Source organism: Castor canadensis, chromosome 2, assembly GCF_047511655.1.
Source record: "Castor canadensis chromosome 2, mCasCan1.hap1v2, whole genome shotgun sequence".
NCBI classification, from domain to species: Eukaryota; Metazoa; Chordata; class Mammalia; order Rodentia; family Castoridae; genus Castor; species Castor canadensis.
Window position 1 is genome coordinate 82,765,509 of NC_133387.1, and position 144,179 is coordinate 82,909,687.

At 38.8% G+C, this 144,179-nt stretch overlaps 2 protein-coding genes and 1 pseudogene across 5 annotated transcripts; all 3 read left to right on the plus strand.

Annotated features, from left to right (window-relative positions):
- The first annotated feature begins 25,541 nt into the window (after positions 1-25,541).
- LOC109695433 (elongation factor 1-alpha 1 pseudogene) lies at positions 25,542-27,055 on the plus strand (annotated as a pseudogene).
- Positions 27,056-34,057: 7,002 nt separating this feature from the next.
- Klhl7 (kelch like family member 7) lies at positions 34,058-108,204 on the plus strand. 3 transcript variants are annotated; one of them, XM_074065146.1, is made up of 12 exons: positions 34,058-34,425; positions 62,135-62,237; positions 62,935-63,028; positions 63,233-63,357; positions 68,513-68,688; positions 71,088-71,262; positions 74,764-74,871; positions 78,825-78,967; positions 98,107-98,347; positions 100,414-100,615; positions 104,134-104,231; positions 105,015-108,204. In XM_074065146.1, exons 1-12 carry the CDS (start codon positions 34,306-34,308, stop codon positions 105,296-105,298), a joined length of 1,869 nt encoding a protein of 622 aa, XP_073921247.1. In that variant the 5' UTR covers positions 34,058-34,305; the 3' UTR covers positions 105,299-108,204. The 3 variants fall into 3 exon arrangements, with proteins under 3 accessions (XP_073921247.1, XP_073921248.1, XP_020033560.1); XM_074065147.1 differs by having other exon boundaries at positions 34,058-34,231; XM_020177971.2 differs by lacking the exon at positions 74,764-74,871.
- A 4,658-nt stretch (positions 108,205-112,862) lies between these two features.
- Positions 112,863-132,013, plus strand: Nup42 (nucleoporin 42). Of its 2 annotated transcripts, none has more exons than XM_020177970.2 (7): positions 112,863-113,104; positions 115,558-115,786; positions 117,693-117,787; positions 124,455-124,531; positions 125,246-125,332; positions 130,493-130,577; positions 131,131-132,013. In XM_020177970.2, exons 1-7 carry the CDS (start codon positions 112,984-112,986, stop codon positions 131,694-131,696), a joined length of 1,260 nt encoding a protein of 419 aa, XP_020033559.1. In that variant the 5' UTR covers positions 112,863-112,983; the 3' UTR covers positions 131,697-132,013. The 2 variants fall into 2 exon arrangements, with proteins under 2 accessions (XP_020033559.1, XP_073921249.1); XM_074065148.1 differs by lacking the exon at positions 112,863-113,104 and adding an exon at positions 113,133-113,464.
- Positions 132,014-144,179: the final 12,166 nt, after the last annotated feature.

Genomic DNA, 144,179 nt, shown 5'->3' on the forward strand with positions numbered 1-144,179 from the left:
CAAGTCTTGCACATTCTTGGCAAATGCTCTCCCACTGAGCCACACCCCCAGTCCTCAACTTGATTTTAATAAGTCACTTGCTATGAATCAGACCTATGAAAGTAGAGGGAAATGATTTTAAGGGAAGAGACTGCTGCAGATGTAAATTAAAGCAGGCCATATTGTTAAATCCTATTTATTATCACGAGCTATATATTAAGCACAGAGAGCCTTGCATTTTGACCCAGGTCTCACAGCTGGTAAATAGTAAAGTCAGGATTCAAACCCAAACACATTATGACTTAGAGCTCACATTATTTCCACATCCTCTCAATAATCCATCATATGTCAGTTTTATATTCATTAACTCAATCTTTACAGTGGTTCTGTGAAGCAGATGCTATTATTATCCCAATGTTACACATGAGTAGACTGAAGCAGGGACAACTAAAATAATTTGCCCAAGATCATGCAGCTAGTAAGTAATAAAGCTAGAATGTAACCCCAGGCAGCCTTGACAAGACAATAACGCTTCTTTAAAGATATAACTCAAAATTTGTCTTCTTAGAAATGAATTTTGAATGCCTCTCCTATGGTAATCAGTTTCAGTCATTAGAAAACATCTTCCTTCCCACTTCTGGTTCCCGTTCCCTATCCCTTCCTGATTTATGACTGTAGCAAGTAAGGTGATAAGCCTTGTAAAAGCAGGACACCAGTCATTCAGCTGCCTCACTGAGTCAGGCTACATAGTCCACTCCCAACCGTGTAAAATTATAACAGTCCTACAACCTCTCTCTCAGCTCCCTCATCTATTAAGTGGGCATCTTCAACCCTTTCTGATGTCATTGTGAGGATTCAAAATATGTGTGTATTCCCACCCCAGTGACTGGCAGCATTCACTAAATGGAAGCTATTATTACCACCATCATCATAGTCATCATCAGCATGTTATCTCTATGTTACGTTACACCAAGAACACAAAACGTGGTGATAAGAGCACTTACCATTTGGGATTATACATTTGTGTGCTGCTTCCAAAGGGAGATACATTTCCAGTCCTATAAAAGAGGACTTCTCTTATTTTGTCTTCAAAAACATTTGAAGCAAAGTAGAAATAACTTGAAGCAATAATATGCCTTATAAAACATCATGTACCAAAGAGTGGCAGTTACTCCTCACAAGTAAAAAGTTAAAGACTTTGGAATCTGGCATTTTGCAATAGGCCTTGGGGCAGGCTGACAGAGGCATTACTTATTAAGATAGATCTTCTCTAAGCACAAACTAGTGAGTCAGCACTGTGCAGCCAGCACACACAGGCTTGGAACCTTGGGCACAGACTCCTGCCACACACTCTGTGACTGCAACTGCCATTCTTCCCTTCTTCAGAGCTATCAGATTGCCAAATGTGTTCAAGAAGCATCCAGCAGTATGCCCGGAAAAGGTAGATTCTGCTCTGGGAAGTTGATCATACTAAAACTGTGTCGTTATAGATCTGAATTTTTACTGATACACTAGGATGGAAATGGAAAACAAGGGACTGGGAGTGTGGCCCAGTGGTATAGCATGTGCCTGCCCAGCATGCATAAGACCCTGAGTTTGATCCCCAGTACTGCAGAAAAGGTTTAGGAAAAGAAAAGAAAAGAAGATGAGCTTGTAGCTGAGACAATTTCAGACTTGAATGTAAGTTATGCCATTTACAAGCAGTGTGGTCTCATACAAATTATTTAATATCTCTGAGCCTTTTTTTTATATTTTTTGAACTGGAAAAATACCTACCTGGTAGTATTTGTACCAAGGACCAAATATACACAGAAAAAAAAAATTTCCTAATTCATTTTCCTTTTGACTATGCAGACATGGTCACATAGAAAGGTTTAATTCAGTGACTCAATAATTTATTGTCTAAATGGAGACTAATTTAAATAAAAAGACATATGGTCATCCTAGGCTTAGAAATGAGTAATGAAACCCCTTTGTACAATTACTATACACTAATAAAAAAAAAATGGGCAAAGAGTTTCCTTCCCTGTTGCCTTCTCTTTCCCTAATCTACCTCTCCTTGGCTTCCCTCTCTCTCCTTGGCCAATTTAGAAATAATCCTGTTCAAACTCCTCATTTTAAATGCTACCTGCAGAAGTCACTAGTCCCTCAAATCTCCTGCCACCTTCTTGGTTAAGGGAAATGTGAAGGACTCTCCAAGATTTCAATGAATTGTGGCCACAAGGTCCCCTCAGCTCCAGCTTCCTGTGTCCTCTTGAGCTACTCTTACCCCATACTTCATTATCTCTCATGTCAAATTTGGGGCCTTCTTCAGTTTCCACAATATCGAAAGCAAAATCCCTCATGCCTAATGTTCCTGCATGTAGTGGACATTACTGAAGATCTCAGGAAGGGCCAAGAGGGTTCACGCTCAGCTAACAATAGGCATCATTATTCTTCAGAGACCCATTGATCTTAGAACTACCGTGGATTTTTCACTGGCTTTACCTAATTTCAGGCTTGTTTTATCTTAGTGCCTCCTTTCTCCTCTTTCTTCTCTCTCCTTCTCTTACCTTCTCCTGGTATGATGTAGTTTATGCCCCAAACCCCAAAACTTGGTATATCCAATACTCAATCTCTCAACAGGACTTACTTTCTCTTCCATGTGTGGCGGACAGAGTCTCTAGCATGCCCCTCAGGGTGTCCACCTCATAGTGCTCCTGTAATTCCATCCCCTTGGATGTGGACAAGACCCGAGACTTTATTCTAATGAATAGAATGTGGAAAAAGTGATGAAATGTCCCTTCTGCGATAATATTGCATTATATGAGACCCTGTCTTGCTAGCTAACTCTCCCTAGAGCCTTTGCTTGGTGACTTCATGAAGTAAGAAGCCATACTGTGAATCCTACATGGCAAGAAGCTGTAGATGGCCACAAGAAACTACATGGTCTCTAAGAGTTGAGGGCAGTCTCCACTTGCTGAGGATAGCCTCTAGTTTATATATAGCAGTAATCCTGGGCCCTCAATCCTATCATTGCAAGGAAATGAGTTCTGCCGACAATCTAGGCAAGTCTAGAAATGTTCTTCACCAGTTGAGCCTTCAAATGAAACAATCCCTTGATTGCAGTTGAGTGACCCTGAGCAAAGGTCCAGCTAAGCTGTGTCCAGACTGTTGCCCCACAGAAATTGTGAAATAATGATGTATTTTAAGCTTCCAAATTTGTGGTGGTTTTCAAGCAGTAATAGCTAACTAATACACACAATATTTATTTAGCAATTTTTTTCAAAAAAAGACAGTTCTTTCCCTAAGAGTAATAGAGTGCTTAAATTTTCTTATAATATTGCAATAATAGTAATAATTTCTCTATCATATGATATGCAAATTGGAAAACAGGCTCTGAAAGGTTTAGTTACTTTATGAAGAAGGTAACTGAGGAGAGTTTAATAAGAGTATATTTATAAAAAACGGGTGACAGTTGAAGTTTCTTTTATAATTATTATTATTATTATTGTGGTACTAGGGGTACATTGTGACATTTATCAAATGGAGTTTCTTACAGAATTGAATATATCTACCACCTGATCTTAGCAGGCAGAGAATTAAAGGGCTCTCCTTTCCTCTGAGCATCTGTCTAGACAGGAAACATACTTTGACTTGGAGAAATGACAAAAAGAAAAAAAATGCATAACTATGTGTGTTAGTCATTTTTTAAATCACTGTAACAAGTACCTGGGATAAACAATTTAAGGGAGGAAAGATTCACTTTGGCTCACAGTTTCAGAGATTTCAGTGCATATCATCTGGCTCCACTTCTGCAGGCCTGGGGCACAATAGAACATCATGGCCCAGAGAACGTGGTAGAGCAGAGCTGCTCACCTCATGGCAGACAGGAAACAGAATAAACAGGACAGGAAGAGGCCAGAGACAAGACATACCCCCAGTGACCTACTTCCGCAAGCCAGGCTGCACCCCTCCCCCATTTCTACCACCTCTCAATAATTGATTAATCCATTAATCAGGCCAGAGACCTCATGATCCTATCACCTCTTAATGACTGGATTCGCCAGCTAGGAACTTGTCTTCAAGAGAATTTTTAGAGTTACTTCACATCTAAACCATAACACTAAGTTATCATTATCATCGCATATTCGTTCCTATCCCCAAATTAATTATTATCATCTCCAAATGCTGGCAACTGAGAGCTGAATTTTTGTTCCCATTTGATCATTTTAAACTTATGGCCCCTGTTTTATAGAAAGCAATTTGGGAAGTAAATATAATTATGATATATTTTATTATATATTCTGTCTATATGGAGAGTATTTAGGTCTTTTCTACATCATATCTCCCTTTAATAAGGGTAAGAATTACAACAGGTTCTATAATTAGTTTCATAAAAACAATGGGGACTTGTATTTTCCAAATATAAAATTCTAACTAGTTAAGTGAATGGTCCAGACTTCTCAGAGAGTTAGTAAAAACAACTTAATGCTTTCCCTCCCAACCTCCCTCCCACCCTATACCCTTCCAAATTCTCTCTAGTTGTTCTTTCCTGTCCCTTGAATAAAATCTTTGGCAGCAGAGCTTTGCTTGCCATTCTTGGGTAATAAAAAAAAAAGTTCTCCCTTTTCAAGTCTTAAATAGTTCATTTCAGTGTAATATCAAAACTCTAAACTCTCATCTGACTGAATGAGAGTTTCTGCTTGGATAGAATTAGGATTGAGACCTGTAAGAGTGCTGTGTCAGTTTCTCTGTCTGTCTCTGACCATCCCTCCTTTATGGACTGACTATAGTTAAAAACCCTCATAGGTTTGGAGCCAAGGTAAGAGAGAAGCCTAAGAGACAGGAACATTCTACTTGACCAGTACAGTTGTAATTCTGGTGGGCTAGTTTCCAAATGCATAGTCTTTCTCACTGTTTTGGGATTTGGGGTGAAGCCCCTCCCTTCCCCACTCCACAGCTGCCCACTTCTGCCTCTCCAGCTACCCTGCCTTCACTTCTGTGTCTGAAGGTACTTGCAACTTCTTCCTACTATGACCACCTTGCTTTCATCTGGAGACTCTCTTGGGTGCAGCCCATTTAAGAGAACATAATCCATGGCTACATTTAATCTGGAAGTCCACCCCCAGCCAAAGGTAAATAGGACTGTGATCTTAACCTGACAGAATGCTTTCTGCTCTGTCAAATCCAGGCATAGCTCTGATCTTCAGATTTTCCAGGTGTGAGTCTAGTATCAGTCTTCATGTTCGTCAAACCCTAGGGACAAATGTCAAGTTCTCCAAAAGGCTCCATTAAAACCTATCTCCCTGGACTGGAGGTGCTGGCTCAAGCAGTAGAGCAACCTGCTTTGCAAGCAGGAAGCCCTGAGTTCAAACCCCAGTCCCACCAAAAAACAAAACAAAACAAAAAAACCTCTTTCACAGGATGAAAGTTAGGTAGATGAGGTATCTCCTTTTTGCATCCTGGGAGAGAGGAAAAAGAAATGTGCAGAACTCTGGCCCTCCATCTGTCTCTTGAAACTTGACTGCTCCCAACCTCTGAGATAGCCTGGGAGTGGGTCATGTACTGATGCCAGCAGAATGAAGTAACCCCAAATTGGCCAAACCTTTAGGACATGGAAAATACTTGATATCTATTGTGTTATTTTTGCCATTTTAAGTCTCTGCCAAAACTCCAAAATAAAGGAAAAAGTTCATGTGAAATCCCATTCCCAAAGTGTATTATAGTATTAAGTAAAATTTTCAAAAATTAATCTTCTCCCAAAGGTTCTTAAATGGCCATTCCAGGAGTGGTGCCCACCTACCATCTAATTGAAGAAGATCACTATTTTCTATATATTTTTTAAATGTTACATTTTTCTTAAGTTCCTCTTGGGCCATCTTTGAATCTACTCAAATTTGGTGCCTGGGCTCAAAGAACAATAGGGACCTCTATCCAGGTATAAAAATATATTTAAATTTGGTGAGCTGTAAGTGGTGGTTGAATCTAACAAGTTTTGCAGCAAAAACCGAAAACACTGAGACCATGACACAAATTAGGATCGCCTAGGTTCATAAGACCAGAACGGATCTGTCTAAACGATCAGTTCAACCTGAGCTGTAAGACAGCTGAATGCCAGTCATTTGTTGCTTTCCTTGTGGCAAGAACACTGTCCTCTGGAGTTGGGATACTCACATAAGGCTGTAGAATAGCCAAGACGACTGCACTGTGGATGTCTAAACACACAACCTCAGCCCCACAGGCCTCATCTTTAGGCCAACTGGACCAGACTATAGAGAGCAGTGAGTAATATAATACAGCTCCTGTGGTTCAAAAATACATGCAGCTCTCCTCCAGACTGAATAGTCAGTCTAAGAGTCTGGATTTTCCTGTAAAGTTTATATCCACATGATTCTGAATTTTAAAAAGAATGATAACTATCCAGGGTGCTAAAGGAGGAAGACAATATCTTTTCCAAGAAGGTTGTAATTCAGGGTATCATTCCACTGGGCACGATACTACCAGCGTTATCAAGATATCACTGGCAGCCCCGTGCCAGCACAGTCAGAGAATAGAAGCAGCAGGTACAGCCTTTCCTTCTCATTGTTGGAGTCAGATCATCTCCCAGATTTTAGCAAATCCTAATGGACTTGGTTTGAAATATCCTGCAGGAAAATCCACAAAACTCTATGCTGGGTAAGATTACATAAACTGAACGATATGTATGAAGTGTTTTCCATTTCTTGAGAACCCTGAAGAGCAAGAGTTGCATTATTTCTGTGAGTTACTGCTCCTGTTAGAATAATGATCATCCCAAAACTCCCATCCCCTGCTCTCTGTACCCCACTTGTGATCCTCTGGCCTCAGCCTCCCAAGTACCTGGGATTACAGGTGTGCACCCTAACTCCCAGTTTAGAATAATGTTCTTAATCAATGTCCTAATTTTTCCAGATGTCTGCCAACCAAGAGGACAGGTAGGATTGCCTTCTGAAGTATTGAAGACCACAGAGTAGCAACTTTTCCTAAAGTTGTGCATAGTAAAGTCTGGCCACAGAGAGAGGGCACAGGAAATAGAAAGATGCAAATGAGACTTCTTTTGATCAGAGATTAGGGGTAGGTGATAAACGTGACAAGGATTCCTATTGACTATTAGGGAGTTAGGAAAGGTGGCTTGGAAATGACCCATTTATTTTTCTTTCCTATTCTCAGGTAATTTTCATTAACCCTGGCTTTCTTCAACGCCCCCCCCCCAATACACACAGACATAAATTTAATGGCTGTTTACAAGTGAACATCAACTTCATGCCATGAATCTCCTAGATTGCTCCCCACCATATTGTCTAGAAAAGGGCATTAACCAAAAAGTAGAAACAAATAAGATTTTCTGAAATATTATTCAGCTTGAGCTTGAAAAATGTAACAACAGCAGTATTTTGAAAAACTCAAATGTTTTCCTCCTTTGCTTGTCCTAGTCATGTCTCCTCTTTAAAGAGCTTAAAGCATCTAAGCATCTACCTGGGTGTGTTTGGGAGGAGGGTGGTGATTAGGAATGATAGGAGTAACAGACAGCTCTGACCTGTGAACTATGACATTGAAATGAGAAAGGGCTAAGGAGGAGGGGAAGATTTTTTCCTGCCTCCTACTCCTGGTTAGGAGCCAGACTTGGTGAACCAAAGCATTGAGCTTTTTCCTCTTTTGTCTATGACCTATGCAAAGAAACTTTCTACTCTGTGGTAGAAACAGGATGTGATAGAAGCAAAGTAAAAGGACACCTTCCTCTTGTGGTCCAGTGAATTGTGAGAAGGAAACAAGGAACCAGAGAAAGGGAAAGGTGGAGGGTGAGAAACTCATGCCAAGTGGTCATTTTGCTCATTTAGGATTCTGGGAGGGCTGGGCTCATGGCTCAAGTGGTAGAGCACCTCACTAGGATTCTGTGAGAGCTATGCTGAGTAAGTTTACCTCAAAAAGAAATGTACCATTATAATTAGGAGACTAGAGTATAGGGAGGTGGGGGAAGGGGGCTTGGGGGTAGAGAGAGAGAGATATTAACTTGTACTCCAAAGCCCATCTTAGTATCCAGGACACAGAGTTGAGAGCCAGAAGTCTGTTATGGGCACTGCTGTGACAAGGAGAGAGATGGTCTCACAACAGAAGTATTCAGGATGGACAGCCTGACCAAGGCCTACACAGGAGAAGGACTTAGGAGGATCTACAGCCCGAGAGCTTGAAGACAGGCCAAGCCAACGGCGAAGCATGATTAGGCTTGACTAAACCAAGAGTAAACAGACAACTTTAACGCCAATGAAATCTCGAGGCAAAACTTGGGTGAACTAACCCAATGCACCAACCAATGCAGCCTCAAGAACCAGGAAAAAACGTGGGAACCCTCCCCCCACACCCTATGCTATAAGACTACAGTAAACTATACTACCCTTCCCCTCTCCACACAGTAATTTTCGGATAAGAAGACAAAGAGAAGTGAAAATATGAGAAGTCTCAGAACCTGAGGATTACCTAAACAGGTAATCCAGGTAAGTGACTGGATCAGGATACACTGCAAACCAGATCAAGCAAGTTTTGTTTGGTTTAGTTTTTCCTTGTCATACTACCTACAGAGTCATAACACCAAATCAGCTATAGACAAAATAAAGGAAATAAATCTCTTCTAAATTTCTGTATATGAATAATATTTGCAGCCTTGCTACAAAACACAGAAAAATAGTAAGTTCATATCATATTGGATTCCCACAGAAGTAAAATAAATTTTTTCAATACTCAGAACTTGGCTATATGCAAAATCTTTTTTTTAGGAGAGTCATGAAGAATGGAATGCTCAGTACCATTTTTGCTTTCTTTCTTTTTTCCTTTTTTTTTTTTTGGTGGTGGTACTGGGGTTTTGAACTCAGGGCCTTAGTCTTACTAGGTAAATGCTCTATCACTTAAGCCATGCCTTCAGTCTTTTTTGCTTTATTTATTTTTTGAATAGGGTCTCACATTTATGCCTAGGCCAGCCTGGACCTCCTATTTATACTTCCCACCTAACTGAGATGACAGATCGGCACCATGACACATGACACCCAGGCATTCTGTTGAGATGGGATCTCACAAACTTTTTACCAGGCTGACCTCAAATCACAATCCTGATCACCTTTCAAGTAGCTAGGATTACAGGCATGAGTCACTGCTTTAATGTCTAATGTTTTATTTTTTGCATCAATGGATATTATGAAGTCCATATTAAATGGGACAGAGCTATGAAATGGCCCTCTCCTATCTGTGTATAATTCACAGCACCCATCCGGGATCATTGCCTTGTTGTTTCTCCTCAGCTGGGTGCGCCCTATGCTTCATGTGTTTTCTATAATCATGCAACATTCAGTAGGGTAGTAGTAGGCTTGTTCAAAAATTTGGGTCTTCTCAGAAAGTGGTGGGTAGCACAGTGATAGTCACAGCTAATGGAGACTTTGCTCCATTTTAAAGATACACTGCCACGGACTCATAGCTTTCTGTGGTCTGGCCTGTGGCCTCAGTAACTTCATCCACAATGCTGGAGGTGGCCATCTTGATGTCAGTAGAGAATTCAAAAGTGTGTGTGTTCTCCTCATACATGTCCGTGGTGGTCTGTGGGTTTGTAGTCTGATATGGGTCAGTGGTTGAATCTCTGTCGATGAGCAGTGGGTAAGTTCACTTCAGAGGTAATCCCCACATAAGCTGTTAACTCTGGCTCACCAGTGGACTGAAGTTCACTGGTTGAATCTAGGAAACATGAGGAAAGCCACAGACAGGGCACACAAGGCAGAGAGAATCAGGACTTTGTGGAGCATGGCACCCACTGGGAGAGGAGGGCTGGAAGCAGCAGATGGGCAGGCCAGAAGGCAGGAGCCTAATGTCTAATATTTTAATCTTATGGATTTTTTAAGTGTGGTAGGTTACATTATTGTTCATAGTTCTTCCTTCTCCCACCTTAATCAGAGCTTTTTTCCCTACTCTTTGATGTGGAACGGAAAAGAGAGGATCAGTTTGGAGCCAAGGAATTAAGAGGCATCACATGTTTCCATTCTCCTTACTCACACTTCTTCCATCTGCCTTAAGAAAAGCCCTAAAGGGAAGGGGAAGGGAAAAGAGATGGGGAGGAAAAGAAAAAAGCCCCGAGTAGCTACTATTCCAGAATAAAGACACCTGAAACATACCTAAATCCAGCTCACAGCCTGCAGGAGAGCCTCCTCAGCCCACCTGCAGAAACATGAATATAAAATAAATTATTTGGAAGTTGCTTTTCATATATCCATAATGCAGCAAAAACATGACTGATACAGTAGGCAATTAATATTTCTTTACATATTAAACAGTCAATTATTCTAAACTCATACACTATTCATTCAACTGATAAACCAAATTACAGATGTAACAACTTAAAATTTCCCAGTTATTCAAACTTTGATTATAAGCTCATTTAATTATACTCTTTCAGCAGTTACTTAAAAAATTCACAACTTTACTATATCAGGCTCTTGCAAATATTTTAAACAAATTATAATAGACACAAAGCACATACCCAACAACACTGCAGGATTTGGGTGGCTAAATGAGTGCTTCTCAATTAGATTTGAAATCTGATCACACATCTACAATGATTTAATCTCAAACAAATAGTTATTAAACTTAAACCCTATTATCATTAAAACTCACTTTGTCTTTTAATTAATTGCCTTTTCTATAAATTTGAACTTTTTGATACAAAAAGTACAAAATGATTCATTCTTTCATATTTCCTATGTCCAGAAATACCTAACCAATGATCTTACCACTCAGATATAATAGTCTGGCCTGAGGGTATAATTAGAGACTTCTGTCTCTTTAGTGTCTCTTTATTATTAGTAGAGTATCCAGATTAGCGTTTTTACTGAAAGAGTGGCTCAAGCAGTAGAGTATCTGCTTTGCAAGCATGAAGCCCTGAGTTCAAACCCCAGTCCCACCAAAAAAAAAAGAAAAGTAATTTCAGATTACGGTTTCACAAAGTATAAGGTGCATGCAAATCATCTAAGAATCTTACTAAAATACAGACTCTGGATTAGCAGAGCTGAGGAAGGGTATGAGATTCTGCATGTCTAACAAGTTCCCCAGTGATACCAATAGTACTGGTGTTGAACCATTTGTTGCAAAGATGTAAAGATTTTTTTTATGAGTGAAGAAGGGTAAAATCAACGTGGTCAATTCTCTTCTTTGGGACAGCTGGCTCCTTTATTTTCTTGGAACACACTGTCTTTCTGCATGGTTATTATGTGTGGTGATCAATTTTTCTTTCGTGGAACAACATATACTTCTTTTCATGTTTCTTCTGTGTATTTTTTCCTGTATACAGATAAAGAAATAAACATTTCTATACTTTATAGTCAAACTGTCAGGAAAAATTGTGAAGGCATAGAAAAAAAAAGATTACTGGTAGTCCTGTGTGGCACACACAGGTTATATTGTTTACAATTTTGTAAATTGTAATGAACTAACAATATTACAAAGGATTCTTGTCTATAGAAATGCAAATTAACAGTGGAATGCAATTGATTATTTCCCTGTGGAAAGCTCTATTTTGCATCTAGTTGTAAATTCCTTTGAGATTCCCTATTGCATGTATATATATGCAATATATTTATTATATATATTTCTTTGAGTACTCTTTGACCAAGTGGTACCAAAGACTGAGTCCCTCACTAACTAATGAGTTAAATAAAATATTTCACATGGATTTATTTTATATCTATACAATAGAGTCGTATGGGTATAATGCACTCTTTTAATAATTATCCTTTAGCCAGACATATAATTATAAAGGAAAAACTTCTACCTTATTTACTAATTTCTAATAAGTAAAAATTGAACAAATCTATTAATCTTCATCATTCTCTTGTCTTATAGCCACCTCTTCCTTACAGTTTAATTGTTTCTCTTAAGCATCATTATGAACTTAAAATAATGCAATCATTTGATTCTTAACTTTTCAAAACCTAGCCTGTGGGAACTCCTTTAATATGGCTCCTTTGCCTTTTCCACACTCATCCTCATATATTTTTAAAGAACCCGTGTTTTCTGACAATTGAAGGATATTTCCTGACCCATTGAAAAAATGTTCTTGCTCTCTTGAGTCTTGAAAAATGCTATCATCTAAGGCATCCAGCTCCTTCTAGTGGAGAAAAGCATCACAGACTCTGATGTGGGCAATATGAGTGTACAGGAGGGCTGGTGCTGAGCAGTGCTGTGCAGCTGGGCCATTTGAGAAGTCACGGAGCTGGAAAATACATGCCTTAAAGTCTTGAGTGCATGCTGATTTTCCCAAGCATATTAAGTTGCTGTGCCCTACTTTTCTTGTAGTATGGCATTTCACTGACCTCTGGACTTTTCACAATGTTCATTTTCTAAAGAGAAGATGCTAGACCTATTCAAAAACAAACAAAACAAAATCCCACAGATACAAAGAGGAAAGCTTTGGGGAGGCCCAAAAAACAAACCTTGTATTTGAATTTCAATTTGTTTCCTTGCTCTCATCCTGTGTATATTTACATATGACAAGAAAGGGTTGAGAAGGTAGGAAAACACAAGGATTCAGAAAATCAGTTTAGACAGAATGGGGACAAGGTATGAAAAGCCAAACAGACTGTGTCAAACAATCTCCATTCCTATGGATTTGAACTGGGTTTCCAGTGTGCTGAGAAACATAAAAGATCCATTTTTACCTCTCACTTGGCAGGAATGGAGACTTCCATGATCTCCAAGGACACTGGAACTATGTCTACAATACCCTGGAGGTTTCTCTAAAGCAGGAAATGCAATTTTTCCATGGTGGGTTTTTTTCTCCTTGCCTACAGAAATCAAGTATCACTTGATTCTAAGGAGTTTTCTTTTTTGTCCCCTTAGTTACAGTTTTTGTCAGACCAAAATTGCATCCTGCCTCACCCAAAGGACTGAAATGAGGACCAATGCCACATTTTTTAGATCTGCAAGCTGTTCTGGCCAGCATTAAATACAGCCACATCTGAGTTTCAGGGTTCAGGCATACTTCCAGGTCCCATGTAAGATAGCCAGAGAAGAGAGAGAGAAAGACAGACAGAGAGAGAGAGAGAGAGAGAGAGAGAGAGAGAGAGAGTGCTTCTGTCTGATGGACTGGTTGAGCCTTAGCACAGAGCTCATGTGAACTGGAATTCTCTGTAAAAAAAATCTAGATTGTTTCTCAAACACAATTAAACATTCAAGACTCTCCCTTTCTCTCTCTCTCTCTCTCTCTCTCTCTCTCTCTCTCTCTCTCTTCCCTGCCCCTGACTTTTTCTCGCTCTCTCTCCCTCCCTCCCCACCACATACACACAACCAAAGTAGTTAAAGGTAATTATGTTACAATAAGAATTCTTCCTAAAACTATCACAGATTTACAGATTACCAGTAAAGATACAGTCAAATACTTTTATATACTTTGGAGAATACTAAAGCCTCCATTAACTGAGAATATTATATTTCAGACTTGAAAGTGGCTTTCTCCTTACTAGTTTAAAGCAAAAAAGCAGTCATCAAAGGACTTGTGGTTCAAGAGGTGTAGCACCTGTCAAGCAAGTGTGAAACCCTGAGTTCAAACCCCAGTGCCACACACACACACACACACAAAGCAGTCAATGCCAAGTGAGTACAAGCAATGAAGCGCTCTACCCATTTCCAGATACCAAGAAATTAATATCATCTCCAAAAAAGAAAATTATTCTTTAAAAATCACAAATGAGGTCTGGCAGAATGGCTCAAGTGGTAGAGTGCCTGCCTAACAAGCGTGAGGCCCTGAATTCAAACCCTAGTACCATCAAAAAAATAAAAATCACAAATGGATCAAATGTAGGAACACATTTAAATTGCTATCTCATTTGAAGCATCTGGAAGGGAGAAAATTTGGGGAATTTATCCTGACAAACACAGGGAAATGAAGAAATTTAGAAGAGATTTTGCATCGTCAAAGACCTAAGGGTGAGCTTACCACAACACCTTATTGCTCTGCTTTTCTGAAGACACTGAAATTGTTTATAATAGCCAAGTCACAAACTCCATTTATCCAACTTAACCACATTCCAGCACTAAGTAAGCTTCATCAGAAGGAAGAATTGATAATCTAGCTAAATTTGTATGCCAGGTTGTATGTTAGGAGCAGGGACACAAAAGTAAAGAGTTCCTTTACCCTGCTATTAAGACAGCTCTTGGTCCTGGATTTACAAATAGTTCTCTGGCTCTTGCATTTAAGAGAATCAGCATTGGCTGCAAAGGCATTTAGAAAGGAAATGGCCACTTTGCCTAAATAGAAATCAACACGAATTAGCTGGTAAGCAAAAGAGGTTTCAGGTCCCTCTGATGGATTTAAACAGGTGATATGTTGTATAACATTTAGATGTGAAAGATGGTGTGGCTCTATGATCCTGTCTAACATTAGCCAGTTTTGCCTCTAAAACAGATTTCACATATTTCAAATCCTAAAAAGTCATGGGTAGAAACTCTACACATGACACCTGGAGCCCTTGTATTCCAATCTCATACATAATTCTAGCAATTGTGGTATAGGAGCATGCTGGCTCCTTTTCAGAGAGAAATTTTGAGATGTTCCAAAGTTAGTACTGGGAGTCCAAAAGGGAGGCAAGATCAAACCATGCCTAAGGAGTTTACCCTCATCTCCTTCTAGTGGGCATTGTAACTAAGTTTCCAAAGTATATTTGACCAACAACCCACAACTGATAAAAGGGCAAATTGTGCTGCAACTGTAAAGTTAGAGGTCACCCTGAAGGATGTATTCAGGTAATATGTTGTACAGCGTTTACAGCAATTAACCCCAAAGATGCTGTGGTTTTATGGCCCTGTAAAACATTAGCTATTTTTTTGTATGTAAATTAGTAATGTTTTCTTGGGCTAACTGAGTATATGTGTGTGTGAGTGTGTGTGTGTGTGTGTGTGTGTGTTCAATAATTGTCTAATTCTTGGTTATCTTTATGAATGGTTTAAAGCCACATGTGGTTGCCCACGCCTGTAATCTCAGCATTTAGGAAGCTGAGGCAGGACGGAGAGTTCCGGGCCAGCCTGGATTATATAGCAAGATTCTGTCTCTAAATAAAAACAAAAATAAAACCCTAACGGTTTAAATAAACACTGACACATCCTGACTTTATTCAGCAATTTTTACTTTTAAAGTTCTGTCTGTTCCATATGTTATCAGAGACCTGCCTGCCTTTCAGTCTGCAACAACCGAAGAGTTCGTTCATAGGTATTTGGTTTTCTTCCTAGCACCTAGCCTGCTGCAGAAGGGAACCATATTAACACCAACCTTAGAGTACCCCCTGTTTTCTTTTTAAATCGTTTTGAAGCCTTTATAGTTGGAACCAAGGAGAGACTTTCGTTCACATCAGCTTTCAAGGCCTCTCCTTCTAAGCTTCTCCTCAGCTGACTGTGTCATGAAGGAAAGACACAGAAAATGGACTGACCTAGACCTCCTAGATACATCAGAATAACCAATTTACTATAATAAAATTGCAGAGTCCTAACTATAATAAAATACCAAAGCTCTGTCCCAAAAAGAAATGGGTCCAGGAGCTCCTTCTGAAAGAATTTTGAGTATTTGTACCTTATTTCTGCTACATTCATTACTTACTATTTGTTTTCCTAAAACAATTAGTAAAACTCAAAATAAGAAGACCCTATGCTGAGAGGATTTGAGAATTTTTCCCTTTTTATTTGCTATATTTCCTATCCCCTATGTACAACCAATGTTAGCACTTTGACTTATCATTTGGTTTCCAGACAGTTTCTATACATTTTTAATATGCTCTGCCATCTTTGTCAAAAGGATATTTTTCTGGCAGATTTTGAATGTTGGTATAACAATGGAATACTTGGGGATTGTGCTCAACATTTTAGGAATTTAGGAACTTATTGTTTTGTAATTAATTTGTCTGGAAATGCCTGTGGTATATGGAGTTGGAGGAAAGGTGGGTGGAACTGTAGAATGGAAGAGGATAGAACATAAGCCTATGCTGCAGGGCTCAAGCAGCAAGTACAAGACTCTGAATTCAAACCCCAGTACACAAAAGGAAGGAAGGAAGGTCTGACTCACAAGTCTCCAGTGAGAAAGGGGTGGAAGAACAGAATAGCTACTGACTTTACAGGGTCACTCTGATGTGTGTGTTTTCAGGATAGATAGGTAATAGTGACAAAATAAGAAAATAAATATGAGCATAGAACACAATTGTCCTAAAAAGGTGGGGGTGGGTGGCAAAAGGGCAGCAGGTGGATCCTAAGCTCAGTGGAAATGAATATAGGAAAACTACATGCTTCCTATAGTCAATTTGACCTATGTAGTAAAATAAGATTCACAAACTAACTCATTCCAACAGATATTTATCATTCAACTGGTCTATGCTGGGCACTATACCAGGTGTTAAAAATTATAGCTAACACAGCTAACAAAGCTGTCCCAGTGGAAAAAAATGATGTGTGACTATACAAGTAAGATACTATTTAACTAGGCATGGTGGTACATGCCTTTAATTCCAGTCCTTGTGGGGATGAGGCAGGAGGGTTGTTAGTTTAAGACCATTCTGGGCTATATAAAATAAGCAAACAAACAGACAAACAAACAAAAGTCAAATGTAACAAATTTAAAAAGCTCTGCTATTTAATTGTTCAGATAGGGAAGCACAGAATAACTCAGGGACAAATAACTCAGGAATTTTGTTGCTATTATTTGTTGGTGTTTTACTTGAAGGTAGAATCAGGGAAGACTTTCTGCAAGAAGAAACATCTAAGATTAGATGACAAACAAGAGGATCTGGCCAGCCAAGCAAACAGCAGATACCGATATCCAGAAACAGAAAATAATACCATGAGTTAGCAGGGTTGGTGATGATGGTTCGATTGGCTGGAGATTGAGGGAAAGAGTCAGGCACCCAGGAAGTTGGTGAGAAAAAAAGGTGAGAGAAGAAAATGATTCTTCATATTTATATTTCACGTTGGTAATAAAAGGGCTGGTATTAAGGCTAATTGTAAGCTGGATTTACAGCAACTTCAGTCATCACTTGATAAGCAAACCTAGAAGCCCACAGTCTTGTGGGAGAAAGAGCTGGCAGAAGGGACCCTTACTGCCAGTTCCCAAAGACCCCAGGGCATGAAGTGGCAGAAGCTGATACAGACAGGTTAAGGCTCTGACCTCCCAAAGTATTAGGTTGAGCTAAGTCACTTAGAGTCAGCATCTCTTTGAGGCAGAGAGGTGGAGGTGGATGTGGAGGGGGGTAAATTAAAATGAGGTGAACAGGACCTATTAGAGGACATCTCTGGAAATGCCCTTCACCCAAGCCCCTCGCTTCAACCTGTGACTTAACATTCTGAAGCTCTCTTGTACGCGCAAAGGCTGAGGGCTATATTCCTTTTACTAAGCCCTTCAATGGCATGGATCCCCAAGCAAGAGATAATCTACTAGGTAGGCTTATGAGAAACTGCTTCACATCCTGAATTGCTTGCATTGGTCAGGAGAGTGGAGACCTTGACCCAGGGATATGATTAAAGAAATATAATGTTATACTTTTCCTTTGGGGCAGCAGTACCAAATTTCCTTATTTTGAAGGAATGGTACAAATTAGAGAATGTAAGTAGATGTTTTGGTATAGCTTATAGAAAAGGTAAAGATAACCCCAACATGTGTGCCCTGCCTCTGTGACTAGGAATGTTACCCACAGCTCAGAAATCCTTGTCACAATCTGCCAGGGTGTGCTTGCTAGACGGCTATTCTGCCATGCCAGATTGGGGGCTACCATCTTGCAAGTTGGTTATGTGATTATCCAATTCTTTGATGGATCTCACCTGATCATTCAGGTAATGAGATTCTGAAATCACACAGATGGGGGTCATTTTTGTCAGTAGTCAGTTTGTACAGTTCTAGTAGTGAGTGAGTCACACTTTTTTCAAGTCTACTGCATACTCCGCTGCCTTCAGCAATGTCCAAAGTGATACATCGAACCAAAGGAACTTACCCAACAGTCATGGTCTAATTTCTTGATATTCTAAAGGAATATTTGGCCTTCCTGGTTGGTTCTACAGCTTCATCTGTTTCTCAGCATGTTCCCTCTCCTCACAAGATTGGTGAAGAAAGTACTTGGCAAAGTTCTTCAAAGCCACTTCATCATGGTCAGAATAGTAGGGTATGGACAGCTAGATTTGAACATGGCCATGGGCAGAAGACATTGAGCTCCAGGTTATCTGGTGGTCAATGGCCTCTGAGCTTTGGTGGTAGTTCTGGTATCCCTGCAAGAAGGTGATAATCATCATGATGGCAGCTTATGAGAGGAGCTGCAGTGGTGGCAGGAACCATGGGGTGAACTGAGGGTTATGGTGCTGTGAGGAGTTGGTGAAGGGCTGAGTGGCTCTGAGTGTCCCATGGTGGAGGGCCAGGTTCCATCCAAGCAGTGCTGAAGGAGGAAATCCCTGTGATTCCCTGTGAAGACTATCTGACCCACACTGTTAATTTTTAGTGTCTATAATCTCTGCCAGGAAAGCTGCTGTTCATACTTGAAAACTTAGATCTTCATAGCCCCAGGCTAAGCAAATGGCTTTCCTCATCTAGGTTGCTATATCACTTTGGACATACCCACACTAATGTCTTTACCATATTTTTATTCATACGACATTTTCTCCACACTCTCTCACCCCTGTCCAAGTATCTTGCATGTCTTGCTTATTACCTGGTACATTAGTACATATATAATAACTATTGGTGAATGGCCTAAATCAGCATTGGATTAGACAGACAAGGGTAGCAAACATGTAAGCAAGAGCTGACCTCTCACCCAGACACAGGCAAGAAGGGAAGTCACAACTGTGGAGTCAAACCAGTGCTAGGAAGACAAGCAGGCAGGATGACTGCTGAAGGGACCAGGGGAGTCACAGAGCAGAGTAGTCACTTAAAGTTCAATCACACGGAAGGACCCAGGCTCACTCAGTGAGTGAATAGGTGCCTGAAACAGTGGGGACAATGCCCCCCTCTCAATGTGAAGTCAGTATAATAGGTGGGTGTGGGCTTCCGGGATGGTATTGCCTGCTACTTTCTATCTCTATCCTGGGGAAAATTGCTTAATCTCTCAAAACCTCATGGTCCTTGTCTATAAAGGGAGGTGGAAGTGTTCCCTACATCATTTTATGTTTTCCATTAAATGCGATAATGAATGTGGATTGTTTAGTACTGTGCCTAGCACATAGTGCACACACAATATCTGCTGTCTTTTTTTGTTACTCTGGCCACCATTTTTAGTCTGCCTTAGGAAGTAATCTGTGCCTTTCAGGGGACTATCACTGCTCAATTCACTCAGTGGGGCTGGAATCAACTTTGGAAAGTACCCAGAAGCAAGGACTATATCCTCTACATTCAGAATTCCCTTTGTCACTTAGCTATTCCATATAATCCACTTTTAAGTGCCCGCTGTGTTAAGTCGTGTATGGTAAGACACTAATTTTTTTTTTAGTAAGAGAATTACTTAACTTTGAACAACAAATTTAATAGAGGAAGAGAAACAGTTTGCTACTTTATATGAGAAAAGATTCCTTTACAATCTATTATAGGTGCCTTGCCCTACTTAGTGTTTTGCATCAATATTTGCACACTTGAGTCAAGATGGCTATGAAATACTCTGTATCTATTTTAAGTAAGGAGATCCAGAGTCAACAGTCACATTTATTTAGCAAATCTGAAGCAGAACTGAATGCCTTGGATTGAAATCCTTACATAGGATGATTTGTTGTCATGTTGTCTTTTTAAACTAAAACAGCATTTCAACTACAAACTGTGGTTACAGTGAATTACTGTACAACTCACAGGCAAACAGCCAATTAAGCAATTAGAAGAAATGTATCAGCCTCATTAGGTTTCAATTCCTTGAGGACATTTGAGATATTTATTGCCTTTCATTGCTGAGTCTTTTTCATTAGAACATTTATGTATATAACTCAAATTTTTTAAACTGATGCTGTGACTAATTTATACTTTTTTTTTTCGGGCTAGAAGTATGGCTCAGATGATAGAGCACCTGCCTACCAAGCACAAAGCCCTGAGTTCAAATTCCAGTACCATAAAAAATAGTAATAAATTATACTTTCTTTCAACTAAAGAATCAGATGAAGTTGAAACACTAAATATGTCTAGTACTTTAATGGTAGAAAAATAGTTACTACATTCTTGGGCATGGCCACTTGAATTAACATATTGATATGTGATCTGAAGACCACTACCTTGTCCATTTGTAATCACATATGCAAGAATGTTGAGGGCTGGCAGAGGGGCTCAGGTGATAGATTGCCTGCCTATCAAGCATAAGGTCTTGAGTTCAAACCCAAGTACCACCACCAACACCAAAGAAAGAAGAAGAAAAAAGAATGTTCAGCCTTTATATTATACTTTCAATGTAAGAATTCCCTTTGAGATTTATGCCAAAAGTGCACAGCTGTGAAGGATATTTTCTAGCCTTTTGCCTACATATGACTTTTTAGAAGTATAATATTGGGAAAAGACAAGGCAATCTGACCACTCAGAAAACTTTAAGTTTGAGGTATGCAAGAAGAAAATAGTGCTTGTATTGCCTGTAGTGAAGGCTGGGAAGGTCTCAAAGACTGATCAGATTGACATTTCTACCCAGTGTTTCTGGTTCTCGTTCTTATCAGAGAAAATTCAGAGCCTGACAAAGTCAGAAACTGTTTTATTACAGGACAAAAGTACACACTCAAGAGAGTATGGGCTACTCAAGAGAGTGTCCTATCACCTAGGATTTTGGATAGCATCTTATGGGCATACTTTTATGGATTATTCATGAATAAACTGGGGGAAGGGAGGAGGGAATTTCAGAAATGGGTCAGAATTTTCCTAGAATAGGGTTTACTCCCCTTTTCTGTCCTTATATAGGGTTTTCAGATGTGTCATGGTATCAGATGCCTGATGAGAGTAGCCAGTTGTTCAAGGATAATGATATGGAGATGCCATTATACTGAAGTAAACGACAGTTAGCGATTATCTGACAGTTACAAGTCATCTCTGTTGGCCATGTTGGTCCCAGCTGGTTTGGGGTGGTCTTGTATTTTTACCGTTTGAGCAGTCACAGATTGTCCTGCTATAATATAGCTCTGTGGTTACATCAGCCTCTAGCTGCCATGCAATTTGCCTCTTTTTACCTTTTGCCTATTGAGCCCACCTCATTAGAAACTGAATTACTCAGTTAAAAGTTCAGCGCTAACTCCACTTCTGACTTCTTTCTTCATGTTTGAGTCTATGCTCAGGTCTAAGCAAAAGGAGAGAATAAATAGATATATAAGAAATATGGGAAATAAGATCCCATTCCCCTAAGATAGATCTTTTTAAGTTGACAAATTAATAGTAACCGTATTAACACACCACATGTTTTTTCATTTATTCATATGTGCATACAATGTTTGGGTCATTTCTCCTCCCGACCCCCCACATCCTTCCTTTCCCCCTGCCCCTTCCCTCTCCCCCCGTACCCCCTTGCTTCCAGGCAGAAACTGTTCTGCCCTTATCTCTAATTTTGTTGAAGAGAGAGTATAAACAATAATAAGAAGGACAAAGCATTTTTACTAGTTGAGATAAGGATAGCTATATGGAGAGATTCCTAGCATTGCTTCCATGTACATATGAACACACCACATTTTGGATCGTGTGTTATATGCCAAATATCATTAGGAACTAGTTTCCTACAACAGTACTACAAGACGTGCTACTATCTCCATTTTCTATCTGGGGAACCTCAGTTTCAAAGAGGTTAACTAATATGCTGTGCATTGCACAGATACTTAGAAGTGTAAACTGGGATGGAATCAGATAAGCTTGATTCTATTATTCTATCTTGCCTCCGACAGTTAAAAAAAAAAACTCATTAAGTTTTATCTGGAACCAGGAATGGATTCAGGTTGTGTGAAGCCTAAATTTGTAATTTGGAATAGAGAATGTCTTTCAAAAAATGAAACAAAATATCTTATTTTGCAAATTTTATAAAAATATATGAGCACATGAACCCATTGTGATTGCCCTCCCATCACTTGGAAAGAGCTAAAGCAGGTGACACTTAGCTTCAGTGACATCATAGAAAATCCACCTCTGCCAGGCATGCTAGCTTATGCCTGTAATCCAAAGTATGCAGGAAGCATAGGTAGGAGGATCAGGGTCTGAGGCTGACTTAGGCAAAAACATGAGACCCTACCTGAAAAGTGGCTGGAAGTATGACTCAAGTGGTAGAGACCCTGCCTAAAAGCGTGAGGCCCTTAATTCAAATACCCCAGTATCACCAAAGAAAAGGGAGAAAGAAAGAGGGAGGGAGGGAATGAGGAAGGGAGAGGAGAAAGTAAGGGAGGGAAAGCGAGAGGGAGGGAGGAAGGGAGGAGTAAATCTGCCTTTGCTGGGAATTCTCTTTTTCAAGTTACCTTAGAGAAGGTGCTTTCATGATGCAAGAGGACATTTCATTGCACCAGACACTTCTTTCTACCTCCAAACATATCCACTGTTGAAACTTAGATGCCTCTGGGAATGAGAATGTATTGGTCAAAGACTTCAACACAAGGGGTATACTCTGGAAAGGAATGGAAGTGAGAACTTGTCTCTCTCCATTTCAAGTTCAGATGAATCAAAATTGTTTGATGGACTTGGTTGGCATAATCCAAATTAGGAAGTAGGAAAGAACAAGAACCCTGGGAAATAATCGTAAAGATGGGGAAAAACAGGCTAGGAGATTAGCAGGGAAAAGTGAATCAGGATTATTAGTGAATTGCCCCCAACACAGCCATCCTGAAGGCAGGCTCAGGGCCCAGGAATTTCCCATATGAATAATAACTTGAAGATGGTGAGGTCGGGCCAGTTTGGTATAGATCCCATTTGACTATGAATTTCATATATGTCCAATGAGGAATGACCACACCCTGGGCTAGGATCTGTAGTATCCCTGGTGGCAATTATTGGAGCACATGGCCTAGCCTGAGCCACAGCTACTTGGCTTACCCTGTTTGACAGCAACCCTGAGGCTCAGCTTCAGCAACAGTGGCAACTATAGTAAGTCACCAGGCAATAGGAATGTGACCTGGCTGGGGCAGTCCTCAGGCAGCTTGGGTTTCAGAAGGCAGCATACCAGGCATCTCTGTCAACTGCATCAACAGCACATTCTGGAATTCCAGCACTGACATTACTCTGTGAAACCCTTTAGCCTCAAGGGGGCACACTGAGTTTGGTGTGTGCTAAGAAAAAAAATACTAGCTAGAAGGACAGACACTTGGACATGAATCAACAACCCTGGGGCTTCTTGGATACACTTGGGGAGGAAAACTCCGAAAAAGACTAGGCTTGCACGCATGCACACCCATGCCAAACTGGATAGTAAAAGGAAGTGTGTCTGGTTAGGGTCATATGAGGACATGTTTTCCCAGGTCACTCTGAATACTTTGCCTTTGTTGGATCCTTTTCTTTCTTGAACTCTGATTCAGTAATCTGCTTTTGCTTATTTGTTTTCTTTTCCTTGGAATCTTACTGGACATTTTTGCATATATATGATCTCAAATTCAATTTGCTTAAAACTCACCTCAGCAAAGAATGCTAACAAATCAAGGAGGAAAAAAATCCCTAAGAAAAATAAACAAACAGGCAACTCACAAAAGAAAAACACAAATGACTAACAAGCATAAGAAAAGATACTCAATCCCATTAAGAATTTATGGGCTGGGGTTGTGGCTCAATGTAGAGTGCTTACATAGTATGCATGAGCCCCTAGGTTCAATCTCCAGCACAGAAAAAAAATGATGCTGAAAAATTATTCTTTTGCCTATCAAATGGATAAAGATATCCCAAGTCCAGGGTTCCACCATCACAATGCAGAGTGAAAATTTTTTTTTTAAAGGCAACTAGTTGGGGACAGTGGCTCACACTTGTAATCTCAGCTACTTGGGAGGCAGAGATCAAGAGGATTGAAGTTTGAGGCCAGCCCAGGCAAACAGTTCCAGAGATCCCATTCTCAACCAATAGCTGGGTATGGTGGTATACCTGGCATCCCAGCTAAATAAATAGGAGGATCCAGGTCCAGGCCTGCCTCTGGCAAAAAATATGTGACCCTATCCCCATAATAACTAAAGCAAAAAGGACTGGGGTATGTCACAAGAGGTAGAACACTTGCCTACAAAGCACAAGGCCTGCAGTACCACCCAGGGGAAAAAATAATCACAGTATCTCCAAGCTTGTTACCAGATTAAATTTGTTAGATCTTCAGGGTTTTAGTGGGTGTGCACACAGACCTGGGCTGCTGGCTTTCACTGCTATCATAGTTGTGAAATTATTGGCTTTCAATAACCAATGAGGAGTGGCTGTGGGAGTGGTACTCCCACAAATCAGGAGTGAGGGAGGAGGGATGAGGGAAAGTTAAAATTCCGTAAGACATTCCATGTCTTAGAATGTGTGAATAGTTCTGTGGGAAAAATAATTTGTCAGTGTTCACCAGCTTATAAAAACTTAGTGTAAGAGCTTAAGCTTCTAAAAAAAATAAAATGCAAAAAAACCCCATAAATATAATTGTTCTTATTGAGATTCAGCCATTTTTCTTGAAGAAATTCTCCTTGAATTGTCACAAGCTTTTGGTTAATTTCCAGCATTCTATAAAAGTTGATTTTGACAACTTCCCAGTGTCTTGTTGCTTTTATGGAGGAATGGATTTTCAGAGGTCCTCAGTCTGCCATTCTGGAAATTGAGAACACACTTAAAATTTACATTACTGTCTTATAAAACATATGCATGATATATGTATTTTTTTCATTTTTAACTAGAATATGGAGTACCAAATCTTCTGCTTTTAATTTTCCATACCTGATGATTAGAGGAATTCTCTAAAGAACAGCTTCTGACTTGGCCAACCAAACTTGTTTCGAACTTCCTCCACTACATACATACTTACAATGCTGGGCACTGTAAGACATGTTGTAAGACCTCTGGTTCAGCAAGCATGGTAGGTGTAATCCTAGTACTTGAAAGGCTGAGGCAGTAGGATCATGAGTTTCTGCCAGCCTGGGCTACATGGTAAGATCCTGTCTCTAAATAACTAACTAAATAAATAGATCTCTAACCCTGGACTCTTTGTATTATAAGACAAGCTTGGTGAAGTTGGCATAGTTCCCGAATCCCATTCCTACATTAGAAGTGCTGAAGAGAGCTTATTATATGGAAATAATTGTGATCTACAAAAAATGTATCCTAGTAGACACCAAAAAAATGTATTCTCAACTTAATTTATCCTTAGTTCCTCAAAATACCCATGACCACTTACTTCAACACTACATGATAGTAAAAGAAGTATGACAGAGAGGAAATCAGAGTGAAATGAGACAACAGAATCAATCTATTACACTTAAAATATCAAACCCTCATTAATTTTACAAAACCAAATGACCATGTGAACACGCTGACAGGCTCCCAACCTTGAAAGTGGTCTGTTCAAATTACGACCCTGGCTGTCTCGCAGCGGGTCTGCCATCAGAACACAGGTGTCGTGAAAAACCACTACTAAAGCGAAGCCAAAATGGGAAAGGAAAAGACTCACATCAACATTATCGTCATTTGGACATGTAGATTCCGGCAAGTCCACCACTGCTGGCCATCTGATCTACAAATGTGGTGGAATGGACAAAAGAACCATTGAAAAATTCGAGAAGGAAGCTGCCAAGATGGGAAAGGGCTCCTTTAAGTATGCCTGGGTCTTGGATAAACTGAAGGCTGAGCGTGAACGTGGTATCACCATTGACATCTCCCTGTGGAAATTTGAGACCAGCAAGTATTATGAGACCATCATCGATGCCCCAGGACACAGAGACTTTATCAAAAACATGATCTCAGGCTGACTGTGCAGTCTTGATTGTTGCTGCTGGTGTTGGTGAATTTGAAGCTGGCATCTCCAAGAACGGTCAGACCCGTGAGCATGCCCTTCTGGCTTACACTCTGGGTGTGAAACAACTGATTGTTGGTGTTAACAAAATGGATTCCACAGAACCACCCTACAGCCAGAAGAGATATGAGGAAATTGTTAAGGAAGTCAGCACCTACATTAAGAAAATTGGCTACAACCGTGACACAGTAGCATTTGTGCCAATTTCTGGTTGGAATGGTGACAACATGCTGGAGCCAAGTGCTAATATGCCTTGGTTCAAGGGATGGAAGGTCACCCGTAAAGATGGCAGTTCCAGTGGAACCACACTACTTGAAGCTTTGGATTGTATCCTACCACCAACTCACCCAACTGACAAGCCTCTGCGCCTGCCCCTTCAGGATGTCTACAAAATTGGTGGTATTGGTACTGTCCCTGTGGGCCAAGGAGAGACTGGTGTTCTCAAACCTGGCATGGTGGTCACCTTTGCTCCAATGAATGTCACAACTGAAGTAAAGTCTGAAGCTTTGAGTGAAGCTCTTCCGGGAGACAACGTGGGTTTCAATGTGAAGAACATGTCCGTCAAAGATGTTAGACGTGGTAATGTTGCTGGTGACAGCAAGAATAATCCACCAATGGAAGCAGCTGGCTTCACTGCTCAGGTGATTATTCTGAACCACCCAGGACAGATCAGTGCTAGCTATGCCCCTGTGCAAGATTGCCACACGGCTCACATTGCTTTTAAGTTTGCTGAGCTGAAAGAAAAGATTGATCGACGTTCTGGTAAGAAGCTGAAAGATGGTCCTAAATCCTTGAAATCTGGTGATGCTGCCATCATTGATATGGTTCCAGGCAAGCCTATGTGTGTCGAAAGCTTCTCTGACTATCCTCCCCTGGGTCGTTTTGCTGTTTGTGATATGAGACAGACAGTTGCTGTGGGTGTCATCAAAGCCATGGACAAGAAGGCTGCCAGAGCTGGCAAGGTCACCAAGTCTGCCCAGAAAGCTCAGAAGGCTAAATGAATATCACCCCTAACACCCGCCACCTCAGTCTTAATCAGTGGTGGAAGAACGGTCTCAGAACTGTTTGTCTCAATTGGCCATTTAAGTTTAATAGTAAAAGACTGGTTAATGATAACAATGCATCGTAAAACCTTCAGAAGGAAAGGAAAATGTTTTGTGGACCTTTGTGTGTGTGTGTGTGTGACAGTTTTAAGTTATTAGTTTTTAAAAATCAGTACTTTTTAGTGGCAACAACTTGACCAAAAATCTGTCACAGAATTTTGAGACTCATTAAAACAAAGTTTAATGAGAAAAAAAAAATGACAGACCCTGAACTTTAAGCTTAATGAACCTCAAAGAAACTCCAGTCCCCATATATCATCTGGTCTTCCTCTGACTTCTTTCTGAGTTTCTGCTTTGTTTTCTCCCTCTGCCTCCTCTGCAGACTGCCTTTCCCTGCTTATTTACACACATGGTCTAAACATAGGTAGCTGAGTTCTTGTTTCTTCTCCCAGTAGAATCGCTACACACTAGCTCAACATCCCTCTCTGTCCAGGTACCAGAGGGAACCTGATGCCCCTTCCCCCAGTATATGAATTGGCTCTCTTTGGTCAAGGTGTTTATTCTTGATCCAATAAACTAAGGCTGGTAGAGGTAGAGTCCCATTGAACAAATACAGAATATGCTGGTAAAGTCCCACAGAATAAAAAGATAGAACAATAAGCTGAAGGGAGTCATTCTGTGAGTGGATAGAGGGGTGAATAATTTATGGAAAATGGAGATGGGCTGAGTTGATATTTTAAAACACAAAAGACTAAACAAAGTTGAATAGATTCAAGCAATAGGTACAACAAATCTCCAAGCATTTAATATAAAAATATATCTTGGGATTTCTCTAAGAAGGACCTAGTTTACATATTTCCCAAGGTAAGGTTCTCTACCACTTGCACAAATCCAGAGACAGAACATTCATGCAAGTCAGGTAAAGCAGATTTATTACTCACAAATAGGCAGCAAAAATAAACAGAAACCTAAAAACCATGGCAAGCTAGTCCTCTGAGGTTCAGGAAGCTGCCCAGGGTAGGGGCGTCTGCTCATGCCCCACATCCCACTGTAACTGAGGAACCCTGAAAGCACTCTGCTCTGGGTTTATAGCCTAGGGATCACTGAGATCAAGCATGTAGTACATCCTATTCTAGGAGGAACAAGGACACAACCTGGATTATTCCAGACATTGCCTCTCTATCTCAGGATGTTGTATTCCACAGTTATTCTGAGAACTACAAGCAAGGGAACAGGAGATAGGGTGCAGTGGTAGGAAACTGGATCGGCTAAGACCCTGTTTTCCTGCAGGTATATTCCCAGGTAACCAATTCTTGGGGGTAGGGAGAGCAAGGATTGGTTCATAAGATTAATATTCTGTGGAACACATTTTGGTATATTCTGGAATAATAATAGCTAATATCATTAGCTATCTGAGTATCTTGTGCTGGCACTGATCTAAGCATTTTTGTAAACTTTTTGCCAGTTCTATTTTTACAGATAAGGAGATTAGTAGGTCCTATTTTCAGATAAGGGATGGAGACATAAGTTAAGCAATCTGCCCAAAGTTGCACAACTAGAAAGATGGGATATTTGATTTTTGTATCCAAGCAAACTCTCATGCTTAACTTCTATGATGTATAGCTAGTCTTGTTGAGCTTTAAATTCCATCACCTCTTCTATGAACTCTGACATTTTATATTCTGCAATATATGAAAGTACTGTTACGACATCAAGTATTGTTCCTGAAACTGCATAAGGTTCAGTTCTGCTACCACCTGATGAAGTCAATGAACCAAAAGGCAGAGTAAAGAGAAAGAAGAGCTTTATCAGAAACAAGCTGGCAAGTTGGAAGATGGCAGGTTATCACCTACTATATTAGCTTTCTTCTTGCTGTGGCCAAATACCTGACAGAAAAACTTGTGAGAGGAAAGATTTATTTTGCCCATTATTTTACAGGGTTCATTCTATAGTTGCTTGGCCCTATGCGCTTAGGCAGAACATCATGATGACAGGACATGTTTGGAAGAGGAAATGCTCCATCTCATGTTGGATGGAAAGCAGGGAGAGAGAAGAGCAGACTGAGGACCTAGTATGCCTTCACAGGCATGCCCCCAGTGACCTACTTCCTCTAGCTAGGCCCACCTCCAACAGTTTCTGCAACCTCTCAAACTAATATCATCAGCTAGGGATCAAGCATTCAAAAAATTAGCTCATAGTGGATATTTCATATTCAAACCATAACATTGTGTCCCTGGATCCCAAAGGCTAGTGGCCATGTCATAATGCAAAATGTATCTCCAAGAGTCTCAAAAGTCTTAATGTAAAGGAACCCCACCCTCCCCCCAACCCCTAGACCTTTTAAGGTAGCATGGCTGGAGATAAAAAGGGCTGGAGAGAATGTGGAAGTGAAAGCCAAGTGCTTGAAATGTTTCACCATGATACAAGGAAGAGACAATCAATTGACAAGTCTCACAAAAAGCACACAGTCAAGCTGGGCACTGGTGGCTCACACCTGTAATCCTAGCTACTGAGAAGGCAGAGATCAGGCAGATGGCAGTTCAAAGCCAGCCTGGGCAAATAGTTCATGAGACCCTATCTCGAAAAAACCCATCACAAAAAAGGGCTGGTGGAGTGGCTTAAAGTGCAGGCCCTGAGTTCAAACCGCAACACCACATTAAAAAAAAAAAAAAGAAAGAAAGAGAGACAGCCAATCAAAAGTAGCCCAACCCAAGGTATAAAACCTACACTCAATCCTGCCTTTATGTACCTTTTCCCTTCTCTAGCTGCCCACTATCCCCCCAAGCTATTAACAGTATCCCAATAAATCTGAGCTTTTCCTACTCTCTCATCTTGTAAATTCTTTTACCAACCTGTGGCTCTGAAATACGTGACATTTAAGAGCTCCAACACTGTTCAAAATCCCAAGTTCAGAGTCTTGAGACTCGACTCTTGACTGTGAACCACTGTAACAAAGCAAAAACAAATTACATACTTCCAACATATAATGACACAGAGTAAACATTCCTATTCCAAACAGGAGAAATAGGGAGCATAGAAATGAGTAATGGGACCAAAGATGGAAACCCAGCAGGGCAAGCATTAAATTCTGTAGTTCCGTGTCCAGTATTCAGGGCACATGGTGTTGTGATTGAATTCCAGTGGGCTTGGGCATCCCCACCCCTATAGCCTTGCTGGCTGCAGCCCACATGACCTCTCTCTTGTGCTTTCCTCAGCAGATGTTCCATGTTTCTGGCATCTCCAAAATCCTAGGGACTCCATCGCAGCTTAGGCTTCACCCTTTCAACTTCATACAACACCCTCTCAGGGTCTTCCTGCAGGAATTCTGACCCTGCCACACACTGCCTGGTCTCTAATACCTTCCTTTGTAATCTGGGTGGAAACCTCCATGACTCTGTAACTCATGCATTCTACATACCTGCCAAAGCCAGGATCATGTGGATAGTGCCAAGGTCTGCCACCAGCTCAAGCAGGAGCTGGACCCACTTGGATCATGGTTGCAGCACCCTCTGCATTCCTGAGTGGCTGAATCCAGGAAAACGTTTCCTTAGGTGATCCTGTGCAAGCAGGGAACCCTGAAGGCTCTCTCTTCTCAAGGGAAAGTCTTTCAAAGAAGTTTACAATTCTACACCCTGGAGCCTATCGCAGGTGGGCTCTGGCCAATTCCTAAGATACTCTGAAGGCATACTTCTTTTTGTCACAGTGCAATGTACTTGACTTCTTTTTAACAGCAATAATTCTTTAACAACCCCACCCTCCTTGTCCACAACTTTCAAACTCTCCTTTTCTGGCCAGACTACATGTTTTGTTTTAAATTTGTTTGCTCTGCTTTTTGCTCCCAGTTATCACTATAAATTTGGCTAAAAGGAGCTGGAAATACCCATGCCACAGCCTGAATGCTATGCTGTCTTGAAATTTCCTCCACCAAATTAAATAGCCCATCACCTTTAAACTTAGCCTCAAAGTCTCAAGACACCTGGGATGGTGAAGTGGCTCAAGCCGTAGAGCACCTGCCTAGCAAGCATGAGGCCCCAGCACAAAAAAAAAAAAAAAAAAAAATTCAAGACACTGGACAAAATGTAGACAAATTCTTTGCCACAATGTAACATGAATGGCTGCTAATCCAATTCGCAATAGAGTTCTCATTTTTATCTAAACCCTCATAAGCACAGACTTTACTGCCTGCATTTCTATTCCCATTCTGGTCTTCTGAGATTCTAGGGCTTCTCTAGCCCACATCTGTAAACTCTTCCAAATTCCTCTCACAAATCAGTTCAAAAGGTTTCTGAACCACTTTGCCAGGCTTATTCATAGCAATGACCCACTTCTCTGACACCAGTTTTCTGTATTAGTTAGTGCTCATCACTGTAACCAAAATACCTGACATAAACAACTTAAAGAAGGAACAATCTATTTAGCTCACACTTTCAGAGTTATCAGTTCATCATGGTGGGAAAGGCATGGCAGATCCGAATAGTTCACATCATAGTGGCCAGGAAGCAGAGTTAACGGGTGAGGGCAAGAAATAGCCCAGGGACACATAGCCCCAGTGACCTTCTTCCTTCAAAGGTCCCACTTCCTACTTTTTACTACCTAATAATATTGTCCTATTATGAATCCATCAAGAGATTAATCCATTGACTAGGTCAAAGCCCTCCTGATCTAATTATCTCTGAATCTACCCTCTTAGACACAACCAGATGTGTGACTTATCAATCTCTTAGATGTTCCTTAATTCAATCAAGTTGATGAGCAAGATGAACCATCAAAACTGCAGTTACCATCTTAAGCCCTTGCACTAAGGGAGTCTTTCATACGATTTTTCAAGGGCAAGCATGTGGGTCACACATAGATAGGTTGGCACCTTGATTGTCTAATATTTTAAAAAATAGCCTCTTCTGGAAGGGAGGTTGTACAAATTGCCTTGTTCACATAATTTAGTGAGAAGCACCATCCAATGGCTCCAAAGAAGACATAAATGATCAGTTTCTACGTTGGTCAAAGTAACTTGTATCTGGTTTTTGTTATAGTTAGTGTTTCTGACAAACAGCCTTTCAGGTGTGATCTTCTCTGTAATTTGGGACTAGGGAATGTTTGGAAAGGGAAGGTTTGTGTATTCCTAGCTAAGTATAGTGTGGAGTTAATCTTTAAGAGATTAGTGGGCAGCTACTAATCTTTAAGAAACAGAACAGTTAGGAACAAAGAGAAACTTCTGAGACTTGGTTCTAGTTTGGGGGGGGTGCTTATATGCACCTTATTCCCTGTTTCTTTTTGCCTTGTTACAGAATAGCACTATCACACCACCTACAAGACTGCCTTTGAATCATAGTGCCATAGTGTCGCCCAAGACTTTAAAATTAGAAGACAGGTTTATATTTTTCTGTTAAAAAATAACTATGCTTTTATTCTTTGGTGTCCTATGTCACCTAATAAAGTGAATTTGTATTTCATTAGGAATGAATGATGACTAAGGTCCACTCTAGAAAGTGCTGCACCATGAAACTAACTCCCCCAGCCGCTAAGCCTCTAAATCCTCCAATTATCAACTAGTTAAATAGAACAGCTGAGACCCTCTGGACTAAAAGGAAAATAATAAAGTATACAGACATGTGTCTTAGTCTTACATGAAAATGGAGGTTTATATGCTGCTTGCTCTTCCTTTTTAGTTACACTATATTGCTTATCCTCACCAAGAGAAAGAATAATACCTCACTCATGCATCTATGTAGTGACTCACTCCTGTAATCCCAGCACTTGGGAGGCAGAGGCAAGATAATTTCGGATTCAAGGCCAGCCTGGGCTACAAAGCAAATCCTTGCAAAGTCAGAAAGGGGGGCGGGGGGAGAAGAGGAGAAGGAGGAGGAGGAGGAGGAGGAAGAAACTTGCATATTAAAGATCCTGCAAACTGCTTGACCCTGGCTGACTAGAATGTTATAAGTGGAGAGATGGACTATTACAGATCAGAAGCCAAAATTATCTTGGGCTATTTTAGGCCCTTTAATAGCCATTTACCTTATCTTTTATATCTGACCTAACAGTCTCATAACTAATGTACTTCTCAGAATGTATCATTAAACTTGGCAGTCTTCTACATTCCACCTTTCTAAAGTTAAGAATGCTATAATATCTAAATGTAGATTTCTCTGCATTTCTGTAACCTGCCTATCTGATGCTTCCAACAATGTATTTGGTAAATGCATTGATTTATGATGTTCTTTTGTTCTGTGACTACTAAAGTTCATGGAACCTCTCCCATGGTGGAACATGACATTCAGAAGCTCTTGAATCCCAGACCATAGTCACTCATATTTGCATAAGAAAAAACTATTTTATTTCTTTAATGCAGTTGTTATGTCTACAATATTGTACATTATTTTACATAAACCATGTTTCTATATAGTTCTATATAGATCAAGGTAGAAAACTACGAGAATATATAGTTTTCAGAATGAAAAATAACAATTTGAAAGAATATTCCTAAACACCCAAAGAATAACCTATAGTTACAAAAAGCATTGGAATGAGTTGTATTCCCATAGACCACCCAGTGAAGCCTAACTGAAGATTTCTGGAGCTGACACCTGATCTCAGGTTTAAACAGAGTGAGCTAGCCAATTAAATAGACATTGCACGCCAAAGAGACAGCAACGGGACAGTGTGTTCTTGTATTAAGAATCCCAAGCAAATGAAATCTTGCGCTCCGTGTAATAAACCTTTAACTTGCATTATATGATATTCTTTAATCATTTAAATGTTTATTGGGCGCCTACAGTATGCCAAGCTCTGATCCTGCAGTGAGGAAAACACACTGACCCTGTTCCCAAGGAGCTGACACTAAAGGGAGACATCTTAGTATGTTCTACCCTACAGGGATCCAAAATAGATAATCACGTAATATAAACCCGAGAAATCTGTCTTTGGCAGAGGAAAGGCACGCATGACCTTGGACCAGCTTCCAGGAAACAACCCCTCAGCTCCAGCACGACGAAAACATGGATTGCACCAGCCGCATTCTCCGCACCCGTGCGACGCTGCGCGTGGCAAGGAGCCGCGCACGGCTGTGACGCAACAGGCCCCGCCCCCTGCCCCCGCTGATAGGGCCCCGCCCCCTCGAGCGAAGTACGCAGGCTCGGCGGCCAGCTCGCGCTTGGCGGCGGACACTGCTCGCCCGGCAACGTCTTCTTGCCCAGGGCTTCTGAGAGGGTCACCGGCCTTGTCCCCTACCCCTCCCACGCTTGGAAGCTGGGTGCTGTGCTGCAGCCGCTGTCCTGCCCTCCGTGTTTGGTAAGCAGAATCCCCGGCGAGTCCTGGAGAGTGCTACCCCTCGCCCGGCCCGGCGGGAACCGAGCTGAGGGAGGATGGCAGCTTCTGGGGTAGAGAAGAGCAATAAGAAGAAGACCGAGAAGAAACTTGCTGCTCGAGAAGAAGCTAAATTGTTGGCGGGTTTCATGGGCGTCATGAATAACATGCGGAAACAGGTACCGCCTCTGCGGGAGTGACAGGCGGCAGGGGGAGGGAGGTGGTCCGGGGCTCGGGCCCTGGCTGGCGGCGCTGGCGCGCGGTGGATCGCGCACGACCCTCTCCTTCCCCTGTCCTCGTCCGCCTTTCCCGTGTGCTCGCACGCCCCGAACCTGCTAGCAGCGGAGGGTCGCGTTAAACAGCTTTGGTGCAAAAGTGCCTCCTTGTTCGCCGATGATGTGGCTCCCAAGTCAGACTCCTGGGGAAACTCCTCTGGCCGGCCTTCGGCGAAGGGTGTTGGTTGTGTAACAGCTCTGCCCTAGTTAGCTTTTAGTGAGGCGAGGAGCCTTCCTTGGGCGAGCCGTTGGAAGGCGTTGTGAGTTCTTGCGTGCAGAAGCCCACTGGCACAGCCCAATCCGAAGCCCCCAAAGGGACAAGTGTTAGCTGGCCCTAGATCAAATACTCTTAAATAAGGATCTCCGCCCCCAACGCCTGTGTTACCCAGGTGGAACTAATTGAAGGCAAATCCTCCTGTGCGTGTTAATTTAGAGCAGAAACAGTCATCGATAAATGCCATGCCATCTTCTAAGGGCGCTGGGCGCTCCTGTTATTAAGAGGACCTCTTTGTTCTGTCTTTGATGTGTGGTGCATTCATGAGAGTCTGCAGCACCTCGTGGAAAGGTGGGTTTTGAAAAGAACAGATTTTAACCCTGGAGAAGGTAGATAGATTTTACTTTTTAATTCTGTAACATCTAATAGGCAGAGAAAAGTCGCTTGCTTACTTTTTGATTCTGTGAGCTTTATTTAGTAGAATATACACATGTAAGGAGAGTGTGGGAATGTTTGGGTTTTGTCAATTGTGGTCCCATTTTTCAAGAGGACAAAGCAGGATGTGAGGATGAGTTATTGCGGGATACTCAAGGACAGGGAAACGGGACACCAAGGCAGCAGGAAGCAACGTTTTATTGTGCCGGCACAGACTCGGGGGACTCTTATCCAAAGGCTGAGAACAAAGGGGCCTTACCTTATATACCCTTCCAAGCAGGTTACAGAAGCAAGAAGCAAGGGTTAATCCATATATGGTTACATGCAGCTCTATTGGCTACTTCACCCCCCTGTGCTAAGTGTGACCTTCAGGTTTAGATTCTTTAAGTTTTATCTCCCTGCTATGCCATCCCCTCCCCCCTGCTGCATTATCAGGACACAGACTTGCTTGTTTCTTTTCTGGAGCCTCCTCCCTGCTACAGAGTAACTGAAATAGCTTATTTTACCTAGTGGTTCTGCTGGAAGTATGGGCAGTAGTAGTAGAGGAATTCAAGATTTTTTTAAATGAAGATATGAACTGGTTTCTTTAAGCAAACCCTAGCTGCAGGGATCTAGTCTTCATTCGCCAGCTCCTGGCACAGTGTGCCAGTGCAGTAGGTATCTATGGGAATGCCTAAATCTTTTCTGACCTTTTTGCTGAAGTAGCTGGGAATGGCCCAATTGATTATTTTATGTAACTTACTTTCATGTATCTTTTTTCACATTCCTTTTCTTTCATGTAACCTTTTTGTTCATACAGCACCACTGACTTTAGATTGCTGGTGCATTTGTCTAGTGTATGTTGTAATGGTAGTTGAACACAGTTCACTGGTGCTTAAAATTGGAAAAGATGCATTGTGGCACCCACCCACTCCCCAAAGCCTGTGTCTTCCTCATGTACTCTAGCAATGTAAAGCATTACTTCGTTCCTTAAATAGGGTGCAAATGGGTTGCAGCATCAGATGTTAACATGAGGAGGGAGGGGTTGTCTGAGACTGCATGTTTAACTCTAGGTTTAAAAATTGATTCACATACTTTTTTTAGACTTAGCTTCCCTCCCTCCCCTTCTACCTCCATTCCTACCTGCCCAGGCTGGAACCTTGTTTGCTAGGTAAACACTCTACCACTTGAGTTATCCAGCCCCTAGACTTAGCTTTAGATTATCCAGCCCCTAGACTTAGACTTAGATTACAGTATTATCTGTTTATTTACTGTTGAAGTAGAAATACAGTTACTAGATTACAGTTACTGAAAAATCAAGGTTCTACTACTGAGTAGGAAGGGAAAATGGATACTTGATGAGGAAGCAAGGATCTCTTCCACCATGACTAATTTACCTTTATCTGCCCTGTTCTCTTTTTATCACTGGTTTTGAATGTTTCAGACTGTTTTCCAGTTACGCTTTTAGCAACTTTGTGGATTTCCGCATATTCTGGAAGATGCACAGTTTCGCTGCTTTGCAGTTGACTTACAGCATTTATGTCCTGTTTAACATAATAACACCAGAAAGACTTCATCAAGGATAAATGACAAGGGCAGTTGATGGGATTTGGCAGAAAAACAAGCTGGTCTGGGCCAGAGGAGGAATGTTTGGTTGAGAACCAATTTTATAAGTGTTCTTGTTCTTTAGTAAATATTTTTGTGTTGTGACTGTTTTTGTTCATCCTCTTAAACTCACTGCTTTACGGATCAAGATAATGCTTGGATGACAAGGACCCTCCCCATACATCCAGAAACATTCCTTTAAGATTTTGATAATACTCTGAACTTAGCATACCAAAATTCCCTGCACTATCATTTGTTTTGTGTTCTTAGACAACATGATTTAAGTCATTTCATCTCTGTGTAGCTGATTAGTCCATTTTCTGTTGCTCTAACAAAATATATGAAGATGAATAATTTCTAAAAAAGAGATTTACTTAATTCACAGTTCTGGAGGTACAAGACATGGCTGGCATCTGTTCATCTTCTGATGAGGACCACTTACTGTATCATGAAAACTGGAAGTGAATTAGATGGGTATGGAAGAGAAGCATGTGAAAGAGCAACCAAGAACTGAGGGGAAGTGCTATGTGTGCTCTAGAACAACCCATTTATGTTAACTAAGCCACTTTTTCCTCTCTGTTTTTTTTTTTTTTTTTTTCTTTTTTTCCCCTTTGGTGGGACTAGGGTTTAAACTCAGGGCTTCATGCTTGCAAAGCAGGCACTCCACCGCTTAAGCCATACCTCTAACCCATTCTGCTCTAATTATTTTGGAAATGGAGTCTCATGAACTTGCCTGGGCTGACCTCAAACTACGATCCTCCTGATCTCAGCCTCCCAAGTAGCTAGGATCACAGGCATGAGCCACTGGTACATGGCTTTAAGCCACTCTCATACAAATTATATTAGTCTTTTCATGAGCATGGATCCCTCATGACCTAGTTACCTATTGAAGCTCCATCTTTGGGCCAAATTTAATTGCTAGTTGTTTAAGTTTCAACATTAGTTTTAGTGAGGACAAACTACATCCAAATCATAGCAGTAGCACAATGACCAATTCTGTACATGGAGGCAGAATGGGGTTCTGCAGAGCCAGCAAACTTAACTTCTTGTAGAGCATTTTTCTACATCTTTTTGGTCATTTCTAGCCTTTTGTTTTTAAGTAAACTTTCCAGTGAAGTATAGTATACATGTAAGAGGGCACAGATCATAAATATGAAGCTCAATGAATTATTACAAAGTGAACACACCATCAACAATAGAAATAGAACAGGACCAGTACACAAAAGGTCCCCCACTGTTCCCTTCTCAGTTACCAATCCCCCATGATAACCATTGTCCTATCACCATAGATTCATTTTTATAAATAAATACAAATGGAATCATATAGTACGTACTCTTGTGTTTTAATGTTTTTCCTTTTTTTTTTTTTTTTTTTGCATTGCAAGAGGTCAAATCCAGAGTCTTGCTCATGCTGGGCAAGCGCTGTGCCACTGAGTTATACTCTCAGCCCGTGTTTTAATTCCTTAAGCCAACATTATGAGGTTCATCTGTGCTGTGTGTGGCACTATTTCATCCTGTGGTACATAGTATTTCATTGTGTAGATAGTGTATTTACCCATTTAACTTTATGGACAATTTACCCATTCTGACTTTATGGAAATTTGAGTTATTTTCACTTTGATGCTATTTAAGAATAGTACTGCTTTAGGGGTAGGGGCATGGCTCAAGTGGTAGAACACCCTCCTAGTAAGTGCGAGGTCTCGAGTTCAAACCCCAGAACTGCACTCCCTCCTCAAAAAAAGAATAGTACTCCTTTAAACGGTTTTTTACATTTTGTAAAATGTAAATTTTTGGTGTGCATGTGTTTGCATTTCTGTTGGGAAATACTGAGAGGGGTGTTTTTGAGTCATAGGTATAACACAGTTAGTTTTTTTTATTATTATTATTACTTTATTGGTTGTAGTACTAAGGATTTTAACATGCTAGGCAAGTACTCTACCTCTTAAGCCACACCCCCAACCCTTTGTGTTTTGTTTTTGAGATAGGATCTCCCTAACTTCAGGCTGGCCTCAAACTCCAGATCCTCCTGCCTCTATCTATGAGTAGCTGAGATTATAGGCATGCACCACCACACCCAACTACACATTCAATTTTACTAGATAACTGTCATAGTCTTCTTCCAAAGTGATTATAGCAAATTATACGTCTGCCAATTGGTATTTACAGTATTTGTAACTTTAGCCACTCTCATGACTGTATAGGGACATCTCATTTAATTAGACTAATTACCTTTTGATTTATTTTCCTTTTTTGTTTGAGTTAATTTTATTACCAGATATATTCGAGAGAAGGTCTACAAGGCAGGACTAGATCACAATCACTGTCACTTGTGTGTGTTCTTTTGTGTTAATGAAATACAGGAGTTCTTAACATTTTTGAGGGACCTGTCTTGAGATCTTCCAGAGTACCACTATAGTTTTTCCACTTTAAATGAATTAAAGCATAATTAGCATTTAAAAGCCTTTGTTAAGGCCCTTATTGAGAGTTGTCTGAGAGAACAACACAGCTAATCTGAGCTTACTTCCTAGCTAAAATGAATTTGCTTTGCAAATGTACCTGACCAAGACAATGACCATGTGTCATTGTCTTTAGGGTATCTTGGGAATTATCTAAGCATTAAGCTGAAGCACCCACTCTGTACCAGCTACTCTGAAATGTTTTACATGCTCATCTCATTTAATTCTCATGACTCCCTTTGGCAACTCCTTTCACCCAGCCCTCCCTATTCTTAACTATCAGTCTTCTCTTTTGTCTGTACAGCTTAGAAGTTAGTGTCCCTCTTTTCACTTTCTTCCCAATGTCCCAAGCTTTCTTAATCCACTGTCCTTTCATATCCATCTGGCAAAACTTGAGCATCGATGATTATGTATACAAGTCTTCCAATCACACCTGGAGACTGTCCCATTATTGGTCAGTCATTAGTGGCCAGGTAAATCCTTGGCCATGAACTTCAGCTGTATTGGTGGGCAGTCCTGCTTTTCATTTAGTTTATTGTTTTCTTCTAATCTGAATCCTTCCTCAGGACCCTCACTTCCAGCAGATCATCACTTTTGGCATTCTGGCTGTCCATAGGCATTAGCCTGGAACTATCTAACTTCTTGGCTTTCTATCACCAAGTCTATGAACCTATTTTAGCACTTTCCCTTTTCTCTTTTCATTTTATTACAATGGAGAAGCCACCTCTTTTTCTATCAAGTGTCAATTTTATCATTGCTGTGACCAAAGAGAGGAAAGATTTATTTTGGCTCACAGTTTATAAGGGTTCGGTCCATGGTTGCTTGGCCCACACTCTGGGGCAGAACATTATGGCAGCAGTGTATGAAGTAGAGGACATTCTTTACCTCATTGCAGACAGAAAAGCCCAGGACTAAAATAAGACCAAGGACCTGCACCCAGTGACCTACTTTCTCCAGCTAGGACCTACCTCCTAAAATTTTCAGAACCTTCCAAAATAGTGTCATCAGCTGGGGACTGGGAACGGGAACTCACAACTTTTGGGGAAACACTTCATATCCAGACCATAATATTCTGCCCCTGGTTCCCCAAAAGACTCATGCTCATTTCAGTGCAAAATGCATTCAGTCCATTTCCATTTTTTCAAAACTCCAGAGTTTCCTCTAGATTCAAACTTTTAACTATGAAACTCCATAAAAATCAGAAAACCAGTTACATACTCCCAAAATACAGTGGCACAAAGTAAGGGAGGAATGGGAAGATAAAAAGGAGAGATCCAACCAAAGCAGGGCTGAAACCCAGCAGAGCTGACATTAAATCCTGTAGGTCCATGTCAGACATCCAAAGCATGTGGTAGTGTGATGTGAGCTCTGATGGGTTTGGGCAGCCCTACCTCCTCTGGCCTTGCCAGCTGCAGTCCACATAGCTATCTCTTGGGCTGGCTCTGCTCACTGCCTGTTACTTTCCAGATGTTCTATGTTTCTGTGGGGTCTCCATTGCAGCTTAGGCTTCACCCTCACAGTATTTTGCATCAACTTCTCAAAGCTGCTTGCAAGAGACTCCAATCCTATCATATAATGCCTGGTCTTTCCTTTGAAATCTGGGTAGAGGTCTCTATGACCCTGTAACCCTTGTGTTCTGCCTGCCTACAAAATAGCATCATATGGATGATGCCTAAATCTGCCTTTAGCTTAAGTGATTGCTGTGCCCCCCTTGAACTAGAGCTGCAGTGGCCTCTGAATGCCTGGGTGTGAGCACTGTGGAATGAATCCTAGAAAAACAACTTCCTAGGCAACTGTGTTTAAGCAGGGTACCACATTGATGCTCTCTTCTCAAGGGAAAGTCAAAGAATTTTTACTTTCATACCTTTAGCCTGTTATGAGGGGAGTCTGAGATGCCTTCAAAGCATCTTTCCAGTTGTCCTGTTACAAAGTACTTGACTTATTTTTAATGTCACTAATCTATTCAGAAAGCATGGCTTCTTAGCCTCAACTTTACACAAGTTTTTCTGACAAACTGCAAGTCTTCTCTAATTTTTGCTCCTGATCTTCAACATAAACATAGCTAAAAATAGCAATAGCCTTGCCACAGTCTGAATTCTGAGCTGCCTTGAAACCTCCCATAACATATTAGTCTGTCATCCTTAAACTCACCCTTTAAGGACTCAGGACACCAGACAATATGTAGACAAGTTCTCTGCCATAATGTACCACAAATGACTTCTAGTCCAATCCCTGATAGAGTGCTTGTTCCTGTCTGAAACTTTGGGAGCATAGTCTTTACTGTCTGTATTTCTATTGGCATCTGAACTCCCATTAGAATCACCCCTTAAGCTCTGTTTATAGCCTTCTGGGACTTCTGTGGCCTCCATCTGCAAACTTTCAAATTCCTCCCAAAGGCTTCTGAACCACATGGTCAGGTTTAGTCATAGCAATGACCATACTTCTCTTGTACCAGTTTTCTGTATTAGTGTCATTTGTGACCAAAATACCTAAGTAAAACAACTTTTAAGGGAGGAAAGACTTATTTTGACTCACAATTTCAGAAGGTTCAGTCCATGGTTGCTTTGCCCCATGCTCTTTAATAGCACATCGTGGTGGCAGCAGTGTGTGGTAGAGGAGGTTCTTCTCATAGTGGACAGAAGTAAAGAGAGACAGAGGCAGGAAGGGGCCAGGAACAAGATATGATCAACTTGTCTCCTCTCCCTAGAGGCCTTCTTCCTCCAGCTAGGCTCCACTTCTTAAAGTTTTCAGCACCTTCCAATATATTGCCAACCAGCAGGGGCCCTAAGCCTTTTGGGGGTTCTTTGTATCCAAACCATAATATGATATAAGGTCAATGCTTCCACCTAGGCTTCGGTTTCTTTGATGATGGCCTTCAAAGTTTTATTGTTCATTATCCCATCTTGGTTGAATATCTTTTAAGTATGTTTTAATCCAACCAACCACCAGTTTTTGAACCAACCAACATACCTATCCTCCCATGCTTAGTCTTACCATTCCCCTCTTTCAGAGTTAGGTAAGTTTCTTGCTTTTCTTTATTCACCATTTATTTATTACCCTAACTATTTCAGCTTGGCTGAAATAGTAAATAGTTTCCTAAGTCTTTCATTAAATTAAATACTTACTGAGAACTCACTGTATGATTGACATTTTGCTAGATTCTAGATTTGTAATGACAAGCAAAGCTTGACAGGCCCTATCCTTATGCAGCTTACAGTTTAGTAGAAGAGTGAGACATAAGACAAGCAAGCACACAAATAAATGTAAAATTGCATTTTACGTTTGGTAGGTATTATTAAGGAGAAGAACATGGTATTGTTAAGGCATGTGGATAGGTGTTTTAACCATCAGGAAATTTTCCCTAAGGAAGTGGTAATTGAGAGCTGACATAAGAGTAAGTGTTATTCTAGAGAAAAGGTGAGATAAAAAAGAATTAACCTAGAAGGTAACACACACGCACAGGAAATTAATGTGAGTCAACTCCCTATATAGCTTTCCTTATCTCAACCAGCAAAAACCCTTGTTCCTTCCTATTATGGCTTATACTCTCTCTACAACAAAATTAGAGATAAGGGCAAAATAGTTTCTGCTGGGTATTGAGGGGGTAGGGGGGAGAGGGAGGGGGCGGAGTGGGTGGTAAGGGAGGGGGTGGGGTCAGGGGGGAGAAATGACCCAAGCCTTGTATGCACATATGAATAAAAAAAAAAAAAAAAGAGTAAGTGTTACCTAGGCAGAGAAAAGAGGGAAGAACCTCTCAGAGGAAACAATACATGTAGAGGCTAGAAACTTGTTTTACTATAGAATGGCAAATATAAGAAATTGATTAAAGGTGATTTTGACTAGAGCACAGAACATGAAGGGGGAAAACACCCATGAGCTAGGGATTTGCTCATGCATCACTTCAGAAATCAATTTAGAGCTGGTGATTTAGCTTAGGAGGTAGTGTGTTTGCTTAGCAGCAGAGGGCCCTTGGTTCATTCCCCAGCCTTACACACACACACAGTTAAAGGAGTTTTGCCTTTTTCTAGACTCTTTAAATTGTGTGTGTGTGTGTGTGTGTGTGTATCTTTAAATTGTGTGCATATGTGTGTGTGTCTCCAGTGAGACATTGATGGCCCTTTGAACTGAGATGGTGACAACAGCAATATCAATGAAGAAAAGGTGATATGTTAAAAAGTTAGGTAAAATCAACAGAACTTGGTGATGATGACTACCATATGTGGTTGCATTCACCAAGTTTAGATGACTTAAATCAGGACGTGATAATGAGAAAGATGTGAATAAGCATTAGCTATTTTTGTTGTTTTTGTGATGCTGGTGGTTGATTGGATACTGAGGGATTCAATACACAGTATCACTTATAACCTTTAGGATTCTGGAATACATGGACAAGAATCAAGACATTGAGGAAGGATTGTAATTTGTGTTTTAGATATGTTCAGTTTGGGATATCTATGGGACTTTTAAGTATATGTAATGCATTGACAGGCATGAAAGATTGTAGGTTAGAAGTATAAATTTATGAATTATCTGCATCATAGAAAACAACTTCTTCATTGAACCTGCAAAGAGTTAAGAGTCTAGGATAAACAAAGGCTAGAAATGAGAAAGAATGGCCAGAAAAGCAGGAAAAAAACAAGAGCTTTGAAAATCAGAGAAGAAATTATTTCAGAAGGAGAACTGCACTTTTTTAAGTCAATGAGATGTTAGAGTAAGAGCAAAACTAAAGCTGATAGGATGTCTCAACACAAAGGGGGTTTTCTGACTGTATTGAGGGTTATTTTGGTGCAAAGACAGATGGGAATCATTGATATGAGTTGAAGTAAGTAGGATTTGAGAAAATCAAAACGGGTTTGGGTTTTTTTTTTTTTTTGAAATTTGGCTATAAAGTAAGAAAGGGAGTCAAGTGAAGGTTGCTTCCTTTATTTGTTTAAATGAGGATATAAATCTTTTTAAAAACTAGTGGGAAGAACTTATTTGAGATGTATAGGTTGAAAATATGAGATACAGTATAGGTAATTGATAGATAATTCCTGATATGAAATCCAAAGTAAATGTGATTAATCTCAGATGGGGGTAGGAAGCATTCCTTTTCCTATGAAGTGGGAAGGATGAAAGGATTGGCAGGTAGATGGATTTGAAATCAAAAGAATAGAAGAGTTTTATGCGTTTTCTCTGAAAAACCAGCATTGGTATCATCTGTTAACGTGGAAGAGGAAGAAGGTGAAGCTGGAGGTTGAAGAAAACAGTCTAAAAATGGTATGGTGGCTGTCCATGGTTTTGGAGGTTCTTTGAGGTTGTGAATTTATAATGAATATTTATCTCTAACTGGCCTTCAAAGTCCTGCTTTGTTTGATCCCAATCTATATCTCCAATCATCTATCACCCTACTCTTAGTCATTGTACTCCAAGCACCTTTCTTTCTTCCAGAGCCATAAATGTTGTTACAGTTCCTGAAATACTTCTACCCACTCTTCAATTATTACCTTAAATTCCACTTCTTCCCTGAATGTCCTAGTTTATGTCAAGGCCCTCTACTGTATATTCTTAAAACGTCTGTTCTTTTCCTTCTTCTACTTACCATTTCTCTGTCAATGCAGTAGTTACTTTTTTAACATGTGTCCTTGCTACCAGATCTAAGCTCCATGAGAGCAAGGACTGTGTCTTGTTCAGTGCTGTATTGCCAATATCTATTACATAGGTGCTCATATATTTGTTACATGATTAGTAGATAGCCATGTCTAGAGGTTGAGATCATACTAAGAAGAAAAGTGTACTGATGTTGAAGAATCAAGATTTTAAAGGATAGGAAGTAAAGTGCATCAATAATAAAGGCGTGAAAGGAAAAATGATAGCATGGAATAACATCTCTGAGACCAAGGTATAAATTACAAAAAAGAAGAGACAGCTCAAGAAAGTATCAACTGGATTTGAAAATTGGTGATCTTATCAAGTGAAGTTTTAATGGAATGGGAGTTGGGGTAAGCAGATTTAGAGGATGCAGGAGAGACACAATTGTAAGTACATGGAGAAGTTGCTGTCTCCTGTGCAGCACAGCCTTTCCAGAATGGGACTAATGTTCTTCCTCTAAAATCTAGTATTAAATAGTGCATACTGCCATCATGACACTTGACCACATGTTGGTTGAATGAATGAGAACAGAAGCCTAACTTGAGAGGTGACACAATTGAATTAAGCATCCCTTCTAAGAAGAGAGACAATCAAGAGGGAAGTACAAGAACCAGGGTGGCCCAGAGCCTCTCTAGCCTTCAAGACACCCATGACTTCTCACAGTCTGCTTCTCTTTGAGGATTTCAAATCCTGGGGGGTGGATAGCTGACAATCCTACTTTTGATTAAATGTTAAATCAATTTCCTGTGGCATGGAAAATAGGACAATCATGTAGTACAACATGGTCATGAAGGATCATCAGTCTTATATGTTGAGGCCAGTTCTTCACAGGGGAGAAACTGTAAGTCAGCTACTCCAGTTAGTGTCTACTACAAAGATCCATGTCAGTGAAATAGCTAGTATATATTTTAGGACATAAATAATACAGCATGTCAGTTACATTCTGTTCAGCTCTTGTCAAAAAATGCAGTTGATATTAATAACGTTTAAGAAAGACACTGTCATCTGGGCATAATGGCTCATGCCTGTAATCCCAGCGAATTTGGGAGCCAGAGATGAGGAGGATTGCGGTTCAAGGCCATCCCTGGCCAAAAAAAAAACCAAAACCCCACCTCAACAAATAAGGTGGGAATGGTGGGGGAGTGACTGTTATTCCAGCTATGTGGGAGGCACAGGTATGAAGATCATGGTCTAGGCTAGTCAGAGCAAAAACATGAGACCCTATCCAAAAAAATAAAGTGCAAAAGGGCTGGGAGGAGGGACTCAAGTGGTAAGTGGTAGAGCACTTGCCTAGCAAGCACAAAGCCCTGAGTCCAAACCTCAGTCTCAAAATAAGCAAATAAACAAACACTCTTAAAAGTACTTCAGGTACTTAGGAGGCTTAGATCAGGAAGATCTTGGTTCTAGGCCAATAGCTCATGAGATCCCATTTCCAAAATAACCAGAAGGGGAAAGGAAAGAAAGAAAATGGGGTCTTGGGTGGAGAAGATGGTGGAGAAGTAGAAGCTTTTGCCATTGGACTCCATGAATAAGAGCGTGGATAACAAAGAAGAATCTTCTTACAGAAGAGCAAAAGGGAGGAAGAGCACTGAGAACCACAAAAGAGGGACAACTAAAAAATATGGCAAAACAGAGAAACAGTTTGCATTCTATACATGTATGAATATGGAACATTGAAACCTGTGAAAGTCATTTTAAGAAGGGGGAGAGGGAAAAGAGAGAGTAAAAGAAGGGATGAATCAAACCAGGGTACAATATATGTATGTATAGAAAGGTCACAACAAAATCCCTTGTATAAGTATTATATACTAATAAAAATGTTTAAATAAATAAGCCCAAAAAAGTTGTGGTGGCTTCAGCCCCAGCTGGAGTGTTGGGAGGAACCAAAGCCTTCACCCTGAGAACTGTGGAGAAGGCTGGTACCCAAGGAAAAATAGTTTTGAAATAATCAACATCTCATGAACGCTCATTAAACACACAAAACAAGGATCCATGTGGCCAGGGCGGGAAAAAACAGCAGCAGCTACAGACTGAAGGAGAAGCCATGATGTTCAGTGTCATCCCAGAACATGAAAGCTGCCTATTGCATAGCCTGTTGCAGAAAAACAGCTGGGACCCTGGGAATAGGAGTGACAGTCCATAGAAGAGCAATGGAGTGCCGGGTGTGGCATGGTCCAGAACAAAGGAGTGGCCTGGCATGTGCAGCAACAGCTGTGGCTGCAGCACCAGGGCCAGTTCAAGGCCTCTGATGTGGTAGAGAAACCAGAAGCTGCTATGTAGTGCTTCCATTCCTACTGGAGAGTCTGCCTTCAGAAAGGACATCTGACTAAAGTCTGTGTCCTGAGCCATAACAACAGACTGTAAGTAATGGGGGACCTGAGAGAGGGGAAAGTTACAAGAGGGGATGGTCTGAGACTGGTGAGTTGAGGCCCAAACTTCAGAATCCTTCCCAGAGATCTCCTTTAGATCATGAAATACTCCTCACTCCCTACCCTTACTGGAGAAGGAACACAAGGCTGTCAGCAGACTCCATTCCAGAGTCAGGTATCCAATTAGACTGCCATCCAGTTGTCTGAAAGACTCAGACACTGAGGAGAAAACAAAACAAAAGCATTAGAAAATTCTGATTTTTTATGTTGTTTTTGTTGCTGTTAAGTTTGGGATATATAGATTTTTTAAAAATGTTTGTATTTTCTTTTTCTGTATGTTCAAACAAGCAATTTTGTATTCTCTGTCCCCTATTTTCTCTTTAGTTCTGCCTTCCCCCCTTTCCTTTCTTTGTACTCATCCTCCGAGCCCCAAAATCTGCCTTTCAGTATTCAATCTTAAACTATTCTGTTTTCCTTTCCTATTACCCTCCCCCATTTAAACTTTCCTCCTATCTACAACCAGAATTTATCTGTACCTAATATTTTCTCCTTTCTGTTTATCCATCCATAATCCTTCTTTGTTACCAATACTTTTAGTGGGTAAGTAGATTGCCAGGTTATTTTTGTAGTTTTGTTGTGTTTATGTTCAATTTTCTCCATTTTTTTTCCATCTCCCCATCTTAATGTCATCTAGAGCTCTCAGCTGCCACCCCTGTCCACCACATAAAACTATATACCTTATATTATACACTAGAACAATTCCCTCTATCTCTCCCCCATTACTACCCTTATTATCTTCATTACCTTCAGTCTTCCAGGATCACAAACATCCAGTAGTCATCTAAAGATACTAGAGCAGTAGTATTAGTTGATCTTCTTTAGGGATTACCGTAATCTCAATGCTGAGGTTTATCAACTCTGATAGCTTTAGCAACTAAGGTTCCTCTCCCTGTGTGAAACAGGGTGGCACATAGAATCTTGAGATCAGAAACTGAAGGTTTGACTACTGAGCCACCTACCCTCCTTGTAGAGACAAGAAAACACCAGAACTCTGCCACTACCCAGTCCTAAATAATCTTTCAGAAATCCCCAACTTAGAACCTTCAACTAAAAATGACCCCAGATGCATAAATCTCAACATAGAAACAAGAGGCAACTCCGCAACTAAGGACTTAAACAATAGTAAAAAGGAGGGAATGATCAATGAGTTCAAAGAGAAGATGTACAAGTTAGTGAAGGAGCTCAAAGAGGATATGAATAACTAACTGATCTCAAAGAGATTTCAAATAAACAGATGAATAAAAATAATGCAGAATATGAAAGAGGAAATCAGTAAAGATTCAGAAATCAAATTGAAATGAACAGCTCAATACCCCAAATAAAAACCTCAATTGGAAGTTGCCAAAGAGAATGGAGCAAGTTGAAAATAGAGTATCAGGAATGGAAGACAAGGATTACATTAGTCAAAGAGCGTGAAAAAATACTAAGAAAATATGAATGGAACATACAAGACCTCTGAGACCCCATCAAAAGACCAAACCTATGAATCATTAGTATAGAAGAAGGAGAAGGGATACAAAATAAAGGTATAGATAACTTATTCATTAACATAATAGTGAAAAATTCTCCAATCTTGACAAAGGGAGGGATATCTAGATACGGGAGACTTTCAGAACACCAAACTGGCAGGATCAGAAAAGAAACACCTTCCCCCTGCCAATTAAAACACAATATACAGAACAAAGAAAGAATATTGAAAGCTGCAAAAGAGAAGTGACAGGTCACATGTAAAGGTTAACCCATCAGAATAAGAGCAGATTTCTCAGTGCAAACTCTAAAGGCAAGGAGGACATGAAAAGATACATTTCAGGCCCAAAAAGAAAACAGCTGTCAACCTAGACTAAGTCTATCCAGCTAACCTATCATTCCTAATTCAAGGAGAAATGAAAACCTTCCAAAACAAAATCTAAAGGAATTTGTGACCACCAAGCTAGCACTGCAGAAAATACTTAAGGAAATCCTGCACACAGATGAAGAAATTTGACTCAGCCAGTAAAATGCTAAGTAGACTACCAAACAAGGAATAGGTGAAAGTAAACATTGCGGGGGGTGGAGGGGAAGAACAACAAAATGACTGGAAATACTACATACCTCTCAATATTAATACCGAATTCTAATGGCCTTAATTCCTTAATCAAAGGACATAGAATAGCAAGTTGGATTAAAAAGTAAGACCTTACCATTTGGTACTTACAAGAAGCACATCTCATTGGCACAAACAAACATTGGCTTAGAGTGGAAAAGATCTTCCATGCAAACAGACCCCCAAAACAGTCAGGAATAATTATACTCACATTTGATAAAGCTGACTTTAGAATAAAATTAGAAGAGATAATGAAGGTCACTTCATATTAGTAAAGGGAACAATTCACCAAGAGAAAGCAGCAATTCTTAACATATAAAGGACAAACATTGATGTACCCAACTACATTTAAAAAAAAAAAAAAAACTACTGGACTTAAAAGCACAGATAGACTCCAACACAATGATGGTGGGAGACTTCAATACCCCATTGTCATGTATAGATAGGTCATCCAGACCAAAAAAAAAAAAAAATCAAAGAAACATCAAAATTAATAGACACAATAGACCAAAGGGATTTAGCAGACATTTTCTCAGTAGCATATGGAGCTTTCTACAAAATAGATTATATTCTAGGTCACAAAGCAAGTCTTAAGAAATGTGAGAAAAGTAAAATAATTTCCTGTATCATATCTGATCACAATGGAATAAAACTAGAACTCAACAACAAAAGAAACTACAGAAAATATTCAAACACATGGAGACTGAACAACACATTGTTGAATGACCAGTGAGTCATCAAAGAAACAGGGAACAAGTCAGAATGCTCCTACAGTCTTAACGAAAATGAAAACACAACCTACCAGAACCTATGGGATGCAGCAAAAGCAGTCCTAAGGGGAAAGTTTATGACTATGGTTGCCTACATTTAAAAAACAGAAGGCTTTCAACCTGATGATGCACCTTAAACTTTTAGAAAAATAAGAAGCTAATTATAGCTGAGATCAATGAAATTAAGACTTAAAAAAAAAAAACCTACAAAGCATCAATGAAACAAAAAGTTGGTTCTTTGAGAAGACAAGATCAGTGAACCCTTAACCAATCCTACTAGATGGAGGAGGGAAAGACCCAAATTAATAAGATTAAAGATGAAAAAAGGAATATCACAACAAATACTAGTGAAATTCAGAGGACCATTAGGGAATACTTTGAAAACTTATATTCAAGTAAACTGGAAAGTCTAGAAGAAATGGATAAATTTCTAGAAACTTTTAACCAACCAAAATTGAGCCAAGAGGCAATAAACAACATAAATAGATCTATAACAAGCAATGAGATTGAAAAAATAATAAAAGAATCTACCAACAAAGAAGAGCCCAGGATCTGATGGATTTGAGGCCGAATTCTACCAGACCTTTGAACAAAAACTAATACCAATACTCCTCAAACTTTTCTATGAAATAGAAAGGAAAGGAACACTACAATACTCAGTCTATAAAACCAGTGTCATACTTATTCTAAAATCCAACAAGGGCACAACAAAAAAAGAAAAAAGGGAATTATTGGCCAGAATCTTTAACAAACATAGATTAAAAAAATTCTCAATAAAATATTGGCAAACCAAATTCAACAAGACATGAAAAAGATCATCACCATCATCAAGTCAGTTTCATTCCAGGAATGTAACAATGGTTCAATGTACACAAATCAATAAATGTAATACAGCATATAAACAAAAACAAGGACAAAAATCACATGATCCTCTCAATAGATACAGAAAAGCCTTTGACAAAATTCAACATCCTCTCATGATAAAAGCACTGAAGAAACTAGGAATACAAGGGATGTACCTCAACATAATAAAGGCTATATATGACAGACCTATAGCCAACATTATACTAAATGTAGAAAAACTGAAACCATTTCCTCTAAAGTCAGGAATAAGACACGTATGTCCACTTTCCCCACTCTTATTCAATATAGTTTTGGAAATCCTACCCACAGCAATAAGGCAGGAGGAAGGAAAAAGGAAATCAAATAGGAAGGGAAGAAGTAAATTATCCCTGTTTGCAGATGATGTGATCTTATACCTAAAAGACCCTAAAAACTCCACCAAAACCCTCCTTAGAAATCATGAAAACTTTCAACACAGTAGCAGAATATAAAATCAAATACACAAAAATCAGTTTTTCTGTGTATCATCAATGAACAGACTGAGAGAGAAATCAGAAAAACAATTCCATTTATAATAACCTCAAAAGAGATAGGTAAGACACCTAAAAAACTAGCTAGCATTTGTTGTCCTTAACGCAGAGAAACTAAAGCAGATACCTTAAAGCAACTGAGGCCAATAGGAAAAGGGGAACAGGTACTAGAGAAAAGGTTAGATCAAAAAGAATTAACCTAGAAGGTAACACCCACGCACAGGAAATCAATGTGAGTCAATGCCCTGTATAGCTATCCTTATCGCAACCAGCAAAAACCCTTGTTCCTTCCTATTATTGCTTATACTCTCTCTACAACAAAATTAGAAATAAGGGCAAAATAGTTTCTGCTGGGTATTGAGGGGGGGGAGAGGGAGGGGGCGGAGTGGGTGGTAAGGGAGGGGGTGGGGGCAGTGGGGAGAAATGAACCAATCCTTGTATGCACATATGAATAATAAAAGAAAAATGAAAGAAAAAAAATAATAATAATCTCAAAAGATACCTAGGAATAAATTTAATAAAGGAAGTGAGAGACCTCTTCAATGAAAATTATAAATCACTAAAGAAAGAAATCAAAGATAACATCAGAAGATGGAAAGAATTCCCATGCTTATGGATTGGCAGAATCAATGTTGTGAAAATGGCTGTACTAACAAAAGCAATCTACATGTTCAGAGCAATCCCCATCAAAATTTCAAGGGCATTCTTTACAGAGATAGAAAAATCAATCCTAACGTTCATTGGGAAGCATAAGATTGCAAATAGCCAAAGCAATTCAGAGCAAAAAAAAAGCAATACTGGAAGTATCACAATACCTGACTTCAAACTATACTACATAGCCAGAGCAATAAAAACAACATGGTACTGGTATATAAATAAATACATGAAAACCAATGGAATAGAATAGAAGACCAGACATAAATCCACACAGCTACACCATTTGATTTTTGACAAAGGCACCCAAAACCTACATTAGAGAAAAGACAGCCTCTTCAATAAATGGTGCTGGGAAAATTGGGTATTTATATGTAGAAGAATGAAACTAGATCCCTGTCTTTCCTCCTGTATTGATAGCAATTCAAAGTGGATCAGAGACCTTTTGACCTGAAATTTTGAAACTACCACAAGAATAGGGGAAACTGGAACATAGGAGCATAGGCAGTGACTTCCTGAATAAAACCCCAGTAATGCAGCAATTAAGAGAATGGATTGACAAATGGGACTGCATCAAACTAAAAAGTTCTTTTGCACAACAAAGGAAACAGTCACTAGACTTAAGACAGCTTGCAGAATGGAGAAAATTTTTGCCAGCAATATCTATGCCTCTAATAAGGTATTAATTACCAGCATCTATGGAGAACTCAAAAAACTAACTCCCAAAGGATCAACAATTCAATGTCAAAATGGGCTTGTGAACTGAATAGACAATTCTCAAAGGAAGAAATACAAATGGACAACACACACATAAAGTGCTCGACTTCCCTGCCCATGAAAGAAATGCAAATCAAAATTACATTAAGATTTCATCTCAACCGGAGAGAATAGCTGTCATCATGAACACAACAACAAATGTTAGTGAGAGTGATGCAAAACAGGAACTCTTATACACTGTTGGTGGGAATGTAAGTTAGAACAACCACTATGGAAAACAGTATGAAGATTCCTTAAAAACCTAAAAATAGAACTACCATATAATCTAGTGATACCACTGCTGGGCATATACTCAAAGGACTGTAAATCAGGATATAAATAGAGATACTGGTACTCCTGTGTTTGCTGAGGTACTAGTCACAAAAGCCAAGCTGTGGAAACAGCCCAGTTGCCCTACAACTAACTGATGAATGGATTAAGAAAATGTGTGTATACACAATGGAGTATAATTGAGCCATAAAGAAGAATGAAATTATGTTGCTTGCAGGTAAATGAATAGAACTGGAGAACATTACGTTAAGCAAAGCCAAAGGTTGTATGTTTTCTCTCATGTGGAAGATAGACCCAAAAGATAAATGCGTACTCAAATACAAAGGTGATCATATATTTATTTATATATAAAACATGTTTGCAGTAGTGGCACTGTTCAGTGGGACTCTAAGAGGGAGGGCTTGAGGGAGAGCAAAAGAGAATGATAGCTTATGAACAATATCGAAATACAATGCATCTGTGTAGGGAGATGGCATAAGGAAATGCATTGAATGCTGTTGCATAATCGGGTATAGGGAGTAAAGATGAGGGAGAGTAATAAAGGGAGTTAATCTGACTAAAGTACAGTATACTCACAGGTAAGATACCATCATGAAACCCCTTTGAACAATGAATATGGACTTAAGAATGAAGGAGAAGATTGTAAAACAGGTCCTGTTAGGGGATGGGTATTACTGGAAGAGAAAGGGTGACTGGAGGGGATAAAAGGGTGAATATGGTCGATATACATTGTATACTTAAGTGAAATAGAACAATGAAACCTGTTCTAAGTGGGGGAGAAGGGGGTAAGGGAGAGAGAGAGATGGTAGGGGATGAACCTTATCAAGGTACATTGCAAGCATATACAGAAATGTCAAAATGAATTCCCCTCTGTACAACTAATATATGTTAATAAAAATGTTTTAAAAGCTGGGTGCCACTGGCTTACTAATCCTAGCTACGCAGGAAGCAGAGATCAAGAAGATCATGGTTTGAAGCCAGCCCCAGGCAAATAGTTCCAGATACCCTATTTCAAAAGAAAAAAAAAAATCACAAAAAGGGGCTGGCTGAGTGACTCAAGCAGAAAGTGCCTGCCTAGGAAGTGTAAGGCCCTGAGTTCAAAACACCAGTGCTACCACACAGAAAAAAAGACACTTCTAAGAATATGTCAACTATGTTAATTGTTATAAATTCTGTACTTTGATTAACTAGGAAATGGCATATTAGGAATAAGTTCTTTCTTAGGCTTTTTTTTCAGAAGTACAATTGAACTTGATCACAATTAATATTATAAGCTTTTATCCTGAAAAATTATTTCAAAGTAGTTTTGTGTGTTCTATAAAAACTCTTTTTAGTAATGTCTTTAGTCACTACTTTGGGAAGCAGCATGTTATAGTGGAAATGACAGGGACTTTGGAATCAAACTGATCTGGATTTGAATCCTAATTCTATCTTGTTATTAATTGGGTGACATTGGGCAAGTCACAACTTCTCAGCCTTGTATCATTATACCGTACTAACCTACCTTACTGATGCTGGAAATAAGTTAGATAAAGACTGTGGAAATTATTCAGTGCCATACAAATATTGTTGGTGTTTTTATTATCACAGTTGAGTCTGCTAGGATTCTCTGATACAAACAAAGACACATTCTGTCTTAAGTAAAAAATAATTTCAAGAACATTTAGAGCTTAAAGCAGTAATGACAACAAACACCAACAAAAATGTCCCACTAGATTTGACAGAACCAGCATGGCACCTGGGATTTGATTTTGTGCTACAACCAGACCAGTTACTTAGCTTATTGTTTCATGAATGCTAGCAAAAGATGTAAGACTCCTGGATCAGAGACAGCACATTTGATTGTTCTCACAGCACAGCATGATGAGTGTCAGAATGAATGCTCAGTTCCCTTAGCCTTCCCAGTGCTATGAGGGTGATGTGCAGCCCTGATGAATGTTACACACATAGTGGGTTTGTGTTGCAGCTAAGGAACCAACACTAACCTTAAGAAATAGGCTACTTTTATTACAAGAAGGGAAACATCTCATCCCTTAAGGTCCCTCTGCCAACACAGCTCTGAGAAATGATGGTCTGGATAAAAAGTGGCAGGACCTTGCATTCTTGGCATGTTTAAGAAGATATGTAGGAACTCAGAAGATTGATAGAGGACTCTTCCAACAACCGGAAAGTACCCAAGGATCCCCTGAGTTGTAGCCACATCCTGCCCCATGGAATAGAGCAAATTTTTCTCTTGATGGCCAGGGTCACACACCTAGCCAAATGTAATTCTTTTGTTGTTTTTACCTGAAGAGGAGGAAAAATGAGGAAGCCACAGAGTCAGGTCAGTCTTAACTTCTAATTCTGTGGAAATATTTTTACATTGCTTGATTAAGTCATTCCTCTTTTGGGTCCCCAAATGACTAAATTAACAGAACCCAATAGAAGAAAGACCAACTGCTAAGTTCAGAAACAACATTTTTTTGTTTGTTTGTTTAATGCTGGGGATTGAGCCCAGGTCCGGTACTGCTAGACAGTCACGCTAACCACTGAGCTACATACCTGGCTCTTGTTTTGTTTGTTTGTTTGTTTTGTTTTTGTGTTGGTGGTGGTGGTTTTGTTTTGTTTTAGGATCCTTCTGTGTATCACAGGGTAGCCTTGAATTTGCTTTGTAACCTGGGCAAGCCTGGAACTTGCAAGATTCCTGCCTCTGCCTTTCAAGTGCTGGGATTACAGGCATTCACCACCATGCCTGGTGCAGAAACAACATTTCTATGAGTAAATCATTAAGCATAATAGTTAAGGGAGCCCCTTCCATTCTTGGTTTCCAGACTGTTAATTCTGGCTATAAAGAAACCATTCTGACAATTAAAAAAAAAAAGAAACTATTCTGTCTATATAAATTATATGAGATTTTTTCATGTAGAGAATCAGCTTTTTTTCTTTTTTAAAATTACTGTATATTAATTATAGAAAATAATGGGCTTCATTATTATATTTTCATACATGTACATAATGCACTTTTGGTACTTCCATTACTCTCTCTTGTCCCTCCTTCCTCTTTCCAAATGAAATTAGATCATTTGAGAATGGATCGGATTCTGCTGCTTAAAAAAGAAGCTTGGAAACCACTGATGTTTGTGTCTTTGTGCATATGGCATTGGGAGCAGAGGTACAGGGGTTAAGGGAATTGGAAGAGGAGAACATTTTTGACCTTCACTTCATCCAAAAGAAAAATAATGAAATGTTTTGAGTTCATATCTATTCTTTTCCTAACTTTTCCCAATGAGAAGTAGCAAGTTTGAGTTAGAATTTAAGATATTGCTGTTTTATTAGTGGTAAAATTTCTCTGTTGAGAACTACCTTCTTCTACTGAAGGTCTCCATCTGCTAAGTAGGACATTTAAGGTTTGTGTTAAGGTGGACTCCTCAGTTGGGCTTGGATCCATCCATTCCTCTTTTTTCCCCCTTTTTAGGATATTTTAATATGAAGATTCCAAGACCTAGGTTATAGGGATGTGCAAGAGCAATTAAAAGGTCTGTGTACATAGGCTTCTTGAGCAAAGCCTAATTTTCCAATTTTGTTTTATTAGAAAAGCAGTGCATATCAGGAGTCACTAAGTACTTGTTCTTCACTCCATAGTGTGTTTTATTTTGTCACATTTGACTGTTAATCTTTACATAAACTCCCTGAGGAGAATCTCAAAGGACTGAATGGTAGAATTCAGCCACCAGTGCCCCATCCCAAATCCCCAGTACAAGTTAGCTGGGCCAAGTAGCTATACATTTTGTTTCCATTTTGCCTCATCTTTTAGCTTTTCTGTTTTCTTAGGAGAGGGAATGCTTTGTTCTATCTTAAAAGCTTAATAAAAATGCTCTCCTCTGCCAATAACTTTTCTTTTGTGTACCTGTATATCCCCCACAGACCAAGTTAGGAAGTTACTTAATTTTTTATTCCGGAAAGCTTTGGCATGGATAAACAGCTGTTAACACAGGCCTTGAGAAACTACAGAGTGAAGTGCACTTCCATTTCCCATGTCAGATTTTTGAGTTTCACCCATAGATGTTCTGCAGTGAATTGAATAATAGCTTAAAGCAGTACATCTAATTCCATCCTAGCAACATAAAATCCTCTAAACTTGACTATTTTGAGCCCTTTTCATTATTTCCCACATCAATTCTCCTGAATTAAAATTAAAGGCAACTGAATTCTAAATAACTGCTCTTCCTAATTTCTTATATGGCCCATTCTCCTCACCAGAATGCACTTGCTTAAGTGTTTTTGTGACTCAAGGTAGCTCTTTCAACATCTGCAGACTGAGCTGTCTTCCATTGGAATGGGTTTAGTTAGTGTAGCAATTCCAAAGCTGAATTTCTCCAGTTTTAAGGTAGTTGAAAGGTGGCTCAAGGTTTAGGCCTTGAAATGTCAAAGGGCCCTACTATGTTTAAAAGTAGCACATCACTTTCTCTACCCCCACAAACCTGAAAAGATACAAGCAAATCTCCCATCTCTATAGTACATTGTGTAGATGTTAATAGATTACTATAGAGTCTAGTCTACATTATTGTTTCCACCCCAAAACAAGGTTTCCAAGGAAAACATGAGAAAAGCAGATCTCGGCTTTGGCTTTAACAGTTTGCCATTAGTGTTGCTACCTTCAGATGGTCAAACTCAACTCATCTGGGAGAATCACCCACCAAGAGGCTAGTCATAACACTACTCTTACCATCTATAGGAAGATATTTCATCTGTGTGTATTGATGCTTCTCTGGCATGACACTCTTGAGCAAATATTAGAAATTTTCCAGGGTGATAGATGCAGCCACCAGCTCCCTTAGAGTTTCCTTTCTCTCCCTTTTGTCCAATTCTGCACATTTATAGCTTAATTTTAACTCGTTTTTTGAACCCTGTGTTCCTGGCAACTGAGTACTGAATGACTGAGCTCTGTCTGGTGACAGCCTTCCCTTTTGAGAGAAGAGTGTTCCACATTTGTAGCAGGCACTTTTACAAAGCATAGTTTGCAGCTGTTCTTACGATCCTATCCTGGTGAGACATTCCTTATATCTGTGAATCTTGTCTCTTAGAGGAGTCTTGCCTCTTTTCTTTTCACCTCCATTTCTTTTAGCTGGAGAATGACCTGTAACAGATTCCTTTAATGCCTATAGTTCCATAGAACCAATGTGACCTTCACCATTTGAATTTTCTAAGCCTTGCAAACTCAGTAGCAGCAGACATATTCCTCTTTCCTATTTGTACCAAAATGGACTATGTCTCTAGTCTCATTTTCCGCTGTTACACATTTGTTCCTTTTAATGTCCCCCCAGCTGACTTGTTAATCTGCTTAAGTTGGTTCTTTTTCTTTCTATCATGTGAATTTAACATTGCATAGGTAACAATACCTTCCTCCTTTTTTCTTTCTTTTTGATTTGGAGCTGAGCTGTTTGTTTAATTGATGTACTTCTTCCTTTAATGCCTTTCTTTTTTATTTTGCAATAATGGGGCTTGAACTCAGGGCCTACACCTTGAGCCATTCTACCAGCCCTTTTGTGTGAAGGGTTTTTTCAAGATAGGGTCTCATTAACTATTTGTCTGGGCTGGCTTTGAACCACAATCCTCCTGATCTCTGCCTCCTGACCAGCATCTGGCTAATGCCTTTCTTAATTGAGTTTTTCACAGTGGAAATAAGAGGTCTGTGTCTGGGATTAAAGTTACTGCAAGACTTTACTACCTAGAAATGTGATCTAGTGCACTTCCTTAGAGTCTTACCTCCACAAATTCCTAGGTACGTTCTCCCATAGCATGTGTCAGTTCTGCCTTCATACCAATATCACCTTGAAAATTACTTAATAATGCCAGAAAGATTCTTCTTCCTTTTCTCTTTTCAAATCTATTTGAACTTTTATAATCATGCATATTATTCCTAGTCTGTAAGGAAAGTCCTCTGATTTAAAAAAAAAAATCATTAGCTTCAAAAGTAATCTTAAAATAGACATGGATGGCTTATACCTATATTCCTAGTTACTTAAAAGACTAAGATTGGGAAGATTGTGGTTCATGGGCAGCCCAGGCAAAATGTTTGTGAGACTCCATCTCAGTGGAAAAAAAGCTGGGTGTGGTGGTATGTATCTGTCATCCCAGCTATGAAGGGAATCTTAAAATACAGGAATCATGGTCCAGGCCAGCCTGGGCAAAAGTGAGATCGTATTTCCAAAATAACCAGAGCAAAAAGATTTGGAGGTGTGGCTCAAGTGGTAGAATGCCTGCCTAGCAAGTGCAAAGCTCTGAGTTCAAACCCCACTACCACCAAAAAGAAAAAGAAAAAAGTAACCTTACAAAGTTTTCCTAGATCCAGGCTCTTTTGGAGAGAAGTATTTTAGTCTACTACTGAACTCCTTCTCAAGTCCTATTTAGTCCATACTTCCTTAAATAAATAACAGAAATACCTATTTCCCCCCCTTTAGTCCCATCAGTTAAAGGGCAATTATGCCAAACTGTGTGTCTTTTTCCCTGTCAAAGCTGTTTGATCTAATTTGCCGTGTCTCTCTTGAGGAAGGAAATCTCCCTTTTCTTCTACCTTAATCTGGTATTTTTCTTTCAATTGCTTTATTCAAATTATATATGTGTTTAAGTCCAATCCTATTTCTCTTTTCTTTTCTGAACAAACATAATTCCTAGAGAGGCCTTTTTAACTTTTCTTTTAGACTTCAGGTATATTATGGCTCTATTGAGACTTTAATACTAAGTCAGTCCAAGAAGATGATTTGCCACATATAGTAAGAACTCCATTTCTCTTCATCTTTTCAGTGATTTAAATCCATCACTCAATTATAGTCGAATCCACAGTCTATTCAGAGATCTACACAGCCAACTTAGAATCACACTGGGAGGGACTGATTGCAGAACCTTGTTGACAAGCCACATAAATGCAAATGTTAGTCATTCTTCTATCCCCTCCTTGGAATATGATGAAGAATAGAATTTGAGGCAGTTGATTACATGTCTCCTCCTAATGGTAGTACATATTGTTAAATGCTGGAACCCCCAGTGAGGAGGCAAAAAGAGCATTAGCTATTATATATTATCAAACTGCATGTAGTTTCTAAGCACTAGCCTGTAGGCCTTTATCAACATAATAATTAGGTATAAAAGTTGTAAAATACTAATGTAGTAAAACACTCAAAATTTGTAAAGAGCTGTATTCACTAAGCTTCTAAGCCATTATTGAGATTTGTGAGTGTTAACGTTTTGTTTTGTTTTGTTTAACTCTCAATATATTGTTCACTTCATATTCCCAGAGTCTTAGGAGAGTGCTTAAGACATTGTAGACATGAAATTTTTGTAATCCTAACCTGTACATTATATCTTTAACTTCATTAAGAATATTTTATTTGACAAAAACCACTATTTTTTCCTTGAAATTCATCTATAAGGGTTACAGTAAATTTTTTTTTTTAACAGTGGAAGTGAGACTTTAATGGCAACCTTGTAAGGTTGGTGCCTGATGAACAGAGACCACAGCAAACTTTAAGGAATGTTTTAAATGAGAACTGAGGATACGGATCTAGTGGCAGAGTGCTTGTATAGCAAGATTGAGGCCCCGAGTTCAATCCCCAGTACTGAAAAACCAGTAATTTCTAAATCAGTATAATAATCAATGAATTTTTTAAGTAGTAAATTAAAATTTAATAACTAAAAATGGTAAATCAATATACAAGAGAGACACTTGCACACCCATGTTTATTGAAGCACTATTCACAATAGCTAAGCTGTGGAATCAACCTAGGTGCTGAACAACTGATGAGTGAATAAGGAAAATGTGCTATATATTTATAGTGACGTGAATATATAGGATGTATATATTCTATATATTTATAGAATGAAATTTTGCTGTTTGCAGGAAAATGGATAGAACTGAAGATCATCATGTTGAAAGAAATAAGCCCAACTTGAAAAGTCAAATGTTGCATATTTTCATTGATATGCAGAATCTAGACTCATAATAGTAATAATAATGGGACATGAGTGTAAAAGGGAGACTGGGAAGAATCAGCTGGAGGGGGAAGAGGAAAAGGTTATAGGAGGTGAAAAGGACTGAAGAACATTATGCATATTAATCTACCAAATACCGTTTGAAAAAGAGGGAGAGGAAAGGAACCTAAAGGCATATAACAGAGGGGGTGAACTTTTTCAAAGTACACTGTACGCATCTATGGAATTATCACAATGAGAAATGCCCTTGTACTATTAACGTATGTTAATTAAGAAAACAACCATTTTTTCACTTTTTTAAATTGTTTTCTCTTGACCTGCCTTCTTTCAGCAGCCTAGAGTGACATGACACCACTTTGGCCTTGGCGAGAAATTACAATTTAAAACTGACTGTTGTCCAGCTTCTATCAGAAGTGTGTTTGAGAGAAGAGTTATTTAAGGAAAGATTGCCGAAGGGACATTCAGTTCATCCACTGTATATTCTACATTGTGCCTGTTTCAGTTGAAACCTATGAAGGCTACTTTCTTGGGAAATGCAGTGTATGATCTGGATTTTATCAACGTTAGATAAATATAAAACAGATTGATATATTTGAATAATTGTCAAGGGCATTGGTATTGTGTCATTTAATTTCTACCAGAAAATATCACCATAAGAAATACCTTAGAATTGATGTCAGGATAAAAGATTTGGCTTCCCTGAAGGATTCGTAGACTTGTTTGCTGTTGAATATGAGGAACTTTTTTTTTTCTTTTGAATGTTGGGAAGCTCAGTGCCAGTTTTGGTACTGCTTGACAGCCAACTCTTTGGTCCTTCTTGACTATGTCTTATATACAGATTCTATGCTAGAAAAAGACTAGATTAAAATAGAAAATAGTGATAAACCATTTGGTAAGTCACTGCTGTATGTGTAGTGCTAACTAGGCCTTATGAGCTCCTTTTAATTTAAACATTTTTCTTTTGATTAGAAAACATTGTGTGATGTGATCCTCATGGTCCAGGAGAGAAAGATACCTGCTCATCGTGTCGTCCTTGCTGCGGCCAGTCATTTTTTTAACTTAATGTTTACCAGTAAGTATTTTAAGGTAAAGCATGCTATTGTTTTCTCTGAGAATTAGGTGGGGTTTAAGTGAAAATGGGCCAATTTTTCTAGTTTTTTAAAGCATTTTAGAATTTAAGGCTATAGAACAGTGAAGACATTGAAAAGTGGTCAGATGATTACAGATCAAAGGAAAAATGTTCCTTCATTAGCCCTAAGGGACCATTGCCTTGGTGATAAAGATACAGCTTCTACCTGAAATGCCTTCTTAACTTCAGGTGGAAAGAAAAGAGTAGAAATATCTCATGACATTATATATTTACCAAGTTATGCTAAAAAAAGAAAATATAGCATATTGTAGTAGAAAGAACCCTAGATATGGAAGGTGAGAACTAGGTCCAAGTCCTGGTTTCTATATTTAGTACTGTTTTATGATCTTAATCAGATTAAATAATGTATCTGCCTCAAGTTTTCTCTTTGGTGTTCTAGCTACCTATGAGGATTTCTAGGAGAAATGAGAATTTTGTATGCAGTAGATAGCTATATAATTAATATTGTCCTCATAGGTTTATTTCAGCTATATCAGAGGCGTTTTGCTCATAGTAGTCTAAGAGTGCTACTAAATTATTTTAGGAATTGGGAAATCCTAAATCTAGCATAGATGCTCTAGTTCGTCGGTCAAACTTTTGGTAGTTCTGATGCTATTTATGTTTCTTCTCTTGATTTTAGCTAACATGCTTGAGTCAAAGTCCTTTGAAGTAGAACTCAAAGATGCTGAACCTGACATTATTGAACAGCTTGTGGAATTTGCTTATACTGCTAGGTGAGTTAAGAGTTATTTGTGTTTGAGAGGAGTAATGTTGGGATCTACCATAGCAGAGCATTATTGTAACAAATTCTAGATCCTTTAGAATGAAAAACTAAAGATGGAGGCGTTTGAGGGCCCTATGCCATATGAGGGTATATTTACAGTAGTAGTAAAATAATAAAAAATGTGAAATTAATGTTCACTTTAACTTATTTGCAGAATTTCTGTGAATAGCAACAATGTTCAGTCTTTGTTAGACGCAGCAAATCAGTACCAGATTGAACCTGTGAAGAAAATGTGTGTTGATTTTTTGAAAGAACAAGTTGATGCTTCAAATTGTCTTGGTAAGAAATAACAGATTCTTGGTTTTTTTTTTTTTTAATTATCATTGTGTATTTTAATAAAGAAAAAAAACATGGTGATAAGAATCCTTTTAAACCTCCAGCTGATGCTTTAAAGAAAAAAAAAAAAAGAATCCTCTTAACCTTAAAGATGTGGTCCATTAGAAAACTTCTAGACTATATGATCACTTTTAGAATGAGTTTTCATATATCAAGGACAAGAACAAGCATTTCATTTATTGGGGGTATGGTATATGATAAACATGAATGTTTCCTTTTATTTAAGTACTGTGGTGTGCTAAATTCTGTCATAGATAAGAAACAGGTCATGTTTGTAACTTGCCTGAAGTCATGTAGTCATTACATGAAGGATCTGGGATTGGCATGCTGTCTCCTCCATGTTGTCAAACATACTGATTTGTACTAGGAAACATAAAAATCCTAAATTATAAATTAAGATGCTAGTTCAGAAACTGATAGAGCTCTTCATTTTGAAGCTGTTACTCAAGTATTTTGTATTTGATGATGAGAGGTAGTCTCTGATAAAGTCTATCAGTGTTTTCCAGAGAATGATATGCTTCTGTTGAGATGATCTGTAATGGCAATGAATGAACATCTGATTGTTACAATTACATTTTCATAGCCTTACTCTATTTTAGAGACTTTAGGGAAGGGTATAGTGCTAGAAAAGCAAGGAAGAAAGAAAATTGGAATTAAGGAAAAAGAGCAGTCTAGGAATCTAGTCAATGCTACTAAGATCTTTGACCCAGGGATGATGTTGACAAGAAGGCAAAGGAAGGGGTAAAGGGCTCCTGGAGATGCTTGACAACTTTTGCAAGCCTCCTCTGTCCACTCTTTTCCGAGGCTTCCCTTGGAAAGAACTGGGAAGGCAAGGAAAAAGGAAGCAGAGTAATTTCAGAGAAGAAGAAAAGCCAGGCAAATGGGATTAAAATGAGATTTGGCCTAGTATCCAGAGAAAAATTGGACTAGATGGAGCAAGGGGAAACAGGTTGGCAGGTGAACATACTGATGGAACCTTTAAAAAGATAGCTGTGGTTCAACATAGTAAAAAGATCCCCATAATAGGAAATAAACAACTAGTCTCTTGTCCCATCTATGCAATAGACATTCTGGGGTGGGACTCCATCTCTCTGGGCTATAGTTTGAGACTCCTTTCATCAACGAGCTTTATATTCCTAAGATTTAAATTTATTTCCCATATATATTATCACACAGTGTATTTAAAGAAGTTTGTGGAGATGATGGCTTAAGTGTATTTCCCCAGCTCCCTAGCACTCTACATTTCCTACTGGAATGGTTCAGTTAGAAGCAAAAATGTCTAAAAAGCAGCTAGGAAGTTGATATAGTGACACATGTCTTAGCTTTGACCCTGAGGAGAGAGCATTTTGGAATTTTGCCTCCCCTTTTCCTCCTCCTTTCTCTCCTCCCCCGCCCCCATACTGTGGTTTGAACACATGATCTTACAATTGCTACACAGGCACTCTGCCACTTGAGCCATGCCCACAGTCCTTTTTTGCTTTGTTTTTCAGATAGCATCTCCTTTTTGCCCAGGGCCAGCCTCAGACTATGAGTCTCCTACTGATGGCCTTCAGCATAGCTGGGGACCACTGGCATGTACCACCAGACCAGCTTATTTGTTGGGATGGGGTCTCACTAACATTTTGCTTGGCCTGGCGTGGCTTCAAACTTCAATCCTCCTGATCTCTGCCTCCCAAATAACTGGGATTTAGGAGCTACTACTCTTGGCCCTCTGGGTATTTTCTGTCATTATTGTTTACAAAGCTGCCTAACAGTCTAGAAAAGAGTCTGATCCTGTAAGTCTAAGTCTGGTGTAGACTGCATTCCCACAGTTGAGCCAAGTATAGCCTTACTAACGGGGAGTTGCTTCTACCTGCTTTCTGTGAAGTTCTGAGCTTAGCTGTCACTACCAGCCAATTGGAGAGCTTTTATCTTAGTTTTCATCCCCATTAATTCTCTGCTGCTCAAGAAGGGCCTGGTTGGAGGAAGTAAGTCACTGGGGGTATGCCTTTGAAGGGTATATCTTGTCCTGGCTCCTTCATGACTATGCTTCCTGGCTACTGTGAAGTGAGTAGCTAAGCCCCACTATTTCCTCTCTGCCATAATGCCATGCCTTACCACAGGCCCATAGCTAAAGGATCAACTGAGCATGGACCAAAACCTCTGAGACTGTGAGCCAACATAAGTCTCTCCTCCTCTAAATTGTTTTTCTCAAGTATTTTGTTGTAGCAATAAAGGACTGATTAACACACTTCCCTATCCATTGCACCCCTTTGCAGTGTGAGTTTGTAGTTCTTTGTAGTGGAATCTGTTTTCCTTCTTTATAATCTGGGTGTAGCCAATGTGACTTCTTTAACCTAATGGCCAGTTGCAAATTTGATGTGATCAAAGGCTTGAAAAATATTTGTGCATTGGGACTTGCCCTCTTTTCTTGCTGTGAACTCTTCTGCCAGTAAAAGAAGGCTAGAGACCATTTAGGACAGAGAGGAGCTTCCCTAGCTGACATCCACAAGACATACTAGCCTGCCTATTACCAGATATGGAATGAAGCCAGTTTAAACCATCCAACAAACAACCAAACTGAAAGCAGAGATAAGTTTAGCTAGCCCAAATCAAGAGAACTACCACTTGACCTGAAGAATGGCGATAAAAAATACACTTTTTATCTGCAGCCTAAAGTTAGAAGTTAATAGTATAAGATTTGCAAATGATAGGGGGAGAAGAAAAGAATTGTATTCTAAGGCATCCATTTGGTATGTTACAAGGAAACAATGTCTAATAACCTACATCCTTTTTGAGAAAAATATTGGAGGAAGTACTACAGCCAAGTGAGAGGTAAGAAAGTTCAAGATAGGGTTATATGGGTAGGTTTCTTAGTTGCAAGCAAAATAAACTGATTTTGCTGGTTTGAACAGAAAGGGAATTTATTGAGAGGGTAACAAGTAACTCACAGAATTGCTCAGAAATCTCAAAAATAAGGCTTAGAAAAAGTAGAATTTGAATAATGCAAAGTTGTTTAGATAGATATCATAGAATGGTTTACTCTGTTTACCCTGTGATACAAATTGTCTTCACATTCCCTTGGAGTATTTATAAGCACAAATCACCAGCAACAGAAAACATGGGACCACCTAAAAGAGAAGAGACACAGACCCTACCCCCTAAGTACAGTGCAATAAAACTAGAAATTAGCCACAAAAGGATATCTGTTTTCTCCAACCCTATTCTCAGCACTTGGAAATTTAACTGAAGAATTATTTTAAAAGTACTTTTTACACTGAAGATTGAACCCAGAGCCTTGCACATGCTAGGCATGTACTCTACCAACTTGCTACACCCCAAGCTCCATTTAGAAAGTATTTTTAAAGAGGTACTTAAAATTAATTTATAGGTTATATAGAAAAATATGACAATAGGTACACAATAAGTCAGAACCTTTGGCATATAACCAAGATATTTCTTAGAAGAAAATCTATAGTTTTGAAATGTTTTCCAAATACGTTTTTTATTCTTTCCTGATTTAAGCATCCTGCTCAAAGTAGCTCCAGACTTGATAATTCTTTCAAGCTTCCAAGGAGAAACAGACAAATGTTTATGCTATTTTAAATTGTTCTCAATCAATTGATTAGGGTAGAAAGCTTCCCATCTCATTCATTCCACTAGGGGTAGGATTACTATAGTGCCAACACTGAACAAAGAATATGTGTGTACATGTCCAAACATACATGAAACTTTAGCTTCATTTAGAACCATTGATTTAACAAAACTTTGAAAAATGAAATCCAGCAATGAATGTATTTCAAAAAAGAATCCTTTTTTCCCCCCTATGGTGAAGGATGATGATAATGAAGAAAGGTATGTGTGTGGTGACAAGAGTTTAGGGGAACTCTGTACTTTCTCTTCAGATTTGCTGAGAACCAAAACTACTCTCAAAAATAAAGTTTATTACTTAAAATAATAATACTTTATAACCAGCTAAGATTGACTTAGAAATGCCACAATGTTTCACTGATTTCAATACCAATAAATCTCATAATTTACTAACAAGCTATAGGAGAAACAAACTTAAAATCATAGCAGTAGATGCTACAGGCACTTTTGTGATTTTAGTATCTACTCCTAATATTTAAAAAAATTAAAAAGTCTCAAAACAGTTTCTGATGAAGTATTATTTCTCTGGTGGAACAGAAGTGTACAGATGTAGCACTTTTCACCATGAGAGTCAGCATGCCATGTCATTAAGTCAGTGTATTTTTACAAAGAAGATGGAAATGCTAGTTGGTTATCAGGCATTAGTGATGCGAGCCTTTGTGGTATAAATATAAAAACACAAAACTCATAATCTGAAGACAACATGAACTTGAAACAGGAAAAGAAATCCAACTCTTAGAGAGAAAGAAAGCCTGTCACAGAATTATACTAAAAATCAGCAAAACAAAAAAAGTAAAATAGCTAGGAAAAAAAGACTGAATGGGAAATATATAAAGTTTATATGAGAAATTGTGTGTTTGCATTGCAGATTGTAACAGAAATCTAAATGTCATGAATAAGTTTATGTCAGAATAAATTTAGTAATTTTTTTTTGGTAGTACTGGAATTTGAACTCAGGGTCTTACACATATGTCATGTTCTAAAATGGAGTTCCTCTATATTGCAGAAGTTACCTGTCCCCAATGCCATCCAAAAGTTCACTACAATCCTAATTGAAATCATATTAATTTTTAAATTTTTAAATTTATTTGTAAGAGAAAATGCCTAACAATAGCCAGGAAAAGTTTTTTAAAAACATTGAAGGGGGTTTTCTCTTCAATAATACAAAGTCAAACACAAGACATTCTAATGTTGGAACAAGAATAGACATATCATTGGAACAGAAAAGGATCCATTTATGAAATTCTGTCAAATTTTCCCAAATTTATGCTTTGTCTTCAACATATATTTGTTTTTGTTGTTTTGAGATAGGATCTCATTGTGTAGCCCAGACTGGCCTTGAACTCGCAATCCTCCTGCCTCATCCTCCCAAATACTGGCATATATATTTGGTTTTTCTAAAATAATTTTTTCTGTTTTTGTGTGTTTGGGGTTTTTGTTTGTTTCATTTTGTTTTTCCTGTGTTTAGGTATAAGTGTGCTTGCAGAGTGTCTGGACTGTCCTGAATTGAAAGCAACAGCAGATGACTTTATTCATCAGCATTTTACTGAAGTTTACAAAACTGATGAATTTCTACAACTTGATGTCAAACGAGTAACACATCTTCTCAACCAGGACACTCTGACTGTGAGAGCAGAGGATCAGGTGACTAAATTGCCTTTCTGTTTTTCTTAGTAAAAATTTATTTTTGACTTTTTATACTTGATGTTTGGATACATGACAAGGAAAAGTCATATTAGGAGAGAATGTTCTTTACAATCAGTACAGTGTTACAAGGCCTGTTTCATAGGAAAAGTAAATCTTGGGTACTTGAGAGGCCACTTAGTAGAGGTACATCTACTGGGTACTATGATAAACAGAACAGTGCTTCCCCTAAATGGCCACATTCTAATCCTCTGAGCCTATGAATATGCTACCTTACATGGCACAGGGGATCTTTGAGGGTATGATTAAGGACCTTCAAATGAGGTGATTATTCATGTGGGTCCAAATATAATCCTAAGGCTCCTTAAATTTTCAAGAGAGATACAATGTGCAAAAGAGTTGACTAGCCATTGCTTAAATGTAGGCAGGAAGTAGTTGCTGGAAAAGGTAAGGAAATAGTTTATCCTATCCAGCCTCCGGGTGGCCTGCCAGCACCTTGATTTTAGCCCAGTGTAAACTATTTACACTCTGACTGCCGAAGCCGTCAGATAAACTGTCAGAAGTATAAACTGCCTGCAGATATTTGGAATATGGGTTGGGGAATACTTTTGTATGAAGAGTCCCAAAATCCTTATTTTCAGCCCCACATCCATCTCTAAATTTTAAGGTTCTAAGTCTGTGGTAATTTGTTATAGCAGCATTACAAAGCTAGTATACTAAGATACTATAAGAGCACATGCTTTGAGTTGTTTTTGCTCTAAAAGTAAAAGGTTAGCAATAAGCCATGTTCTTTTGCCCTGTGTTCTTCATGGCCCAGGTATGAATTAGCAAGTTGATTGTTTGAACCTGGAGGATCTGACTAGTCAAAAGCAAAAATCTCAGTTCTGTACAACAGGGAGAATGATGTGTCTTAAGTCCCATCTACCCAGGAGGCTGAGGTGGGAGGATCACTTTAGCCCAAGAGTCAGGGCAATATAGTGAGCACTTTCTCAAAAAAAACAAAACCAAAAATATCCTTAGTTCTGTGATCGAAATTAGCTGGCTTACATGCAAAGAAAGAAAAAGTAACTTTATACTGAAGAAAACTGACCTACCTCAGGAGGTCAAGGTTGATATCATCAGTGATAAGTCATATTGGTTGCTTGCACTCTTGATATAATGGGAATATGCACATCACCATCCTCCAAAAAAACGTAAACGCTAGTCTAATCAATAAAACTTCAGACAAACCCAAATTGAGGGACAGTCTCCAAAATACCTGACCAGAACTCTGTAACCTGTTAAGGTAATCAAAAACAAAGGAACTCTGAGAAACTCCATAGTCTAGAATAGCCTAAGATGACTAGAATAGAATAGCCTAAGGTGACTTAGTGACTAAGTGTAATATGGTATCTTTTATGGGATCATGGTACCGAAAAATCACATTAGATAAAAACTAAGAAATCCAAAGGAATGTGGGGACCTCAGTTAATGTATCAGTATTGGTTCATTAGTTGTAACAAGTATATCAGAAGATACATCTTAACAACTGGGTAAAGAGTATATGGGAAAACTGTACTGTCTTTGTAACTTTCCTGTAAATATGAAACTGTTCTAAAAAGGTCTCTTTTTTAAAAATACCAATTCAACTCGTAACAAGATGGGCCTTATTAATACCACCCCGAAATTAATTTACCTGGCTCAAATGTGTGTGTAGTAGACAAGTATGTATATGAAATAATAAATTTATTTTCAGGGTGTTTAATGATTTATAAGTTAAATTACGTTAATGAACTTGGACTTGTTCAGCGCAGTTAAATGAATGCTACAGTATTATTTTAGAAAATACTTCTTATATATATTTCCTATAGTTTATTTAATATAGAATTTTTATATCTTAAATTTCCTAGAAAGCAGACAAGTCTATCTTGGGAACCTATTTTCCTGATACTGAGCATATATTAGAACTACCATTGACCAATAGACTTCTTTCAGTATGATGTATTTTCTTCCCCCAAAAAAGCTGTATTTTTTTTAAATAATAAATTTAATCACCTCCCATAATTACATTTTGTAATAGTACTTACTTCTAAAAAAAAAAAAAAATCACCTACAAGACTTAGTAGAGCAGTACACAGACTTTGAGGTGTGACTTGAGCGGTAGAGCACCTGCTTTGCAAGTGCAAAGCCCTGAGTTCAAACCCCAGGCCCACCAAAAAAATACAAGACAAAAGTAGAGCAGAATGTAAACCATTCGAAGTACAGTCAAGTATTTTGGTGTGAAAGCAAATACCTGATAAAATATTAGGGATAAGGGTTGTTTCCTTATGAGGTTCTTCCTCTTCAATGTGAGAGTAAACATAGGTAATTGGAATATTCTTGCCATGTAAGAACTTTACTATGCTGTTTTTCCCCCTTAGGTTTATGATGCTGCAGTCAGGTGGTTGAAATATGATGAACCTAATCGCCAGCCATTTATGGTTGATATCCTTGCTAAAGTCAGGTTTCCTCTTATATCAAAGAATTTCTTAAGTAAAACGGTACAAGCTGAACCACTTATTCAAGACAATCCTGAATGCCTTAAGATGGTGATAAGTAAGTTGCCTTAATGTCCGTTTATACCCTGATCTTTTGCCAGTTTCTCTTGGGCTTAAACTCATTAGGATCAGACTCAGTAGCCAGGACAAAACATTCAAGACTTTGTCCTTCTAGATAATTAATCCCTTGGGTTCTCAGTACCCTTTAAGAGACTTAGCCTCAGTCTTTATAGGGATTTATGTGACAGAAGGTGAAATTATTTAGTCTTTTTCTACTTTTGTATACAATAGCTTTCATGTACTTTGTTCCTACTGTTTCCTTTTTTATTGTACTTAGCCAAGCAATGTATTGTCGTTACCTTTTTTTCTTTGTGGTACTGGAGACTGCTAGGCAAGTGCGCTACCACTTGATCCATGTCCCTAGTCCCATCACATTTTCTTTCCTAAACAACTTTGCTTTTAGTTTTGTTGTTGTTTTTGCCTGGAGCTCATAATTCCTAAATTTGGCCGCTTAAGTGATAGAGCACTTTGTAGCTTGCGGGAGGCCCTAGGTTCTATCCCCAGTGCCACAGGAAAAAAAAGTTCTGATTGTTTTCATTTCCTTTGATTTTTTTCAACTTGCAGGGTAAGTCCCAAGCCTTCAATGCCTTTGTAAAATGCCATTTAATAAACTTGTCTGTGCAAATAACGTGCGGCTTTTATTTCTTGAAAACATCCCTTTTAGAGCCTTCCTTCTGCCTATCCCAATATAGACTGTTTGCTGTGTAGGCCAGTGGCACAGGTCTTATCCTGACGCTTTCCTTCACCATCTTGGGAAGTCCTCTCACTCCTATGTTAAATTAATTCTTTTCTGAATCCCAGGTTTATACTCTCCTCCCCCCATTATCTGTTTTTTGAGACATGGTCTTGCTATGTAGCACAGGCTGGCTCCAAACTCTCAACCCTCCTGACTCAGTTTCCTGAGTACTAGTATTACAGGCATATACCACCATACCTGGCTCCCCCTTTCTTAATTCTATTTGGAGCACATCTTCTAAAAGGTTCCTAATGAAGTGTATATAGCCAGTAAATATTGGAGACTTGACAAATCTCATGTTTAGTTTTTTTATAAATCATTGAAGGATAGTTTAAGTATATATAAAATTATATTGAAAATCATTTTCAGTTAGAATTTTGAAGGCATCACTCCATAATCTTCAGGCTTCCCATGTTACTTATGAAAAGTCTATTGCCCTTTTCTTTCTTGTTCCTCTCTTGTTAAGTATTTAATCCCTTTTTTGCTTTAATCCCTGGTGTTTTAAAAAGTTTAAAGTAATGTATGTGCATTTCTAAAAAAATCTCCTGGGCCTCCTCTTATCTTTTCAGCCATAAGTTTCTCTGTTTTTTTAATTATGCTGTGATTCTTCAGCCATTAGCTAATCTTTTTGTTTCTCCTATTTTCATCTTTGTCTCTCAGTGCTCTTCTGAGAACTAGCCTTGATTTTTCTTTTAAACTTTTATTTCAGATAGTATTTTTAATTTCTCAAGTTTCTACTTTTTCTCTTAATTTCTTATTTCGTGACTGAAATATCTTAGTACTCCAAAGTAGTCACTATTTTGCCTCTGAAGTTTTCCTGTGTGTTCTGTATTTTCTATATTAACTTTGAATTTTCTTTTCCTATTTTTATTGTTGGAAGGTTTTCTTAAATGTATGGTTTTATCTATGAATCACTTAAGAATGAGCATTACAAAATTGATAGATAAGGCTGTATGTGAGCAGGCATCTCACTTCTTGGGTTGAACTATAAGGTAATAAGAGTAGCCAGGCAATTTTTTAATTGGGAGCCCCTAAATGTCAGTATCTGCAGGTATTTTCTCAAGTGGGTATAAGTTGGGTGTAGGCATTTGGGTGTTGGGAGAGGGGACTTTTTTTTTCCCCCCACTTAATCCCTGTATCTCTAATTATGACCCTTCCCAAGGATCTGTAGAGTAATTGGACTTGCTCTTCATTATAAAAACTCATCTAGGTGCAAGACACTCTCCATTTGCTAGTCTTTATAATTGTGTTTTGGTTTATAAGTCTCTTTTTATCAAAAGTAGAGTTTGTGTTTGTTTCTTATGCTCTTGGTGTTTGCTTCTTATGCTCTTGGTGTTTGCAACAGTTTTTAAGACAAGAGAAAGTTCTTAAAATATCAAGTCTAATTTCATGGTTATACATCATTAAGTCTGAACAGGTTTTTTCTGTGTAATGTCTGGTTTTAGTGATGTGATTACAAAGGTCTCATGGCCCTTCTGCCTCAGACTCCCAAGTATTGGGATTGCAGATATGTGTGATCACATCCAGTGGAAAAATAATTTTAATTACCTAAATTTTCCCCTTCTCCATTTGTGGATTTTATGTTTTCTTCCATTAAGACTTACATCCTACCAAAATTTATTGTTATTCAATGCCATTATTGAATTAGTTCATCTTTTCCCACTAATTTTAAACATGTTAACCAAATATCCATACAGCTGTATATACACACATAGTTTCTTTTCATTTTACTCAGGTATCTTCCTTTAATTATCGCTGTACTTCATTTAAAGTGTAATATGTCTGTAAATTTGTTTTCATTTTCTAATTTCTGTATTAACTTTTGTTTTATTATGAATTGTCTTTTTCCTTTTGTTTTTTATATATTAGCCTGGTCATTTCTTGTGGTCTTTTCCCCTTGCTCATATTTTCAGTTCTTCCTTTATTTAAACATGTTAAATATAGGTATTTTATGCTTTGTGTTTGGTAATACCAATACCTGAAGTCTCTGAAGACCACATGCTCTATTTGTTGGTTCTCTTAACTTATTCCTGGTGGTTTAATTCCTTTAGAAATTCATAATTTTGGATTGCTTGTTTTATATTTGATCTTAATCTGTAGGAATGTTGAGAGGCTTGGCTGTGTTCCTGCGGATCTTTCTTTGTTGTCCTTCAGAGAATAGTATTTGTTCTTGCCATGTTCCCTAGGGTACAACAATCTAGGCCTACTTTGAATTTTTCCTGGCTTACAGCTTTTCAGACTTTCAGGTAGGGAAAATTCAAACCTCAGACCAGGGATTTGAGGGCTATGTTCATAACTGCTCAAAAAGAGAGGTTTCCTCCACCTGAAGCTGAAGTTGAAACAGGCAAGTTACTATTTCTCCCTTTGCTCTCAGGCAGATAATTTTTCTTAGCTTATCTTTCACTAAAGTGTAACTACTGATCCAAGCAATCTAGCTTCAGGTGGAGATCTCAGTTCCATTCCTGCACTCTCATACAGCCAATCAAAAACAGTTTCTATGTTTCTAGTACCAAAAGCCTTCAGAATAGCTTCGGAGTCTCTCAATAGTTAACATTCTAGTGTCCAATTTCATCTTTATTTTCAGTCCTCTTATTTTAGGATCTTAGCTGTTCTTTCAAAAAGATGTTTATTCTTTCTAGCACTTACAGTTATTTTGTAGGAAGAAAGTAGTTTTTCTGGTACTAGATGTTGAACTCAGGCCTCATGCTTGCTAGACAAGTGTTCTGCCACTTAAGCCTTACCCCCAGTCCTTTTATTTTTCAGATAGTCTCATGTTTTTTCATAGGCCAGCCTCAGACTGTGATCTTCCTACCTCTGCCTTGAGTATTTGGGATTACAGCTGTGTACCACCATGCCCAGCTTGTTTTTCAGGTAGGGTCTTGCTTACTTTTGTTTGGGCTGGCCTCAAATTACTATCTTGCTACCTCTGCCTCCTGAATAGCTGAGATTATAGGTATATGCTATCATACCTGGCTACAAGAAGGTATTTCTGAAAGTAGAGTCTGTCATTCTCCTGTAAGTAAGTTTAGAGTATTATTTAAACAGGCACAAAATATGTAGTTTACTAGTATAATGACTGATATGCTTAGTTGTGTATACTCCTGCTAACTCTTAAAGGCTCCTAAATTCCCTTCCATTTTAAGTCAGAAATCACAAGGTCAGTTATGCACAAATGGGGCAGCATAACAGATTTCAATTTGCATATGATAAGCAAGAAAGCCTCTCAGAAGGTAGTTGGCACCCACTTTGAATCCTTAAGTTGTTTTTGCTGCTTTGTTTGGTTGATTCATTTAAGGTGTAGCTAGTTTCTGGCATAAAGTTAGGAGACTAGATAAAGGAGAAATTAGCACTTTTATTCCTGCCTAAAATTTCCTCAATAGTGGTGATCTTTGAGTGTTCAAATTATTAGATAATTTCTTCCTTGATTTTAAAGCCTAATATAACATAAGTTAGTTTTACTTCCATTTAGACTTAGCACACAGCTGCTACTTAATGCTGTTGTGTGGCAGATAGGTAAGCCAACCATTTGTCTCTAGATTGGAAAGTGTTATGATATATCCATATAATGAAATACTCTAGAGTTACTAAACACGTTTTACATGAATATCTAATAAACTTTTTCATCAGTGGCAAGAGCATAAAACAGTTACGGTTTGTGTTTTGTTAAATGAAAAATAATTTTTAAACACCAGGAGCATTTGACCAGTATGGTTGTCAAGGGAAAAAGAGAAGAATGTATGAGTGAAGGGCACATCATTCTGAATATCTACTTTTAAGGGATGGGACAAAAAGACCAGGAAAGATGAATTCACAAATCAAAGTCTGGCGTCTTGAAAGCCAAGGTGTAGTAGTGAGTGTGAAGTAGAAGGCAGGTGACCACTAGTCCCTTTAAATAAAAAGAGATGGAAGAAAATCACCAAGAAAATTCCTTTAGGTTTGGACTTCTATCTATTGGAGCCATACATCTGTTTTTCTTTCATTTTTTTGTCATACTGGGGTTTGACCCTTTACCACTTGAGCCATGCCTCCAGCCCTAGGATGGCATACACCTTAATATGAGGGGTTTTTCTTGTTTGTTTTTTTCTCCACTTGCAAACTGTGTCTTATTTTTCTGGCTTTTTACTGGTAGAGAGCCACACTATTTCTTCAGCTGCTAAAGACAACAAAGTTCAGAGCATTTAGTTCTTATGTGAATTCTGAATTGATTTAGAAACAGGATAGCAGAATTGTTTGAGAAATTCAACCAAGTATGGAGATTAGATTCTTTAGCAGAAAGTTTTGTGTTTTGGTTTTCTTTCCTTCCTTCCTTCCTTCTGTTCTTTCTTTTCTTTTTCTTTTTTTTGTAGTATTAGTACTGGAGATTAAACCCAGCCTTGCTCATGCTAGGCCAGTGCTCTGCCACTTGGACCATGCTCCCAGCCCTTTTGTTTGTATTCCTTTTTAAATACAGTCTCACTTGTCAGATTGATCTCCAACTCAAGATCCTTCCGCCTGAGTAGCCAGGATTACAGGCATGGACCACCACACCAAGCTTGTTTTTTAGTTTCTTTAATTTAACAGACTTATTATATTTTTTTCTTTGGGGTCTGGACAGAGCTAACTGGGGAAAAGAAGCTTGCAGTCTCTCTTCTTCAGACATCAGTTGTCTTCTTACTGCCTGACTTTTGTGCCTTGTCAGGGAGAGAAAAAAACAGAAAAAGATGATAAAAATAGATTAAGACGAAGCCAAAATAATTTTGACTAAAAGAAAATGAGTCACAAAATAAAGTACACAGTCAAAATCCTTAGAAAGGGCCAAGCCAAGTTCTTACTCAAAATTTACAAATGATAACACCTACTGCTAGAAGGAATAACTCCTAAAGAAAGAAACCTAAGGAGTAGCGGGCTTCTCAAGGAAAGGTGCCAGTTCTCTCCTTAGAAGGGGAGAAAAAAAAATTGTATTAGTGAAGGAGCGCCGTTCATGCTTTCTCTGGGGTGAGTAATGTTGGCCCTGTCAGCCACTTTTTACCTAGTGGCCTGTTGCCTGTCTCTCTCCTCGCCTACCTGTCTCTTTCTGGGAGTATTGTGTTCATGGACTGCACAAGCCACCTTCAGTGTGTGTAAAACCCTCTTGGAGCAGTGCCACTCAAACCACAGTGTTTCAGGTTCAGAAGGTTTGAGCTAGCATCCACTTGTTTGGATTTTTAACATGTTTCAGGTAATGCTGATACAGCTATATATAGGCTAAATCTGGCCTTCATCCTAAGTAGTTTTCACAGCAATGAAGGATTGTAGAAAACAGTATTCCACTGAAACCAAATGTGGCAAAGCCTAAGGTATTTATTTACTCTTTGCCTTTTATAGAAAAAGTTTACCAATCCCTGACCTGGAACAGGCTCCAGATCCACAGCCTAGGCCTCCCAGGTTTCTAGTTAGTATTACACACAAGTGCTTCTACTCAACTCTGAAGCGAAAGGAAATGAATGACTTTCATTCATTCACAAGTATTCTCCAAACATGTCAGGCATATTTTCATATGTTTAAGAATTGTTTGTACTTCTTTTTCTGTGAACTGTATTCAGGTACTCCATCTAATTTTCTGTTAAGTTGCTGGTCGTAATCTTATTAATTAATAAAGTATATTTTAAAATTATAAACATTTTCCTAGCTGTCTCTGTCTTTTGATTCCATCTTTTTTGCCATGAAGTAACTCAAAATTTTATTTAGTTGTCTGAACATTTTTTCATGACTTTTTTTTTTTGGTCCTTTTTAGGCTTCTGCATTCTGGGCCTGTTTTTTTTTGTTTTTTTTTTTTTATAATGACACTATTTTTCTTTTAGTGCTTTTATGAGATTTTTTGCATATTCTAATTTGTATTGATTTGGAATTTAGAGTGAAATTTTTTTTCTATGTTGTTTTATAACATTGACAAATGATCCATTTTTTCCCACAATGATTTGAGATGACACCTTAAACAGTTTTGGTTGTTAAGTGGCCCTTGATGAAATTAAGGAAGTGCTGCAGGAAAAAGATTATATTAGATTGCAGTAATTGAATCCTCATTGCATTTGAGTGTCATATAAGACAATGCTTCTCAAAGTTTCATGTACATCTGAATTACCTTGGGATTTTGTTAAATATGCAGAAACTGACTCAGCAGGTGTTTGGTGGGGCCTGAGATTCAGACCCAAAGAGCTACTGCTCTTGAACCACATTTTAAATGAGAAGTATTAAGGGGCTCTTAAAAATACCAATGCCTGGGCCCTAACACCAGAGGTTTTCATCGGTCTGTGGTAGGACTCAGGCATACATAGTTTCAGATTCCCCAGTTGATTCTAATGTATAGTTAAGATCAAGAGCCTATTGTGGTGGCACATTCTTATCGTCCCAGAACTCAGAAGGCTGAGACAGGAGGATCATGAGTTTGAGGCCAGCCTAGGTTGCAAAGTGAGTTTAAGGCCAACCCAGGTTACATAGTGAGATAGTGAGACACTGTCTCAAAAAAGGAAAGAAGAAAGATTGAGAACCACTGGGTTAGGAGATCTGGATCTCAACAATTATTATTTTGACAACTATTGGTTGAGGAACCAGGTGGTTGACTCGTGTATAATAAGTGGGTGGTGCAGTCTTGGAATGTTGATTGCCAAGAATAATAAATTGGTTAGGGTACAGGTTCTTCCACATCTCACCTGCCTCCCCCCCCACACACACACACTTTCCTCAAGCAATAGAAGGGATGATAAAGTTACATAAATAAATGCATTGTTATGTCTGGGAATTTCCTTTCAGAGCTTCACATTGGTGCCTGAAGTTGTTAAAAAGAGTTGCCACATATTTTTCTACAGGTGGAATGAGGTACCATCTGTTATCTCCAGAGGATCGAGAAGAACTTGTAGATGGCACAAGGCCTAGAAGAAAAAAACATGATTACCGAATAGCCCTATTTGGAGGCTCCCAACCACAGTCTTGTAGATATTTTAACCCAAAGGTAACAAATTTTTATTTTCACTTTGTTTTTGAAAGCACTGAGCACATACTCACCTACCCAACCTAGTAATAGTGCCTTTAGAGATGTTAGTCTTTGCTGTTCTTTCACATACCTTATGAGATACAGTTATCATGTTTGTTTTACAGATAAGAAAACTGAGACTTAGATTTCAACTGTTCCACAATTGTTCTGGAAAGCTTTATAGTAAATAAATTAGGAAGTTAGCAAATAAGTTAGGAAGTTACCAGATGTGATGGCACACACCTTAAATCCCAGTTACTTGTGAGGTGGAAGCAGAAAAATCAGACTTAGAGGCTAGCAAGGACAAAGTTAGCAAGCTCCATCTCAAAAACAAAAGGGATAGGGGCATGGCTCAAATGGTAGAGTACTTACATACAAGGGAGAGGCCCTGGTGTCAATCTCCAGTACCATCAAAACAAAAGACAGGGGGGGCGGGAATAGGAGCTAATTCTCCTATCTTTTCCTTTGTTAGCAAGTCCTTACATTATTCTTACTCCTTGCCTTCATTATATGCCATTTTCAATGAAAATGCTTCTGCTTCTAGAGTTAGATATATTTTCTTTTAGTCATTCTAGACAATTTGGAAAACCTAAAAAATCACACAGAAAAAAGATAAAATGACCTTTAATTCAATTATCTAGAAACAATGACCAGTTTTAGTATATTTTCTGGTACATATTTTACTAATTGGGCTAGCACAGTCTGAATCATAGGTCTAGGTACATACACAATTTTAAAAAAATAGATCATTAATTATAACCTTGAGAGTCCACTAACATTTCTACCTCTTGTTTCTTAGTCAGATGTGTTTTGGCTGTGAAGGAAATAATGCCTTGTTTTTCTGATACTACATGTATTTCTTAGGCAGAAGAAATATCACAATCCTAAAAGATAACACCCAAAAACTTGCAAGGTGGTATCCATAACTCATGTAGAATCTGAGCACATAATGATCTTTCATTGTTAATGGTAAGCCCATCTTTGAATGATAAGTACCTGATGAGACCAGAGCATCTTGTTGACATTAGGATGGATACTTGATTATTACTTCTTTAGGTCCTTGGAGTCATTGTGTGTATAATGTAGTGATATACAAGGTATTTATAAAAACACATGGTGATGTAAAAAGTTCAGAAGATAGAAAAGGCCAGTCTAAATCCATATTATCAACTTCCATAAAGACAAAGTGTTGTCTCTATGCTAATGGATGGGCCCGAATGTAGTTAGCCTTTTATTAGGTTCCCTCAAAGTATGGTAACACCTTAACGACTTAGAACTATGTCAACACTGGTCAGCAGTAAGTAGCCACATTGGCTTAGGAAGCTTGACCTTCTCTAACTACTGTCATAGGCAGCCTCATCAGTGCCATCGTGAGCACTCATAAGCAAGCATCAGGTTGACTGGGGAGAGAAGACATAGATGCAGTTCTGTACACAAGAGACTTTTTTTGCATTGGTGACGCTGTGGTAAGAATTCATGTGAGACAAAATTTGTGTGTCCTTCCACCAACTTACTCAAATCTCCTGTCAACAGTCTTGCATCCTTGTTTATTTCAAGTCTCTATCCATCTGAGTAAATTATTAGCAATGTTCCAAAATTGATAAAAAAGTGACTAGGCTTTCTCTCCTAAAGATATGGACAATAACATGAATTACTTGAAATTCTGCCAATTAGAAATACTTTCCTTATGTATTGTCCTTCATTATAATTCCTAAAAGGGCTGCACTGTTTTGGCAGCTCATTATTGGCTATCACTATAAAAAATGAACCTCACTCAGGTCTCTCAAGTTTATCAGCTGATATATAGGTAATACCTTCATGAAGGCATAGTTCTGGTTGAAATGGGGAGGTGGTGAGTTAAGTGAAGGGCTACTGACTAAGGGTTGTGATTAGCCTATTTGGATATTTTGTGCCTTTGAAACCTACATAAGCTCAATTTTGTGTTTACTTGCCATGTAATTGGTTGAAGGCAAACAATTTTGTTACATAGATCAAATTAAACTGTTCTATGGTCATCTGGTTTCCCTTGGTCTGTTAGACATTGCTTTCTGTCAGAATCTAGTGGTAAGCCAGGAACTATCAAAGACTGGAACCTCTGAAGCTTGATGCTCCAAGGTCACAGGGTACTACCATAGAATGCTTTCTCCTGGTCTAGGGTTTACTTATAACTGATAACTTTTTGGGTTGCACAGTAAAACTAGGACATCCAAATATAGGACATGTTCCATCTCTAATATGTAAGAGATGCTTGGGACAGCAAGCTGTCCTTCAATTCCAATGGGTTATACCAATGTGCTGTAGGTCGGGTTGGGAAACATTTTCTATAAAGGGTCAGTAAATATTTTCATCTTTGCAGACCATCTGTTCTCTGGCCCAGCTACTCCATTCTCATACCATACAGGGTATGAGAAGGAAAGTAGCCATAGACAATACATAAACTAGTGGGCCTGGTTGTGTGCCAATAAAACTTTATTTATAAAAATAGATGCTAGACTGGATTTAGCTTTCAGGCTATAGTTTGCTAATTTCTGTTCTAGCCCTGTGGACAAATAGAGACTTTAAGGCAATAAACATTGTATTCTGGGCTGGCTTATTTTCTGTCTTTACTAAGACATACAGAATCCTTTCCATGTTTGCTCTAGAACTGATCAGCATTATAGGTATCAACAAAGGAAACTAGCCTGTGACTACCCTTTGGAAGGTGAGCTGGTCCAGGGTCACTGCAGCTTACATTATGGCATAAAGCCAAAGAGTCAAGAGATTCTTGAGGTCAGCTCATGATGTTATTATCCTTAACAAGAAATTCCCTCTAATGAGGACACAGCAACAGAAATATGCCTTAGCCACAGTGTTGGCTATATACCAAGTTTTAGTGCTTACATTAATCTGGTCCGGTAAGAAGACCATGCATGTCTGGCCCTGCTGCAACAGTCACCAATATTGGCAGTTCCTCTATTTTGTAGAGAAGGAGACCTCCAACAGCTTCTCCTTATCATAACACTTACTACCATAACCCATAGAAAGTAATATGCTGTCAGATACCAAAAACACCTCCCCAAAAAGGGAAGTTAAGATTACCTTGGTTAATCATCATGATATTTGCGCTATCATTTTTGAGCTGCTGTTAGCTCCGATGTCTATTTCTGATCTGTTGCTCCAGAAAACAGACAATCGCTTCCTCAGTAGAAGACAGGTGGCTGGCAGGTGCCATGAGACCTCATGGCTTGTGCAGGACAATTCAATAAGCACAGTTTTCTCAGTGTGTTTAAAAGGTTGACACACTTTACACACCTATTTCACACTGAGTAAAGAAGGGTAATCCTGTTGAAATTTAAGTGCCAGTTTGTTTTTTAATTTTTCAGGATCCTTTTGAGTTAAGAGTAGGATAATGATAAACTTTTTTTCCAATTAAAAACTGAAGTCTTAGTAGTTTAAATTATAGTTCCACAAACTACTGCTTTCAGATATTAGTAATAGTTATACTCTGAAAGCCAAACTGTGGTATTAATTTTGACAGTGAAAAATTAAACCAAATTTTGGTAGAAAATATTTTATTTTAAAATAGATGTCTGTTTTGATGCACAGATAGGCCAGAAGAATCTTGATTTCATTTAGGAAGTGGGACCATTATTTCTAGAGTAAAGCAAATGAGGGATGACTTTAAGCACTTCATTTTTAGTCTTTAGTTCTAACATTTACCTTGTTTGTTTGTTTTTTATTGGACAGTTGAGAAGAGCCGCATATCCTATACAACCATGGTATTGACACTGTAACCTCAGAATTCTCACTGGATACCTTGCTTTGCTCTTATAAATTATCTATTCTTAATTGCTTTTCTGTATAGTCAACCACAAGTTTTAGACTTCCAGTGGAAAAATTCAAATAACTGAGGAATTAACCACTGATGAAAATATTCCATCGATTATGTTGTATTCCCTGAAGCTGACACTATTACAATCTCATTACAATATTTATTTAGAAGTGGTAGCTACTCTCTACTTTTTTGTTATAAAAATTCATCTTAAAAAACTTCTGTCATTTACCTATTTGTGTATAACATTTCAAAATTTAAAAATTAGTCCTTATTTATAATACTAAAATAGAAAAACTGATATAATTATAAATTATTATTTATCTTGGATCTCTCCAAGTGAATATTATTTCATTATTCATGTAAACTGCTTAATAAGAAGTCATGTATAGATAGGAGTTGATTTACTTTCAAATTCTTAAATTTAATATGTTCAGAAACAACTAAATGGGTTTCAATATTATTGAATGGGACCCATTTATGTGGATCCTGTACTAGCCAAAAGTGATGACCACTATCAATGAGTTGATCCCTTCAAAGAGGACAATTTAAGTAGTGTTATATAATTGAATTATCAGAATTAAGTCAGTATCCCTGCAAGCTATTGTCTTTAGCTATTCCTTGGCTATCAAGACAATTATTTGTATTAACTGATGATTGAAAAATGATAGCAAAGAAAATTTTAACTTTTTTCTTGAATGTAGATAGAAAAAAATAGGTTGCTATATTGAATTGAAATGCTATTTTCATTGTTATGTTCCTTTTATAAAGCTGTGAAGTCTTCCTTTCCTTATCTTGTACCTGTTTTTAAACCTGAAGTGCTTAGTGGTTGCTGAAAGAATTGTCTGTATTCAGTGTTCTATTTCTCTTAGTTTGGTGTTCTCAAATTGTAGCTTGGTAATGTCTTATGATTTTGATTCCTAAATAAAAGTTGACTTAATTGACCAGCTTTTATTTGGACTACTACTGACTTAGCATTTAGTAAGTACCTTGGCTGACTACTTCCATATGGTAAAGAAAGGGGAAGTCTATACTGCAGAAACAAAGGAACCCTACATACATCTGGCAAAAACAAACCAAGAGTGAGGACCAGAGCTTATAAATTACAAAGGTAGAAACCCATATGGAACCATCAAGATCAGAAGGTTTGTCCTGAGTGCATTTTCTTACTCAGAGTTCTGAAGTAGATTACTGCTGGGGTTAGTGCCTGGCCTAATGTGAATGATCAAGTATAAAATTATATGGCATTTCACAGGAAATTATATCAGTTGGTTTTATAGGTCTGGACCTAAATGTAAATGGGCCCTAAAATTTAAAAGTAAAAAAGTTACTGAACATGATAGTGCACACCTGTAATCCTGGCACTCGGGAGGTTAAGGCAAGATTGAGAGTTCAAGGCCAGCCTAGGTTACAAGAGCAAGCTCAAGGCCAGACTAGGCTATATATTGAGACTGCTTCAAAACAAACAAAGTTTTCTTCAACTCAACCACATTTTCCTTTTGTAGACATTATTTATTAAAGGTATCACAGTATCTTTATTTCACAGTATTATAACCACCTTCCTTCCTAAACAGGTCCTCACTTAAAGAGGACACATTCCCACCCTGTGATCAGGTGGGAATTAGCAGTTATACATTGTATTTGATTTTTAAAGTTCATGTATAAAAGAAGTATAAACCTTAAAGGAACATGGTGTTACATTTAAAGAACTAAGACTTTTATAAGAGTATATCAGTAGTGTTTGCCACCAGCAAAGAATATTCTAGAAGCACTGCACTGAGGTTAAAGCATGAGCACTGTTAAAATAGTCAGAAGTACCTACAGGAACAAAATGTTCAAAATGGGCAGAAGCCTTTCCAGGTGGACTGGACCTGTAACTGTGAACTCCAGTGATGGAATGCTGAAATACAGGTGAGAGTCATCATGAGCATCCCCGCAACCTTTGTTAACTGTCAACATAATAGGCTCCCCATGGTAAAATCTGTCTGTAAGTGGTCTGCCTCAGTCTTTGCAGGCATCTTGGCTAGACAAGTTGCCCTCATGTTCATGTAAAGAAGAAATTGGAGGACTGGTGGAGTGGCTCAAGTGGCAGAGCACCCACCTAGCAACTGTGAGGCCCTGAGTTCAAACCCCAGCACTGCCCACCCCCCCCCAACAAAGATTGGAATACATTCTGATGTAAATTCTCAGTTGAGTGTCTGCCTTCCTTCAGTAGCTTCCAAAATAGGAATATTGAGTCTCAGACTGTTTCTTTTCAAGCATCTTCATAGCACACTGACTTGTAATTTCATTCTAAATATTAACCTCCACCCTACCTGGGTCCAGTGCCTGAAGTTCCCACCTTCAGAAATTTGTTTCTTTGAGTTGTCACTGCACCTTCAATAAACCTCCAGTGACAGTACGACTAACCCTGGTGGGGATAATATCAAGCTCATTGTCCATAAGCCACAGCCTTAACTCTCACAAATTAACAGATCATACAAAGACTAGGAGAGAATGGAAACAGCTGCAAGTATTTGGTTGAGAGCTATAAGTGGGAGGAGCAGAGAAAATGGGAATGGGATCTATGTTTGGTGCTCTGAGGAACTCTAGCTGAAGCGTATGGGCACATGAACACAAGGCTAGAAGGCTGAGTCAGGCCTTGTAGTCTGACTAGAAGGAGATAATTTCTCAATACCTACTATACTATGTCACCTAATAATCATGTTGGCTATTTTTGGTAATGGTTGTTCATGTGATGACCTAGAACCACCGTAAGACCTGTCCTCTCAGAAGTATCCAATAATACTCAGGTTTGGTGTGGATTATTTTCTTTGAAAATTGGTGATCCTTATCTCTTATATAAAACATACTGTATGATTAGCTGATTGTAAAAGCATACTTTAAACAACTATTTTAGCATATTACCAGTATCACAGTTCATTTATAAGTTTAAATTGGTGGGTTGGCATCATCAAGGAGATATGAAAGACTCATCAGTCATGATCCTGGCCTCAAATTCAGAGTGTGTGAGATGTACACAGAAGTAAGAAGTAGTGACAGAGCACAGAGGTGGAGGTAAAGATGCTCAATTGAATTTAACTAGTTAAATGTTCCAATTTGTGATACACAGTGCTGATATTGGTGGTAATATGAAAAAAAAAGCTTCCTGGTTTGGATTTATCCGCCAGGAAATCTTCATAGAAGCTTTGTGGAGATTTTCTTGAAAGAGATTTATTGGCAGAATTTAGATGATAAGAAAGAGAAAAGACTTTAAAGTATCTTTTTGACTTGAAAAGTATGATTATCAAATTTTTTTTCATAAAAGCCGCCAAAAGTATTACTTAACTGAATAGAATCTATCTTAACTTAATTAAATATGGGTGGACAACTAAAGGACTAAGTCTTGGTCTTTTTTATTTTCTGAGATCTATTTTTTGGGTGTTTTTACTTTTTTCTTTAAAGGAAAGCAGCTGTTTCATAGAGCATTTCAATTATAGGCAAATGACCTTAGGAAAGTCCTAGCCTCTCTATACTTAAGTTTCCTGATCTAAAAGCAAAGACTTTAAATCTCCTCAGGATTTGTGTGGATATCAGTTATGTTTGTCTAACTTCTTTTCCATATCTCTAATCTTCATCCACTTCTCAAAGTCCCCCTGTCATCCTTAGGTTTTCTAATTTTCCTACCTTTTTTGGTTTTTGTTTTCTCCACTTTGTTCTTCCCTTCATCTTTCCTAACTCTTCCAAACCTTAGCCATCTGCATTATTTCCTGTATTCTGCACTTCTGAGCAGGAGTAGGTGTTTGTTCCATTGGTGAAAACGTTGTATTCAATGAGGATGTCATCACATTCTGGAGTTTGAGATAATCATTTAAAGTGTAATGTGCCCTGCTGTGCCAAGATTAAAATTACACATCACAGTTCTTTAAAGTCAAACCGGCTAAAGATAATTTGGCAGGATGATAGCATAGGATTCTTTCCTAATGTTTATTTTCTACTCAAATGTTACTGATCATTATATTCCTGTCAGGTTTCACTTGCGGAACTGAGTTTTATTTCATACTTGAATTTCTGAGTAGTTTAGGTGTGAGTTTCCTTTTTGGTGGTATGGAGCATTGTGACTTTTTAATTCCTTTTGCTAGTCTCTATCCTCACCTCTAACTCCTCAATAATTCTAACCAATCATGAATAGCTGAGAGAAATACCCACTTATTTGTTGCTAATCAAGCCTAATTTTACCAAGCAGCCTGCTCCCACCTGTCTCTGCTACATTAACAGCCTTTCCTTTTTGGCTACAATGCTATTACAAGAGCATTTTTCCTGAGCTATATTTTTCACATATATATGAAATATTCATATACATTATGTATAAGTATATTTTATTTTATATTTATATATATATATATATATATATATATATATATAATAGTATGTTTTTCCTGAATGCTAATTATGAAATCTCTTTCTGGACTCTGGGAAGTTAAAATATCTCCAGCAATATTTATGTGACCATATTGAAAACAGATACATTTCAAAATATGGGTCCAGCCTGTGCAATTACTTGGTGTGATCAAGTGTTTACTTCTGAAAAACCTGAGTACCCTCCCCCCCCAAAAAAATGTGCTATTTGGAAGCAAAGCAAAGGATGTTTTTAGTCTGCCCTGTAGTTGAAATTTAGCCACATAATATAAGAGCCAATTGTGTTTTTCATTCTCAAAATTTGTGACTTAAATTAGTTTTAATTTCACATTTCTGTTAAACATTTAGCACTATTATTGGCCTCTGCTATAAGAAGCAGTTGTTTTCCTGTGCCTTCTTTCCTACCTTTGGTGTAATTACTGTATTCCACTTCTATTTCAAAAAGGAATATGCTCATGTAGGAAGTTCAAGTGAAACAAGATATAAAAGAGGAAGTCCAAGTGCTCCCAGAATTCAAAGACAGACATTGATAATTGTAAACATAAAAACAGTATAGTACTGGCATAAAAAAACAGATATGTAGACCAATGGAGTAGAATGGAAGACCCAGATGCCATCTGTGATTCTCAATAAAGGCGCCAATATGCATTGGAAAAACAGCTGCTTTAACAAGTGATGCTGGAAAAATTGGCTGTCTATATATGGAAGACTGAAACTAGATCCCTACCTCTCATTCTGTACAAAAATCAACCCAAAGTGGATCAAAAACCTGAAACTCTGAAACTGCTAAAGGGAAACACTTCAAAATGTAGGCATGGGCAATGACTTCCTGAACTGTAGTTCAGGAAGTTATAGCAAGAATTGACAAATGAAATTGCATCAGATTAAAAAGATCCTGCAAAGCAAAGAAAGCAATTATCAGAGTGAAGAAACAGCATACAGAATTGGAGAAAATCTCTGTCAGCTAGTCATCTGAAAGGAAATCAATATCCAAAATATATAAAGAATTTAAAAAATTAAGTACCAAAAGAGCAGATAATCCAATCAATACATGGGCAAATGAACTTAACAGAAACTTCTCAAAGAAGTACAAATGGCCAGTAAATACACTGTTTAAAAAGTTCAACATATTTAGACATCAGGAATAGTCAAAGCTACATGGAGATTCCATCTCACCCCAGTCAGCATGACTACCATCAAGAAAACAAAAAGCAGCAAATGTTGGCAAGGATACAGGGAAAAAGAAACCTATACAGTACACTGTTGGTAGAGATGTAAATTAACGTAGCCACTATGGAAATCAATATGGAGGATCTTCAAAACCTCCATATATATGTATACTTTTTTAAGTGCTGGGGTTTGAACTCGGGGTCTCACGCTTGCTAGGCAGGATACCACTTCTGGGTATATACCCATAAGAATCAAAATCAGATTACTGGAGAGATACCTGAATACCCATAGTTTTTGCAGCACTAGTCACAATAACCAAGTTATCAGCCTAGCTGTCCATCAATGAATGGATGGATAAAGAAAATGCCTGTATACACAATGGAGTTTCATTCAGCTAAAAAGAATGTTAAGTGTGTTTTCAGGAAAATGAATGGAACTGGAGGTCATCATGTTCAGTAAAATAGGCCAGACTCAGACAAGTACTACACGTTTCCTCTCATATGTGGAATTTAGAAGAAAAAGAGTCATGAAGGTAGAAAGAGGGCTGTTAAGGATATGAAGGGAATAGAAAAGGGGAGTGATAAGAGAGGGTAGTGGGATGGATATTATCAAAGTATGTTACAAGCATGTATGAAAATGTCACAATGAAACCCATACTTTGTACAATATACAAAACCTCGTGAATATCATTCCAGTCCTCACATTTTTACATGTGTGAGATCATTTATACGTGCTCCTTACAAATTATTTTTCTTGCAGTGCAGGGAAATGAACCCAGGGCATAGTACATGCTAGGCAAGTGTTCTACCACTGAGTTACACCCGCGGCCCTACAAAACTTTCTTATTCTTAGCATTTATTATGATGATAGTGTCATATCAGTGCAAATATCCTTTTGAAAGGCTGTATTTTATCACAAAGATATACCATTATTTATTTAAAATTGTCATTTCTTTCACATTTGGCCTATATTAGTTTTTTCTGTTAAAATAGCCCTGCAGGGGAATACCCCTTACATGTGCCAGTTTTGCACACTGTGAAGTTTTTTCTTTAGGATAATTTCCTTGGGGAAGAATTACTCTATGAAAAGACAGAATTGGAAACTACTGAGATTTACTTTAAAAAAAAAAAGATGAAAGCCTGGTCCCACCACAAGTATTGTTTGCTGGTTGATCATAGGTCCCTGGTCCTCATGGTGCAGGCAACCACAAAACCAGGAGTCACCATTACTTTTAGGCCTATGGCAAGGCAGAAACAACATAGAGGAAGGTCATGGCATAGGAAAACTGTTCATCTCCTGGCAGCCAGGAAACAGAGTGTCAGTAAGGGGCTAGAGCAAGATATACTCTCAAAAACATGCCCATAAGTCACCACCTTCCTCCAACCAGGCCCCACCTTCCACAGTTCTATCACCTCCCAATAGTTTTTAATCCATCAGTGTATTAGTGTCAATTGATGAAGGCAGACCCCGTGATGATCCATTCACTTCCCAAAAAGCCCCACCTCCGGACACTACTTGCATCAAGGACCAAACCTTCAATATGTGAGGCTTTGGGAGGGAGGTGTTGCAGTTTATATCCAAACTGTATCCAGACACATTGCCAAAAATATAGAGTGGGCTGAAAAGCGGAACTGTCCAGGCATACCAAACAAAGCTGTTTGTCACTGTCAGGGCTTGGGTAAAAGGCAGGCCTACAGGATGTGAAGCACAAGAAGTTCCAATATAATAATGTTCAGATGATAGGTATTTTTGGTTTGCAAAAATAAAAAATAAATCTGTTAGTGATATTGGCTACACACATGAAAACAATGGGTCATTTGAGAAATATAGATCTGCATTATTTTTCCACTACTGTTGTAAAAAATTACTAAAAATTTTTGTTTTGTGGCTTAAAATACATCCGTTTAAACTTTGATAACATATTTCCAAGTGAAACAGCTAGACAAAAAAGGATGGACATTGTATGATTCCACTGTTATTTTTGAAGTGCTTATCACATACATGGAGACAGAAAGTAGAACAGAGATTACCATAGGTTGAGAGGAGGGAAGCTGAGGTTTTACTTAGTGGCTAGAGAGTTTCAGTTTGGAATGATGCAAAGGTGATGGAAGGTCGTGATCATTGTGCAGCAATATAAGTATGCATAATGCCACCAAACTATACTTTTTAAATGGTTAAAGTGGTAAGCCTTTTGTATACTTTGCCACAACAATGAAAAGTACTACCCATTAAAAAAAAAAAAAAAACAGGAGCCATAGTGACAACATGCAATATGCCATCAGGAGTTGGGGTAATTAAAAAATAGCGCTGCAGTGAGGACCTGGTCAAAACCAGGAGCATATGCAGCATTATAGCCTGTAATCTTTATGAAACCAAAAATGAAGTTCCCTAGCAGGGTGACACACAATTTTCTACAGGTATGGACTCTCACCTAATTAAAAAAAACTCCCTCTGTACGGAGACAGAAGTCTGCAAGATGCTTGGTCAGACTTAACCAGCTAAATATCCCAGTGTATGCTAAAACAGTGCTGATACTGGTAGCATGAAAAGAACCCTCTGGTTTGGATTTGTCAGCCAGAAATCCTCCATGGAAGCTTCATGACAGACTTACTGGTAGATTAAATAGGAAGGAAAAGACTCATGATATTGAATGCTCAGTGTGAATGCTACTTTTCGGCTTGTTGAGCATTGTGCTCATAAGTGATAAGACGGAGGTAGTGCAGGACTTCAGCAACTATCCTGCCAACTTCCTACAGATGAGGTTGTTGAGGTTCAGTAGTGTCAACTCAAGTGCCCAGAGTCACGTAACTAGAAACACACCAGTGACCAGAGGAAGGAACCCAGACTGCCGTACTCCCAGCCTTGTGTTTTGTCTTAGTGGGCATATAGATTTAAGAGATGCAGGGCAGCACAGGAGCTAAGAGCATAGCTTTGGAGTTAGGTAGATTTAGATTTAAATCTTAGATTCATCATTTACTGTGTGTCCTTTGATAAGGTTCTTAACATCACTTATTTTTGTTATCTATAAATGAGGATTTACTTCATAGGGTTATTATTTTCAGATCATGTTTTAAGATATTTTATTACAGTTCCTGAAAAGGTATGTGCTCAAAAAGTAATAATTTGGGCTGGGTGTGGTAGTCCCAGCTTCTTGGGAGGTAGAGATAGAATGATCACAGTAAGAGGCCAGTGCTGGCAAAAGTAAGCAAGGTCTTGCTTCAAAAAACAAGCCTGGCTTGGTGGTACATATCTGTAATCCCAGCTACTTAGGAGGTGGAAATAGTTGGATTTGTGATCTGAGGCCAGTCTGAGCAGAAGCATGAGTCCCTATCTATAAGACAAACTAAAGTAAAAAGAACTGGGGATGTGACTCAATAGGTAGAACACTTGCCTAGCAGGCATGAAGTCCTGAGTTCAATCTCCATTATGGGGAAAAAAAGCTCCACTACAGCAATAGTAGCTATTTGTTTAGTGAGACATTTCGAATCAGCGGGACCCTGAGATCACTGGGTTTGGTGCTAAAAGGAGGGCTTGAGCCCTCAGATCATCCACCTCGGTCACTTTGTTTCGCAGAGAAGGAAACTCAAGTTACTGAGCAGTTCTGGGATGTCCTTGGGACCCATAGTTCCCATACCAAAGCCTCGAGGGGTGGGGACGCTGCCCATGTTCTTTATGACCTTGTGAAATGAATGGAGACAGATATCCTTCTGACTTTCCATGAAACAGCCCCTAGGAACCTCTCTAGCATCTGCATACGCTGCTTTCTATATAGATGGTCATCACAGTTGGAGAAGTTTTAATAGTCCTTAGAAACAGTCAAGTCAGATAACAGCTGAACAAAACTTATGATTTGTTCATCTTCAACACACATTAGATTAACTTCACTGTTTTCCAAGAAATCTTAAATTTTTCATTTTGTAAAATTTGTTTTCCTTTTTTTCTAGTAACCTGTCCCTCTAATTTGACTTGCTTTCCTCTCAAAATAATCCAAAATACAGTTCTTGGGTCTTAAAAAAATAAAAGCTTTTTTTTTTTTTTCATTTTGGATTGTGGTTACCTCAACTTTTTAAATCTATATCTGCAGTGTTTCTATTATTTGAGGAACCATGTATTTCCAAAATACATTATATAAAATCAGTCCTTACTCTGAAGGAAAATAATGCATTGATTTTGGTGGCAGGGACACAGGGGGTTGGCAGTACTGGGATTTGGACTCGGCCTCATGCTTGCTAAGCACACTCTACCACTTGAGCCATACCTCAAGTATTTTTTGCTTTAGGTTATTTTTCAAGTTGGGTCTCAGCACTTTTTGTCTGGCACACTGTGCCTGGACTGGCCTTGGACTATAATCCTTTATGCCAGCCTTCAATCCCCCATTAATGCCTTCTGAGTAGCTGGGACTACAGGCATGCACCACCACACCTGGCTTATTTGTTGAGACAGGGTTTCACTAGCTTTTTTCATAGCTGGCTGGCCTTGAACTTGAACTGAGATCCTCTATCCCCACCTCCCAAGAAGCTGGCGCACACTGATGTTTTTGCCTGAGGCATTTAAAGAAAGTATTCACAGCCCATCACCTTAGGAAGACCCCACTGTCCTGGGAGTGTCATGGCACTATAGCTGGAAAATAACACAAGGCAAGATATAATGGAATGCTCAGTCATCCAATCTGGACTTCTGAGTGGTAGGGATTCAGAAGAAGGATGTGAGGGAAGCCTACTAAAAGGAAGGGAGTCTTGAGCTTGAAAAAGTATAGAGTATGCCTGTGACAACAGAGGCAGGAAAGGCTGACAAGGACCAAAGGAGGCAGGACTTTGTACATGAATGTGTCTGTGTGTGTGTGTGTGTGTGTGTGTGTGTGTGTGTGTGTGTGTACGCGTGCACGCACTATACAGGTGCGGGTGATGTAGCCAGTCTTCATGAAACCCTTCCATCACATCTTTTCCTATTTCCAGATCTTTACAGCCCCTAAGCACAGGACCTTGCATGGAGCAGATACTCAATAAAACCTAATTGAGTCTATTTTTAGGGTAACAGTTTCCTGCCTCCTCTCCACATGGACACCGCCCATTGTGACTCAAGTGCTTTGTCCATCTTGTTGCTGACATGAAAACTGTGTTCCTCTACTTGCCCTGTAAATAGCCCTGTCCTCTCCAGAGGGCCCCAGGTTGGAGCTGGCGCGTGCTCACTGAGCCACTGAGCTAACTACCCACTGGTTCTCCCTGCTCCCTTGTCTCAGCTGCCACATTGTCTTCTTGGTACTGCAGCCACTTACTAAAGGGCAAATGTCAAGCCATCCTCTCCATACTCTATTTTGGATGACTGAGGGAATTAGGTAGACTTCAAGGGAAGTATACACATGAATGAAAAAATCCCCACGGAGATTATAACCTCCCCTGTACCATGTATGCATACAGCCAGAGCCACACATGTTCACACACAGGTGTATTTAGATGAGCCCAAATATAAAACATTAAATTTTAGCTGAAGTGAAGTCTACTTTGCATTCTTGGTAGAAGGGCTTGTATAAGACATCTCAGACCAAACATACTGGCTCAAGCCTATAATCACAGCCACCTGAAGAAGGAGACAGGGCCAATTGCAGTTTTAGGCCAGACCAGGCAAAAAGTTAGACACCGTCTCTGCTAACAAGCCAGGTGTGTGGTGCATGCCTGCAGTCACAGCTACTAGGGAGGTGTAGGTAGGAATGTGATCTGGTTGGCCCTGGGCAAAAAGCAAGAGATCCTATCTGAAAAATAACTAAAGCTTTTAAGAAGGGCTGAGGTGTGGCTCAAGTGGTAGAGTACCTGCCTAGCAAGTACAAGGCCCTGAACTCAAGTACTAAAAAAACAAAAAAATTAGTGTACCCCCCTGAAGACAAACTACTGGACACGATATTATGTAGGCAGTGTTATCAACCTTAGTGTCCGATGTACAATAACCATTTACAGTTATTAAAACTGTCATGATACGTATTTCTTTTTTCAGTACTGGGGCTTGAACTCACAGCCTACACCTTGAGCCACTCCACCAATCCTTTTTTTTGTGTGCATGATGGGTTTTTTCCAGATAGGGTCTCACGGACTTTTTACCTGGGCTGGCTTCAAACCATGATCTTCATCTTCTGGGTAGCCAGGCGTGAACCACCAGCGCCCATCTACATATATTTTTTTAATTGAGGACCAGGCATGGTGACATTTACTTGCAGTTCTGGCACTCAGGAGGCTGAGGCAGAAGGATCACTTAAGTCCAAATGAGACCAACCTGGACAATACAGTGAGACTCTGAACCAAAAAAAAAAAAAATTCTAGAGGCATGTGTGTCTATACATGTGTCCTCCTCCTCTCCTTTCCTCTCTTCCTTTCCCTGTCACACAGACTAATCACTTCCTCCCCTGCTTGCCCACAGTGCTCATAATTCCAAAAAAGAAATTTCTTGTATTTATTTTTTTATTCATATGTGCATACAATGCTTGGGTCATTTCTCCTCCCTGCCCCCACACCCTCCCTTATCACCCACTCCGCCCCCTCCCTCTCCCCCCCACCCCCTCGATACTATTTTGCCCTTATCTCTAATTTTATTGAAGAGAGAGTATAAGCAATAATAGGAAGGAACAAGGGTTTTTGCTAGTTGAGATAAGGATAACGATACAGGGAGTTGACTCGCATTGAAGGAAATTTCTTTTAATTCTTAAATTTGAAGCTTAACTAAGCCCAATATGGCAGAAACTTATGAGCAGCCATTTACTCTCCTCTAACCTTGAATAGTAGTAGAAAGTCAGAACTATTCTGTTACCAAACTCTATGAAATTATTTCATTCTTTAGACTTCTCATCCTAGTATCTAAATGTTTAAGCACATCTGGCTAAAAGAAGGCATTCCAGCTCATACATAGGTAGTTATTGTTAATGTGAGGAGTGGCAGGTCTTGGAAATCATCTAAAAGAATGTGACCAACTTTTTCATCCTAAAATTAAAGAGCATGGAAAGATAATGTTCTTGAGGATATCTTCAAAAATCATGGCAACGTCTACATAGCTTTCTAATAATTGTCCAATAAATTGGATATAAGAGTGGCAAATCTTGAGGTTCACTAAGTTGATAATGTAGACTATTAATGAAATTGTATTTCTCTGTTCAGTGAATTTGCTCAGATAGAAATTAGGGTTGGATTTAAAGAATATGTAAGAGAATCATTTAGTGTACCTTTGAGAGATTACTTCCCATAGAATATGGTTATTATTTTATCTCTTTCATTCTGTGGCATACAGTTTCTCTAGGAGAGTAAGTAAAAATATTTCCCCCTAGTTTTTCAGTGTCCATTGAGTAACACTGAAGCTTCAGAAAGATATTTACTTCATAGTTGTATTTTCCCACCAAGTAACCAAGAACACATCCTAATCTGAGGATAAAGTCCTATGTGACTAAGGCTCTGTTTTCCTGGTCTCTTAAAAAACAAAGTCCCTACAAAGGGGCTCTTCCTTTCCTAAGAGACCATCCTTATGTTCTTACATCAGCTTAATGAACATGTCACTGGATACTAACCTAATAGGTATCGGGTGAATTTTCCCAAAAGAACTTAAATATTTATAGTTACACATGGTGCTTTGTTCAGTGAAACTGGGAATTGTCTGATTCTGATTAATTTCAGCCATTTTCACAAGACAGCAAAGCACCAACTTCCTTTTTCAAAAAACAGTCAACATGCTATACCTTTGGGACCATTCCCCCGCGCACATACGTGGAAGGGAGGCAGAAGCATCCTTGAATGCCACCAACCGTAGGAAACAATGAGCCAGACTCAGACAAACAGCACATTTTTCTCTCATACACAGAATCTAGTTTTTTTAAAAAGAGAAAGTAGAAGAGGGACTGTTTAGAAAGAGGAAGGGAATGGGGAAGGGAACAAGAGTAATAGGGAAAATGACTGATGAAAGTATGTTATATGCATGTATAAAAGTATCACAAACCCTTAATTTCATGCACTTAGTGTATACTAATAAAAAAGAAAAAGAGGAAAGGAAAAACAATAAAACACTTCCCATAGCCTATGACTAGATAAGAAAGGGAGGAGTGTTGGATTGAGATCAGTCACATAGCCCAGGAAAAAGAGCCAGAAGGCAGTAAATATTTTAGGTATTGTGAACTCTGTGGTCAGCCATAGTTGGGTAAAAGCAGACACAGACAACACACAGGTGAATGCATGTTGCCATACTTCAGTAAAACTTTGTTACAGTGAAATCACATGTACTTTGTCACAAACTTATTCTTTTGGTATTTAAAAACTTTTTAAATGTAAAAATTGTATTGCAGACTGTATAAAAATCAAGCAGCTGCCATATTTGGTCTATGAGTTGACTTAGTTAAAATTCTGTTCCTCCTCAGTTACATGAAAATTTGAAGTTAAATGATACCAGAACTTCATTTATTCAAGGAAATCACTTTGCATCTCCCTTTCACTATAAAAGCATCAACCTGGCATTAGTTTTCAGTGTGGACACAACTTGAAATGAATATTCATCCTTTTTCTAGACCTACTGAAGTGGTTACAGTTACAGTCCTTACTTATATAGCAAGTTGGCTAGTTCTATTCATCCATTTCTTGTTCTCCCTATTTCTTTAATGCTGATTGCATGACTGATGTTCCCTTACTAGTGTTTTTGAAATCACAAAACTCTATTTAAGAGCATTTAAATTAAATCTCCATATGATCAGGGTTTATATACAAAGACTATTGGCTAAGTTTGTTTTATACATAATAATTAAATATCAAGCTGATTGCTCTTCTACTATATTTGTAGTGACAATAATATACTAAATAAGATATTAATAAAAGGAAACAATACAGCAGCAGTGGTGCTGTGAATAACTTTAATGTGAGGTACTAATTGGTACTTCTAATCCTTAGGAGAAAAAAATGAGTGTCTAGACGACTCAGAACTCTTGAGTTCTTACTCAGGAACTTTATGATCAGTACCTGACTACATTGGCTCAACTGAATATTTATAGAAAATTGACATTTTATAGAAGCCCACAAAATATCTCTGGCACAATAGGATAAGGCAGTCTGAGCTTCAAAATATTCACTGAGTTTTTATCAGTCTAAATATCTGGCAGGGAGGCAGTGGGGGAGATTTTCATTTGAAAAAGAGGCTTTTTAACAAAATGACTTTATTTTAGAGTTTTTTTGTTTTTGTTTTAGTGGGATAGGGGTTTGGACTCAGGGCTTTGCACTTGCAAAGCAGGCATTCTACACTGCTTGAGCCACACCTCCAGTCCATTTTGCTCTTGTTATTTTGGAGATGGGATTCCTGAAGTTTTTGCCTGGGCTGCATCGAGCCTTGATCCTCCCAATCTTAGCCTCCCAAGTAGCTAGGATTATAGGTATGAGCCACTGGTACCCAACTTAAGAGTTTTCTTGTACTATAATCTTCACTAACAAGGATAAATGACAGGATAGAACTGATATATCGAAATATAGTTAAGTCTATTTCAAAGCTTGGAAAGACACAAAGTAGTTATGTCCCTTTCTCTTGCCTTCTACCTTAGCTAGCAAGTACTCTGAAGAAATTACACGGATTAAATTAGATAACAGTCTGAAACCAAACATGTTTGTGTATTCTAGCAAGTTAATATATTATTGTATTTTGTATGTTTTCAGCTATATCTACATCAGTGTACTTCATCTTTTTCAATTTTATTATCTCTTTCTGAAAGTTTCCTGTCTTTTTTCTGTTTCAGGATTATAGCTGGACAGACATCCGCTGTCCCTTTGAAAAACGAAGAGATGCAGCATGTGTGTTTTGGGACAATGTAGTATACATTTTGGGTGGTTCTCAGCTTTTCCCCATAAAGCGAATGGACTGCTATAATGTTGTGAAGGATAGCTGGTATTCCAAACTGGGCCCTCCAACACCTCGAGACAGCCTTGCCGCCTGTGCTGCAGAAGGCAAGATATATACGTCTGGAGGCTCAGAAGTAGGTAAGGACTTCTTAATATTTTTGCTCAAGGGAATGCTTTAAAGTTAAGTATTGAGGGAAAGGGAGGGGGCAGGGGGAAGGGGAGAGAAATGACCCAAACATTGTATGCACATATGAATACAAGAAATTAAAAAAAAAAAGTATTTTGGTATTCATATTTAAAGAAAAATTGGTAATATTTGTCCAGATGCAGTACTTATTTAAATATATGTCTATCACATTTAGAGCCCATATCCTGACTTACTTAATCCTTTAAATCATTAATTTACAAAAATATTTAGCTTCCTAGTTAACTGCTCATTTTTATATGATGAAGCATTAATTGATAGCATCTGAATTTTAGTTGTTTGGGGGTTTTTTTGATAGCTGATATTATTTGCTTTAAAGATTTCAGAGTTCAACTTATTCACAGGTCCTTTAAGAACTCTTTATTATATAAATATATTTTCTTTCTTTGAATCAGAAGAAACAGTGATCTTTTTGTTTTTGTTGCTGCTGCTGTTGTTCAAGACAATGTCTCAATTTGTAGCCCAGGTTGACCTTTAACTCTGGATCCTCCTTCATTTTCCCTAGTACTGGCATTACGTGTTACATGGGTACACCACCATGCCCATCTCATGATCCTTTTCATTGCTTTTTTTAAAGTTCTTAATCTAATGATTGCTATAATTTATGCTTGTGGTCAGGTGAGGTGAAATTTGTTAGTGTCCAGTAATCTTTTTCTAAGTGAATAATTTTTCTAAATGAATATTCTAGGTGCAGACTAGACACATAATAGCCCTTACATGCTTTCATCTTTTCAAGTTATTTCTTTAACTAAATAATAAGTTTATAAGGAAAACTAGGAAGACCAAGTAAACTCTAAAGTATGGAATGTATCTGTTTATTTTTCTTTGATGATTTTTATATTAGCCCAGAAAATGTTTTACTTTTGGTCAGATTCATCTGTTCTAAGTTTTCACTCCCCACCCCATGTCAAATGAATACAAGAAAAATTGTTTCCTAAATGTAACTTAAAAGATGACCTTTTCCCTTCTTTAAAAGCATTTCCTTTTTATTAAGAAGAAGGGGAAACATTTAATCTTTAATAGAATTATTTCCAAAATTTGCTGGGCACTGGTAACTCATACCTGTGATCCTAGCTTCTTAGGAGGCTGAGATCAGGATGACTGCATTTCCAGGACAGCCCAGGCAAAACTCGTGAGACCACATCTCCAAAATAACTAGAGCAAAATGGACTGGAGGTGTGGCTCAAGCTTTATAAGCTTGAAGTGTTGAGTTCAAACCCTAGTACCACCAAAAAAAATTATGTCCACATTTCCTTATTGAGCTCCTAGTGTGACAGTGTGTAAAATTTCAAAACATAAGTTTTGCCCTTAGTACAGTCAGTATGCACTAGAAGTAGCCATTAATACCTTGAGAGTATACTAAAGAAGGAAACCAGTGTGACTTCATGACTTACTTGCTCAATCTCAGAGCATTCAGGAAGTATAATGATGCAGTAGCTATTATAGAATATTATATAAGCCTTAGGACATTATGACAGCAGTTTTCATATTTTAAGGTATGGATTTATCATCTTTAAGTACTATGTTTTCCCATTCTATATAAACATTTGAAATTTAGATAATTCTCAACATGCATAACTGGGCTTGAAAATATATGTAATGTTTCTTTTATTTTTCTTTTGAAATTAATTTTCTTTTCCTGAAATTTAATTACCAATAAGTAAGTCTTTCCAATAGAACCTTTTTTGGATGTTTTGTAAGGACTATTCAGTTATGTTATGAAGGACTTCTTCATAAGCTAAGACTACATTTTGTTATTGATTCAGTATAAAAGTGACTCCACAAACTTAACGTCTTCCCTCTCACAGCCCATGACTTAGCTCTCTAATCAGCTCACTCCAAATCCACATCCACACTAAGTTAAGCATGACGGGGTACTTTTCGAGTGGTGGTGGTGGTTGATTGATTTTTCTTTTTTTTAAGATAGGGTAACCCAGGCTAGCCTTAAACATATAACCTTCATGCCTCAGCCTCCTGAGTGGGCCCTTTTCTTTTACAGGAAACTCAGCTCTGTATTTATTTGAGTGCTATGATACAAGAACTGAAAGCTGGCACACGAAGCCCAGCATGCTGACTCAGCGCTGCAGCCACGGAATGGTGGAAGCCAATGGCCTCATCTATGTTTGTGGTGGAAGCTTGGGGAACAATGTTTCTGGGAGAGTGCTTAGTTCCTGTGAAGTTTATGATCCTGCCACAGAAACGTATATATCCACTTAAAATTCTCATTTCACTGTTACTGTGTTCTATAGGCTCACTTGGAGAAGATGTGAAATGGCAGGAGGAACCCAACAGAAGAATTTAGTTCTTATATTAAGAATATACATACACTTAAACAAGCTGGACTGTTCATTTGCACCTTAAGAAATGGCTTGACCTTATCCCCCTTGAGAGTCCTCCTCCTCCTTGTCCTTCTTGAACAGTAAATACCCATGAGACACACCTGACTGATTCATCAAACTCGTAAAATATTTTTTTTTGAGAGGTCAGAAAATGTAGGAAATGAGTGGCAAAAATTAATAACAATAATAAGTAAATTTGCCCTAAAGTAGAAATGTTACATATAGGTTCATTACATTAATATATCATGTCCTTAAGTAGATATGATGTCTTTGGGGATTCATACTTCCTAAAGTATGTTTGGATTTATATTCACTAAAGTTATTCTTAAATCACATGGGAAGCATTAGCTGCTTAGCTGCATTTGTTTTTTTTTTTTTTTTTGGCAGTTCTCGGGATTGAACTCAGAGCCCCATACTTATTAAGCAAGTGCTTCTACCACTTAAGCCACACCCCAGTTCTTTTCAGTTTTAGTTTTTCAGATAAGGTTTCATACTGTTGCCCAGGCTGGCCTAGGGCTGTGATCTTTCTACCTCTGCCTCTTGAGTTGCTGAAATAATTGCTTTGTAAAAAGCAGAATGCTAAAGAAAGAAATTGAAGAAATGATTAGTTTTCCTAACCTTAGTTAATAAAAAAGACCATTCATTGTAGCCAAAGGAAATGTCCTAATCACTGAATAATATGGATGGTGGTAAGTATGGTGACATTAAAATGATTAGGAAATAAAACAGACAATATCCAAAGAGCTTTGATAAGAAAAGTCACTTACTCATATGGCTGGATTGCCCATTGTTCTTCCTTAACCAGAAGAAATTATTGGATGAATGTGTTCAACTTAAATCTTACGCCAAAGAGTTGCACCAAAACTGCTCTGCTTCACATTCTGTGTTTAGGAAATATTGCTATACTATCAAACACAGAAGTCCTCCACCCCAGCTATTACTTTTTTTTAAATTAAGAGGTAAGAGTATTTAGTATATGGTAGTCGTGTGTATTAATCTATTTGTGCTTCCCATCTGTTTTTAAAAGATTTAAGGAAGCATAATCAATAACTCCTTTCCCAAACAAAAATGCAGCTGCAATTTTTTGTTCTCATTCGTTATCAAGAAATAGAAGCAAAATCAACTTGTGGAAATCCCTTAAGACCATTGGAACTGCTTCCCAGTGTTTTCAAAATAATACCTGTACTTGCCAGGGCATGCTGGGAACACCCCTGTCCTCATCCTACCATCCCTCAAAACAGCTATTTATCCATCCCGTCTTATCCCAAGCTATGGAGGCAGGGGCATTCGTCCTCTCTCCACTAGGAACCTCTACCCCAGCTCCCATAAACCTTATATTCAAAACACTATTGCACATTAGTTGGAATATTAAATCTGATTCATACTGCTGCCTAATCATTTATTCAGGCAGTATCAATTTAAATCAATGTTTTCATTCATACCATCAAAGAAAAAGTGTAAAAGAATTCTGTAACCTCAGCAATTTTAAAAATCAGCTGAATATTCAGTTTTGAAAATATGTAAGAACTTATAAGACTTAACATTTTCTTTGTTTATATTAAACTTATGTGTTAAATTTCAATTCTGGATGTTCTCTCCAGTGCCCTTAAGTTTTTATTAAATTAAAAGGTATGTGAATATAATTAGCTGATTCTCAAAATACGCTATATACTACTCTGATTTCCTTTGTAAAAGGTGATTTAGTTGGGGTAGCTCAGTGGTAGACACTAGCATGTACAAGGCCCTGAATTTGATCCCTAGCACCACAAAATTTTTTTTAATGAAACTAAAATATGACTTAGCCACTCAAATTATTTTTGTAAGAATTTCCCCCCAACTTTGACATTTAAGTTTTTTGTAACTAGAATGTATTTAATTGGAGGCTAAGAAATTAAGCCTATATAAACAACATGACAGTTTGAGTAGTCATAATGTTAAGCTTCTAAACACTAAACTTCAGGTTGGAGAGCAGGAACAAAGTAATGCTCTGCATGTGCATTACAGTTGCACCAATCTTCTCAACCTCTAGAGGTCAGGAGATTTAGATACACAAAAACCATATGCTCACTTTTTATCATTGACATGTTTGGAGAAGAAAGAGGTATGTAAACTGAATTTTTCCAAGCCAAGTACTATATTTTACACACAGTGAGAGATTACTCTGTGAGAGGCAGTGGAGCCCTAGCACTTCCTGGCTCTCGTTACAAGCTGCATGCTGGTCATTTTACCTAGATGATCTCACAAACAGCATGTGTTTTCCTGAGAAACAGAAGCCGTGCTGCTCACCTCACTTTACAGTGTGCTCCAGAAATAAGCATGATGACTGTGAAACAATGTTTAAAACAAAAAGCAGTACATAAATATAAGACAACAAAAATTTTTAATATTTCAGTTCATCATAATGTCCTAAATATGTCTTATAAAATTAATCAAAACTTTTAAACTAGAAACAAAACATAGAAATAACCATCTTAAAAAGTTGTGCTTATGTAAGTTTCCCTTTTGTTGTTGTTGTTTGGAGTCTTCTGGTATTAAGAGCACAAGCCTGTGTGCAAGTACCAGCTCCACAGTCACAAGTATCAGTCATGGGAGTATATACAAAAGGAGCAGTTGACTCTTAGAAAGAACAACCAACACAATTGTCTGTGTCTGGTTATGAAGATGATGATACCACCTCAGGAATTAGTATCCTTCAACACTTAATACACACTTTTGTGTTCTCAGTTTCATTGCACCTGACAAAATGATAGTACTTTTTTTTAAAAACCAGAGCTCCCTAATTCTTAGTATAAAAATTAGCATGTGAATAACACTGATTTGCTAATTGCCTGAGGCCCGTTATATGTTTTACTTACACATACACACATATTAATTAAAAACACATTTGACAGAATTAATGCTTTATATTCTAAGTATCTTCCCTTCCTTTTTGCTGCCATTTTAAAAATTATTATAAACTATAGGAAATGGAGCTCTTTGAAAGACCATGCTAATGGTCTCCAGATATCATCTGTTTTTCTCTATCTCTCTGTCACTGTGTGTGTGTGTGTTTGAGTGTTTAAGGGAGGGTCTTATTATCCCAGGCTGACCTCAAACTCACAATTCTCATGCCTCTATTTCCCAAGTGCTGGGATTACAAGCATGTACCACCATGCCCAGCTCCCACTATCCTGTTAAAGAAATAAAATCCCAATTCACCCCACCTATAAAAAATTACCCAAAATCACTTGAACTTTTCTAGCCTTCTAGACATTTTAGGTATACATACATATGTAACACAGCAGTAAATGAGTGCTTAAGAAAACAAACCTTTCTTGCTATAATAAGTACTTTTATCTCCTGTAAATAAGCACACTGAAAACTTTTTTTTTTTTTTCCAGATGGACTGAGCTGTGTCCCATGATTGAACCCAGGAAGAATCATGGGCTGGTATTTGTAAAAGACAAGATATTTGCTGTGGGTGGCCAGAATGGTTTAGGTACATGATGTTAATTCACTGTTCAACTTTCCTGCTAGTTTGCTGATTATTTTCTTATTTTAAATTATTGAAGTATTTCTTAAAATCTAATCATTTACCACATACATCATTATGTCTCTTTTCAGAGTTTCTGGACACTAACATATTTTATGAAACATTACAGGATATTAAGCATATCTATCTATGAAATGTTAGTGGCCACCAGAGTGTCCTAAACATTTTTAAACATTGCATGAAAACATCAGTAGTAGTATTTTTGAAATGATTAAATTTCACTTTTTAAATAATGAAGTGTAAAAAAATCTTAATTGTTTGAAATAATAAAAAATCTGAACTGAGTCTGGAGATAGTCCACAAGCTTCATTTTATGAGAACAGTTAGCATTACTTAAGTACAACAAGAAATAACTTCTTTTCCTTTCATCTTCATCCATTGCTATTTTCCATAAACTGCTAAAAGATAAAAGGAAAAAGACATTTGAATAATTAGAATCAAAATTAATCAGAGGAAATCACTGGTTTACTCTCTGATTTTTCTAGAATAGATAGAACATTTAAAAATTATCAGTATTTTTTATTCTAAAAGTTATAAATTTCTTACTGTGTTAAATAGAGAATAAGAATGTAGGTGGCAGATATGTGGACATTCATTATAAAATTCTTACAATCTTTCTATGTGTTTGAAATTTTTATTTTGAAAAATAAAATGTTGGAAAATATAAGAATGATTTAGAGATGGTTAAATTGTTCCTATAGTTTTCCATGTTGTTTCATTCTTTTTAAGGTGGTCTGGACAATGTAGAATACTACGATATTAAACTAAATGAATGGAAGATGGTGTCACCAATGCCATGGAAGGGTGTGACAGTGAAGTGTGCAGCAGTTGGCTCTATCATTTATGTCTTGGCTGGTTTTCAAGGAGTGGGCCGATTAGGACACATCCTGGAATATAACACTGAGACAGACAAATGGATTGCCAACTCCAAAGTCCGTGCTTTTCCAGTCACAAGTTGTTTAATCTGTGTTGTTGATACTTGTGGAGCAAATGAAGAGACCCTTGAAACATGAGAAGTGAATGGAATCCAAGACTCATTAGAGACTCAAAAATATGGCCACCTGTGCTTTGTTCTACAGAGTTTGCTTACGAAGTTCTGGTTTGGTATTTTGGTAAAGAAAGTTTGAAGTGGATGAACATCCTTATAAAATAAACATTTATTTTATATGAATTTCCTTATGTAATTCAAAGACCAGATTTTAACTGGCCACATAACCAAGAACACATCTAGCCAGAAAATGTGGAAAATTATAAGCATTTGTTGAAAATATGAGTTTCTTGAATGAGTTTCAAATTTATAATATAATTATGGCAGAGTGAGGGATGCTAATCAATGAAGCAGCCTTCTCTTAGCTCTAGATTCTATTTTCATATGTAAGTACTCTTACTTACTTACTCTTACTTAGGTCTGTCTGTTTCTGTTCAGTCAAGAACTAAGAAGTAGGGCAGGCATAGTGGCATATACCTATTATCCCAGCACTCAAGAGGCTGAGCAAGAGGATCCTGAGTTCTAGGCCAATCTGGGCTACATATTGAAACCCTGTCTCAAAAAACACAAACAAAAGAACAAAGTAGTATAAACTGAATCCAAAATGGGCAACTCTGATGGAGCAGCTTGGTGTCACATAGTTTTGCTTGTCTTCATTTGTTTCATTTAGTGCAAAATATATTCCATTTTAAAGAAAGCAAAATGGGGTGATAAAACTAAACAGATTTTGGGGCTTAGCAATGTATCTGACTCCTCATGAAAGAAGTATATTCAGTTCAATTAAATATATTCCAAAGTGTTAAGCTTAGCAACCATCATTGATATGGTTTTACTCAGTGGTTAAAGTATCTCCATCTTCAGTCTCCAGTTAAATAAAATTCAATCTTAATAAGAATGATTAACCAGTACAAGATCATTAGATCAAATTTGTAGAGCATTACAAAAGCACTTGTGTTGACTTTGAACCTCTTACAGATTAAAAAGTCACATTTTTTTGTCCCTTAATGAACACATCAGAAATATCTAACTTAGTTCTCTCTCAAAGTTTCATTATAGTTTGAGTTAAATATGTCATCTCCCATTCATTGCTTTTATGTGATCAATGAATTGTTTACCAACCCAACTACTAAATTTTTTCCTGGTATTGTTTTGCACTTTTCACTGTGTGTGGAATGAGCCATCTAGAGCTATATCATCATCAGTTTTTTTATCTGATACTATTAAATATTTTTAAACTTAAAATAGACTACTCATTTTAATTCATTCTTCATTCTAAATGTGTTAGGTGATAGTTGTTTGTGTAAAGCAGTGTTTCTATTTTAATTTTCACTGTTTTCTTTATATGGAGGTTATAATAGTATTAAACCCTAAGAATGTTTAAATTAAAAATGAATTTTGAGCTGGAGGTGTGGCTCAAGTGGCAGAACACCTGCATAGCAAGCATGAAGCCCCCAGTTCAAACCCCAGTGCTGCCCCAAAATGAAAAAAGTTTTAAAAACCATGATAGGCATATTTATATTTATATAGGGTTTTATGTACATACAGCTTCATTGAGATGTAATTAATATAAACATAAATCACCCATTTAAGCTGTACTATTCAGTAGATTTTACCAACCATCACAATTTTGAAATGTCATCACCCCAAAAGGAAAACCTGTATCCATTAGCAATCACTCCCCATATTCCCCTGCATTAATTTCCTAGAGCTGCCATAGCAAACTCCCACTAATACGGCAGCTTAAAGCAACAGACATTTATCCCTCACCATTCAGGAAGCCAGGTGTCTTAAAGTGGAGGCCCTGAGGCAGAAACCACCCAGGCCTTTCCTCTCAATTCTGGTAGCTGCCAGCAGTCCTTGACATTCCTTGTTTGTAACTTCATCACACAGTCTCTGTCTCTTGTCTTTCCATGGCCTTTTTCTCTATGAGTCTCTATGTGGTGTTTTTATAAGAATAATAGTTAACTTAGTATCCTCCCCACCCCCGGCCCCCAGCTAATCCAGTATAACCTTAACAATACCTGCAAAGACCTTATTTCTAAATGAGGTCACATTCTGTTCTACAGCAGGCATTTGGGTGGGGAGGGGACACTATTCAACCCAGTATGCCCCCACAAACACTCCACTACCTTAGGCAACTACAAATCTATTTCCTGCCTCTATATTTGACTATTCTGAACATTTTAAGTAGGACTTTTAATTTTGCACTCTTGAAAAAAATTATGACTTGTTAAAATTTTGAGAACAGACTATCCATTTATTACATTACTTAGTAGGGTAATTACCCTGTAGAATATGCAGCACTGCTTAAGGTATTTTAAATATACAAGCTGTTCTTTTTAGACTGTACCAACCAATTAGAACACATTATACTATATAAATATATAGACAGGTGGAGTGTAGTTAAAATAAAACTGTTTTCCCTTAGTAATTTGTATCTTAATTCCTAATAAGCATCTTTTTTTTTTAAACCTATAACTATTCTACACAATTGTCAATGTCAGGATAATGGACATATTGAAAGTACATTTTCTGGTTCTTTTTTCCAAAAAGTCCCTATCCTATAAACTGTTGTTCATTTTAGTAGATGCATGGTATGTTAGTGGTGTATTCTTTTGCAGTGACACTATTTTGATGACACAATTCAGTTTATACTTTTGAAAATCACAATTTGTACATGAAAGTTTAGCATCTTGAAAAAGTTACTGCTACAAACAGCAATAATTAATTATAATCATAGCATTGTGCCCTAGCTTTCAAAACTTGACATAATCACATGAAAAATTTTGAACCATGAAAGAAATGTTTTGATATAACAATATCAAAATTAAAATGTGCCATCTAGCAAACAGTTATTTAATCCTATAATCTTATATTCTTCTTGCCTTATATGCTGTTAGCAGCAAAAAAAAAAAAAAAAAAAAGGATTTACTGCACATGCCAAGATGAAGGACATATTTAGTGGAGATCTTGTATTTAAAGTTGATAATTAACATGGCAAAAATTTAAGCAAATCCGATCTACTCCAACATGAAACCCAGCTAATTCTCACTAAAGAACATTGTACAGGTTGTATCATGCAACATTTGATAACCTTTTTAAATGCCCTCCTTCCTCTTTACAGTTACTGAAAAAGATTTCTAAAGGTTTCACTTTCATCTTCCTAATTTTTCCCCTTTCCAAGATGACTCAAGCTAATTTTGGAAAAAATCAAGATTAAAAAGTAGTCTTTCCAGCTAGAAAGGTTTTGCTCTCTAGAGCTTTGTACCTTCTCTCTTTGTAAAATGAGATTGAAGATTGTGTCTTATAAGGGATTATCCCAACTATGTCTTCCAACTCTATTTGTTCCCACTGTCCACTTTTTAATTTCCAAGAACACTTCCATTTCTATTTTTATATAACATCTCTTGTTTCATTTTATACTCCAAGAATAATTTAGTTCAGCTTTTTTTATACTCTTGGTGTGTTTGTTTCCTCTCATTTGTTTTTCTGTTTATTCGCTGCATATGCAAGAGTTAAGGAAGTATTTAATGTTCAGAGTCTGTCCCCAAATATCTGTTCTCCAGCTGTCCATGAATATTTAAAACAGCACATTAAATACTGATGATAGCTTTCGTGTGCAACGATGAGTTTAATCATCAGTGAATATCTGGACCTGTTAGAGTGCTTAGCATGCGCTAGGCCCTGAGCTCAATCCCACTACTTCTCCCATTCCCCCCAAAAATAATCAGTGAATACCATATGGTGAAAGAATAGCCAGATATTTTGTTGGGGATCCATAGTATTTTTCTGGAATATTCTCCAGAAATAATTTTTTTTTTTTTTTTTTAGGATTCTTAATCTTTATTAAGAGTCACCCTATCCCTTGGGGGAGGGAGCAAATTGGAAAGAGGACATTAGCCCTGGCTTCAGGATTTCTGGAGCTCAGGCAAAGAGGATTCCAACTCATATTTGGTAAGAATAAGCCCTCTCTGTTCCTGATGTCCTGGAATCTTAAAGCTCTCTTGTGTCTTTTTTTTTTTTTTTTAAGAAAATTTACTAAGAAAGAATAATGGGATGAAGAACCAATTTGGGATAAAACATATATGAAATTCCCTGTATAACCATCAAAAACAAATTTTTAAAAAATTAAAGGAAGGTAAAACAAGTCCTGTCCAGGGATTGTTACCAGACGGAGGTGGGAGAAAAGACAAGGGTGAAGGAGGGCAAATATGGTGGAAGTATTTTGCATTCATGTACGAAAATGGAACAATGAGACCTTTTGAAATGCTTCTAAGAAGGGGAGAGGGGAGATAAAGGAGGAAGATGGAGGAAGTGAATCTAAGATATATTCTAAGCACTTTTGTAAGTGTCACAATGTACCCTCAGTATAATAATATGCTAATAAAAAAAAAAAAGCTTGGTGCCATTGGCTTACTGCTATAATCCTAGCTACTCAGGAGGCACAGGTCAGGAAGACAGCAATTCAAAGCCAGCCCTGGGCAAATAAGTTCCTAGACCATATCTCAAAAAAAAAATTCACAAAAAAGGGCTGGTGAATGGCTCAAGCAATAACCGCACCTACCAAGGAAGTATGAGGCCCTGTGCCACCAAAAAAATAAATCAAGGAGGAATAGTTGCCTTACTAGATGGGATTTTAGAGACAAGTGCTAACCCCACTTCATTTCAAGTACTTTTCTTTTTTGGTAGGACTGGGGTTTGAACTCCAGGCTTTGTGCTTGCAAAACAGGTGCTCTACCACTTGAGCCACACCTCCAGTCCCCACAGTTTATTTGAAACAATCCACCCTTCTGTGGAACCTGGAGCCTTTTAATTCCTGAGGCTTTTGGCCTTCTCTGGGGATTTCAGTTTCCAACTTGCAGTAACTTAATTTGACCTTTTTCCTGTTTTCTAAGTAATTTGCTATCTTCTCTTCTTATATGTGCATTCAATCTTCATAAACTGAGGTTTGAGTTTATGGATATCTCCTAGTATAATCAAAGATGGTGTTTGTTCTTGTTTTCCTTTTCTTGAGATGACTTTCAAGAGGAAAGGCATAAGTATGTTTACTCTATCATCCTGAAACTACAAGTTTCCTTCCTATAACACCATTCTCCTGATTTCCATCATACCCCTCACCAAACTGATCACTGCCAATTTCTGCAAGCCTCAGCCTTAGGTTCTCATTATCTCCCTCAGCAGCCTCCTAGACAGTCTCAACTCTGGCCTTGTCCACCCATCCACATTACCAAGCACCATGCTCACCCTCACTTAGGTTTCAGCCACCAATAGTATTGTCTGAGATATCTGATCCCAGCACAGTCCTTACACATGCTGGCATTTTCAGGGATAAGAAGTCAGTGACTACAGAGAACTTGGTTAATACCAGGAGATGAAGATAGTGAAGACCAAGTTTCACACTATCAAAGAAGAAAGTTACAAATAGAGAAGGAAAATAGAAATCTCATGATCTTGTATTAGAATTTCAGATTATTAGTGTTTGATAAATAGATATAGAAATATGTATTGGTGTCTACACATAAATATTTCCTACCAATATCCATGAAGGGGCCTGGTTGCAAAGACATTACAATAGCAATAAGCACACTTAGAACTTAGACCTTGATTTCTAAGTACTACCAAAGGCTCTTTGGAAAAATGGCTGGTTCCAGGACCTAAGCCAGGGTAAGTATAAAATGAGTCTGGAGCATCTTTTGGGCCCTGAAAGTAAGTAATGATTAAAGAACATGAGGAATTTCTTTTATCCTTCATTAAAAGGAGAAAGGGGCTCCCAGTGGCCAAATTAAGAATGATTTGATCATTCAAGTAAGTAATGAAGCCAGGTGTGATGATATATGCCTATATCCCAGCATTCAGGAAGCTGAAGCAAAAGGATCCTGAGTTTGAGTCTAACCTGGGCTACTTAGTGAGCCTGTATCTCCAAAAACAATAAAAATGATAATATAGCAATGGATTATAACCCATTGAACAAAACTGAAAATCATAAATTCATATTGATAGGAATAAATAAAAGTTTAATGAGGAACCAGATGTTTATATACTTTCAGAGTATCTCCCTGAAAAATTCTTAATACCAAAGACAAAAAGAATAACTTTATTATGTAGCTTCTTGGCAGCTACAAATGATCAAAAGTGAACATCATAGGTAATTGGACAAATTATAATTATGCAATGTGAAGACCACAGCATCCCTTGATTAAAAAAAAGACTATGACTAAGGTTGCAATGATTTTGAACTGGATCCTTTTAAAGGACATTATTGGGATACATGACAAAACATAAATGAAGATGGTGGTAATGCACCAATATTAATGCGTAATGGCTATGTAGGACAATGCCTTGACTGTACGAAATATACAGTAAGTATTTGCATGATGGGGCATTTAGGTGTCCAACAGTCTTAAACGGTTCTGGGGGGGGAAATGTACAGTAGTTGTAACCCTACCATAATCTCACTTCAAACCAAATTAATTCCACTTTGTGGTTGTTGTTGGTTTATTTAACACAGGGTCTTCCTATGCAGCCAAGGCTGATCCTGAACTTGGATCCTCCTGCCTTAGCTTCTCCATTGCTGGGCAGGTACCACCACACCTGACTTTTCAACTGATGTTTTTAAATAAACTACTAATTTGTGCCAATAGTTCTCAGTGGTGTTCTTGTCGATTCCACTGTCTTCACAATCAAAAGTACATGAGCAAGAGTGTTGGCTCACCTCTAGCCCAATCATCCAGAAAGCACCAGGGACAAACCTGTAATTCAAACAAAGACTTACTAACTCTGCATTCCAAGAGGACTATACAGCAGAAGAACTGTGAGGTGACTCACCACCACATACAAGTTGTAGGATCTGGGGAGAGTAAATTCAAGTGAAATTTAAATAAAACCGTTCAGATAGGCCCACAGCAAAACCGTATGTGAAGGCATCGATATGAGGTGTGGACTGGAAAATGGATGGTCAGGGTCACATTTCCTCAGAAACTGCCAAGTTAAGGATACGTGGCTTGTTGCAGAAACCCCTTGTCTGAAGCTGTGTACCTGGGTAAAAACTGGGCTGCCTCTCTGTGTCAGAGTAATTTAGAATACTTCAGGCAAGAATGCGATGTTTCATTCTTTCTGATACGATTTCAAATAGCAACATTTTATGCGTGTAGGAAGGTAGTAACACCCAAAAATAAGGGTAATTACGATACTTTCCAGTTGCAGTGAGTCCTAAAAAGATATATTGTTTCCTGTTAACAGCTGACATTCCCTCTGATTCATCCTGATGAATGACTGGGCAGTGATTACTTTCTCAGCAGTTACAAATGGAAAGAACGACTCAGTCTCTCAAACCACAGCCCATCCTCCCCTCAGAGCCTCGCAGAAGTTCTACGTTTGTTACTTCGGCTTTCCCCTCCTTTTGGACCGCGAGCCTTCCTGAAGTCCGAAGTCCCGCACCCGGGTCAAACACGTCTTCCCCACTTAACAGTTCAAGCACGCCCCTTTCTCAGGCCACGTCCAGTGCGTCAGGGCAGTCTCGCTCTTCTCAAATCCTATTGGCTATAACTCACGCCTTTCATCGTACCGAGGGCGGGACAAAAGGGAAAGGGCCCTTTCCGGGCGCGAGGCGATGACGTCACAGTAGCGAGGCTGGTTGCCTTCGGTTGCTTGGGGCTCTCGGCTAGCTAACTGACGCTGACCGAAGACCGCTTCGTCGGTTACGCCATCGCAATGACCATTTGTCAGTTCTTTCTTCAAGGCCGGTGCCGCTTTGGAGACCGGTGCTGGAATGAACATCCGGGCGTCCGGGGTGCGGGCGGGGCGCGGCAGCAACCACAGCAACAGCCCTCAGGTGATGTTCCCTGTAACCCGCCGCCAGCGGAGCTGTGAAAGGCCCGGCCGACGGGGACCGTGCGTCCCGCGTGGGTCCCCAAGCTGGCGCTGCGCAGCGGCGCTCGGGTCCAGTGACCTGGACTTGGCCGTGTCTCCGCTTCCTTCCCTCTGCTCCCTGCCCACCTTGACCCGCGCCGCGCGGTTGTCGGATGGTTTCGCCCTGGAGTTGGGCAAGTCTGGTTTTGTTGGCTACGTGAGGACGAGGGTTTGGCCCTGAGTCCAAGTGCCACACGTTGAGTTTTTAAATTAGACATGGGTGGCCGTGGTGAAAGGATTCGCGTGAGTCGACCCAGACTCCTTGTCTTCCTTCCCTTCTCAGGTGGTTGGCTTCTCCCCTGACACCGAGAATCTGATTCTTACGAGATTCTTTCAAGGTAGAGGCAAGCCACTTAGGGTAGAATCAGGGCCTTAAAATTTGGGATAAAGTTGCGAAAGTAGGACACCCGGTTAAGAACCCTGCGGGTTTGGAGAATAGGGAGTGTGGGGGTACGCTGACCGGTTCCCTGGGTTTGGGACGTTGTCAAAGCATTTGTCTTCAAGGAGAGGAGGGATACCAATAGTAAAACACAAGATTTTAAAAGTCATGAAGCCAGACGCCGGTGGCTCACACCTGCAATCCTAGCTACTTGGGAGGCTGAGATCTGGAGGATCGTGATTCCAGGCAAATAGTTTGTAAGGCCCCATCTCCAAAATAACCAGAGTAAAATGGACTGGCGGTGCAGCACAAGCGGTAAAGCCCCTACTTTGCAAGCATGAAACCCTGAGTTCAAATCCCAATCTCCAAAAAAACAAAAAAAAGTCAGATGAACAATTAGGTTTTCTTTTTTAGGATTATAATTTAGTGCTTTAAAGTACCACGAGCTGCTCTTTTCGCTCCTCTTTTTTAGGGCTGTTCATCTGACCCCTTGTGTTGCATGGCAGTTAGGTATCTGAAACCTCTACTTGTAGAAGACAGTTCTTTTGCATCATCTGCAATTGGTCAAGTGAATTATTCCAAACCAAAAATTAAGAATAAGGCTCTGATAAACCTTGAGTGTGTGTCCAGGGACTACGGAATGTAGCATTTGACAGTCTCTCGAAACTTGATCTCAATGTAGTAATTAGAAAGTAAATGTTGAGTAGAGAGACTTGTGGATGGGGTAAAAAATGTAAATAAAATTCAACAGATGGAATAGTGTACTGAAGCCCCCCAAAAAAACTTAATACTCCTAGGATTATAGGGCCAAAAGTTACAAAGGCTAAATTCAACATGCAAAAGAAAGAAGTAAATTTCTACAGTTGTGTCATTTCCCTCAAGAATTTAGAACTTAAGAAAAATAAGATAGCATTAGCTCCTACTTCAGGGATCTAGTCCAGCAATCTCCCTTTTCTCTTTGAACTTATCAAGTAGTTTAGAGTTGGGGTGAACTGTAATACTGAGTGTACCTCCTATTATTTCAGCCATTAAATATGTTTAATGGCTGTTCTCTAATTTGGCCAGAATTAGAGAATAGCCATTCTCTAATTAACTTTGATCTTAGTCCCCTATAGGAAGTAGTAAGATTAAAGACAATATAGAAACTGGAGAGTCCTATTGGCTTATTTTGATATTTATAAAGTATTAGAAATCTCCCCGTAGAGTAACTTAATGTACTTTATTGACATATCAATGACCTCTATGACCTCCATGTGAAACATAGGTGTGTAGGTGTTGTTTTCCCAAAGAGAAGGCAAGCAAATAGATTTAAACGTATATTCATAGACAGAAGGTATAATTTAATCTTTTTTCATTGTCCAGTATATTCACTGATCTCTACTGCTACTTAGGGCCCCATGGGGGAGCAAAGAGTAATAAAAACAGTTTTTATCTTGAAGGAGCTTATGACTTAGGGTGCCTGTCAACCAAACAGTTGTTTCTTTAATTAGCTAATGTCAACTGAACTTAGCAATATATCTTTATTTTTCCATGGATTTCTAGTCCTGTCAATCTCATTAAACAAAAACACATTTAGACCATTATGTGATTTGATGATATTACACCTAACTATATAAATCTTAAATGAAGACTTTTGGTGAGGGGGGGGTGCTGAGATTTGAATTCAGAGAATCCTCTTGCTAGGCAAGTGCTCTCTCTACCACTAGCCCTTTTTGCTTTAGTTATTTTTCTGATAGGATCTCACGCTTTTCCCCCAACTAGCCTTGGACCACCATCCATGATCCTTCTAACTTGCCTCCCTGGTAGATGTGATTTACAGGTGTGTGTCACCACACCTGGCTGAAATTGTCATTTAAAATTAGTGGAAATATAGTGCTTTTTTAAATTTGTAAAGTACCTTTGTATAATTTGTAGACATAATAAGAAAAAATATGAAGATTTTCAAGATTTAAAAGAGAAGTTGTCAATAAAATTGTTCTTTTATTTGTTGATTTTAGGTAGTAACAGGCGTGGATGGAATGCCACCAGCCAGAGATACTCCAGTGTCATCCAACCATCTAGTTTCTCCAAATCCACACCATTGGGGGGCAGCAGAGATCAAGAAAAGTCATCTTTCAGTTCTTTTGATTCTGGAGCTTCAGCAAGCAGGAACAGGGATTTTGGATTATCTCAGACCCCATTCTCTTCATTTACTGCTGAAGAGCAGAAAGATGAAAAAAAACTTCTGTAAGTGAAAGCCTTCAGGAAAATACCCATTTGATTAGTTTTTTCCAAAAGCTCCTAGAGAGCTTTTTAAAAAAAAAAAAAAAGTAATCTATTATTAAAAATCAGAGTAAGCAAAAAAGAAAACTCACCCATGATCCTATCACTTAGAGCTAATCACTGTTTTGCTATATGTCATAGTAGACTATTTCACTTAAAAATACCCTTCAGGGAAGGGGGGAATAAAGGAAAATGATAGAGGGGGTGAATTCAACTATGATATAGTGTAAGAACTTTTGTAAATGTCACAATATACTCCCAGTACAATAATAATATATTCATTAAAAAAAACTCCTTCATATTAGTAGCATGCCTTCTTAGGGCTAATTACGCTTTTCTACTTTATACTGATAACATTTATTATGAATATCTTTCTAAGGTTAATCCTGCTTAAGTTCATTATAAATTGTAAGTTTAGGTAATTCAAAACAACTGTGATCTTGGAGATCACTAAGAGCATCATTTATTTTTCTATCCAAAACTTTTTCAGTTACCTTATTCAGACTGATTTTGATTTCTTTTGTTATTGTATAGTAGATTTATGACATTTCTTAAGAACATTTGTGGTAAAATTTATTTTTGTTTTTCAAGGCACTGGGATTTGAACTCAGGATCTCATGCTTACTAGGCAGGCTCTCTACCACTTGAGCCAAAACAGTGCTTGGTTATCAGTAACACTTCTTTAGTTCTTGGCTCCTGAGAGACAGAATTTCAATATAGTGGTTAGTATTTTACTTCCCCTAACTAAATGAGAATCATGATGAACATTTTGAACTATGTACCATATACAATTATTTTTCTGTTTCTTTTCTGTAGTGCTGGGGATTAAACCCAGGGTGTTGTATGTACGAGGCAAGCTTCAGTTGATTTTTTTTAAGAACAAACCTCTCCTACATTTGTTGTGACCCTCGATTTAATAACAGTATTCACTATGATATCATTTTATTAATTGTCACATTCTGGATGGAGAGAAACATTAACTTAGACTAAATCTAGCCTGCACCAGTGGCTCACGCCTATATTCCTAGCAACTCAGTAGGCAGAGATCAGGAGGATTGTGGTTCAGAGACAGCCCCAGGCAAGTAGTTCAGAAACCCTATCTCAAAAATACCCAATACAAAAAAAGGCTTGGCAGGGAGGCTTAAATGGTAGGTAGAGCGCCTACCTAGCAAATATAAGGCCCTGAGTTCAAGCCCCAGTACCACCAAAAAAAAACAAAACAAAAAAAGAACTAAATCCATCCATTTATCTATGGTTTTGCTGCAAATTAACTGTTAAGGTCGTGGGTCTGTTTCCCATATTGTAAAATGGAAGAAATAAAATTATGTCCTAGGGCTCATTTTGAAAATTTTATGAGTTTTTAATTTTACCAGTTAGGTAGTATTTCCTGTTGTTCCCTGTTAAATGGTAAGTGATGTTTATGCTAATGAACAGAAAAGATTATAAAGAGAATATGTATTTTGTATTTTAATTCTTTAAAATAGTGTGGTATTTCTGACAGTTCTTAAGTATATTGGTTAATAGTTCAGTGAATTAGAAAATCAATATTAATTACTCATATCATAGTTTATTTTTGTTTTTTGGTTTTGGTTTTTTTTTTTTTTTTGAGACAGGTTCCCACTATGTAGGACAGGCTGGCTTTGAATTCACTCACTCTGTAGACCAGGCTGGCCTAAAACTCCTCCTGATCCACCATGTAATTTATATTTCTATAAACAAGTACTTTAAAGAAGATTCTTCAAAAAGTAATACTAGAAAAACATAATTAAGTATTTACTAGAATTTAAATTTTTTGTCATTAAAAATCATAATAAATTTTTACAATCAGGGAAAAAAATCCTTTATTCTTTTCATTTCACTTTTTTTTCAGGGAAGGAATTATAAAAGATATAGAGATTTGGGAATCATCGGGGCAGTGGATGTTTTCTGTTTATTCACCAGTGAAAAAGAAACCTAATATTTCAGGTAACTGAGAAATTACGCGGTTTTGTTGCTGTTTATTTGGGGGTTTTTTTTAGAGGGGGTTCCTGAGGTCCAACCCAGGCCTTCACACATGCTAGATAAATGTTCTACCGCTGAACTATAAACCCAGCCCAGATACTGGGTTTCTAAAAAATATATTCTAAAACTATTAATTTCTGAAACCAAGACCATGCTAAATAAAGAAATTAATTACCAACTTAGCTGCAGTTAGGAGAGTTTGGACATTGTTAGTACCCAGGTATTCTAGCAGAACTTCCAAATTCAGAGATTGAAGTTGGAGAATATTGTTCAGTTCTCATGAAAAAAAATAGTAAAATCAGGACTCACTACAATTCTAACTCCATAAACCTAGGAAGAGGCTCTGCTTTCTTGGTTCACTACATGTGAAACCTCAGAACATCCTAGCTGCCTAGAGAGAATAGAAGAGTCACACATCTGGCCTACTGGCCTGCCATTGAGTCCTGGTTCTGCTCATTCTTCCCTGTCTTTCCTTCTAAGAATAGTTATTTTTGGCTGGGTGCTAGTGGCTCATTTCTGTAATCCTAGCTACTCAGGAGGCAGAGATTGGGAGATTCGAAGCCTGCCGGGCAATATGGTTTATGAAACCCTATCTCGAAAAAAAAATCACAAAAAAAAAGAGGGGGGCAGTGGAGTGGCTCAAGGTGTAGGCCCTGAGTTCAAACCCCAATACCAAAAAAAAACCATTTTACATGGCCCATGTTGACACCTATCCTAGAGATAATGTTTAAAGATAAGGAGCTACAAGGATAGCATTTCTTTAGAATATCCTTCTCTGTTCCATTTTCTTTTGTCCCTAAGTTGTTTCTGGTCAAACAGCTAGACCACCAGGCTTGCCCAAGCCCATTCTGGGTGGTCCTGGGCCTTTGTCCTGTTGAGGAAATAGCAGATACCCACAATAGATACCTTGCAATCAGAGCCCCAAAATTAGGAATCTCCACTCTGTCTCATTTCTACCTCCCCATTCTCTGTGGGTATTTTATCACAGCATGCCTTAATTACTCTCTTACTGATTTAACAAATACTTATTCAATTTATTTCATGCCATGCCCTATTCTAAGCACTGGGGATATGATTATAAGCTAGGCAAACAACTCCTCCTTTACGAAGGTTATGTTCTTGAGGCAGGGAGAGAATACAAACATCATTTCAGACAATGATATTTCTGTAAAGAAAACAATAAACTAGTAAGCTTTTAGTCAGTTTAGATATTAGCGCTTAATTAGTACTTAAGTGTTAAATCTTAATCAGATCAGAAGTGAACCTAAGGCAGTGGTTCTCAAAATACGAAATATAGATCCCTGAGTAGAATTACCATGTGAAATATAGGATATCCAATTAAATTTAAATTTCATATAAACAAATAATATTTTTATTGTATATATAACTCATGGACTACTAATTCATTAACACTAAAATAAAGTACTTGTTTTATGTCTGAAATTAAAATTTACCTAGGTGCTCTGTATTTTTATTTGGTAAATCTGGCAACCCTATCCCTGAGACTTTGGTGGGGGGCAATTCAAACTCAGGGCCTCACATTTGCAAAGCAGGCACTCATCCACTTAAGCCATGCTCCCAGACCTTTTTTCATTAGTAAGTTTTCAGATAGGGTCTGTCATTTGTGCTTAGGGCTGGCCTCAAACCAAAATCCTTCTACCTATGCCTTCCACATAGCTGGGATTACCACACATACCAGCATGCTCAACTTATTTGTTGAAATGGGATCTTGCTAACTTTTTGCCCAGATTGGCCTCAAACCTTCATCCTCCTGATCTCTGCCTACTACATAGCTGGGATTGCAGGCATGCACCACCATGTCCAGCATCCCTGAGACTTCTTTTTTTATATATTCAAATTTTTTTTTTTTAGAATATATTCATTATACAGGGGGGGATTCATAGTGACAATTCCAATTAGGCTTATATTATACATTAATTACATTGCCCTCATTGTCTCTCCCTCTCAGCCTCCTCCCTGTCCCACTTAAAGCACTTGCAGGAAATTTCTTAGTTCTGTTTCATTTAGGTATATGAAGTCCATCAACTATATACCATCATCTAAATCTCCTACCTTCACCATCCCCCCTCTCACGAGTACCCCCCCCACATATACACTGTACCTATTTTACAGTCCTGTTTTTCATTATTAATGCTTAACTTGATGTTCAAAGGGGTTTCTCAATATATGCCCACTGTGGGTATACTTTACTTTGGTCCGTTCAACTCCTTCCATTACTCTCTTTTATTCCTTTACCTCCCACCCCTCATTTTTTCCCTGAGAATTCTTTAGAGACTGTATAGGTCAAAAGTATTTTCATACCAAGCATAGTGGCATACACCTGTAATCCTAGTTACTTGAGAGCCCAGGGATGGGAGGGCTGTGACTGGAGGCAGCTGAGATCCCACACACACACCACAAATAAAAAGCAGAACGCTGTTTCAAGAAACAAGTCAGGAGTCAGGTATTATGCACAGCTGTAATCCCATTACCAGGAGGTAGAGATAGGAAGACTGGTATCCAGGGCCAACCTAGGCAAAAGCACAAGACCCTATCTGAAAAACAACTAAAGCAAAGAGGGTCTGGGGATATAACTCAAGTGTTGAGTGATAGAGCACTTGCAGCCCTGAGTTCAAAACCTCAGTACTATTTTTCCATAATGATACTAAGATATTAATTACTATTTTCACTGTAGCTATAAAAGCATTGGTGAATAAAACTGATACATTTATCTCTTAGAATGAATCAAGACAAAGGTAACAAACTACTACTAGTAGACTTTAGTAGCCATTTTAACTTAGTGAAGACTTAAAAATTATTGATTTTGTTAAATCTCAACCCTTGAGTATACACTTTAAATATTCTGCATGACAAAATAGGAAACATACGTAAAGTGCTTCTGCTTCATACCCAAGTGTGATGTTTGGGGAAAACGCTTATGTGTGCATTTGCGTTATGAGCTTTGCTCTAGCTACTTTTTTCAGTTTTTTTTTATTGGAAAGAATGACAGCTATAGTTATTAAGACTTAGGTATTTGGCATGTATGTTCTACAAAATGAATGAAGTGAATAAATAGTGTGCCTGTCACCTCAAAGAAAAAACTGACAGTGTTTATTGCCAAAATTCAAGCTTTTAAGCAAGACTAGAAGTATAGAAAACTCTTTTCTATCACCATGAGCAAGGTGGCTTTGCAATACTCACAATTTCTTGTGATGAGACCAAAGCAACATTAACAAATGTGAGAGGGCTTTTTTTGTTTTGCTTTGTTTTGTTTTATTGTGTAATGACCTGTGCCAGCACTTGGAAGTTTGATGTAACCCATTGGACCAGTATTTTCTAAATGGCAAATGTGTGGTAGTACAAAATTATGTATGGCTGAAAATCCATTCTGAGTACAAGATAAACCAATGGATTTTAATGTACTAATACAAAAGGCACATTAGCCTGCAGTCCACATAAGCTGAACTTTAAGAAATTACCACTTGTCAAGTTGTGGTATAGTGTCAAAGAAGAATTCCACAATTATATGAAAAGGGCATTCAAGTATTCCTTGAATACTATGTGAATGGAGTTTTTCTTCATGTACTTAACCACATTGCAACCATTTCCTACATATTGCAACAGAATGAATGAATGTACATGCATGTATAAGAATCCAAGGTTGGGGATGGAGCTCAGTGATACAGCACTTGCCTAGCATGTGCAAGGCCCTGTATTCGATCCCCAGTACTTCAAGAAGGAGGGGAAAAAAATCTAGCAATCACCTATTAAGGCAAACTTTAAAGAGATTTGCCAATATAAAACAATACTGTTCATCTCACTAACTTTTTTCTTGTTTTAATTTTTATATATTTTTGGAAAATGAATATATGTGGATACATAATTGGTTTCTTTTTTAAATTGTTTTATTAGCATATATTAGTTATACAGGGAAGAGTCATTGTGACATTTACATACATGCTTACAATGAATTTTAATTAGATTCACTCCCCTCATCCCCTCTACCCCTTCTTAGAACAATTTCAACTGGTTTCATTGTTCTATTTTCATACCATAATTGGTTTCTTAAATGAATTAGTAAATATTTTCTAAATTTCTGTTTTCATTTCAAATGTGGTACTTATCAGTATAGGTAAGCCATGTAAACAGAAGCTTTTTCAGATTCTTGATGATTTTTAAGAAATTAAATAGGTCCTGAGACCAAAAAGTTTTGAGAACTGCTGTCCTTAGTCATCCATTATTAATAATGAATTAATTTTTCCTGTACAGCTAGAATAATAGTCCTTTTGTACCACCTTTTCAAAAATTGAGAAAAATAGTTATGCAAATCATTCTCTGTGTGCTGTGGTTCAGATGAGAAACCCTGGGTGAGCACAGCTGGAAGGACTAGGGAATAACTAGGGGACAGTGTTCCTTTAGGTAGAAGTTGTCCATTCTTAGGTGGCAGTAGTGGGGCTAAGTTCTGAGTAAAGAAGAGATACCAGTTATGGGAAGATTTCGGGGGGGAAAAATTCCTAGTAGTATTACAGCTAACTGAAAAGGCCTGGATGTGGGAATAAGATTGGCATGTTTGGGTACATAAGTCAATTTGGAGACAAGTAAACAAGGGAAGGAGTAATACAGCATAAAGCCAAAGAGGTAGCAAAATGACTTTGGGCCTAATTGCACTGGGTAGGCAAATATGAAGAACTTTAAGCAGGAGGGGATATGGTCTGATTAGCAAATACTTGTAGGGTAGGGGAGCAAATGGTCTGTGGGAGCAGGGGCAAGAGTAGAGGCAGGGAAACATATTAGGAAATCACTGCTGGTGATCAGATTACAGCTGTCAGCAGTGGATAAGAATTGGTCACATTTTAGTTCTGTTTTGGAGCCTGAAGTGGCAGGATTCTAATATACTAGATATGGATAAGAAGGAAATCCAGTGTGTTTCCTAGGGGCTTTTTGTCCTAGGGTAGTTGGGTGTTATTGGATCAATGGCATCTGGTTACAAGGAATTCTCTGTAGGAAATATCATGAACACTTTTTTCTTTTCTTAATAAGTTTTCCTAATTATAAAAGTTGTAACTGTTCCTATAGAAAACTTGACAAGTATAATAATACATAAATAAAATAAAAATCACCTGATATCACAAAATTAACAACTGAAACATTTCTTTCAAAACATATAATACAAACATATATCTTGCTTATAAGTATAAAATTAAAATTATAGTCTAGTTTTTTAAAGTCTGTTTTTTATTAGCATATAATAGTTTTACAGAGGGATACACTGATATTTACATAGTTGCTTACAATATATCTTAGTTAGATTTATCCCCTCCATCATTCTCTCTCTCTTCCCCCTCCTTCTTGTTAGGGAGGAGGTTTCATTCTCTTATTTTCATATTTGAGCACAAAATACATCCACCATATTCACCCCATATTTTAGTTGTTTAAGATTTTTTGTTTGGTTTGTTTTTGCTGTGCTGGGTATAGAACCCAGGGCCTTGTGTATGCTAGGCAAGCACTCAACCACTGAACCATACCCCCCAGCTCAATATTCTACTTTTTTGTGTTGTCTCTATTACTAGAAATACTGGAATGAACATCCTTATGCATAACACCCTTTGTTTACATACATAATTGTATCCTGAGGTTAAATCCTAGAAATTATAATGTAGCTCAAAGACTGTGAATACTTTTTTTTTTTTTTTTTTTGGTGGCACTGGGGTTTGAACTCAGGGCCTCCACACTTGCTAGGTAGGCCCTCTACCACTTGAGCCACTCTGCCAGCCCAAGTTGAACATTTTTAATGCTTGTGATGCTTACTGACAGTTTTCCCTTCAGGAAAGTTCCCTTAACAGCTGTTTAGGAGACTATCTGTTTTACTTCATCCTGAGTAGTAATAGCTATCATATTTTTAATTTTTGCTAGTCTGATAAAGGAAGCCTTTTATCTCTAGTTTAAGTTTAAAATTAACTTTATTTCATTTATTTACAGCTATTTGAATTTTTTGTGAAGTTCTTTTCTTTCTTTTTCTTTTTGTCAGTATTGGGGTTTGAACTCAGGGCTTCATGCTTACAAGGAAGGAATTCTACCACTTGAGCCACATGTCCAGGGACTACCCCATCTCCCTTTTTTCTTTTCTTTTAGTTTTTGGATAAGATCTTGTGTTTTTGCCTGGAGTTGGTCTATGACCTTCCTACCTGTCTACAGCCTCACAATTAGCTGGGACCACAGGAATGCACCACAATGCCCAGCTTATTTGTTGAGATGGATCTCACTAACTTTTTGAACGGGCCTGAAACAGTGTTCCTCCCTCTATTTCCATCTCCCAAATAGCTGGAATTGAGCCTTTTAATTTTATTGTAGACTCTGAAAGGATTTTTTTAGACCGAAGTTTGAATGTATACGTAGTCAGATATTTTCTTTGTTATTCCTTCCACTCATCTTTAGAAAATTCTCCCCCATTCAAAGATGAAATAACTGTATTTTACTCTAGTTTTATACTTTATTAGACATGAAAGAGTGTACACTTAGAATTTTTTCCTTATGATTATGAAAATTTTCTGATAATCACCGTCAACATATTTTCTTGTCTAGCACCTCAAACTTTACTATCAAAATTATTTGGTTTGATTCCTCACTTCAGGTTTTACAGACATTTCACCAGAGGAGTTGAGGCTTGAATACCATAACTTCTTAACCAGCAATAACTTACAGAGTTATGTAAGTTTGTTTCCTATTCATCTACCTCAGTAGCAAATTGGCTGTCAATACTGTTTTCTCTAGAGTGGTTTGCTTGTGTTTTGGCAAAGTTGATAAAGGCTTTAAATTTTTTTTTCTAGGTTACTTCCTTTGAAATTGGTTATCTAAATTGATGATAATATATTTTGACTATAGTAATCAGGAAAACAGTGTTTTTACTACAAATTACCCATCAGTCAGTCATCCCTTACATCATTTGACAGATATTTATTGTGCATCTGATAGATGTGGATCCCATAATGAATTCTAAGAAAACAAAGTTAAATAAGATGTAGTCTGTTATACAGATAACATCCTCATGTGTCAAATATCAAGAAAAAAAAAAAATGGGGCGGGGGCAAGGAGGGGAAGTCCTGAAGAAAATGATGTATTTTTCTATAAGTCATGATCATGCATTTCAAATAGTACACATATTCATGTCCTACCCAGATATAACTAACTGTGCTGCCCAGTACTTGTGATGATCAAGGCGATACAGGAATTAGAGAACAGGAAGAGGCGACCAGAGCTGAAATGTCTTTGGCAAATAGGAACAGGTCAATGCAAGTTTTACAGTTATGCACCATAAAACTGTTATGTAAATGTTTTGTGAGTTTGGCAAATAATGTGAAGTTGCTATTGAAGAAATTTACTTAAACACTCAATATTGAGTATTTTTCTGTCTTCTCTCTTCAGCTAAATTCTGTCCAACAGTTAATCAATCAATGGAGAAATAGGATAAATGAACTGAAAAATCTAAATACCTCAACTAAAGTAGTTTTGGTAAGTATTGGAAAGTTCTCTTTAGGGAAGTGTCTTCTGATTGGCTCTTTCACAGAGGACATTTCACTTTGGATTTGGAAAGCAAAGCAAAAATTCTTTTGTCGAGAATTATATGTGGACTAGCACTGTGGCTCAAGTGGCAGAGTGCCTGACTAGCAAGCACAAGGCCCAGCGTTCAAACCAGAAAGTAAAAAATACAAGTTAAATATGTGCATACTCAAAATATCACTTCAAGTTGAGATCCTAGAATTGCTTTCACTCTGCTCCTCAGTTAGAGAAGCAGGGTTAGCCAGGCACTCTGGGGGCTGAGGCAGCAGGATCATGAGTTCATGTAGCTGTGCTACATAGCGAGACCCTGTCTCAACACTCCAGTTTCTCCTCCTCCCGCAAAAAAGAAGAAAGGAAAGTAGAGATAATTAAAAACTTTTTAGGGTAAATTTTTTAGCTTTGGTTGTACTAGTTGTGAAAATTGAGAAATAGTACATAAATTCAAGTATTAAAAGTTCTCTGTGTTTAAAAAGAAATTACTTCAAAAAATAATATGAATGCATATTCAGACTTAGGTATACTTTTGTGACCAAAGGACACTTACCATGGATCCCTTGTCTTAAACAGAAATGCCTTTAGAACATGCTGCCCACTTGTCTGCAAGGATACATAGTCCTGACTAGACTCTTGTACAAACTAATTTCTTTCATCTTTCTGTTGTAATGCCATTTGAATTTAGTAAGACTTTTTAGAAATATTCCATCCCTAGGTAAGAAATGGCCCATCATCACCATTAATGAGAGCTGATTGATGGAGGAGGGATAACTGAGTCCAAGGAACTGCACAACTTCCCTCGGGGCTGGAAATTCCCTGCTCTTTGCTGATCTGCTAGGCCCCTACATAGCTGATCTGGGATAACCCATCCCTTGCTGGATTAGCATGTGTTGGTGTTCATTCCCTCTTTATCATGAGTAGGAATTCATTGTATGGATGTTCTAGAATTTGTCCATTTATCTGTTAATGAATATTAACTATGGAAAAGACACAGCTCATCTATAAAAGGAGATGAACAGTTGCTGGGGTCCAGGAAAAAGGAGGGGTTGACTGGGTAGAGACAAAGGAAATTTTTAGGGGGTTTTGAATCTTAATTGTGGTGGTAGTAGTTAAAAATTTGTCAAAATTCATTCAAATATATTAATAAAATTGAATGCATATTATGTAAATTGAACCACAAAAAGTTGATTTTTTTGAAATGTTATTGGGGTTTCCAAATGAACGAAGTTCTGTTTGGTTTGATAAGGAAAGTTTTGGAGGAAAGGAGTAAGTAAAAACCTCCCTTGAAAAGGGGGTTAACAAATTAGTAGAATTAGGAATGCAAAAGGGGAAATAACAACAAACACCATGGAAGTCCAGGAAATCATCAGAGACTACTTTGAGAACCTATATTCAAATAAATTTGAAAATCTAAAAGAAATGGACAGATTTCTAGATACATATGATCATCCAAAACTGAACCAAGAGGAAATTAATCACCTGAATAGACCTATAACACAAAATGAAATTGAAGCAGCAATCAAGAGTCTCCCCAAAAAGAAAAGTCCAGGACCTGATGGATTCTCTGCTGAATTCTATCAGACCTTTAAAGAAGAACTGATACCAACCCTCCTTAAACTGTTCCACGAAATAGAAAGGGAAGGAAAACTGCCAAACACATTTTATGAAGCCAGTATTACACTTATCCCAAAACCAGGCAAAGACACCTCCAAAAAGGAGAACTATAGGCCAATCTCCTTAATGAACATTGATGCAAAAATCCTCAACAAAATAATGGCAAACCGAATTCAGCAACACATCAAAAAGATTATTCACCACGACCAAGTAGGCTTCATCCCAGGGATGCAGGGGTGGTTCAACATACGAAAATCAATAAACGTAATAAACCACATTAACAGAAGCAAAGACAAAAACCACTTGATCATCTCAATAGATGCAGAAAAAGCCTTTGATAAGATCCAACATCATTTCATGATAAAAGCTCTAAGAAAACTAGGAATAGAAGGAAAGTTCCTCAACATTATAAAAGCTATATATGACAAACCTACAGCCAGCATTATACTTAACGGAGAAAAATTAAAACCATTCCCTCTAAAATCAGGAACCAGACAAGGATGCCCACTATCTCCACTCCTATTCAACATAGTACTGGAATTCCTAGCCAAAGCAATTAGGCAAGAAGAAGGAATAAAAGGAATACAAATAGGTAAAGAAACTGTCAAAATATCCCTATTTGCAGACGACATGATCCTATACCTTAAAGACCCAAAAAACTCTACTCAGAAGCTTCTAGACATCATCAATAGCTATAGCAAGGTAGCAGGATATAAAATCAACATAGAAAAATCATTAGCATTTCTATACACTAACAATGAGCAAACGGAAAAAGAATGTATGAAAACAATTCCATTTACAATAACCTCAAAAAAAATCAAATACCTAGGTGTAAACCTAACAAAAGATGTGAAAGACCTCTACAAGGAAAACTATACACTTCTGAAGAAAGAGATTGAGGAAGACTATAGAAAGTGGAGAGATCTCCCATGCTCATGGATTGGTAGAATCAACATAGTAAAAATGTCGATACTCCCCAAAGTAATCTACATGTTTAATGCAATTCCCATCAAAATTCCAATGACATTCATCAAAGAGATTGAAAAATCTACTGTTAAATTTATATGGAAACACAAGAGGCCACGAATAGCCAAGGCAATACTCAGTCAAAAGAACAATGCAGGCGGTATCACAATACCTGACTTGAAACTATATTACAAAGCAATAACAATAAAAACAGCATGGTACTGGCACAAAAACAGACATGAAGACCCGTGGAACAGAATAGAGGATCCAGATATGAAGCCACACAACTATAAGCAGCTTATCTTTGACAAAGGAGCTAAAAATATACGATGGAGAAATAGCAGCCTCTTCAACAAAAACTGCTGGGAAAACTGGTTAGCAGTCTGCAAAAAACTGAAACTAGATCCATGTATATCACCCTATACCAAGATTAACTCAAAATGGATCAAGGATCTTAATATCAGACCCCAAACTCTTAAGTTGATACAAGAAAGAGTAGGAAATACTCTGGAGTTAGTAGGTATAGGTAAGAACTTTCTCAATGAAACCCCAGCAGCACAGCAACTAAGAGATAGCATAGATAAATGGGACCTCATAAAACTAAAAAGCTTCTGTTCATCAAAAGAAATGGTCTCTAAACTGAAGAGAACACCCACAGAGTGGGAGAAAATATTTGCCAACTATACATCAGACAAAGGACTGATAACCAGAATATACAGGGAACTTAAAAAACTAAATTCTCCCAAAACTAATGAACCAATAAAGAAATGGGCACGTGAACTAAACAGAACTTTCTCAAAAGAAGAAATTCAAATGGCCAAAAAACACATGAAAAAAATGCTCACCATCTCTAGCAATAAAGGAAATGCAAATTAAAACCACGCTAAGATTCCACCTCACCCCTGTTAGAATAGCCATCATCAGCAACACCACCAACAACAGGTGTTGGCGAGGATGCGGGGAAAAAGGAACCCTCTTACACTGTTGGTGGGAATGTAGACTAGTACAACCACTCTGGAAAAAAATTTGGAGGCTACTTAAAAAGATGGACATCGATCTACCATTTGACCCAGCAATACCACTCTTGGGGATATACCCAAAAGACTGTTACTCCAGAGGCACCTGCACATCCATGTTTATTGCGGCACTATTCACAATAGCCAAGTTATGGAAACAGCCAAGATGCCCCAGCACTGACGAATGGATTAAGAAAATGTGGTATCTGTACACAATGGAATTTTATGCAGCCATGAAGAAGAACGAAATGTTATCATTTGCTGGTAAATGGATGGAATTGGAGAACATCATTCTGAGTGAGGTTAGCCTGGCCCAAAAGACCAAAAATCGTATGTTCTCCCTCATATGTGGACATTAGATCAAGGGCAGACACAACAAGGGTATTGGACTATGAGCACATGATAAAAGCGAGAGCACACAAGGGAGGGGTGAGGATAGGTAAGACACCTAAAAAACTAGCTAGCATTTGTTGCCCTTAACACAGAGAAACTAAAGCAGATACCTTAAAGCAACTGAGGCCAATAGGAAAAGGGGAACAGGTACTAGAGAAAAGGTTAGATCAAAAAGAATTAACCTAGAAAGTAACACCCACACACAGGAAATCAATGTGAGTCAATGCCCTGTATAGCTATCCTTATCTCAACCAGCAAAAACCCTTGTTCCTTCCTATTATTGCTTATACTCTCTCTACAACAAAATTAGAAATAAGGGCAAAATAGTTTCTGCTGGGTATTGAGGGGGGTGAGAGGGAGGGGGCGGAGTGGGTGGTAAGGGAGGGGGTGGGGGCAGGGGGGAGAAATGAACCAAGCCTGTATGCACATATGAATAATAAAAGAAAAATGAAAAAAAAAAAAAGAAAAGGGGGTTAAGATTTCACTTAAAAGAGATGAAAGAGCATAAAATATTTTTAAGGACTAGGAAATGCTTACTGGATTTTAGTGGTAAGCTTTTAACTGTAATTGTGAATCCACTTCAGTTCAAGCATAAGAGTAGACTGGGTATCCTCTAAAAATCCTTTGCACCTATATCTAGATTTCCTTTTTTTTTTTTTTTTTTTTGACAGGACCGGGTTTTGACTGAACTTAGAGTCTCACACTTGGTAGGCAGGGGCTTTACCACTTGAGCCACTCTTCTAGCCCTGTATTTCTTGATAAATGTAGCTCTAACCTTATAGACAATGAAATGTATTGTTAAAAAATATTTTTCTGGTTGTACTATGTGCTCTTTACAGAAATTTAGAAAGCATAAACTTAAAATCATCCATAATACTCAACCAGAGATAATCACCATTAACTCATTGATGTACATTTTTCCATGCATATTCGTATTATTAGTTGATATTACACTTTATACAACATTATATCTTACCTTTTTCGACATCACATGGGCATTTTTCCATGTTAACATTTATCTTCACTTGTTAAATGCACATTTTAAAATTGAATTTGGCTGTAAAGTGTATAGAAAAGGTACTTGAGAACTATTCATCAAGCATTTTATTACTTGAATACTTTTTTAAAGCTCTCCAACATAAAGGATGGAGTAAATAAAGCAGCACCTGCATTTGGATTTGGAAGTAGACAAGCAGGAGCATTTGGGTCAAAAGGTAAGTGATAAAGCAATGCAGGACTTTGCTGATTCAAAAAATTAAGATTTCATAACTTTCGACTTATAAACCCTGAATCACCACTTGAAATCACCCTCATAAATTCTGTCTTCCTTTATGGAACCTCAAAGAAATTTGCTCATTAAGCATTGTGAAAAGCAGGCCAGAATGGACATGTGCTTTGAAAGACAGACACTACAGCTCTGGTTATAAAAGTACATTCAGGGGGTTTGTAAGAATACACAGCTATGGTAGTGGTACCTTTGAGATTTTTCTTACCACTGTACACCTGTCAAGTGATGGCTCTGGTGAAAGAAGGTAGCAATGCAAAAGTGAAAGTCCACTCCCAAGTCCCTGAGATTTCTCTTAGGTGAAGGTAAATCACAGTAGCAGAAACAACAGGAAAATAGGATTTATGAGTTGTTCTGACCTCTCTCCTTTTCACTTTCCTTCCAATAAACATATCATCCAAACATAGCAAAAATAAGATAGGGGGGGGAGTGATGTGGCTACATTTTTCAACTATAACGATTTCTTTTTCTGTTTTTTGTAGGTTTTCCAGTGAATAACAGCAGCAACGATAGTGCTCAGAATTTTAGTTTTAAAGCAAGCCCTGGATTTGTCACTGCCCCTTCTGGAAACCCTTCGGTGTTTGGGAGTCCTCCAGCATTTGGTGCTGTACCCTCTGCCAGTTCTGCCATCTCTACTTGCACTCCAGCTTTTGGATTTGGGAAGCCTGGAATCACATTGGCTGCTTCATTTTCATTCAAGAGCCCTGTAGCTTCCAGTTTTGGATCAGCTGGATTTTCTGGATTTCCAGCTTCCTTGGCGTCAGGCTGTGTTGGGGCTTCAGTGGCCCCAGCCTTCGGAAGTAGCAGTTCTGTGGCTGGTTTTGGTGGTCCTAGTTCACATTCTCACACTGCTTTTTCCAAAGAGACTAGTGACATCTTTGGCAGTAACAACATGTCTGCCTGCAGTGCCACTGACACTACCGATAATGTGCTATTCACACCCAAGCATCAACTAAGAGTAGACGAACTGGAGCAATTTCAGTCCAAGAAATTTACTTTGGGAAAAATTCCATTAAAGCCACCACCTGTGGAGCTTTTAAGTATGTAAAAGGGCAACTAGGATCAACCTGGAGCTCATGTGTGCTAGGCAAGCACTCTACCTCTCAGCCCTACCCCCAGCCCTAATCTTGAGTGGTTCATATGAAAGCAGAGCTATATATGCATATATGTCCATATATACACTTATGTATATGAAGAATACAGCTTTCAGTGATACTTTAAGGATTTTAGCTCTAACATTTTTTTTCTTAAGCCTAACTAAAACAACCAAAAGAAATCAACAAGCAAAAGGAATTTTTCTATACTGTAATTATGAACAGAACTGAAAACTTGTATTGAATAAAGTGATTTTCTCATTCTATACCACTTTACTGTCTCACTCTAAATAGTGTTTTGTGTGTGTGTGTGTGTACATATGATGCTGGGGATCAGACTCAAGGCCTTAGACATGCTAGGCACGTGCTCTGTCACTGAACTACATCCCTAGCCCCTGATTTTTTAAGTGAAAAAAAAACCCTTACCTAATAAAAGATAGGTACTCTTAATTATCTTAGCAAATATGCAAAGAAGTCAATCCCAGAGGATCCAGATTCTGTGAACAACTGTATTATTCCAACTAACGGTCTGGAAACCTGACATTTGGAACAGTCTATACCCAGGATTTTTCTTTTTGATATTTTAAACCATCTGTGGCATGGAGATAGTAAGGAGACCATAAGTTTCTTCTTTGGTCTCAAGCTCTAAAGACTTTTCAGTATTCTAACTTACAGAAGAGTCCTCGAATATTCCTGCCCCTACATTACCTATAGATTGGAGTCTTCGTCCATTCCTGCTTTATAACAAAAAATCTGAGCCTGGGTAATTTATTTCTTACAGTTCTGGAGGATGGAAGTTGAAGGTTTAGGTGCCTGCTGGTTCAGTATCTGTTAAGAGCCTAATCTCTCGTTCAAGGTGGCAGTTGTTGCTACATCCTCATATGACAGAAGGGGAAATGGAAAAGAGAGATGAATGCTGTGTCTTCACGTGGCAAGTAGAAGAGAAAAACCCATTTCTCAAGCCCTTATATAAGAGTTCCTAATCTCATCCATAAGGGGTCTGTCTTCAATCACTTAAAGATACCCACCTTTTAGTACTAGCACATTGGGGAATAAGTTTCAACAGAAATGTGTTGAAACCCCCCCCCCCACCGGCTCCAGTAATTGATTCTGACCCTAGCAATTGATTACAGGCTCCCTTGGATCCCAATTGAGCTTCCCAGTGTCCATGAGACTCTCAGAGCATGCAAGAACCCACCATTTTCAAGTATATCTGAATATAAGAATCACCTGAGGTGCTTATTTAACATACCAGATTATGGGCCTTTCCATTGGGCTGGGCTTAAGTATGTTAAGTATTCCAAATGATCATTTGGCAAGTTTGGGAAGCCAGCCTGTCCAGCTACATTTTAGCTACTTAAGTGAACTTGATTTGGAAGTGAAGGATGGACTGCAGGAAGTCAAAAAAGGTGATAACTGGCCAAGGAGACACTTCTTCCCAGGAAACGCAACCTGAGAGACATCTCTGCCCTGAGGCAATACACCAAAAAAAAGCTTTAAAACCCAATCTCCAACCTGACCCACGGGACCACCAGTTTCCAGGTCTCCCTGCCTGCCCCCATGCAGCTTTTCTCTTTACAAATAAAATCTTTCTGACCTTTGCTGCTTGAGGCCACCTGTGCTTTCATTCTCAGAGTGGACCCAAGAACCCTGAACACCTGAAATTCTTGTGTGTGTCATCTGTGCATTGTATTTGGCAATGTACGAAGGGACAAGTCTTCACCTGAGGTCAGTACAGGTTGTACCAAACTGAAGAAGACTGCCTAGGAAGTGACTGTTTTCGTCCTGCACTCCGAGGGAGTCTATTTTCCAGGAGAGACCCTCCCCCCATGGCTTAGCTACAGTGGACCTCTCAGGCTGAACTTTCTTTCTCTCTCTCTCTCCCTCTGTCTCTCTAAAGAGGGTTTCTCTCTCAGGAACCTGAGGAAAAGCTCCAAGCCCATGATAGCTGTAAGGCAGTCAACCTGGGAAATTGGGGGCCAACCAGGGCCTTATACCAACTGCCAATGCTAAATTTCAGTGCACCAAGGCTGTTTTTCCTCTCAACTCTTGACTCCCTCCCTCCTTAAACTCTCTCCCTTTCAAAATCAGACCTGCTTAGGAGGAAGTCCGAAAACAGCCGGTGGAAAGGAAAGTTTCTCTTCAAGCTATAAGGGTATTCTGGCCTGGGCACTCCCTGGTGTCACCTGAAGGCTGAAGATGCAACTTCCTGACCCGCCCTGAGGCTCCAAAGGTGGCTAAGTCTTGGGCCCCTCCAGCCATGTCTGTGGCAAACAGACAATTAGATCTCTTACACTTCTTTCACAGTTCCTGTAGCCCAAGAGTGGAGGTCACCCCTTGCTTCCAGTGCTCCAGTACTGCCTCTCACAGGATTGACCTGGACAGCTGTGATGACAATAATCCCTCATGCGTTGAGCCTGGAAACTCTCTTTTCCTCCAACCCTCAGCTTCTCCTTCCTCTTTCCCAAGTAGTTCCAGATGAGTGGCCTCCCCTCTTTGTTCTAAACAGAAGTGGGCTAACTTCTTCAGTGAGTTTAGGAAAAACCCCTGCATTGCCCATGACAGACACCAGAAAGTGCTACTCTTTAACTTGGACTTAACTGCCTTTGGTTAAGCAGGTTCCATAGTCTGCTCTCAGGGAAAAAAAAACAACAGTTAAAGGGATAGAGACCTCACTGAGCTTCTCCACTTTTGTCCCTTACTACAACAACAACAACAACAAAAAAAAAAAAAAAAAATATATATATATATATATATATATATATATATATATATATATATATATACGCCTCACAGGATATATAGGGGAGAAAAGTCTACCTCATAGGGAGTCCCCATCCAGGTTTCCGCAGGGTCCTCCCTCTGGTCACGTAAGCCCTCTTGGTTACTTTGATAGAGTTATTTTTAGATTACAAGCCTGCAGCTGGTAGAGGAGAACCAGGTACCTAGGTCGAGGGCAAACAGGCAAGTCAAAATAAATAGATAAGAAATTGATCAGGGGCATTGAGGGGAGGGTGTCTTGGTAAGTGAACCAAGGCCAGAGCCTCCCACCCAATGACTGGTCCCAGGGCCTCCCATCCAGGCTCCTGTGACCACCATAAAAGCAAAGGAGCCCTGAGTGATACTTACTATTGAAAAGCACAAGGTCAGCCTCCTTATCAATACTAGAGCCAGCATCTCAGCTATTCCTTTCTCTCCCAGACCCAGGTCCTCCAAGAAAATTACTGTTTGGGGCATATCAGGCCAGTCTCTAGAGTGTTATTTCCTCAGCACTTAGCCTGCTCCTGGGGAGATTTCCATTTCTGTCACTCCTTTTTAATTGTCCCAGAAACCCCTACTCCTCTGCTAGGGCAAGACCTTCTATCTAAACTGAGGATACACCTCCTTTTACCCCCAGGAGAGTACTGTTGCTTGCCCCTGATAGAGGAACAAGTAGACCCCACAGTGTGGATGGATGGACACACGTGGGACAGGCACGAACAGCTGCCCCAGTCCTAGTTTATCTCAAGGACCCCTCCTGGTTTCCCCATCAAAAACAATATCCTTTAAAGCCAGAAGTTAAGGAGGGGCTAATTCCCATAATCAAAGACTTAAAAAGACAGGGACTGCTAATAGAATGCTCCAGCCCATATAATACTCCTATTCTCAGTGTCAGGAAGGGACCTAAAAAACGGAGGCTAGGCCAGGATCTTCGCCTGATCAACGAAGCAGTAGTGCCTCTCCACCCTGTAGCTCCAAAACCCTATACGCTCTTAGCCCAAATACCTCTGGGTACCGCTTACTACTCTGTCCTGGATTTAAAAGATGCCTTCTTTTGCATTCCTTTACACCCTAAAAGTCAACCTATCTTTGCCTTTGAGGACTCCACACAGAAGTCTGAACAGGTCACCTGGACTGTCCTCCCCCAGGGATTCAGAGACAGCCCCCATCTCTTTGGGTTGGCTCTAACCCAAGATTTGGCAGAATGGCAATACCCACAAGCTACTCTGCTACAATATGTGGATGATCTCCTGCTCTGTGGACTGCCTGAGCCTGTCATTTTGCAAGTCACTGAATCCTTACTAAACTTCCTAGCAGATAGAGGATATAAAATCTCTAAAGAAAAAGCCCAATTGTGTCAGTCTAAGGTTACATATTTAGGTCTTGTCCTGGAGAAGGAAATGAGGGCTCTAGGAGAAGACAGAATCCATCTGATCCTGACATTTCCTCTACCTAAAACTCTAAAGCAATTGAGGGCCTTTTTGGGGGGTCACAGGATACTGTAGAATTTGAATCCTGGGATATGCAGACCTAGCCAGGCCCTTATATCAAATCCTTCAGGAAGCACAGAAGGATCCCCAGCCCTTTATTGAATGGGATGACAAGTCAGGAAAATGCATTCCAGCAGTTAAAAAAGGCCCTTATGACAGCTCCAGCCCTGGGTTTCCCAGCACAGGACAAGTTTCAATTATATGTCTATGAAAAGGGAGGACTGGCCTTAGGAGTGGTGACTCAGCTCCGGGGCATCACTCCCCAGGCAGTAGGCTACTTAAGTAAGGAATTAGACCAGGTAGCCAAGATATGGCCAGGATGTCTTAGAGCAGTGACTTCTAGTGCCTGAAGCTCAAAAACTTATCCTAAACCGCCGCCTCATGGTTTATACCCCACATGACCTAGGGGGAATTTTAAACTCAAAAGGAAAACTTTGGCTATCTGACAGCTGTCTACTTAAATACCAGGCCCAGCATCTGGGAGGGACAGGAATAACTCTAAGGACCTTTCAGAGCCTAAACCCTGCATCCCTTCTACCAGAGGCAGAGGGAAATCCCGAACACTCATGTGAGGAGGTACTAGTGGAGAATTATGCTGCCCGACCTGACTTAACTGATCAACCCTTAAAAAACCCAGATCTAGAATTATACACTCACAGCAGTTCCTTTGTCAAGAATGGTGTCAGACATGCAGGGTTTGCGGTTGTGACAGAATTTGGCATCCTCAAATTAGGTCTTTTTCCTCCTAATACAAGTGCTCAATTGGCAGAATTAGTGGCCCTAACAGAAGCTCTAAAACTGTCAAAAGAACAGAGAGTCAACATCTATACACATCTAAGTATGCCTTCCTGATCCTGCATGCTCATGCAGTCATCTGGAAGGCAAGAGGAATGCTAACTACAACAGGCTGTCCCATTAGACATGCTCGTGACATACCAGCCCTCCTAGATGCTGTTCTATTGCCTAAAGAGGTCTCGGTGATTCATTGTAGAGGTCACCAAAAAAGGGGAAGATAAGATAGCAAAGGGAAACAAAGCAGCTGACGAAGCAGCTAAGTGGGCAGCCATGCAGGACTATACAGCTGGCCCTCTCCTCTGGAAGAGGACTCTCCTTCCCCCCAGAGAGACCACAATATCAATCAGAGGAAAGTAAGCAAGCCTCAGGGTACCAGTTAGATCACCAGGGCTGGTGGATGTCCCTTGGAGGGAAGCTATGGCTACTTGAGGCACTCCAGTGGAAAATTCTTAAGACTCACCACCAACTCTATCATTTGGGCTTAGACAGTACTTTGGTTTTGGTTAACAAAATGTTTGGGGGGACTAAATTAAGGGACACTGCCTAACAAGTTGTACAGGGATGTGAAATATGCCAAAAAAAAAAAAATCCCAATAATAAAAGACTCCAGGCACCAGGGGCACAGAGACAGGGATCCTATCCAGGGGAAGACTGGCATACGCCAGGGGGACCAAAGTAAAAACTGCTGTTAGTATTTGTGGATACATTCACTGGGTGGGTGGAGGCCTTTCCTTTGCAGTACAGAACGTGCTAGGGAGGTGGTCTGAGTTCTAATCACAGAAATAATTCCTCACTTTGGTCTCCCAAAACCTTTCAAAGTGATAATGGGCCTGCATTTAAGGCAGAAGTAACTCAGGGACTCTCTAGTCACTAGGCATAGAATACCACCTCGACTGTGCCTGGCATTCCCAATCATCTGGAAAGGTAGAAAAAACAAATGAACTTTTAAAAAATCACCTGGCTAAATTGGCCCAAGAAACCCACGCCCCCTGGACCAAGGTCCTCCCTATTGCCCTCATTAGGCTCAGAAACATCCCAGGCAAGCAGCGACTGACCCCTTTCCAATCTCCATATAGCAGGCCTTTCCTAACCAATGACCTCCTTCTTGACCAAGAAACAGTTCAGTTAATTTCCCATGTCACTCAACTTGCTAAATTCCAACAAGCACTCTCAGAGATCAAACAAGCCACCCCCAGGGAGAATATAAAGGGACCCCCTCTCTTTTGCCCTTGTGACCTAGTCCTAATAAAGTCTCCAAATCCAACCAGGACTTAAACACCCCGCTCTGGGAGGGGCCATATCCAGTCATTCTGTCTACCCCAACAGCAATGCGAGTGACCGGCCTGGATTCCTGGATCCATCATTCAAGAGTCAAGAGCTGGAATTCCTCTGCGAACATCACATCTCCACCTCCAGACCCAGAATTGGAGCCTACCTCCTTCTCATGTGAACCTTTGGATGGATTAAAACTGCTGTTCAAAAAGAAAACGCCTACAGATACAGATAAGTCACCTTCATAAGCCTTCTTGATCCAAACCTCCAATACCTCTAATCAGTCTATTCATTCTGCTTGTAATTACTTTGGGAACAGGACTAGTCCTACAGTTCCTTCTAATTGGACTGGAACTCATCAGCATGTTCCTTTTATTTGCTAACTATACTGCTAGGTGGCTTGGTCTTCTGGGTATGTTAGCACCCCCATATGGGAAGAGCTACAGCCCTCCATGGAAGACCAACAGGTTTTTAAATCTCTCTCGAGCATTTGCCCTTCCAAAATCCCCACTACAGGACTCCTGAGTTTGCTATGAGAGACCAACATCCACTCACCTGCTGGCATGGGTCTTATTAAATTTCACTCAGGATCCCTTCCCTTCTTTGATATTCAGGTCAGATAACTTCTCCTAGGCCATGGTTCTCTTCTTACAGGGGTCCCATGGAAGAAGCAGCCTGCTCTGTCTTACTCTTGGCTTGGGTTCATGTCTCAGACAAAAATTCAGATGTCTAATGTTTCTGTTCCAGACAGCTATACACGAGTCTGTCATTCATCAATAAAAGACCGAGGACCTGCATACCAAAGAAAAGACAAATTTGACTTCACCACCCTTAAAGGGGACTATTATCTGACAGCCAGCTGGTGCTGTATGAATAACTCTGAGGGCCCCACTTTTATGGGTCCCAATGTGCTTAGGGCTAGTGCTTGTAAAGGGAGACTTGTCTCCAAGCTGACCAAGTCCTCAAGCCTCACTGATAAAAACTCTTATTGCATACTTGCTATTGGCTATCACAAATGTGTCTTCACAAAATACACGACAGGGTTAAGAAAACTGTGTAACTCTACCTTTCCACTCCCTGTGCCTCCATCTTTTACCAGCAGCCTTAATGTCCCTGACTACCTGTTTCCAGGAGACACCTCTCAGGCCCAGGCTAACAACACCCAAGGTATTTTATACCTTGAGGAAGGGTAGCTCTTTGTAGGGAGGTCATGGAAAAAGAACCAGGTATGGGGGCTGCCATGTCTGCACCGAAACCATAGTTGGGGAAATTGGGCAATTGCCCAACTGATACCTAATCCTGAACATATCTCATTTTGGAATAATACTATAATACAACAGAATGAGTTTTCCCAACAAACAGGAACAACTTCCCATAGAGATAAAAGGGAGACTACTCTAATAGTTTTAGGAATAACAGCATTGATTGCAGCCTTAGCTGGAATCAGCTGTGGGATAATTGCCAATCATGTAACTGCAAAGAACCTAACCAAGATAGTGGAGGGCACCTCAGACCAGGTAGGCCTTGCCATTAAGGACATGCAAAGGTCTTTGTCATCCCTTGCCTGTATGGAAATGACCACCGCCTGGCCCTAGACTTTCTTTTGGCTAAACAAGGAGAGGTATGTGCCATCGTCAATACTTTCTGTTGCACATATACGAACACTTCAGGCATTGTAGAAGAATGTGCAGATTACATTCTCCAACAGGCTAAATGGCTCTGGGAACAATCTCTCAAAACTCGGGTTTCTACACAGATATGGGACCAAATAAAATCCTGGTTCCTACCCTTTCTGGGGTCTATAGTTGCCATTATTCTCTCGCTTGTGTTTGGGCCTTGCATTTTAAACTTACTTGTCAAGTTTGTTTCCTCTTGCCTAGAATCCATCAAACTACAAATGCCTCTGATGGAGGTAAAAACGACCTACTACCATGATCCCCTCAATAACCCCGCTCGTGGTCAGCCTTGATGCTGTGGGACCCTTCATCGCCCCCTGTCGGCAGGAAGCAGTTACTGAACAGACTTTGTCCCTATCCCTAACAGCAGTTAGGGTGATCACTGAGAAGGGGACTTGAAAGACAGACTGCAGGAGGTCCCAAAAGGTGACAACTGCCCAAAGAGACACTTCTCCTTCCCAGGAAACGTTTGTCTGCACCTGAGAGACATCTCCACCCCTGGGCAATACAAAAAGGCTATAAAAACCAATTTCCAACCTGACCCTCAGGACCACTGGTTTCCAGGTCCCCCAGCCTGCTCCCATGCAGCTTTTCTCTTCTCTTCTCTACAAATAAAATCTTTCCAATCTCTGCTGCTCGAGGCCACCTGTGCTTTCATTCTGGGTGGACCCAAGAACCCTGAACACCTGAAATTCCTGTGTGTGTCATCTGTGCATGAGAAGTTTCTTTTAATTGTTGAAATCTGTTTTCTGTACTCATGCACACACAGAAAAAATGTGAATCGAATGGGACTCTCTAAAGTTAAGTAGTGCAAAGTTGTCAAGAAGCCCAAATAAGTGCTACAGGTTACTTAAAGTGTGAGAAACTAAAGCAGTGCAGACCCACAAAATAGGATCAAGCAGTATGCATGCATACTGAAATCAGAAGTCTAGGAGACTAAGAACTCCTAAACCTAGGCCAAGAGAGAGCAGGACTTCAGAAAATCAGAAACAGGTAAAATAAGATGAAGGTCAGGCATAGCTGCAGTTTCCAGGCCCCAAGATGGAGTGAAAGGGAAAGGCAACCACTGTGACAGCATGTGCCACATCAGAGTTGATCCAGGCTTCAAGAACCAATTCTAGGGCTGGTGGAGAGGCTCAAATGGTAGAGCATCTGCCTAGCAAGGGTGAAGCCCTGAGTTCAAGCCCCAGTATAGCAAAAAAAAAAAAAAAAAAAAAAAATCTGAAGTGCTGGACTAACTGAAAGATACATGTTCCTAAAAGCAAAAACAGCTCCCTTCCCAGCTATTGCCATACCTGTCTCTTACCCAGACCTAGAGCAAATGACAGAATTGCAAATAAGGTGTTACTGTAAATAAACTGATTTTGCTTGCTTGCTTATCTGACCACAAGTTAGAAAGAGAGAGGTGCAACAGCTAGGAGCTGGTTTAAAGGGGAAAGAGTGGGCTGATATTAAAGAAAATTATTGGAGGGGCCAAGGGTATAGCCAGTGGTAGAAATAGCACTTAGTATACAGGAGGCCCATTAAATAAAAAGCATAAAATAAACTACACAATATTGTTCGTAAGAGTAAAATAAAGAATCAAATACTGGGTAATTGTGGTAGATTCATATATTGAAATACTAGCAGCCTTTCTAAATGACCAAAAAGGAATAGAGAATAACTCAGAAATGTCGTCTTTCTTTAATCTGTGGCCAAGCGTGTGGTATAAAATAACATGTACAATGTGATCCAGTTTGGAGGGAAAATATATATTCATGGGCCTGGAAGGTAAAAATTAACAATAGTAACTGGAGTTTTAATGAGATTTTGTTATATGCCAGACAACATTCTATTGCATCTATTAGTTCATCTCATCCTACAATCTTATGATCTAGGTGCTATTATCATGATCTGCATTTTCTAACTAGAAAGACTTAGATTTGGAGAAGTTAAATGACCTATTCAAAGTCAGTTAACTAACAAATGGCTGAACTGGAGTTCAAACACTGGACTTAGAAGCCCAGTGAAGGTCAGCTGAGTCATCTTCTCTAGTGACTCAGTGAAAAGCTCATGATTGACAGCATGCAGAATCAGTGTGGGGACTGTGATTGGTAGAGCTAGAGCCTGTGCACATGCGGGCTGTGATTGGTAAAATTACAACCTGTGTGAGCCTACCGTGCCCCTCTGTGGCTATGTAAGCAGGACATTTTCCACCATTTTTTGGACTAGTCTGGAAGGCTTCTTCTCTGTGCTCTACCCTGAGATATGCAACACGAGGCACCAGTGGAGGCTTCTTCTGAATGGTCTTTTGTTGACTTGTGCTCTTTATCACAAGCAGAGGGGGCTGAGTTGGGTTCACAAAGAACAGACAACCGGAAGCTTCCCAGCCCTGGCTGCAGCAGCGAGGAGTTGGCTGAAGAGTTTCAGAGAGTCCCCCTTTGCTGAGGGCCCCAGTTCCTGAGGCTCAGAGCTGCAACACCAAGAGGCAGCAAAGCATTCCAGAGAGTGACCCAGGGCAGAATCTGCAAGAAGCTAAGAACAAAGGTCGGCAGAAGTATTGAGAAGACAAGAGAGGGCAGAGAAGCTGAGGCTCCAGAAGGTGAGAGGCTATGAAGAGCCCTGTGAAAGGCAGGAGCCACGGCTGTGAGGACTTCAGGCCGCAGTTTCTAGGAGGGTTTGCGAGAGCCATCAAGGAGTAAGGAGTCAAGGGTGACACCCAAAGCTCAGGCCACTCGGTGTTGGTACTCTAAACCCAGAGCAAGAAGCTTCTGCCCTGACTTTGGACAACAATAAACCTCTAGCTCTTAAGCTGTGAGCTATAAGCCTCTAGGTTGGGAAGCCCAGCTTGTGAGTCCAGGACTCAGGCCATCAACACTACAGATGTTGCACCTTACCCGTCTATGGCTTCTGTTAGAGCATAAGAACTCCAGCCAGTCACTTGTGACAGTCTCATCCAAACGTACTGAACCAGAGTCTGCATTTTAACAAGACCCAGCAAATGATCTGTATGCTTGTGAATGTACGAAAAGCTGCTGCACGTTCAAACACGTACATGCACAAAAATGTACGTAGTATTTGTAGTAGCAAAATAGAGAAACAACCAGAATCACACATCAATTTTGGTATAATGGGATACATCAGTATAACTCAAGTTACATGCATCAACAACCAAAAAAAGAAGTGCAGAACATTACCTGTGATATACCCCTTAAAGTAAAAAATCCAAGTTATATATATTTGGCGGTGCTGGGGTTTGAACTCAGGGCTTCAAACTTGCTAGGCAAGCACTCTACCACTTGAGCCACTCCCCCAGCCCGCAAGTTATCCTATTTATAGATACTTAATCATAGGAATGACAGCATGTAAAGAAGCTCCAAATTCAGTACAGTGCTTACCTCCAGAAGGAAAAAGGGACTGGGGGGAGCCAGAGTCCAGAAGGGATATAGATGGATTTCATATGTGACTTAAAAAAAAATCAAGCTGGGGGGCTGACGGCTAACACCTGTAATCCTAACGATTCAGGAGACACAGATCAGGAGGATCTCAGTTCAAGGCCAGTCCAGGCAAAAAGTTAAGAGGACCGCCCCTCTTCTCAGCCAATAAGCCTGGGCATGGTAGCACACACCTGTCATCCCAGCTACAAAGGAGGGTATAAATAGGATCATAGTCTGAGCTGGCCCAGGCAAAAAGTGAGACCTTATTCAAAAAAATAACTAAAGCAAAAAGGGCTGGGGGCATGACTGTAGTGACAGAGTACTTGTCTAGCAAGCACAAGACCCTGAGTTCAAATCCCAGTACTGCAAGAAAAAAAACTGCCAAGGAGTCAGGTCAATGGAGTCATGAGGCGCCATCCGCCTATTAACTTCCCAGAGGAAATGAATTTTAGTAGTTTTGGTAGAGAAGTGAAACCATAATAGGAAGGAAAATTTTTTTAAAAGCCAAAATACCTAGAGGTGAGATTGTTTATTTAGGGTTTTTTTGTGGTACGGGGGATCAAACTCAGGCCTTCACACATGCTAGGCAAGCATTCTTGTCTCCAAACTGCACCCCAGCCCAGAAGTGAGCTTTTAAGTAGAGGTAGGATGGGCCCATGAAGATGACATTAGACGCTCTTTAGACAGAGTGGGAAAAGCTTTCTTCCTTGAAGAATCTTTACTAGTTGGGTGAAATTGGGCAAGTTAGCTTTTCTAATCTCTTATCTGGAGACTCGATAATGCCTGCCACATAGTGATTGTGTGAAGGTTAAATTTTAAAAATCATCTAGAGTGCTTAGCAAAGATTATGCTCTACAATTCCATTATTGAGCAAAAATAATATTTGCTCACTATAGAGAATTCAAATCATGTAGAAATACATAAACTAAAAATTCTACCTTTCCAATTAAGTCTTTGTTTTTGGTACATTTTTTCAATGTTTATTCTTTATAATATTCTGACAAATAGTATCATCAGTGTTATCATAC

Coding starts and splice junctions, on each gene's coding strand:
- Klhl7 (XM_074065146.1), top strand. CDS start 34,306: ATGGCAGCTTCTGGGGTAGAGAAGAGCAATAAGAAGAAGACCGAGAAG. Junction 34,426..62,134: donor TGAATAACATGCGGAAACAG/GTACCGCCTCTG, acceptor TCTTTTGATTAG/AAAACATTGTGTGATGTGAT. Junction 104,232..105,014: donor GGGTGGCCAGAATGGTTTAG/GTACATGATGTT, acceptor ATTCTTTTTAAG/GTGGTCTGGACAATGTAGAA.
- Nup42 (XM_020177970.2), top strand. CDS start 112,984: ATGACCATTTGTCAGTTCTTTCTTCAAGGCCGGTGCCGCTTTGGAGAC. Junction 125,333..130,492: donor CCTCAACTAAAGTAGTTTTG/GTAAGTATTGGA, acceptor ACTTTTTTAAAG/CTCTCCAACATAAAGGATGG. Junction 130,578..131,130: donor AGGAGCATTTGGGTCAAAAG/GTAAGTGATAAA, acceptor TGTTTTTTGTAG/GTTTTCCAGTGAATAACAGC.